The 117886-nt window shown below is 45.4% G+C and overlaps 5 protein-coding genes and 1 pseudogene across 11 annotated transcripts; 3 read left to right on the top strand and 3 right to left on the bottom strand.

Annotated features, from left to right (window-relative positions):
* The first annotated feature begins 14003 nt into the window (after positions 1-14003).
* Positions 14004-20570, top strand: MMP19 (matrix metallopeptidase 19). 2 transcript variants are annotated; one of them, XM_004053321.5, is made up of 9 exons: positions 14004-14270; positions 14576-14661; positions 15754-15884; positions 16108-16323; positions 17253-17498; positions 18263-18391; positions 18990-19154; positions 19315-19442; positions 19623-20570. In XM_004053321.5, exons 1-9 carry the CDS (start codon positions 14184-14186, stop codon positions 19959-19961), a joined length of 1527 nt encoding a protein of 508 aa, XP_004053369.4. In that variant the 5' UTR covers positions 14004-14183; the 3' UTR covers positions 19962-20570. The 2 variants fall into 2 exon arrangements, with proteins under 2 accessions (XP_004053369.4, XP_055215400.1); XM_055359425.2 differs by lacking the exon at positions 19623-20570 and having other exon boundaries at positions 14016-14270; positions 18263-18497; positions 19315-19443.
* Positions 20571-20749: 179 nt separating this feature from the next.
* LOC101131060 (uncharacterized) lies at positions 20750-26189 on the bottom strand (annotated as a pseudogene).
* Positions 26176-36026, top strand: DNAJC14 (DnaJ heat shock protein family (Hsp40) member C14). Of its 3 annotated transcripts, none has more exons than XM_055359422.2 (7): positions 26176-26287; positions 28275-29737; positions 33501-33607; positions 33820-33939; positions 34274-34434; positions 34531-34633; positions 34819-36026. In XM_055359422.2, the coding sequence occupies exons 2-7, from the start codon at positions 28331-28333 to the stop codon at positions 35027-35029; spliced, it is 2109 nt and encodes a 702-aa protein (XP_055215397.2). In that variant the 5' UTR covers positions 26176-26287; positions 28275-28330; the 3' UTR covers positions 35030-36026. The 3 variants fall into 3 exon arrangements, with proteins under 3 accessions (XP_055215397.2, XP_018894139.1, XP_063549974.1); XM_019038594.4 differs by lacking the exon at positions 26176-26287 and adding an exon at positions 27348-27497; XM_063693904.1 differs by lacking the exon at positions 26176-26287 and adding an exon at positions 27355-27844.
* A 282-nt stretch (positions 36027-36308) lies between these two features.
* Positions 36309-39044, bottom strand: ORMDL2 (ORMDL sphingolipid biosynthesis regulator 2). The gene is made up of 4 exons (XM_004053327.5): positions 38898-39044; positions 37836-38010; positions 37516-37667; positions 36309-36751 (listed from the first exon to the last, which is right to left on the bottom strand). The coding sequence occupies exons 2-4, from the start codon at positions 38007-38009 to the stop codon at positions 36616-36618; spliced, it is 462 nt and encodes a 153-aa protein (XP_004053375.1). The 5' UTR covers position 38010; positions 38898-39044; the 3' UTR covers positions 36309-36615.
* Positions 39045-39115: 71 nt separating this feature from the next.
* SARNP (SAP domain containing ribonucleoprotein) lies at positions 39116-104438 on the top strand. 3 transcript variants are annotated; one of them, XR_010129324.1, is made up of 12 exons: positions 39218-39344; positions 53258-53357; positions 56092-56138; positions 56363-56430; positions 60907-60958; positions 62097-62170; positions 62587-62615; positions 66391-66416; positions 67840-67908; positions 96427-96516; positions 99502-99672; positions 104178-104305. XR_010129324.1 is itself a non-coding variant. In XM_004053324.5 (11 exons), exons 1-11 carry the CDS (start codon positions 39309-39311, stop codon positions 99541-99543), a joined length of 633 nt encoding a protein of 210 aa, XP_004053372.1. In that variant the 5' UTR covers positions 39116-39308; the 3' UTR covers positions 99544-99787. The 3 variants fall into 3 exon arrangements, 2 of the variants coding, with proteins under 2 accessions (XP_004053372.1, XP_055215401.1); XM_004053324.5 differs by lacking the exon at positions 104178-104305 and having other exon boundaries at positions 39116-39344; positions 99502-99787; XM_055359426.2 differs by lacking the exon at positions 99502-99672 and having other exon boundaries at positions 104178-104438.
* GDF11 (growth differentiation factor 11) lies at positions 99783-113888 on the bottom strand. Of its 2 annotated transcripts, none has more exons than XM_031001099.3 (4): positions 113245-113888; positions 108030-108427; positions 107130-107511; positions 99783-100044 (listed from the first exon to the last, which is right to left on the bottom strand). In XM_031001099.3, exons 1-3 carry the CDS (start codon positions 113687-113689, stop codon positions 107131-107133), a joined length of 1224 nt encoding a protein of 407 aa, XP_030856959.1. In that variant the 5' UTR covers positions 113690-113888; the 3' UTR covers positions 99783-100044; position 107130. The 2 variants fall into 2 exon arrangements, with proteins under 2 accessions (XP_030856959.1, XP_063549976.1); XM_063693906.1 differs by lacking the exon at positions 99783-100044 and having other exon boundaries at positions 105165-107511; positions 108030-108164; positions 108351-108427.
* Between the last annotated feature and the right edge of the window lie 3998 nt (positions 113889-117886).

Here is a 117886-nt window from a genome sequence, read left to right on the forward strand (position 1 = left end):
AGAGAGCCAAGATTGTGCTACTGCATACTCCAGCCTGGGCAACAGAGCAAGACTCTGTCACAAAAAAAGAAAAAAAAAAAAAAAAGAAAGAAAAGAAAGTTTTTGGGATCCACTCTTTAACTTGGTGATGTGATTGGTATATTTCTATCTTTATTTTTATCTTTCTGAATGCTTAGAACACTTTTTAAAATTTTGAGACTAATCTTCAGGTTTGGAAAATTTTTTTGAGACAGGGTCTTGCTCTGTCACACAGACTGGAGTGCAGTAGCACAAACACGGCTCACTGTACCCTTGACCTCCCAGGCTCAAGAGATTTTCCCACCTCAGCCTCCGGAATAGCTGGGACTACAGGTGCTCGCCACCACGCCTGGCTAATTCATTTTTATTTTTTGTAGAGATGGGATCTTCCTGTGTTGCCCAGGCTGGTCTCAAACTCCTGGGTTCAAGTTCTTCCTGCCTTGGCCTCCCAAAGTGCTGGGACTACAGGCTTGAGCCTCTGTACCTGGCCTGGAAAGCATTTTCATATTATTTCCTTGGTAATTTCCTCCTTATTTCTCTCTCCGTTGTTCCTTTCTGATATTATATCTTCTCAACTGACATTTGAGTTTTCTATTCTTTTCACTCCTATTGTCACTCGTTTAGTCTTTTTGTTCTACTTACAGATTTCCTTGACTTTAGCTTCCAGCTTTTCCAATGGAATGTTTTTATGTTGGTTATCATACTTTAAATTTCCATGACTTTTTTCTTGTTCTTTGAATTATAAAAAATAGCACCTTTTCACTTTGATAAGCCAAGGCAAGGAGTTTGAGAGCAGCCTGGCCAACATGGCAAAACCCCGTCTCTACTAAAAATACAAAAATTAGCCGGGCGTGGTGGTGCTTGCCTGTAATCCCGGCTACTCAGGAGGCTGAGGCAGGAGAGTCACTTGAATCTGGGAGGCAGAGGTTGCAATGAGCCAAGATCGTGCCACTGCTCTCCAGCCTGGGCGACAGAGTGAGACTCTCAAAAAAAAAAAAGAAAGAAAAAAAATAGCACCTTTCATTTCATAGCACTGATGTTTTCTCCTATCCAAAAATATATATATTTAAAAAGCAATCTTTTTCTGTTGCTTATTCTCTTTGTTTCTCCAAGTCTTTTTTTTTTTTTTTCTTTTTTGTTCTGGTCTCAGTTTTCCATATTGGAAGTTTTCCTCAGATGTCTTGTGAACTGTGACTGTTCATTTATATGTAAGAGTGTGGAACTAAAAAACCTAGTTAGAAGCTCTGTGTGTTTCACAGTGACCTGATGATGAGTTTCACTGTGGGGAAGCAGGCAGTGTGACGGAATACATAGCTGTTGTTTGAAAGCCAGCCAATTTATGGTATTTTGTTTTAGTAGCCATAGGAAAGGAATACAGTGACTTTCACTTAAATCTCTGCTTTCAGTCTGGTTTCATGCCCTGCTCTGCCTCCCCAGGATCAATTTCTCTGGAGAACAAACCTCACATCTGCTGGGAATTTGCCTGGGCCTGGTGAGAGAAACACAAGTATAGGGGCCTCAGTAAATTTTATTTTTTCAGATTCTTGCTGTGTCACCCAGGCTGGAGTGCAGTGGCATGATCTTGACTCACTAAAACCTCCACCTCCCAGGTTCAAGCGATTCTTATGCCTCAGCCTCCCGAGTAGCTGGGATTACAGGCTTATCCCACCACACACACCTGTAATCTAATTTTTGTATTTTTAGTAGAGATGAGGTTTCACCGTGATGGCCAGGCTGGTCTTGAACTCCTGGCATCAAGTGATCTGCTCGTCTCGGCCTCCCAAAGTGCTGGGATGACAAGCGCGAGCCACTGTGCCTGGTCCACAAACTTTTTTACTGCGGATCTTATATAAACTATATGTCTTATTTAAATTATCCCTTCCCCTGCCATCTGAGAGATTGATGCCTTCAATTTCTGATACTTCTGGAATAAAAGAGACAGGATCGACCGGGCGCGGTGGTTCACGCCTGTAATCCCAGTACTTTGGGAGGTCAAGGCAGGTGGATTACTTGAGGTCAGGAGTTTGAGACCAGCCTGGCCAACATGGTGAAACCCCATCTCTACTAAAAATACAAAAAATTAGCTGGGTGTGGTGGCAGGTGCCTGTAATCCTAGCTGCTCAGGAGGCTGGGCAGGAGAATCACTTGAACCTGGAAGGCAGAGGTTGCAGTGAGCCGACATCATGTCATTGCACTCCAGCCTGGGTGACAACAGCGAAACTCCGTCTCAAAAAAAAGGAGACAGGGTCGGGGCATAAATTGGTTTGCTTCCTGTTTGTTTCACCTTCCATGGGCATTTAGGCTTCAACTCTCTCCAAACTATATGTTATCACTCCTCTATTTGATTTCCCTCTTCCAAAAATATGTTGTCATCTCCCATGCATTGACTCTTGTGCTGTTCTCCTTGTCCTTGTGGGTTTATTCCTTTATTAACATTTTAGAGGACAGAGTGAACGTAAATGCATGTAATTAATTAATTAATTTAAAAAATATATATATTTTTATTATACTTTAAGTTCTACGGTACATGTGCACAACATGCAGGTTTGTTACATATGTATACATGTGCCATGTTGGTGTGCTGCACCCATTAACTTGTCATTTACATTATGTATATCTTCTAACGGAGTCTCGCTCTGTCGCCCAGGCTGGAGTGCAGTGGCGCAATCTCCGCTCACTGCAAGCTCCTCCTCCCGGGTTCACGCCATTCTCCTGCCTCAGGCTCCCAAGTAGCTGGGACTACAGACGCCCGCCACCACGCCCGGCTAATTTTTTTGTATTTTTAGTAGAGACGGTGTTTCACCGTGTTAGCCAGGATGGTCTCGATCTCCTGACCTCGTGATCCGCCAGCCTCAGCCTCCCAAAGTGCCGGTATTACAGGCGTGAGCCACTGTGCCCGGCCTAATTAATTAATTTTTGAAACAGGATTTCACTCTGTCGCCCAGGCTGGAGTGCAGGGGTGTGACCACAGCTCACCATAGCCTTGATCTCCTGGGCTCAAGGAATCCACCTGACTCAGCCTCCCGAGTAGCTGGGACCACAGGTACACACCACCATACTCAGTTAATTTTTGTTTTTGTTTTTGTTTTGAGACGGAGTCTCACTCTGCTGCCCAGGCTAGAATGCAATGGCATGGTCTCGGCTCACTGCAACCTCCACTTCCCAGGTTCAAGCGATTCTCCTGCCTCAACCTCCCAAGTAGCTGGGATTACAGGAGCCTGCCACCACGCCCAGCTAATTTTTGTATTTTTTAGTAGAGACTGGGTTTCACCATGTTGGCCAGGCTGGTCTCGAACTCCTGACCTCATGATCCACCCACCTTGGCCTCCCAAAGTGCTGGGATTACAGGCGTGAGCCACTGCGCCTGGCCGTTTTTGGTTTTTTGTAGACATGGGGTTTTGCCATGTTGCCCAGGCTGGTCTTGAACTCCTGGGTTCAAGGGATCGTCCTGCCTCAGCCTCCTAAAGTGGTAGGATTACAGGTATGAGCCATCACATCCAGCCTGACACTGATCTTTTTACTGTTTCCATGATTTTGCCTTTCCCAGAATGTCATATAGTTAGAATCATACATACAAGCTACATCATAGCATGTAGCCTTTTCAGATTGGCTTGTTTATTTTATTTTGTTTATTTATTCATTTATTTTTGAGATGGGGTCTCACTCTGTCACTTAGGCTGGAGTGCAGTGGCATGATCTCAATTCACTGCAACCTCCTCCTCCTGGGGTGTAGCGATCCTCCCACCTCAGCCTCTGAGTATCTGGGACCACAAGTGTATGCCACCACATCAGGCTAATTTTTTTTTTTTTTTTTTTTTTGACACAGAGTCTCACTCTGTCGCCCAGGCTGGAGTACAGTGGCGCGATCTCGGCTCACTGCAACCTCCACCTCCCAGGTTCAAGCAACTCTCCTTTCTCAGCCTCCCAAGTAGCTGGGATTACAAGCACCCGCCACCATAGGTGGCTAATTTTTTTTTGTATTTTTAGTAGAGATGGGGTTTCGCCATGTTGGCCAGGCTGGTCTCAAACTCCTGACCCCAGGTTATCCATCTGCCTTGGCCTCCCAAAATGCTGGGATTACAGGCATGAGCCACTGCGCCAGGCCCAGATTGGCTTCTTTTACTTAGTAATATGCATTTAAGTTTCCTCCATGTCTTTTCACAGCTTGATAACTCATTTCTTTTTAGTAATAAATAATATTCTATTGTCTGGATGTACTACAGTTTATTAATACATTCACTTACTGAAGGACATCTTGGTTTCTTCCCTGTTTCAGCAATTATGGATAAAGCTGCTGTAAACATCCATGTGGAAATTTTGTATGGACATAACTTTTCAGTTCATTTGGGTAAATGCGAAGGAGCACAACTGCTGGATCGTATGATAAGAGTATGTTTAATTTTGTAGGCAACTGCCAAACTGTCTTTCAAAGTAACTGTACCATTTTGCACTTCCACCAGCAAGGAATGAGAGTTCCTGTTGGTCCACATCCTTGCCAGCATTTGGTATTGTCAGTGTTTTGGATTTTGGCTATTCCAATAGGTGTAAGTGATATCTCACTGTTGTTTTAATTTGCAGTTTTCTAATGACATATGATGTCAAACATCTTTTCATATGCTTACCTGCAATCTGTATATCTTATTTGATGAGGTGACTCTTCAGATCTTTTGCCCACGTTTTAATTGGGTTATATATTTATTGCATTTTAAATCATCTTTGCATATGTTAGTTAGCAATCCTTAATCAGATAAACACATCTGATAAACAAATCAGATAAGATATCTGATTAAGATATGCAAATATTTTCTTCCAGTCTGTGTCATGTCTTCTCATTCTCTTGACATTGTCTTTAGTAGAGCAGTTTTTAATTTTAATTAAGTCCAATTTATCACTTTTTTTATGAACCACGTCTTTGGTATTGTATCTAAAAAGTCATTTCCATACCCAAGGTCATCTAGGTTTCTCCTATGTTATATTCCAGGAGTTCTGTAATTTCGCATTTTACATTTAGGTCTATGATCCATTTTGAGCTAATTTTTGTGAAGGATATAAGGTCTGCGTCTAGATTCATTTTTTTCGCATGAGGATTTCCAGCTGTTCTAGCACAGTTATTGAAAAGACTATTTTGCTCTATTGTATTGCTTTTGCTCCTCCGTCGGAGCTCAGTTGACTATATTTATGCAGCTCTATTTCTGTTTCTGGGCTCTCTCTTCTGCTCCATTGATCTACTTATCTATCCTTTTTTTCTTGAGACAAGATCTGGCTCTGTCACCCAGGCTGGAGTGCAGTGGTGCAATCTTGTCTCACTGCAACCTCTGGGCTCAAGCCAACCTCCCACCTCAGCCTCCCAAGTAGCTGGGACTACAGGTGCACGCCACTATGTCCATCTCATTTTTGCATTTTTTTGTAGAGATGGGGTTTCAGTATGTTGCCCAGGCTGGTCTCAAACTCCTGAGCTCAAGTGACCCACACTCATCAGCCTCTCAAAGTGTTAGGATTACAGGTGTGAGCCACCTCACCCAGCCTATTTGTCTATTCTTTCACCAATACCACACTGTCTTGATTATTATTAGTCATGAAGTCTTGTAGTATTAGCCCGCTGACTTTGTTCTTGAATATTGAGTTGACTATTCTGTTTTGTTGGGTTTTATTTTTACCTTTCCATATAACCTTTAGAGACCCTGTCTCAAATTTTAAAAAAATTTTAAAAAAAGAACAAGCAGCAAGCAGAACAGGTGTTTGTAGATGTTTTTTTGAGACAGGGTCTTGCTGCATTGCCCAGGCTAGAGTGCAGTGGCAGGATCACAGCTCACTGCGGCTTCAACCTCCCAAGCTTAAGTGATCTTCCTGACTCGTCCTCCAGAGTACCTGGGACCACAGACATGCGCTACCACATTTGGATAATTTTTTTTTTTTTTTGAGACTGGGTCTCGCTCTGTTACCCAGGCTGGAGTGCAGTGGCATTATCTCAGCTCACCACAACTGCCACCTCCCAGGCTCAAGCAATTCTCCTGCCTCAGCCTCCCAAGTAGCTGGGATTACAGGCATGCACCACCGTGCCCAGCTAATTTTTGTATTTTTAGTAGAGATGGGGTTTCACCATGTTGGCCAGGATGGATTTTTTTTTTTTAAAGATGGGGGCTTCCCTATGTTGCCAGGCTGGTCTCAAACTCCTGGGCTTAAGCTATCCTCCCACCTCAGCCTCCCAAAGTGCTGGGATTATAGGTGTGAACCACCATACCTGGCCTAGAATACCTTTGATGGAATACAGACAAGGAAAGAACATGAGGGTCCCTTATGGGGTACCTGAAATATTTTCTATCTTGATCTGAGTGATGGCTTCATAGACCAATATACACATTTTTAAAAATCAAAATACACACTTAAAATTAGTGCACTTTATACATTTTATTGCATGTGTGCTATCTCTCAATTAAAAAAGTATATTAACCAAGTATTACATTAAGTAGAGAACATCCACAACCAAAAAAGAGAGCTGGTGCATCCACAGAGTTAGGTTCCCCTTGTGAAACTCCTCCCTATAACAAGGCTTTTGATCTCACTAAAGAGCAATTCCCTGCTATGCTAGCAGCAAAGCCTGGAATGTGGTCAGGAGTCAGCAAAGTGTTGGGCCAGGTTTCTCCAACTCATGACGAGGCACTTGAAAATGGAAGACTTGAGGATGTAATGTCCCCTTTGGACTGTTATGGCTTGAGACATATGTTCTCTAAACCGGGTGCTGAGAAGAGGCAACAACCCCAGGACAAATTATCTAAAATATCCAAGTAACCTATTAGGTCCTGTCTGGCTGGGTCCTCCCCATTTCAGTTAAAAGGTGCTGAAGAGCAGGGATCAATCCTTGGGTCCTGCAACCTCACTCTGTCTTCTGTCTTTCAGCCTTTTGCAAAAGATGTAGTCAACATTTCCTGAGTTTTCACTTAACAGGGTCTTAGGTCCCTCTGGAAGTTGAGAGCATAAAAAAGCAGTCTGGAATTTCTTTGTATTATGGCATTGTTTAGTTCAGACTTAATTTCCCCTTCTGCTTCCTCCTTTGTGCCCTCTTACCCCAGGTCAAACAGGGTGACAATCACACAGCCAGCTTGTGATCTGTAAGGGTGTATTATAGACAGCAGGGAGGTATTTGTTCCTCCCTGGTGGCTTGTTCAAGGAGCTATAAATGTTGCTTTTTAGTCTGGGATGCTGATTCCACTTAAAAACCACAAGACTAAGGATTAGGGAGGGAACTGAGACCCGAAGACCATGCTATGCACCAAGACTGTGTGGCTCCAAGAATTCACTGGGGAGGGTGACACTAGCCCTGTAAAATGTCCTCTAGTTTGTGGGGCTGTGTGAAGGCACCAACTCACATTCTGTTTGCCCAAGAGAGATTCACAGTGAAGGCGGTTCCAAACCAGTGAATGCAAAGAAAGATTAAAAATCTGAGAAAACAGTCTCCTTAGGATCAACAGTCTTTTTTCTCAGTTATCTTTTCATGTTTCACATTTCAAAAACTCCTTTCACAGCTGAGCAGCAGTGCTCATTGTGCCAAAGTTGCACACAGCTCAATTCCAGTTTGAGTTTGGAATTGTGCCCCTTTAAAACCACTTTAAAACCTTTTAGTTCTTTCTTCCTCTGTGCAAGATATACTTGTACACAGCATCAACCCTTCCCCTATGGTCAAATTAATGAATTCCATTTAAAAAAGAATAAAAACACACTGGTGAACACCCAGTATCCTTCTTAAAAAATTTAGAGGCAAAATAGGGGTTGTGGAGAACCCCCCACCCCATCAAAACAGGTGTCAAGGCATCCCTTCGTCATCAAGGACAGCCTTCTCACCCCAAAACCCCTCTCTGCAGTTGCTGGCCTGACATGAACAGAGCTAGGTCTTTCCCAACTTTCCCTCCCTCATCTAGTTACCACCCTCTTCAAAAGGAGAGGTCAGGATGGGCACAGTGGCTCACCAGGATGCATGAAGGGATAAATTCTAGCCCCTGGGACAAGAAGGAGACTAGAGAAATAAGAAGCGTCAGTGTTCTCTCAGCATCTGGGATGACAGGGAAATGAAGGTAGCACAGGGGGTTTTGCTTCTTCTAGGAATGGCAGCCTTTTCTTTCAAGAAAACCAAACTGCTTTTCCTAAGGGAGGTAGGTTGTGGGTAAGCACTTTGCCCTCTTGTCCTCACCCAAGGTGAGGACAGAGCAAGACCCTGTCTCACAAAAAAAAGAAACAGAAAAAAAAAAAAAGAAAAGAAAAGAAAAGAAAAGCCTCCAGCCATTTCTAGGGGACTCCTGTGGGACAGCACCTTTTTCTGAGAAATGGAGAAGGGGAGCAGATGTTGATTTCCCTCACACTTTGGCAGAAATTGAAGAACTTCTGGATTTGGGTCTGACGTCCTCTGGGTTTTAGTAGAAACTCCCTCTCTACTAAAAATACAAAATTAGCCGGGCGTGGTAGCACATGCCTGTAATCCCAGCTACTCAGGAGGCCAAGGCAGGAGAATCACTTCAACCCGGGAGGTGGAGGTTGCAGTGAGCTGAGATCATGCCATAGCACTCCAGCCTGGGTGACAGAGTGAGACTCTGTCTCACAAAAAAAAGAAAAAAAAAGAAAGAAAAGAAAAGAAAAGAAAAGCCTCCAGCCATTTCCAGGGGAGTCCTGTGGGACAGCACCTTTTTCTGAGAAATGGAGAAGGGGAGCAGATGTTGGTCTCCCTCACACTTTGGCAGAAACCGAAGAACTTCTGGATTTGGGTCTGACGTCCTCTCAACTGAGCTGATGCAGGCCAGTGCCCGATGCAGTGTGTGTGCAAGCTGCAGTGGTGGGTGGGTGGGAACGCCAGGAAGTGTTCATATGGGGGTTGAGGAAGTTTGGAGCATCATGGGAACAGAATGTGCTGGCCCTGTCCCTGAGCCATCCCCAAGCCCCTCCCACTTCCCTGGTCACTAACCAATTCCAGCTGTGCACAGTCCTGACCATCACTTCCCATACGGCTTCTAGGAACTTATGAGTAATTAAAGAAGTGTGTGTGTATGTCTGTGTTTGTGGGTATGTAGGGGAGTCCTCCTAAAAACAGAGGTTTCCAGGGTAACAGCTTAAAAATTCAACCCCACTCTGCCAAAGAAAGCTCCCTATCTCCTGACTCCCTGAGGGGGAAACAGGTCAGAGGCTAACACCACCAACTCCCACATTTATCCAGGTCAAGGGCAAAGTCGGGGCCAGCCCTAACTTGGTTACAGCTCATGTTTTTCTCACCTCCAGTTTCCAGTTTCAGGCTCTAGACTTGTCCTTCTACCTGCCCTCCAGGATTCCCTTTTCTTTTTTCCCTAGCTTCCCTGCCCACTGCCTCCACAGGGTAAGGGTGGCTGTCAGAGGGGGTGGGCGATAGCTTTGAGATTAGCTTCTCCTGGGCTTAGAAATCTCTACAAACTTTTGCCTTCCACCCATAGCCCCATGGCCCCTGATCATTAGAAAATACTCTCAGAGGTCTACTCTACTCCCACTTGCTATAGTTTAAAATATTGTCATTAAAAATATTTCTTAAAACTCTTTTGCCACAATTTGTGGACAGAGAGGGAAACCAATTTGCAGGAAGGGAGCAAGCAAGACAAAGAACCCATTTTTTTCTCTCAGATCAAGTTCTCTTTTTGGGGCAGGCCAGCCACATGTCCTAACCCTTCGCACACACGTCCACATCTCCCCCAGTGAGAGATGACAAATTTAGAGATGACAAAAAAGAGCTGGGTCAGCCCGGCTCAGGAGGTAGGGGCTGGTGGAGGGGGTGGTCATGATGCTGTGCTGGCAACAATTAGTCATCCAGTCCTTGCACATGTGCCCAGCCTGCAGCTCCTGACTCTAGGGGCTTTTGTTTGGGTGCCTGTGGGGACTCTGGGAGACTGAAGAGTGCTGAGCAAAGATGGCAGCTTTAGAGCCTGCCCTAGGCTCTGCTGCATCCTAGCTATGTGACCTGAAGCAACTTATTAGAGACTCAGTTTCTCTTTCTGTAAAAAGATGATAATACTGGCCAGGTGCGGTGGCTCACGCCTGTAATTCCAGCACTTTGGGAGGCCAAGGGAGGTGGATCACTTGAGCTCAGGAGTTTGAGACCAGCCTGGCCAACATAGCAAAATCCCATCTCTACTAAAAGTAGAAAAATTAGCTGGGTGTGGTGGCACGCGCCTGTAATCCCAGCTATTCGGGTGGCTGAGGCTGGTGAATTGCTTGAACCTGGGAGGCAGAGGTTGCAGTGAGCCGAGATTGCGCCACTGCACTCCAGCCTGGGCTACAGAGTGAGATTCAGTCTCAGAAAAGGAGTAAAAAAGATGATAATACTGGCTGAAGGGTTGTTGTTAAAATTTAAATGAAGTTATCTATTTGGCAGCTTTTACTTTTGATTTATTCTCTCTCTCCTGGCTCCTAAGTTGCTAGAATATAGTTCCACCCCCAGGCCTTCTGAGGCCGGAGTTAGTACCCACCCTCACCTTATGATAACTGCCATCTCTCTCCCTAACACACTAAATATATATATATATGCACTTTTTTTTCTGGTTAGGCACAGTGGCTCACACGTATAATCACAGCATTTTGGGAGGCCGAGGTGGGCCGATCACTTGAGCCCAAGACCAGCCTGAGCACCATAGGAAACCTGCCTCCCCCACCCCCCACACTCTCTACAAAAAATACAAAAATTAGCTGGGCTGGGTGGTGTGTGCCTGTAGCCCCAGTTATGCAGGAGGCTGAGGTGGGAGGATTGCTTGAGCCCAGAAAGCGAAGGTTGCAGCGAGCCAGGATTATTGTGCCACTGTTTTCCAGTCTGGGAGACCCAAAAAAAAAATTTTTTTTTCTTTTTTTCCTTATGTGAGGTTTCTAAGGGGAGGGAGTAATTTGCTATAACATTCATTTTACTTTACTCCTGTCCCTTGCATCCTCCTTGTCTGTCTCTTCCCCACCCCTCCCCTCACCTCTCCTCCATTATCCTCTCTGGCTCCTAAAGCTTTCTCCTCCCTCCCAGCCAGTCTCTAGGGGCTGAGGCCAGGCAGGCGGAGCTGGGTGAACTGTTCCATAGACAGTTTCAAAGAAATGCATCAAAATATTACTAGTGGTTCTCTTTTGGGTAGAATTTACTAGTGGTTTTCATTTTCTTCCTTGTTTGTTTTGGTATTTTCTAATACCAAATATTATAATGAGTGATGAATAACTTATTCAGGAAAAAAACACAAAACATTAATTTTAAAAATCGTAATTAATTTTCAATTGGCCCATGTTCTGTTCTCAAAAGGAGAAAGACTGGAAAGGGGGTAGAAAGAGAGGAGGAAGAGCCCTGCAGGGGACTAAGCAGGAACTTGTCCCCAAACTCCATCATTTCCTGGGTGCATCAGCCTTGGTGATGGGCCCTGTCACTCATCGCTCAGAGGCTTTCTGTCCTTCCTTGCCTGTCACTGGTCACTTGAGACTTAGTCACCCAATGGTTACCAGTTGGGTGGTGAATGGGCCAGACGGACCAGCATCATTGAGGGCAGCAATATGGATCAGGAGCATCCCCCACCTTGATCCTGGGCTGTGAGGTGTTCCCTTGTGGCCTCCCAGCCCTTCTGAGAACATAAAAGTTCAGTTACCTTTTCCCCCATTCCTATGTCTACTTCACTGTGCTTTTGAACAATATGCAAATATTGTATGATGTGTAACTGATGGTGGAGCCTTCAGGGGTCCTAGTTACTTAAAGAACAAAGCTCTAAGTGTCAGTGTGGTGTATGGAAAGAGCATGAGTTATAGAGTCAGCAGAGGGATTTAAATAAGGTCAGGCCAGTTGGGAGTTCCATGTTCTTGGTCAAATTTCCCTTTCTGAGTATCTATTTCCTCCTACAAAAAGTGGCCGGAATAATTTTCCCCTCACCAGATGGCTGTGAGAACTATAGGAGGTAATATATAAAGCATGTAATACATAGTAGCTTTTTATTTATTTATTTATTTATTTATTTATTTATTTATTTATTTATTTATTTTTGTGGGGGGGACAGAGTCTCGCTCTGTCGCCCAGGATGGAGTGCAGTGGTGCAATCTCAGCTCACTGCAACCTCTGTCTCCCGGATTCAAGCAATTCTCCTGCCTCAGCCTCCTGAGTAGCTGGGATTACAGGCGTGTGCCACCACGCCTGGCTAATTTTTGTATTTTTAGTAGAGACGGGGTTTCACCATGTTGGTCAGGCTGGTCTCAAACTCTTGACCTCAGGTGATCCACCCACCTCGGCCTCCGAAAGTGCTGGGATTACAAGTGTGAGTCACCATACCCGGACTTTAATTCCTTTAATTTTTTATTTCCATAGGTTTTTGGGGAACAGGTGGTATTTGGTTACATAAGTTCTTTAGTGTTTAGTGGTGATTTGTGAGATTTTGGTTCACCCATCACCCAATAATAGGTATTTTTATTTTAATTAATTAATTAATTAATTTTGAGACGGAGTCTCATTCTGTCACCAGGCTGGAGTACAGTGGCGCAATCTCAGCTCACTGCAATCTCCGCCTCTCCAGTTCAAGCAATTCTCCTGCCTCAGTCTCCCGAGTAGCTGGGATTACTGGCGCATGCCATCACACCCGGCTAATTTTTGTATTTTTAGTAGAGACAAGATTTCGCTATGTTGGCCAGGCTAGTCTCAAACTCCTGACCTCGTGGTCCGCCCACCTCAGCCTCCCAAAGTGCTGGGATTACAGACGTGAGCCACCGCTCCCGTCCGGTATTTTTAAATGTAAGTTTTTCTTCTTTTCCTTGCATAGCATTTAAGGCCCTCTCCAAATTCTGTCTCCCAACCATTTTCCCACCCCGGTCATTCTTTGACAGTGATTTATTAAGCACAGCTTCGAAAGCATGGAGGTGGCCTGGGGTAGGCACTCGGGCTTCAGTGGTGAATGAAGCAGTCCTGACCCTTCTGACTTACTGAGTACAGCAGTCTCTCAGCTCTGCACTTTTACTCAAGACCTGCACTGTCTGTCTCTCAGTATCCTTTTACCCTATCAATTCTTTTTTTTTTGAGATGGAGTTTTTGCTCTGTTGCCCAGGCTGGAGTGCAATGGTGTGATCTCAGCTCACTGCAACCTCTGCCTCCTGGGTTCACGTGATTCTCCTGCCTCAGCCTGCCGAGTAGCTGGGATTACAGGCGCCCGCCACCATACCTGGCTAATTTTTGTATTTTTAGTAGAAACAAGGTTTCACCATGTTGGTCAGGCTGGTTTCGAACTCTTGATCTCAAGTGATTCACCCACCTCAGCCTTTCAAAGTGCTAGGATTACAGGAGCGAGCCACCATGCCTGGCCTTACCCCATCAATTCTTAGCTGGCCTTCAAAGCCCATCTCAAAGCCTGACTTCTCAGCAAACCTCCCCCCAGCCCCAAGCCCCTTAGGGTGAATCACCTCTGGCCTGGCACGCTGGCTTCCCTCTTCCCAGGTGTCTAGATCTGCCTCACTGGATCCGTAAGCTCCCTGAGGGTAGGCTCTGGGCCCTTTACTTATTTGTGCCCTTGTTAAGTCCCACCTACACCCACATATTCCAGGCTCATTAGATTCTTGAAATAATGACTTTTTATTAAAGCAGACATAAGTAGGTTGCAGGAGCATTTATATTCCCAACTTGGTCTTGGGTACAAAGAAACTGAGACTTCACACTTGACTCCTTCACCTGAAACCCAAGCTACCTCAGCTGTTTCCTACCTCTCAGCTTATCCTAGGGAGACTCAAAGGTAGGGGCGGAGTGATTTGCTGGCCCAGGGTCCCTGAGGCACATTGATGTCTAATTCCAGGGGATGTCCATGATCCCTATCTCTAGTCTCTCCAGAGATTCTGGTTCTCGTCCTGCCTGGATGCTCACCCTAGGGCAGTATGAAGTTTTTCCATCTCCAGCAGAGGACTCTGAGGGAAGGGATTGGGAACTCTCTTTGGCTTCTGCTCTCTGGTAGGGCAACGGTTAATGGTGAATTGCAACATATCTCTTGGCTGAGTCACCTCCCTCTGCCTCTCCCCCAAATTCCCCTCAGCTGTTATAAAGAGGACTAGAGGCTGGAGAGTAAAAAGAACTGGGGGTAAGAGCCCCTCTGCCTAGCACTGCTCCCCCCAGGCTCCCAGAAATCTCAGGTCAGAGGCACGGACAGCCTCTGGAGCTCTCGTCTGGTGGGACCATGAACTGCCAGCAGCTGTGGCTGGGCTTCCTACTCCCCATGACAGTCTCAGGCCGGGTCCTGGGGCTTGCAGAGGTGGCGCCCGTGGTAAGTCCCCCAAGAAAGAGACCTGGGCCAGCGGAGGGACAGGGGTTACTGCTCCACAGCTCCATCGAAGCCTCCCTCCTGACCTTCAGCCTGCCTGCCTTTCCCTTGCTCTCTCTGCCCCATGGTCTACCCTGCCCATCTCCCGCTGCTTCCCCTTGTTCCACTTGAGCCCCTTCTCTAAGGTGCTTCTCCATTAGTGCTTCCATATCTGGTCCCTCCACTCCTGATGGATCTGTTAGGTCACTTAGAAGCTTTACTCTGAGACTAACCCCCTTTTAACCTGCTTACCTCCACTCCCATCATAGGACTACCTGTCACAATATGGGTACCTACAGAAGCCTCTAGAAGGATCTAATAACTTCAAGCCAGAAGATATCACCGAGGCTCTGAGGTGAGAAGCTATGAGGTGTAGGCCTTTAGGGCTAAGGTCTCAAGGTCTTCTTCCTTCTCATCCCTTCCTCTCCCCAGGCCCACCTCCTCCTGACCCTAAACCATGCCAGGGATTTAGAGATGGGTGGTGATCATTATTATGGTGGTGGGGCATGGGGTGAGATGGGGATTCACAGACGAGGAATACAGTCATTGGATCTTCCTAGGCCATAAGCATTCCTTTGGAGTCTCTACCCACATCATATCTCAAATACTAATATTTAGTTATAGTCCACATAAAGTACAATGATATGTAAAACTGAGTTGAGTTGTTGACATGCTGTTACCTTTTGTGGGCCTTCAATTTGGTACTTATTTATTTCTATTTTATAGTTTTATATGTTGATGTAATGGATTGTTTTTCTTTCTGCTCTCAGATATGTTCAGGTCCCTTGAAAAGCCCCTAGGCCCTATGACAGTCCATAGATGGATGAAATTGCTCCAGAGCAAGCTGGGCTGGGATGGGTATCCATTCAGGAAGGGAGAAGGCTGAAGGAGGACAGGCTGTCAGGTGGGAGCCCTAGTGGAAAGCTCTCCAGAGCAGGGGAGCCAGACACCTCCACAGAGTAGGAGAAGGTTAGAAATTGCAGTAGAGGGGCTGGGCATGGTGGCTCATGCCTGTAATCCCAGCACTTTGGGAGATCCAGGCAGGGGGATTGCTTGAGCCCAGAAGTTTGACAGCAACCTGGGCAACATAGTGAGACCCCATCTCTACCAAAAAAGAAAGAAAGGAAGAAAGAAAGAGAGAGAGAAGAAAAAGAAAGGAAGGAAGGAAGGAAGATTGCAGTAGAGGAGGAAGGATACACCTGAGGGCAAACTTACTCAAATAAAAGACACTGAAAATGGGGAGATGAAGCTGGAGTATCTCCATTTCTGCAGAACAGAAGAGAAAGTCCCAGTTATGAGGACTGGAGGCTGGAGTAACCCTGTCAGCTTCAGGGATTCTGTGCTATTCTTGGCCATGACCTTGGGCAGCAGGAAGTCAAAGAGCAATCATCTCCCAGTCATTTCAGATTTTCCTGTCCTGGTAGACCCATCCCTCTCCCTCCTTCAGAGCTTTTCAGGAAGCATCTGAACTTCCAGTCTCAGGTCAGCTGGATGATGCCACAAGGGCCCGCATGAGGCAGCCTCGTTGTGGCCTAGAGGATCCCTTCAACCAGAAGACCCTTAAATACCTGTTGCTGGGTGAGAACAGAGCCTGGAAAAGAGAGGGAGAGGAGGGGGTGATGTGGTTCTGGCGTGTGGGTGGCATTAGGACAGTCTGGACCAGCTCAGTGTTGAATAGATAATCACCTGGTGATTACCTGGTTGTCACCTGTCTTGGGGGTTGAGTGCCTAAACCCAGAGGAGCTCTCTGGGGTTGGCAGAAGGATCTGTATTTCTAATCTGTTTTCTGGTCATTAACTAGGCCGCTGGAGAAAGAAGCACCTGACTTTCCGCATCTTGAACCTGCCCTCCACCCTTCCACCCCACACAGCCCGGGCAGCCCTGCGTCAAGCCTTCCAGGACTGGAGCAATGTGGCTCCCTTGACCTTCCAAGAGGTGCAGGCTGGCGCGGCTGACATCCGCCTCTCCTTCCATGGCCGCCAAAGCTCGTACTGTTCCAATACTTTTGATGGACCTGGTAGGCAACAGTTCTCAGTTCCCACCTCATAGACCTCTGAGATTACCTCTGTCTCCTTGAACCAGTGACTCTAGAACCTTGATGTTTGGGCTGCTCTTTATCCCACCTGCACCATACGCTCTCTAATTACCTTCTAACGGGAGCACGGGCGCAGTTGGTCATCTACATGGAGCCTCCTGTTTGAAACTTCCTCCCTCCCTCCCTTCCTTCTCTCCTTCTCTCTCCCTCCTTCCCTCCCTTCCTTCCTTCTCTCCCTCCCTTCCTTCTCTCCTTCTCTCTCTCCCACCCTCCCTCCCTCCCTTTCTTCCTTCCTTCTCTCCCTCCCTCCCTCGCTTCTTTCCTTCCTCTCTCTTGCTTGCTTGACAGTCTCACTCTGTTGCCCAGTCTGGAGTACAGTGACACAATCATGGCTCACTGCAGCCTCAACCTCCCAGGCTCAAGTGATCCTCCCGCCTCAGCCTCCCAGGTAGAGACTACAGGCAAACACTACCATGCCTGGCTAATTTTTGTAGAGATGAGGTTTTGCTATGTTGCCCAGGCTGGTCTTAAACTCCTGTACTCAAGCAATCCTCCTGCCTTGGCCTCTGAAAATGTTGGGATTACAGGTGTGAGCCATCACCCCTGGCTGCCTATGCTTCTTTTTCTTCCTTAAGTTCCCCTGTTCAAGGCATACCTTAGAGGTATGGGCCAGAGAGGACTGGGTCAGAGAGCAGGGAGTGGCTGGGGAGGTAAGGGACAGTGATGGGCATTCGTGAGAGAACTGGGTGATGACAGGGGAATCTGAAAGGGGAGAAAGAAGCATCCAAGAGACAGTGAACATAGCTGGGGGAATTTTAAGGGTATGCATTAATTAGAGTTTATAATAGGCAGGGTGTGCTCTAGCCTAGCGGGCTCTGACCTCCTTCCTGTTCACCTTTGCCTTTGTCCAGGGAGAGTCCTGGCCCATGCCGACATCCCAGAGCTGGGCAGTGTGCACTTCGACGAAGACGAGTTCTGGACTGAGGGGACCTACCGTGGGGTGAACCTGCGCATCATTGCAGCCCATGAAGTGGGCCATGCTCTGGGGCTTGGGCACTCCCGATATTCTCAGGCCCTCATGGCCCCAGTCTACGAGGGCTACCGGCCCCACTTCAAGCTGCACCCAGATGATGTGGCAGGGATCCAGGCTCTCTATGGTCAGTCCCTCCCCCTAGTGAGGGGGAGGGTCAGTCTGACTCCCACGTCAAGGCTTGAAGAGACAGGTCTAGCCTCCATGTAGGGATATAGCTTAGTGTCTTTCTTCTCCTCCAGCCCAGTTACTCAGGCTTCTTCATTTTCAGGAGCAGTTTTTCTCGGACTCTTCTATGTCTAATCTTCCTTCCAGGCCTCTCTCCTTACACCCATGCTTGGGGATGGAGAATGCACCTTCTTTTTTTTTTTTTTTTTTTTTTTTTTGAGATAGAGCCTCACTGTCACCCAGGCTGGAGTGCAATGGCGTGATCTTGGCTCACTGCAACCTCCGCCTCCCGGGTTCAAGCGATTCTCCTGCCTCAGCCTCCCAAGTAGCTGGGATTACAGGCACACGCAACCACGCCCAGCTAATTGTTTTTGTATTTTAGTAGAGATGGGTTTTCACCATGTTGCCCAGGCTGGTCTTAAATTCCTGAGCTCAGGCAATCCACCCACCTCAGCCTCCCAAAGTCCTAGGATTATAGGCGTGAGCCACCACACCAGGCAAGAATGCACATTCTAACAATCCTCCTTCTCCCTTTCTGGTGCCTCTCAAACCTAGAACGTGTCTCCCGCTGATATCAACATAATATTGCCTACCACAAATGAAAACGCTCTAGGATTCCCTTTTCCCCTCTGTATGGGGCCTCTGAGCAAAACTTACAGGAGACTGGTGTGGAGGACAGGTGCTGTGAGTTCTCTCCCTAAGCAGCATTACTTTACCTTATAGGCAAGAAGAGTCCAGTGATAAGGGATGAGGAAGAAGAAGAGACAGAGCTGCCCACTGTGCCCCCAGTGCCCACAGAACCCAGTCCCATGCCAGACCCTTGCAGTAGTGAACTGGATGCCATGATGCTGGGTGAGGCCCCTCCCCTCCAGGCTGTTGGCAGGCGGTGGGGGCAGCCTGCTGATCCTGAGGCCTGGACAAATGGGAGTGACATGGGACTTCAGCATGAGCAATGGAGGTTAGACCCCAGGCATTAATGACCATGGAAGGAGACATGTGACATGGGGAGGGAGAGTTCGGAGCCAAATTAAAGGTGGCTTAGGCAGGCACTTACCAAGGCTGCCACGCTCTAAGGGCCACTAGAACACATCTGGAAATGCAGCAAGATGGAGAAAACTATATTACCCAGATTGCCTGTTAGAGAGGGTGCACCTGGTTGGAAGGACAACTAGGAAGCCACTTGGAGGGGAGGGTGAGGTTCCTAAGGAGGAATAGCTATCTGCAGGGCTTTTGTTTTGTTGAGTGGACCAAAGCTGAAACGCTCTGAGCAACAAAGCATTCTGAGTCCTCTTTGTCTGCCTTTAATTTTCTCTTTGAATTAAAGTTGAATGAATTTTTGAAGAATCAGCCTGCAGGGAGAGGGCAAATTGTTAGTCGGCCTGAGATACCCCCAAATTTCTGTCTACTTGACCTCTGTCTTTTTGACTTATTGACACACCATTACGCTCAGGGCCCCGTGGGAAGACCTATGCTTTCAAGGGGGACTATGTGTGGACTGTATCAGATTCAGGACCGGGCCCCTTGTTCCGAGTGTCTGCCCTTTGGGAGGGGCTCCCCGGAAACCTGGATGCTGCTGTCTACTCGCCTCGAACACAATGGATTCACTTCTTTAAGGGTAAGGGGGCTAGTTACAGTGTCTTACTTGAGGAGGGCCTAATCTTAAAGAAACTATAAAAGGGAGGGAGATGAGAAGTTTCTGAATGGGTGGACCGGAGGAGACCAAAAGCTATCACCTGAGGACAGAGGTGACTTGTTCTTTCCTCACATGCTCTCAGGAGACAAGGTGTGGCGCTACATTAATTTCAAGATGTCTCCTGGCTTCCCCAAGAAGCTGAATAGGGTAGAACCTAACCTGGATGCAGCTCTCTATTGGCCTCTCAACCAAAAGGTGTTCCTCTTTAAGGTATAAAGTTCAAAGCAAGGGCAAATCCCTTCTTAGGAGGAGTGGGCTACCTTATACTGAGAAGCAAAGCTTGCGCTTGAAGGGAGATGTTCTGCAGCTGCAGTGGGCTGGGGGTAGACCCCTGGGGGTCCTAAGCTCTCTCCTCTTCCTCTCCCCTCTCCCCACCCATCCCATACCCAGGGCTCCGGGTACTGGCAGTGGGACGAGCTAGCCCGAACTGACTTCAGCAGCTACCCCAAACCAATCAAGGGTTTGTTTACGGGAGTGCCAAACCAGCCCTCGGCTGCTATGAGTTGGCAAGATGGCCGAGTCTACTTCTTCAAGGGCAAAGTCTACTGGCGCCTCAACCAGCAGCTTCGAGTAGAGAAAGGCTATCCCAGAAATATTGCCCACAACTGGATGCACTGTCGTCCCCGGACTACAGACACTACCCCATCAGGTGGGAATACCACTCCCTCAGGTACGGGCATAACCTTGGATACCACTCTCTCAGCCACAGAAACCACGTTTGAATACTGACTGCTCACCCACAGACACAATCTTGGACATTAACCCCTGAGGCTCTACCACCCACCCTTTCATTCCCCCCCAGAAGCCTAAGGCCTAATAGCTGAATGAAATACCTGTCTGCTCAGTAGAACCTTGCAGGTGCTGTAGCAGGCACATGACCATAGACCTCAGGCCTCTAACACTTCCAACTCCAGCCACCACTCTCCTGTGCATTTTCACTCCTGAGAAGTGCTCCCCTAACTCAGATCCCCTAACTTAGATTTGGCCCCCAACTCCATTTCCTGTCTGTCTTAGACAGCCCTTCCAACTGTGTCATCTCTTCTCTGGAGGTCAATGGTGGAGGGAGATGCCTGGGTCCTGTTCTTCCTACATAAAATGCAAGAAAACAGCATGGCCAGTAAACTGAGCAAGGGCCTTGGAATCCTTGAGAATCACATTTATGTGCTTATGATTACGGGCAAGCTAATTAACCTTGTTGAATCTCAGATTCCCCATTTGCAACATTAGGTTAATACCAGTACTGCAGGATTGTTGCACTAAATGAAATACTGTATGTGAAGTGCCTGGCACAGTGTCTGGTACATTTGTGTTTAATAAAAGCTAACTCCACATTCATAAGAGAGGACTGAACAGCTCTTCCTCTAGCTGTCTGGCTGTATAACTCTTACAGTAGTCTGTATAATAAGGGCATCTCTATTAGATCTTTAGGGGAGAGAGGATTTGTTAAGATGGTTAGCTCTTTGTTTTGGGGTACAGAGAAAGAAAAGAGCAGCAACAGCAGAGGCTGGACTCCCTGGTTCAGTATTTAATGCCATTTTATTCACATGCTCCCATGTTCTCCCTCCCTCCCATTGTAGCCTTGCTGCCCAGGGGAGGGATATGTCTTCCTTTATGCATCTGGGAAACCAGGAACAGACCTTGCGCAGGACAGTCAGAGGGTGAAGAGTTAGAATGGGTGAGTGGCTGGAACAAAGTTCTGGTTAAGGAGGAAATTAGTGCCACCCACGGTGAGAAGCAGAGAAGGCACTTGCATCCTATGCAGCCCTGAAGACCAGGCTCCTTTGGGCAAAAGGCAAGACTCTGGCAGGTGGGCCAATGCTCTCTCCTTGGAGCAAGAAGCCAGCTTTTGGGGAAGGCAGGTCCTGAGGCAGGCGCTGCTCTGTGGTCTTCCCCAGGTTGAGGAGAGAAGTGGAAGCCCCATGGAAGATACTGCTCCCAGCTAGGGTAGGAGGCGGAGGTGGGGGTGGGGGTAGTTTAAGCCTATGGGGCCCAGGGGGAAAGGCCAAACAGAAACCCAACTACCCCCTAATGAAGGGCCTGGAGGTTGGGGTATCTTGGAGCTCCTCAGAGCCCTTCTTCCCATCAAAAAGGTATCAAATGCCTTGGAAGCTCCCTGATCCTACAAAACAAAAAAACGCTTATTTTTACCACTGTGAGGCAAGCTGAGGTGAATATTTAAAAGGCTATTTCAAGACGAGGTGCGGTGGCTATAATCCTAGCACTTTGGGAGGCTGAAGCAGGAGGATCACTTGAGCCCAGGAGTTCAAGACCAGCTTGGGCAACATAGGGAGACCCTGTCTCTGCAAAAAAATAAAAACGAATAAATAAAAATTAGCTGTGTGTGGCGTCTGTGGTCCCAGCCACTCGGGAGGCTGAATGAGAGGCTCGCTTGGGCCGGGGAAATCAAAGTTGTCATGAGCTGTGGTCATGCCACGGCACTGGACAGAACAAGACCTTGTCTCAAAACAAACAAATAAACAAACAAAAGCTATATGGGTAAGGCTTGGAGGGAATTCGTGAGTCAATTTCTTTGGGGACCAGGGCACCTCTATTATTGGTCAGAGGTAAACATTCATACTTCTCTTCCTCCCCCTTCCCCATAAGAGTCTTCTCTGTTCTTGGAACATATCCCTACAAAGCTGGTCTGGGTTGAGGCACAGATCCTGTCCCCAAGTCCAAGAGGTGGGGAAGTTTGTGTGCAGGTCCTGTGGGCTCAAACCCTGCCCACCTAGTGTTCCCAGGCCCTCACAGGGGTGAGGGAAAAAGTGGAAGTCTAGGCTCAGGTCTGGTTAGAACCAGAGATTAAGGTGAGGGGTACAGTGGAACCACAGTCAGAATCCAGGTCCAGGACGGTGTGGGGGGCTGTGGTCTGGGGTCCTGGTCCCAGTTGGCACTCTTGAAGACTCTGGAAGTAACTCTGGAGGGACACAGGGCAGAGAGGGAGTAAGGAGGGGCCTGGGTCAGAGCCCCCCTCCCACCCTGACCATCCCCATATGTCCTCTGCTCCAACTGCCCAGGGTGTCCCCAAGCCCCCCACTCACTGGAGCGAGACTGTCAGCAGGGCTGCAGGTATTGGCAGGGAGCTGGTGCCGACAGCTGCCCTCACAAAGCCCCACCCCAGAGGGGATCCAGTGCCATTTGGCCTTTTGCTGAAGGGTCTGAAGGAGTTGGAGATGGCTTTGCTGGTGGCTTAAGACCACTGCTGGCCGGGCGCGGTGGCTCACACTTGTAATCCCAGCACTTTGGGAGGCTGAGGTGGGTGGATCACTTGAGGTTGGGAGTTCAAGACCAGCCTGGCTAACATGGTGAAACCCCATCTCTACTAAAGATACAAAAACTAGCCAGCCATGGTGATGCATATCTGTAATCCCAGCTACTCGGGAAGCTGAGGCATGAGAATCACTTGAATCCAGGAGGCGGAGGTTACAGTGAGCCAAGATCATGCCACTGTACTCCAGCCTGGGTGACAGAGTGAGACTCCGTCTCAAAAAAAAAAAAAAAAAAAAAAAAAAAGACCACTGCTTCGGAAGGGGCAATACAGACTCAAGAAGGCCTCTTTAGGCCCTGAATCCTACCCTATACACACTCACATTCTAAAGAAACCCATTTGACCTTCCTGTTGTTTCCCTCAAGCCTCATCTTCCCCGCCATTTATTCCTCTTTTTTTTTTTTGAGATGGAGTCTCGCTCTGTTGCCCAGACTGGAGTGCAGTGGCGCGATCTTGGCTCACTGCAAGCTCCACCTCCCGGGTTCAAGCCATTCTCCTGCCTCAGCATCCCGAGTAGCTGGGACTACAGGCGCCTGCCAACAGGCCCAGCTAGTTTTTTTTTTTTTTGTATTTTTAGTAGAGATAGGGTTTCACCGTGTTAGTCAAAATGGTCTCGATCTCCTGATCTCGTGATCCGCCCGCCTTGGCCTCCCAAAGTGCTGGGATTATAGGCGTGAGCCACCGTGCCCAGCACCCCCCCGACAATTCATTCTAAGAGAAATTCTTCAAAATTCTATTCTTTCCTCCTAGACTTCCCTGAGATCCTCCTTTCCTTCTGTAACTCTTTCCTGCTTCCCCTGACTCCTTCAACTTTTTTTTTCAGTGCCCTGCCCCATTCACCTTGGACATCCTCCCCTACTCTCCTTCCTCAAGTGTATTTCTCCCTTTCCCTCCTTAAGTCTAGGAACTGGGGACATGAGTAGGCACAGGTTAGCTGCTTCTGTACCACAGCACTAACTCACCATTACCGTGGCCTCCATGTTCCTCAGGCACGAGCTTCCACTGGGCCAGGGCTCCAAGGGCCCCCAAGGCTGGCCAGATCCCCAGTAAGACCCAGCTATATCAGCAGAGAGAAGGCAAGGCTGGAAGTGTCGCAGGCGTTGGCCCAGCCAACTCCCCAGTGCCAGCCCCTCCAGGAAGTAGTCAACACAGGCCACAAGCACTGCAGAACCTAGCAGGGCTGTGCCCAGAACTGTGAATGGACATGGCCACCAAAGTGTGAGCAGGGCTCCCAGCAGCGCCAGCCCCACCAGCCCCCCAGCTGGCACCCAGGCTGAAGGTGGTTGGTAGACAGGCTCAGAAGCCAGCAGGGCTCCGGCACCCAAGGTCAGGCCTAGCAGGAGACCAGTCAATAAGAGCCCAACACAGTGAACCAACATGGTGACCACGCCGCAGAGAAGTCATGATGACCATGGCGATCCCCACTCTCATTTCCAGGGTCAGCTGTGTCTTCAGCACCCGCACCTTGTGGCACAGTAGGAAGCTCACCAGCGCTCCTGACAGCTGACCGGAGAGAAACGTCACTGTCTTGAAGCAGCAGTAGCCTGGGAAGTGAGGCAGGAGGAATTGAGAGGCAGGAAGGGGGCTCTACAGGGATGACTCTGATGAATTCCAAGGGAGAGGAATGGCTCACTAGAGGAGCAGAAGACAGGAGCAGCACGTCAAGGGACCTCAAGGCCAGGGGCAGAAAGGGGTCGCTTAGGGTCGGGGCGGGGGGCACTGTTTCAGGAACTGTGAGGGAATGGGAGGGAAAATCAAGAGGTAAGATGGATACATTGAGGGGAGTAAGGATAGAAAGAAGGTCTAGTCCTTTCAGGGATAGCAGATAGGAAAAAATCAGCACAAGCTGATTCAGGTTTTTGGAGAAGAGTGAAGAAGTCTGAAATATAGCGAATAATTTAGGAATGGGGTTTTCAGGTAGGAGTTAAGAGAAGAGCAAATGATAGATGCCAGAGGTGAAAGCTGGAAGGCATGGGCATGGAGGATGGACAAGAAGCTGGCAAGAGCAACATGGGCCTAGGAATACAGCCAGAGCAACATGGACCACACTGGAGGTAGGAACCCCTGGCAGAGGAGGTGAGATGGCCTAGGAGCAAGGAGGAAAGCTGGCATCATCCTTGAGGATGACAGTCTTGGGCAATGGCCCCCCAGGTCCTTGGCCCTGCCCTCACTGAAGCAGCAGTAGATGATTCCAAAGTAGCAGCAAAGGGCACACACCAGGGCAAGTGCCAGTTCAGGATTGTCCTGGGGTTCCAAAACACATCTTGGGTCTGGAGGCTCTGGGAATTGTTGATTAAAGGGCCTGGGGTCAGATGTCACAGCCAGGGGCAGCAAGACTTCCTCCATGGCCAAAGAGAAAGTGGTCACAGAGCGGAGGTGTCAGCTCCTCTCATCCATCCATGAATGTCTTTAGGGGATTGGGAAACCTGCAGCGGGGCACGGGGCAGAAACTCAGGTGCCCATAAATCTTGAGGACTCTGTACCTCTATTTCTTTTAAATAATGGTGCCCATTTCAGGAGCCAGTATGACCCTGTTGAGGTAACTGAAGAAATCTACAGGATTGGATTGAGAGGAGCAGGATCTGTCTTTACCACTCTCTGAAACAAGTACACTTAAGTAAAATGTAAAATGAAATCTTATAAAGTAATGAAAATCTTATAATGAGCCTTTGCCTCCCCCCACCACCCTGCAGCTCTTCAGGGTGAGGGTGGAAAGAACAGGAAGCCCCGGGTGTGTGGAGGGAGGGGTGCTGGGACATTATTGCCCCATCTGCGACTGGGACTTCATACTACCCCACTGGATTGGGAAGGGTGAGGTTAATAGAGAGGGGAGAGGGAGGGAGAACAGGAGAGTATGAGTCATGGTGGGGGTCTCTGGACAGCTGCTCCAGGCCCAGGGCAGAAAGAGGGAAAAAACCAGACACCAAGAGTTTGGGAGGAGGAATTAAGTAGAGACAGTCACCCACAGTTTGTCAGGGTTTTAAAGCCTCAGCTTCATGCTGAGATGGAGTTGTTGGAGGAAGAGGCATCCAGCCACAGTCCTAATCCCACAGCCCCTCATGGAATAAGCAGGGACTTTGCCCACAGACATCTCACATCCTGGTAGCCACTCGCACCTCCCTTTAGGATATTGGTGGGACTTTTCCTACCTCACCCTTCCCCCAGCGGTATCAGGGCTGCCAATGGGATTTGAATTCAAATCCTGAAAGGAGAACACCAAGGAGGAGCTGGCATTTCGGGCACTGTGGGAATGAAGTGGCAAAAATGCAGGCACATTACTTTCTTCAGCTGTCCTTTGGATATCAAGGTCCTTACAGGCTGGAGGGTTGGCTCTCGGAGCTCCTCTCCTCAATCTGCTTGGAAGTCTGGGGACCCTGAACAAAGGGGGGTTGGGGAAGGGATGTTAACTACTCACCATCCTGCCAGGGTTGAGGAGAGGAGGGGGTGGAAGTGCTTCCCTAGACCCCCAGATGCATCCCTGCTCGGAGGTCCTAGACGCCGGGGGTGCGGCTGTCGGTCAAGAGCACCCCCAGGGTCACTCTGTTTGTTGCTGCCTAAACTCTTTCAAGTCGCAGCCCAGGCTCTGTGAGCTAAATGCAACTAGCTTGCAGGGTGGAGAAAGGGGACAGGGCGTGTGTGTTGGGGGGTGTGTGTGCGCGCGCGCGCGGTGGGGGGAGGAGGGGTGACATCACAAGGCAGGCCCCTCCAATTCTTTCCCGTGTGTGTGGGGGGACCCAGGTTGCCTACTGTTCTAGTCCAGGACCAGAGACCCCCAACTATATAGCAGGTAAGAGTCTTGAGGGTCACCCCAAGAGTTTTGGGGAAGGGTCTCCGAATACTTAGGAGATGACAACCGGAAGCTCTCAAAGCCCCAGTAGGGGTCCCAGCGCCCCCCTAGCTCCAGCTTGGTTTCTTCCACTTTCCAGAGAATTGGAGTATTGTCTTCTGGAGAACCGGGTGGTCGGGATCGTGGACCCAGGGAAGGGGCTTTTGCTGGTCGGGGAGCGCCAACTGGGGGTTCATGGGTGGAAAAACTTTCGGATCAAGACGGGGTATAAGGCTAGAGGCGTGTGCAGAGGAGGGGACCGACGGAACGGGGACCCAACTGGGTCTACGTGGGGGCGGGGGCGCTTGTGGACGTCCACCAAATAGCTTGGTATGCAGATGAGATGTCAAGCAGCAGGTAGATGAGTTCAGTGTTCTTTGGCTCACGGGTAAAGTTCTGAGCCGAGCCAAGTTACGTTCCCAGTTCCTAGGCACCGCTCGGTGATCGGGCCTGGGGAGCTGCGTCCCGAGGGGCGGATCCAGGTATAAGGGGCAGCTCGCCAGCTGGGTCAAGCGCGGGGGAGGCCGTGGGTTGCTGTGAAAGGAGGGGCAGTGCTGCGGGGCGAGGGAGGGGGCCAGCCGGGGCACCCTCTCCTCTGCTCCACCTCCGCACCGCAGGATACAAAGGGGCCTGTGTCCTCGCAGCTGCCGGCACGGAAGGGATCAGGGCCGTGACTCTTCTGAGCTCCCTGGTTTTGTCTGCAAGGGAAACAGACTATATGTGGCTCGGTGGCTGCCCTCCATCTCCCAGGAATACAAAGCCTAGGAATACGCCCAGAGCAATCCTGAGAGTCTGCCCTTAGTCTGCAGGCGTTGGTGCAGAGTCCACTTGCCTTGCTTCCTGCGGTGCAACCTGCGGGAATCCCATTCCCACACGCGGAGGGAAGGGCCTTTAAATGGCGGGGCCAGTACTTCCTTAGGACCGCCTCCTTGGAGTCGACGCAGCGCTAGCTGGACTGACTTGCCTCTCAGCCAACCGCTATTTCTTTTCCTTCCCGTCTCTTCCCTGGTGACCCCGGAAGTGGAAGTAGGCCCAGGTCGGCGGCGGCCGCGGGGACGGAAGGCGGAAGCAGAGCGTGAGCGGGAGGCGGAGCCGGGAGAGCGGCTCTCGTAGCTCTCACCCTGGCCCCAGGCCGGGCGGCTCGAGGGGGAGGAGTTACCGCCGTTCTTCGGTACGTCCGTCTTTTTTTTTTTTTCGTTTTTTTTTGTTTTTTTGAGATGGAGTCTCGCTCTGTCACCCAGACTGGAGTACAGTGGCACGATCTCGGCTCACTGCAACCTCCACCTCCCGGGTTCAAGCGATTCTTCTGCCTCAGCCTCCCGAGTAGCTGGGACTACAGGTGCGCGCCACCACGCCTGGCGAATTTCTATATTTTTAGTAGAGACGGAGTTTCACCATATTGGCCAGGCTGGTCTCGAACTCCTGACCTCGTGATCCGCCCGCCTCGGCCTCCCAAAGTGCTGGGATTACAGGCGTGAGCCACGGTGCCCGGCCACCTTCGTCCCTTCTACACAGCCGGTGGGTTCCCTGGTAGTCTTTCTTAGGGGCAGCCCTAAGCTCCGCCCCCAGATTTTCCTCCAGGGCCGCATGGCCCCCACCCATTACTGGAAGTCTGTGGCCCCCTTTCCGGCGGTCTTTCCCATTTTCCTAAGAGTGACCCACCCTCCCCCGACCACACCCTTTACGGTACCTCCCTGTTTCCCTGATTGAAGGTTATAGTATAGTTTCTGGGGAAAGAAAAAAAACTTAAGTGATTTGGAGGAGAGGGGAGGGAGCAAGCAGGGTTGTGGTGAGTCTAGTTTTGGCTTATTGCTAGGAATAGCGAATGCCCCAAAAGAACTTGGGAAAACAAGGGAGGTGGATGCATTAAATGTGTCCACTATTTGAGATTGTTTAATTCCTCTCTTGGTCTCATCCTTGACTGTCTCCACCTTGATATCTGTTACAGGCATCAGAACACACCATGATGGCTGTGACCTAAGACCCTCAGGAAGCCCCGGGGTCATGGCCCAGAAGCACCCCGGAGAAAGAGGGTTGTATGGAGCCCACCACAGTGGTGGTGCCTCCCTCAGGACTTTAGGACCCTCCGTGGACCCTGAAATACCTTCATTCTCAGGACTCAGGGACTCAGCAGGGACTGCTCCTAATGGTACCCGCTGCCTCACAGAGCACTCTGGTCCTAAGCACACACAGCACCCAAACCCAGCCCATTGGTTGGACCCAAGCCATGGCCCCCCAGGGGGTCCAGGACCACCTAGAGATGCAGAGGACCCTGATCAGAGTGAGACGTCTTCAGAAGAAGAGTCAGGAGTGGACCAGGAACTCTCAAAAGAAAACGAGACTGGGAACCAGGAGGATGGGAACTCTTTTCTTTCCATTCCATCTGCTTGCAACTGCCAGGGAACACCTGGAATTCCAGAAGGGCCTTACTCTGAGGGAGGAAATGGTTCTTCTGGCAACTTTTGCCACCACTGTACCTCTCCAGCTTTGGGGGAAGATGAGTTGGAAGAGGAATATGATGATGATGAATCTCTCAAGTTCCCCAGTGATTTTTCACGTGTGTCCAGCGGAAAGAAACCCCCATCCCGGAGACAGCGGCACCGCTTTCCAACGAAGGAGGATACTCGGGAGGGTGGACGTAGGGATCCCAGGTCCCCTGGTCGACATCGGCTGGGTCGGAAACGAAGTCAGGCAGATAAGCGCAAAGGCCTGGGATTGTGGGGAGCCGAGGAACTATGTCAACTTGGACAGGCAGGCTTTTGGTGGCTGATTGAACTGCTGGTATTGGTGGGAGAGTACGTAGAAACTTGTGGCCATCTCATCTATGCATGCAGGCAACTGAAAAGCAGTGATTTGGACCTTTTTCGAGTTTGGATGGGAGTGTGGACAGGGCGGTTAGGGGGCTGGGCCCAGGTCATGTTTCAGTTTCTAAGCCAGGGGTTTTACTGTGGAGTAGGACTGTTTACTCGTTTTCTTAAGCTGCTGGGTGCTTTGCTGCTCCTGGCTCTGGCCCTCTTTTTGGGCTTTCTACAGCTGGGATGGCGGTTTCTGGTGGGACTAGGTGACCGGTTAGGCTGGAGGGATAAGGCTACCTGGCTCTTCTCTTGGCTGGATTCTCCAGCCTTGCAGCGTTGCTTGACTCTGCTGAGAGATAGCAGGCCATGGCAGCGGCTGGTAAGAATAGTTCAGTGGGGCTGGCTGGAGTTGCCTTGGGTCAAGCAGAATATTAATAGGCAGGGGAATGCACCTGTAGCTAGTGGGCGCTACTGCCAGCCTGAAGAGGAAGTGGCTCGACTCTTGACCATGGCTGGGGTTCCTGAGGATGAGCTAAACCCTTTCCATGTACTGGGGGTTGAGGCCACAGCATCAGATGTTGAACTGAAGAAGGCCTATAGACAGCTGGCAGTGATGGTGAGTACCCTTCTGTTTCCTGTTCCTCTCTTTTGTTCCCATATTTTTTTTTTTTTTTTTTTGAGATGTAGTCTCGCTCTGTTGCCCAGGCTGGAGTGCAGTTGCACAATCTCAGCTCACTACAACCTCCGCCTCCTGGGTTCAAGCGATTCTGCTGCCTCAGCCTCCTGAGTAGCTGGGATTACAGGTGCGCGCCACCATGCCCGGCTAATTTTTTTTGTATTTTTAGTAGAGATGGGGTTTCACCATGTTGGTCATGCTGGTCTCGAACTCCTGACTTCATGATCCACCCACCTCAGCCTCCCAAAGTGCTGTGATTACAGGTGTGAGCCACTGGTCCCAGCCTGTTCCTATATTTTCTATTCCAGTTTTAGGGAGAGTGGAATAAAGGGAAGGCAGAGTAGAAAGTTAATGGGTAGGTGAAGGTTAACGTTCTTTTTTTTGAGACGGAGTCACGCTCTATCGCCCAGGCTGGAGTGCAGTGGCGTGATCTTGGCTCACGCAAACTCCGCCTCCCGGGTTCACGCCATTCTCCTGCCTCAGCCTCCCGAGTAGCTGGGACTACAGGCGCCTGCCACTGCGCCTGGCTAATTTTTTGTATTTTTAGTAGAAACGGGGTTTCACCGTGTTAGCCAGGATGGTCTCGATCTCCTGACCTTGTGATCCGCTCGCCTCAGTCTCCCAAAGTGCTGGGATTACAGGCAGGAGCCACTGCGCCCAGCTGGTTAACATAGTCTTAGGAAAGAGTTATAAAGACTTTTTGGGCCAGGTGCAGTGGCTCACACCTGTGATCCCAGCACTTTGGGAGGCCAGGCTTGGTGGCACATGCCTGTAGTCCCAGCTACTCGGGAGGCTGAGGTGGGAGGATCAGTTGAGCCCAGGAGGTCGAGGCTGCAACAAGCTGGGATCATGAACCTACAGTTTGGGCAACCAAGCCAGACCATCTCAAAAAAAAAAAAAAAAAAAAGAGATATTTTCCCCTCTACTATGGGGTCTGATCTTCCCTCCATTTTGTTTGTCACGAGATATATTTTTTGAACCTGGTATATTAGGCAGTGTAGAACTCACTTACCTGGAAAATCTAGGTGAAGTCCCTCTAACTGGAGTGGGAAAAAGACCTATTCAGAGAGCACCTCAGTTGCTCTTACCTGAACAAATGAGGGTTTTCTTTTTTTTCTTAAACATGGGGTAACCCAACTATTTCTCCCAGAGAAGCAAATATGAACCTAGTATGGGAGGGTCAGGGAGTGCATGTAAGTATTTTAGCACCAGGTAGGAGAAAACAGGCTGTTTCAAGATCAGCAACTCAGAATAGGAGAGGGAAAGAAAATGGAGGTGTATGCATATGTATGTCATACATGAAAATATGGTTGCTTTTATTGATAAGAGGGTGTGCAGGGCCAGGCGCGGTGGCTTACGCCTGTAATCCCAGCACTTTGGGAGGGTGAGGTGGGCAGATCACAAGGTCAGGAGATCGAGACCATCCTGGCTAACACGGTGAAACCCCGTTTCACCATGTTAATGGTGAAACCCTGTCTCTACTAAAAATACAAAAAAATTAGCCGGGTGTGGTGGCGGGCGCCTGTAGTCCCAGCTACTCGGGAGGCTGAGGCAGGAGAATGGTGTAAACCTGGGAGGCAGAGCTTGCAGTGAGCCGAGATCGCGCCACTGTACTCCAGCCTGGGTGACAGAACAAGACACCATCTCAAAAAAAAAAAAAAAAAGAGGGTGTGCAGATGGGAGTTGTCATGCACCTTATGCTTGAGGGAAATGGTTTAATACAAGCATGCAATCAAATTGCATTAGAAGTAGATATTAGGTTGATATTAGAAACGGATTGTTACTGCTATTTCTGTACAAATAAAACTATTATGAATATAAGTAAGGTGTGTAAATTGGAGGCCTACTTACACTGGAGTGTATGGAGCTGGACTGGTAAAACATCACAGTGTGCAAATTACCTCAGTGGCTGCATGACACCAAAGAGGAATGGGCAACTAAAGTTTCCATTAATGATTAAAGGTACAGTAAACCACCACACCTGTAACTTACCAAAGGACCGAATTAATTTGGTGGGAAATGTATGCCCCTTAGTAGGTAGCTTGGTATATTCTTTTTTTTTTTTTTTTTTTTTTTTTTGAGACAGGGTCTCACTCCAGTTCCCCAGGCTGGAGTACAGTGGCAGGATCTCAGCTCACTGCAGCCTTGATCCCCCAGGCTTAGGTGGCTTCCACCTCAGCTTCCTGAGTAGCTGGAACTACAGGCGTGCATCACCACACCTGGCTAATTTTTTGTATTTTTGGTAGAAATGGGGTTTTGTTATGTTGGCTAGCCTGATCTCGAACTCCTGGACTCAAGCAATTTGCCTGCCTTGGCCTCCCAGAGTGCTGGGATTACAGGCGTGAGCCACTGCGCTTGGCCTCTGCTGTATTCTTAGAGTGGGTAACAATTGTTTACTCTCATTGTTACTAATTCTACTAGTAGTAGAGCTCTTTTCTCACCTTCTTTTAGTAGACATCCTGTTTTGGAGAATATTATTTCTTAACAAAAATTCTCATTTTTCAATTTCTCTTGAAGTAGAGATGTAGTTAAGTTCCCCTAACCTCAAAACATCTATCCCTATACCCCAAAGATCTCTCTCTGTCCTGGACCAGAGTGTCTCTGGGCTTTTATTGAACCTCTCACTGCCTTACTAAGCCCTAGTGTGAACATGACTAAAAGGCTGTTCAATTAGCTTGGGAATGTGGGAAATTTAACAGCATTTTAGTTATTTGGCATCAGTCAGGAGACTAGCTTTATCTCTGCATTTTTGGGGAATGGGGATGGGTACAATCAGGAAGCTGTAGGAAGAGAGGATATTACTTGTCTTGGAGAGAAGGCTGAAAAGTACATAAAGTCTCTGAGACCATGATATGCTATTTCATTTCTGGGACTGAAAGGCATATCACTGTAGGAAGTTTTGGATATGAGAATTTTCTAGTTAAAAAAGAGTTTCAAGATGTAACATCTTTGGAACTCTTATTTTATGCCTGATACATGTGTGTGCCAGAGACCAACTGTCCCTGTTCATCTGGGATCGAGGAGTTTCTAGAGGCATGGGACTTTTTAGTGCTAAAACTGGGACAGTCTCAGGCAAACTGGGATGATGAATCCACCATAGTACCTGATTCTTTGCTACATACTTCATATATATTCTTATTTAATCCTCCCAACAATCCATGATAGATATTCAGGCTGACATGATAGATAATCCCAACAATCCATGATAGATATTCATGGTGGCACACGCCTGTAATCCCAGCACTTTGGGAGGCTGAGGTAGGCAGATCACTTGAGGTCAGGAGTTTGAGACCAGACTGGCCAACTAGATGAAACCCCGTCTCCACTAAAAATACAAAAAAATTAGCTGAGTGTGGTGGTGCATGTCTGTAATCCCACCTACTAGAGAGGCTGAGGCAGGAGAATTGCTAGAACCTGGGAGGTGGAGGTTACAGTGAGCTGAGATCGTGCCACTGCACTCTAGCCTGGGTGACAGAGTGAGACTTCATCTCAAAAAAAAAAAAAAAAAAAGATATTCAAGGTAATGTAGCTAATTATAACAGAGCCATGAATTGAACCAGATCTGCAGAGTCAGAGCAATTAATCATTAAGCTACACTGACTCTTCAAAAGGGTGATGAAAGAGAACCCTTTGATATGAGAATAAATTCAAGGTGAGGAGAGGGTTGGAATGGATTTGTAATGAAACCTCTCTGTCTTGGTAGGTTCATCCTGACAAAAATCATCATCCCCGGGCTGAGGAGGCCTTCAAGGTTTTGCGAGCAGCTTGGGACATTGTCAGCAATGCTGAAAAGCGAAAGGAGTATGAGATGTAAGTTGGAGATGGGAAATCATCAGATAATGGTAAATGAAAAATCCTCAATAGCAGAGGCATCTGGACTTGGGGGTGGAGGCTCGTTGAGATGGAGAGAACTGAAGTCACTTGTCTTTCTCGCTAGACAGGGGCCTCAAGAGGCCAACTGATATGTCTTCCTTTGTCCCTCCCTCAATACCTTCTGACTTACAAAGCATTTCTTCTATTAGGAAACGAATGGCAGAGAATGAGCTGAGCCGGTCAGTAAATGAGTTTCTGTCCAAGCTGCAAGATGACCTCAAGGAGGCAATGAATACTATGATGTGTAGCCGATGCCAAGGAAAGCATAGGTATGAAATAGGAGAGGGATGGGACAATCACAGCTCAGGGATTATGTAACCAAGGATCTTTCTAGTGAGTACTGGTAATTCTGAGTTACATCTGTATCTCATAATTAGTAAAAAGACCCTTAAGTTTCTACCTTTGTCATATTGTCAATAGACTGACGATTTTAATTAGCACTAAGAAACATTAGCTTTAAGATAGAACGTTGAAGGGATATGAAATACTAAGTGGGGTAATTTTAGATGTTTCAGCCCTATTTGTGAATAATGGTAAGACTACTAGCAGTGCCCTAGGTAGGCTTGACAAATTATTAAGGAACTGTCCTTTTGTTGGTTGCAGGAGGTTTGAAATGGACCGGGAACCTAAGAGTGCCAGATACTGTGCTGAGTGTAATAGGCTGCATCCCGCTGAGGAAGGAGACTTTTGGGCAGAGTCAAGCATGTTGGGCCTCAAGATCACCTACTTTGCACTAATGGATGGAAAGGTGTATGACATCACAGGTACTCTCTGTCCTCTAGAAATACAGGCTCATACTTCCTGATCTTTTATGTGCTCTAAACTGCGATGTTTTGGCTAATTATTTCTCATGTTTATAGAGTGGGCTGGATGCCAGCGTGTAGGTATCTCCCCAGATACCCACAGAGTCCCCTATCACATCTCATTTGGTTCTCGGATTCCAGGCACCAGAGGGCGGCAGAGGTAGGTGGTATTTCTGTCAATAATCTATCCACTATTTCAGTTTTTAATACGGTTTCAGATGACCTGCTTTTTAGGACACCCAGGGGCCTTGTTTTCTAGGAAGTTTGGGAACTGATAAGTATATCTAACTTAGGTAACCATATGACTCTAACATCTCTTGCCTTATTTCTTCTGTTTTACCTCAGAGCCACCCCAGATGCCCCTCCTGCTGATCTTCAGGATTTTTTGAGTCGGATCTTTCAAGTACCCCCAGGGCAGATGCCCAATGGGAACTTCTTTGCAGCTCCTCAGCCTGCCCCTGGAGCTGCTGCAGCCTCTAAGCCCAACAGCACAGTACCCAAGGGAGAAGCCAAACCTAAGCGGCGGAAGAAAGTGAGGAGGCCCTTCCAACGTTGATGCCCCTTCTCTTTCCTCAAATCAATGTCAGGGAGTCAAAAGGGCTGTAGCACAGGATGGAGTTTGATTTATCCCTCCTCCCCCAACACCTAGGAACTGAATCTTTTTTTATTTTTATTTTTTGAGATGGAGTCTCGCTCTGTTGCCCAGCTGGAGTGCAGTGGTGTGATCTCGGCTTACTGCAACCTCTGTCTCCCGGGTTCAAGTAATTCTCCCATCTCAGCCTCCTGAGTAGCTGGGATTACAGGCACACACCACCACACCTGGCCCAGCTAATTCTTTTTTGTATTTTTAGTAGAGACGGGGTTTCACCATGTTGCCCAGGCTGGTCTCGAACTCCTGAGCTCAGGTGATCCACCCGTCTTGGCCTCCCAAAGTGCTGGATTACAGGCATAAGCCACTGTGCCCGGCCTGAATCTTGTCTTTTGACAATACCAAAGAAATAGGGGGTAGCTAGAGTAAAGAACCTAGGGCCTGGACCTGGGCTGGACAGTGTATCCCTTTAGGTGTGGGAACTGGGTATTTCCCTGGGGTCTGTATGCCTTTGTCTTGTCATTTGCTTTTAGGGCAGATGACACTTTTTCCCACCCTTTTAAAGCTACAAGTCTATCTTCTTTCTTGACCCATTTCAGGAGGGAGCCCTCTCCTTTATCCTGATACAATATTTAAAAGACAGAACAAGAAAGCATGTAGCCCTAATGATAGGAGATTACCGCATAGAGTTCAGAGACTGGAAACTGAATTTTCCCTCGACTTTCACTTTGTGGGTAAATCACCCAATTTTAGGCTCTTTTCTGCAAGGATGGCCAAAATTAATCATTTTTAAAAAGTAGATTCATGCCCACTGCCCTTGGGTGAGGGGGAAGAATACGGGAGTTCCCAGAAGCCCCCATGTGATCCAAGGGTTTGTATTTTTTTTTTTAAGTTTGTTCATATTTGTATGTACATAACTATTTAAAGCCAGGGGATTATCTTTCTATAAATGTATAACTGGCAACCTGTATCTTCCCTCTTTGTTGCCCATATAGCCGGAGCCCTTTTTCTCATTTGAGAATCTCTTCCCTACTAAGTGTTAAGCTTAGAGTGAAGGGCACCTCCTACTGGACCAAAGGAGAGGGGATTGGAGAATTGTTTAAGTTTTATACATTAGGTCAGTATTCCATCTTCCCACCCCCCAGCCTTATGAGGACAGCTCTCTACCCTTCCTGATTAAACTGCAGCTATAGCTGAAAAAAATTATTGTAAGAAAAATACACAGCAAAACAGAGCTGGAAGGTGGTAGGTGTAAAAGATATGGAAAGATGTAATCACCAAAGAAGCTGCCCAAATGGCTTCCTGCTACAGAGGAGAGTGATTTGGCCCTTACCTCACCTGCCTTCCTGATTCAAAGAAACTTGCCACTAGCAGGACTGGGCCCAGGAGCCCCATTTGCCAATCTCTTCTCTTCTTGGGAGTCTGGGAAAGGTTGTATAGTTCTCAGGCTTTAAAGGTGTAGAAGACAGTATGGAGAATAAGAGAAGGATGTTTTATAGTCCTCTGTTTCAGTGCCTTCCCCATGCCCATGGAGCTGTCCCAAAATCCATCCCTCAGTATTTGTTGATGCCAAAGACACGAACCCCATGTAACTGGGGCAACTTTGGCAGCAGTACACTTAGCAATGAGGCTGTGTTGATGAGGAAGTGCGCAGCATCATACTTGGTATAGAAGCTGGCCAGGAGATAGCTGGGGAGAGAAAAAAATACGGTGAGTGAGGTTGACCTTCTCTATCCATATTCTTTTTTTTTTAAGAGACAATTCTCACCATGTTTCCCAGGTTGGAGTGCAGTGGCTATTCATAAGTGTGATACGTGCAATACAACCTCAAACTCCTGGGCTCAAACAATCCTTCTGCCATAGCCTCCCAAGTAGCTGGGACTCCAGGCATGCACCACAGTACCCTGCTCTTTCTCTTCTATTTTAAATGACCAGTTTTACTGTATATAGTTCTAGATTATCTAAAACTATTCCAGCTATATCAATAGCATTTACTTTGGAGTTCAGGAGATAGCACCTTTAACTGGAGACTATAAGTCAGTATCTGTTAATTGTTAATGACATGGCAAATGACGGCTCAAGCTATTTCAGTCTGTATGACTGTTACAGTCCTCTTTGCTTCCACTCCCTACAGTGTTTTTGAAGATTAATATCAGTTCTGCCTTTATTTACTTCTTTTGGCAGTGTAAAATCATTTGGTTTTATTTGGCACTTATCTTTTCTCAGTCCCTTCATTTCCTTACTACCAAGGAGGCAGCAAGGAATGCCTGATTACAGTATTGACTGTAATCTACATTTTACTGCTCTCTGTAGGCTTAGAACTAGTATACCATAATATCTTCAAAGGGTTTTAGATGAGTAGTCTGCTTTTTAACAGCTTCCCTATGGGCCTTTCTACCTGGCTCTTGGAGCTCTTTCTAACCCAGCATATCTCATTTCCCCCATAGACTCACAGCACAATAGGAGAGATGCTGAGGAACTTGCGGGAAGAGGTAAACTGGAGCCCATAGTCCATTTGCTCCCAGTGTGTCAGTAGCCGAGCCTTTCCTTGGTCAGGAGTCTCAAAGGGTGTCCCTTTCACCGTATGAAGGAAGACATACATAGCCTGGGAACAGGGAAGGTGGCAGTGTGAGGTGCAGAAAGTAGTTTTTCAGTCAAAGGATTATGTTAAGATCCCAAAAGGAACACATAAATCCCCAAACAATTGGTGATTTTATTTTGCTTTTGGTTGGGAAACCCTGGGGTGGGTACAAGGGCTTGGTTTAGTGCTCACCAGGTTATGGATGACGTTGGTCAGGGTCCAGACAACAGGAATGCTGAAGAAGGGGATGCTGAGTAGAACCATATGCAGCAATCCTACCAAGATGATGTAGGCCAGCCAGATGCCTCGGCTATTCATCACTCGGGTGTTGGGGTTTACTTCGCTGTGTGCCACCCCCACATTCATCCTAGCCATAATGGGGGATCAGGCAGGAGTCCAGCTCAGTTTTTTCTCAACCCCTCTTTGAGCTATCTCCCAGTTGTCTCTCAGATAGCCCCAATCCCCTGAACTCTATTGGGAATGAAGAACTTACCCATCACGCAGAAAATAAAAACTGAAGACTTGGGGAAAACTTTAAAAGACAAGAAGAGTCCTCACTACATTTTAGAGACATAGTCATTTTTGCTCTGATCTTTACACGTCAACTGTAACATGAAGGTGTATGTGTAGGCTTGGGGCACTCACTTCAGGGAGCAAGGGAAATAGGAGTATCTGACTTTCCTGAAGAAGTTAATAACCATGAAGAGGTCACGTACACCCAGAATTCCAGGCGAAAGTCATGGAATCATCAAAGAACCACTAAGAAGGGATGACAGAGTAAAGCTCACTCTGGTCCCCACTTTGTTCTCTGGGGCTTGTCCACCCTCTCTCTCACCTCCGTGGCATGTAAACAGTCTGCATCCCCATTACTTCTCTCAAGCGTGGGGCACGACAACAACTTGCCCACGGCTTCTGGACTGGGTTAGGAAGGGACCTGAGCTCAACACCTCGAAAGCTGGAGCCTTGGCTCTGACTCCAGAGGCGGCAGTGATTATCTGAACTCGGATCTTTAAAATTGTGGTAGCTCTAAAGCTGATGATGTCTGGTTAGGAAGCGGCTCTTGCCCGCCCCAGCCCCACCGCCAGTTCCTTAAGTCCGCCCCATGCCCCTCCCAGCTTCCTCCTCATGTTCATCGGTTTTTTCAGGGCTCCCTTCAGCGCTCCCCTCTCAGTATTTAGGTCACCGCTCCCTCGGCGCCCCTTTCGCCTCCCACCATTTTTCCTCAGCAACCCTTACAGTCTTTGCAGCTCCTACCTGCCAGCTCAGATCCCCGTCCGGCTATGGGCGCGGCGCCGGCTACCACACCTGAAGTCTCCAGGAAGTAACGCCTCTCCCTCTGCCCCTTTCCTATTGGAGGAACAGAATCAGCGCTGCCACCACCCGTTGGTTGGTGGTCTGTAATGCAGAAGCACAGTTGGTTGCCATTTCTGTCGTTCGCAAGATACAGTGCCCGCCCCTCTCCCAGTTCCACCTTTTGAAAGAGGTGGGGAAAGTTGCCGAGAGAAGTGAGAGCGACGTCAGCGATTGACCAATGGGAAGAGCTGATGGTATGGCGTGGGAGCAAGAGTGACAACGATTGGTCAGCCTTGCATCTCTACGCCTAAGGCGGGAGCTCCTGGAGGCGGAGGCCGCGGGTGGGGGCCTAGTGGAGTGAGGGGTAAGAAGATGGCGACCGAGACGGTGGAGCTCCATAAGCTAAAGGTACTGTGAATCGGGGAAGGGCTGAGTTGGACTTTTCTAGGAACTGAATTCTACACGGTAGCTTGCGCCTTCTCCTACGTCTTCTCCGTGCAGCTTTTTCCACTTCGTTTCTCGGCTCCCGCCGTAGCTCTTTTGTGCCACCCTTCCACACTACGCCTTCCCTAATTTCCCATTTCTCCTCACGGCTTTACTGCTATATTTATTTGTTATTTCTGCTTCCTTCATCATTGTATCGTCCGTCACCCTTCCCCACTGGGTTGTGTAAGTGCCTTCTACCTGTTATACTCTTCGTTGCTTTTCAGGGCTGCATTACGTCAGTTGGTCCCTCCTTTTTGCCCCATGTCGGAGCCAGGATCCGTTTTTCTTCCCCGGGATGATGTTTCCAGTCTGTCGTCCGAAGCTGAGATTTCCCTGTTAGCAAATGGTGGCATTTTTGTGTATTTCTGTCTAAATAGGTACCAGACACTCAGAAAATACTTCCACTCCCCTTTTCTAGGTGGGATTACGCCCCAAGCCGAATTTTGAAACCAGGGAGAGGCCTCTCAGAAGATCGGTCTCGCCTTAGAAGCCTGGGGTTGAGGAGGTCTTGAGAATAGTAGAAGTACAGACACCTCAGATTTAAAAGTTTTCGAGTTCTCTCACGCGGCTCTCGGCCCGCCAGCCTTCCTCACACACCATCTCCAACCACCAGAGAGAACTCATACCTGCAATATTTGGGAAAAACAATTCCAAGGTTAAGATTATCTCTGTTCCATTTCATATCTCGGGTGGGCCCTGCATCTCCTGGTGTTACCATTGGCTGACACTGAATCACAGAAGCTATTTTAAATTGTCTTATGAGACTCTTGGTAGTTTTTTCACACTTAGATATATAAAAAAGTTAAAAAAATATATTAAAAAGAAGAAAATTTTAAAAAGTATTTTCTTTTAGGGTAAATTAAGATATCTTGAGTAATTGTTTGTGGTTTCACAAGTAGTTTTCCCATTAGATGTTTTGGACAAACCAGGCTGATATAGCTGAAACTGAAAAGTGATCCTTTAAAGCTCGAAGAGTTTTTTTTTGTTTTTGTTTTTGTTGCTGTTAAGAAAGCTTAAGGGTAGTAAGGGTAGGGAGAGGACCCTTCTTTAGTCGCTTATTAGTTGACCCCAATTAGTCTTTCTGTGAAACTGATGTTTTTCTTACTCTTGGATTCTAAACTCTGTTAGTGGGTTTTTGTGTTATTCTGGAGTTATTGTTAACTTGATGATACTGAAATGCATAGACTATATCAGCGGTCTCTTGATCTTTATTGTGATGAGTTAAAAAAAATTGAGCAATCATCTCCACTTTGTTTATATATACTGTACTTATAGAAATTGTATACTTCTGGACTGTTGTAAAACATAACACAGAAAAGGAATTTTTGAATGAGATAAAAAGGAACTATGTATAGAAGAGCTAATATTTTCTTCCTATTTGTCCTATTTTTGAAATCCCTGGACTAAGTCACCAGCTGCCCGATGACTTACTTGCGTTTATAGATTGTGTTGGTTTATGGAGTTCCTCCTTCCATCAAATCTGTATTTGTCAGGTCTATATAAAATTTGTATTTGATTGGATAAGTAACTTTTACGTAAAGTCCTCTGACCTGATTTCAGTGTTACAGTCTAAGAGAACATTAGGCACTCCTGACAGCCTAAAAAGGACTTGCTCTTTAATCACATTTGCTTGTCTTTGCTTTTTCTCTAGAGCACTTCTTAACCTTTTGGAGGTCACAGATATCTTTGAAACTCTGATGAAAGGTATGGACCCTCTCCCCAGAAAAAGGCATGTACACATATTTTGCATGCAGTTTGAGGGGCTTCATAAAACTACCTTGTAGCCCCGAGGAGTCCATGGACCTCTGGTTAAGAACTCATGCCTTTAGCTGGGCGTGGTGGCTCACGTCTGTAATCCTAGCACTTTGGGAGGCCTAGGCGGGCGGATTGCTTGAGGCCAGGAGTTCGAGACCAGCCTGGGCAACATGGCGAAACCCCGCCTCTACCAAAAATGCAAAAATTAGCCAGGTGTGGTGGCAAGTGCCTGTAGTCCCAGCTATTGAGGAGGCTGTGAGGAGGCTGAGGCACAAGAATCGCTTGAGCCCGGGTTGGAGGTTGCAGTGAGCCGAGATGGTGTACTGCACTCCAGCCTGGGGGACAGTGAGACTCCGTCTCAAAAAGAAAAAAAGAACTCATGCCTTTGATTCTGATTTTTAGGACAATTAATGTTTGGTTCCACTGGTGATCTTGATGCAATGATCCTGACTTCTGGGTTGACTTGGGGTTTTATTGCCTTAAAAAAAAATCTTGGCTGGGCGCAGTGACCCACACCTGTAATCCCAACTCTTTGGGAGGCGGAGGCCAGGAGTTTGAGACCAGCTTAGGTAACATAGTGAGACCCTGTCTCTACAAAAAAAAAATTAAAAAATTAGCTGGGCATGGTGGCACACACCTGTAGTCCCAGCTCCTCAGGAGGCTGAAGTGGGAGGATTGCTTGAGCCTGGGAGGCCGAGGCTGTGGTGAGCTGTGTGATAATTGCTCCACTGCACTTCAGCCTGGGTGACAAAGGGAGACCTTGTCTCAAAAAAACAGAAAATAAAAAAATCTCTCCATTGTCATAAAGAGAATTTTGGGCTTTGGTATGGAACCTCAGGGGAAGGGAATACCTTTTGAAGCAGGAAGGAAACATAGTATGTATCTGAGTTGATATGTAATGTCATATCAACAGCAAATTTCTGAGGATTTTGTAGAAATGCAGTCATTCTTTTTTTTTTTTTTAAATTGAGATGGAGTCTCGCTCTGTCGCCCAGGTTGGAGTGCAGTGGCAAGATCTCGGCTCGCTGCAACCTCCGCCTCCCAGGTTCAAGCGATTCCCGTGCCTCAGCTTCCCGAGTAGCTGGGATTACAGGCACATGCCACCATGCCTGGCTAATTTTTGTATTTTTAGTAGAGATGGGGTTTCACCATGTTATTGGTCCGGCTGGACTTGACTGACCTCAGGTGATCCTCTTGCCTTGGCCTCCCAAAGTGCTGGGATTATAGGCATGAGCCACCACGCCTGGCCCATTCTAACACATTTGGAAAGAGAGATTGAACTGTGGATGAAAATGGCTTGAACTGTAACAGTATCAGATATCCAGTCAAACATTAGAAAAGGAACTATTGCAGAGGAGAGGAGAAAGTGGTAGTAGTGTCAGAGTGTTGAGAATAGTGAGACATTTGTATTGAAAAGTGAAGTGAGGAAGTACATTGGTAGTTGAAGATAGTTTGGAAAGGAAAATAGGTAAACTATAAAGGTAAATCAGAGTGATATTGAAAAGGGCTTTCTAAGTTATGTAAGGACTTCTGGCCTTTGTCATGTAAGAAGTAGGGCTGGGAGCCTTTGGAAGTTTGAAAGGAGGAGCTTGATGTGATCAGCTTGTATTCTCTTGGCGGATGGGATTTGTAGGGGGAGCGATTTCACCACTTAGATATTTATTATAGGAGTCATTCCCCTGCTTAAAACCTTTAAATTATATCCCTGCCAGTCTCTCCAGCATAGTTACTAACACTTCAACTACTGTGGCCTTATTTTATTTAATTTCTTCAGAATGCTTCATCAATTGCCAACACTTAGCATTTGTTATGTGGCAAAGCACTGTTTGAAGCCATTTACATACACTAACTGATTTAATTCTCATAATAACCCTGTAAGGTAAATACCTGTATTATCCTCATTTGAAAATAAGAAAAACCATAGCTCAGAGAGAGTAATTGAGTAACTTGCCTTAGGTTGCACAGCTAAAATGTTGTATATTAAATCCAAGCAGGCTGGGTGCAGTGGCTCACGCTTGTAATCCGAGTACTTTGGGAGGCCGAGGCAGGCGGATCACCTGAGGTCGAGAGTTCGAGACCAGCCTGACCAACATGGAGAAACCCCGTCACTACTAAAAATACAAAATTAGCTGGGCGTGATGGCACATGCCTGTAATCCCAGCTACTCGGGAGGCTGAGGCAGGAGAATCACTTGAACCCCGTAGGTGGAGGTTGCGGTGAGCCGATATGGCACCATTGCACTCCAGCCTGGGCAACAAAAGTGAAACTCCATCTCAAAAAAAAAAAAAAAAAAAAGTCCAGGCAGCCTGTGTCCAAAATTCATGTTCTAATCATTGCACACTGCTTCTCCCTCTTACCTCAACCTAGAACCTTCACATATGCTGCAATTGGAGTTTTCTTTCGGCTGTAGTACTCCGGCTGCCCTTCCTCCCTAACATGTTTATCTAATTAATTACTATACCCCTTTCAGGTGTTTCACTCAAATATTATTTACCCAAGGAAGCTTTCTATGTTCTATCCACAAACATGATCAGGCCACTTTTTATATAATTTCATAAGACCCTGTGTGTTCTTAAAAAATCAGCTAAACATGCCGGGCACGGTGGCTCATGCCTGTAATCCCAGCACTTTGGGAGGCCAAGGTGGGCAGATCACGAGGTCAGGAGTTTGAGACCAGCCTGACCAATATGGTGAAACCCCATCTCTACTAAAAATACCAAAAGTAGCTGGGCCTGGTGGCGCACACTTGTAATCCTAGCTACTCGGGAGGCTGAGACAGGAGAATCATTTGAACCCAGGAGGCGGAGGTTGCAGGAGCCGAGATCGCGCCATTGCACTCCAGCCTGGGCAACAGAGTGAGACTCCGTCTCAAAAAAAAAAAATCAGCTAAACGCTATCTGATCATTGATTGGTTTGTTCCCTGCAAGATTGTAAGCTCGGAATGGGAAGGACTCTTATGTTTTGCTCATGATTATTTCCCTGTATCCAAGATAATACTTGATAATACAGTAGGTGCTCAATAACGATTTGTTGAGTGAATAAGCATGTCAGGACTTCAAAAGAATGGGAATGAATTTGAAAGACATTTAGGATGTAGTAGAATTTCAAGTATTTATAGATCAGTTAGATATGGGAAAAATGAAAGATGACTCCAGGGTTTGGGTAGTGATACCTTTAGTCTGGGTTGGGAGGAGGAGAAGCCAGTTTTGCACAGAAGAGGTAAGTTCATTTTGAGGCTTAGGTGTCTGTGGGACATCCACTTGGACATGTCAGGTAGTCAGTTGGAAATGTGGGTCTTTCACTCAAGAGCTGAAAGCTGATGATGAAGACTTGGGATTTATTCAGAAAATATGGAGCACCTGCCATGTCCCAGTTACTGTGGGTGCCAAAGATACAGCAGTGAACAAGAGAGACAAAATCCTTGCTCTCATAGAGCTTGTATTTTACTGAGGGAGGGCAAAATAAAAAGTAAAATTTATGGTATGTCAAATAGTGATTGATAAGGCACATAGAGAAAAATAGGAGAAAGGAATAGGGAGTACAATGGGAAGGGTATTGTAATTTTAAATAGGGTGACTGGGGAAGTCATTAACAAGGAGATGTTTACAAAAAGAGTTGAAGGACGTGAAGGAATGAGCTATGTGCAAAGTGTTAGAGGAATAGCACAAGACCAGTTTGGCTTATCAGAGTGAGCAATGGTAATAAGGTAATGGTAGGGGAGGGCAAAGCTGCAGGGCCTTTTAGGTGATAGGATTCAGCCTTTTACCCTTAGTGAGATAGGAAACCAATGGATGATGTTTGACTAGAGGAGTGACATGTTCTGACTTAAATTTTCAAAAGATCACTCTGTTACTTTGTTGAGAATAAACTATAGTGAGGCAAGGGCTGAAGAATTTTGACAATAATCTGTATGAAAGAAAGACTAGAGTAGTAGCATTTGCCGTGGTGAGAAGGGTTTGATTTTGGATATATTTTAAAGATAATGCTGATAGACTTTGCCGCTGATTGAAATCGGGAAGTGAATTAGCCTTTGATATAAGTGGAATGACAAGAGGCCCAAAGAAGGAATCTTAGTGAATATTTACAGGTTTGGGGGGAAGAAGAGCTAGCAAGGAGGCTGAGGAGGAGAGAGTGAAAGAAAGAAGTGCCAAGACTTTGACAGTTAATATTGAGCATAAATCAGAGACACTTGAGCTGGCATATTGGCCTACTATTTACAAGCTGTGGTTGGTTGGTTGGTTTGTTTGTTTTTTGAGACAGTGTCTCGCTTTTTCTCTCAGGCTGGAGTGTAGTGGCACAATCAGGGGTCACTGCAGCTTCAGTCTTCCTGGACTCAAGTGATCCACCTCAGCCCCTGCTCCCACCCAGTAGGTGGGACTACAGGGGCACACCACCACACCTGAACTGTGTATTAATTTTTTAATTTTCTGTAGAGACAGAGTCTCCCCGTGTTGCCCAGGGCTGGCCTCAAACTCCTGGCTTTGAGCAATCCTCCCACCTCAGCCTCCCAAAGTGCTGGGATTACAGGCATGAGCCACCACACCTGGCCAAGCTGTGTGATATTTAAGCAAGTTATTGAATTTCTTTAAGCCTAATTGTAATACCAACCACTTAGGTTCCTTGTAAGGATTTTGAATTCCCATCATATATGTTATAGGTGGTCTAAAACATCTCTGCCTTCAAAGAATTTACAAACTATACGTTGACATAACATGAAAAAGATGATTTCTTTTTTTTTTTGAGATGGAGTCTCGCTCTGTCACCCAGGCTGGAGTGCAATGGCGTGGTCTTGGCTTGGCTCACTGCAACCTCTGCCTCCCGGGCTCAAGCCCTTCTCCTGCCTCAGCCTCCCGCATAGCTGGGATTACAGGTGCCTGCCACCACGTCTGGCTAATTTTTGTATTTTTAGTAGAGACAGAGTTTCACCATGTTGGCCAGGCTGATCTTGAACTCCTGACCTCAGGTGATCCGCGCGCCTCAGACTCCCAAAGTGTTGGGATTACAGGCGTGAGCCACCGCGCCTGGCCAACGTGAAAAAGATTTCTGATAAGATATTTTAATCAAAATTTGGCCGGGTGTGGTAGCTCATGCCTGTAATCCCAGCCCTTTGAGAGGCCGAGGCAGGAAGATCACCTGAGGTCAGGAGTTCAAGACCAGCCTGACCAACATGGTGAAATCCCATCTCTTCTAAAAATACAAAATTAGCTGGGCATGGTGCTGCACACCTGTAATTCCAGCTACTGGAGAGGCTGAAGCAGGAGAATCGCTTGAACTGGAGAGACGGAGGTTGCAGTGAGCCGAGATTGTGCTACTGTACTCCAGCCTGAGTGACAAGAGTGAAACTGAGTCTCAAAAAAAAAAAAAAAAATTCAACGTCAGTTAACTAGAAGAAATCACAGGGCAAGCTGGGCACAGTGGCTCACGCCTATAATCCTAACCAACACTTTGGGAGGCTGAGGCAGGAGGATCACTTGAGCCCAGGAGTTTAAGAACAGCCTGGGCAACATAGTGAGACCTCATCTCTACTGGAAATAAAAAAATTAGCTGGCTGTGGTGGCATGCACCTGTGGTCCCAGCTATACAGGAGGCTGAGGCAGGAGGATCGTTTGAGCCCAGGAGGTCAAGGCTGCAGTGAGCCACGATCGCACTGCTGCATTCCAGTCTGGGCAACAGAGCAAAACCCTGAGTCAAAATAAAAATAAATAGAAATCACAGGGCAATGCATGATTAATGTCAAATGTATGATGAGGGTAAGTTGATATGTCCTTTCTCTGTGGGTTGGATAGGTAGAATGGAGAATGCTTTATTGATACTGAAAAATAAGATTTAAAAAATTTTTTGAATAGGTAATCATGCACAAGTTCACAAAAGAGTATATGGTAAAAAGTTTCTTTCCTACACTTTTCCCAAACTAGCTTCCTCTTTTCAGATTCAACCAGTGTTAACTTACCTGTTTCTTCTCCAGGCATCTTGTTTATACACATTATACAGAGATGTGTGTGTATTATTTTTTACATTAATGTTAGTATCCTTATAGAATGTTCTATAACTCATTTTTTTTTTTTTTTTTTTTTTTTTGAGACAGGGTCTCCCTTCTGTCGCCCAGGCTGGAGTGCAGTGGTGTGATCATGGCTTACTGCACCCTCAACCTCCTGGACTCAAGTGATGCCCCTGCCTTAGCCTCCTGAGTAGCTAGGACTACAAGTATGCACTACCATGCCTGGCTAGTTTTTTGTTTTTTGAGAGACAGGGTCTCACTGTGTTGCCCAGGCTGGTCTTGAACTCCTAGGCTCAAGTGATCCTCCTGCGTCGACCTCCCGAAGTACTAGGATAACAGATGTGAATCACTATGCCTACCTAGCTGGTTTTTTTTGTTTGTTTATTTTCTTCTTGGGACAGGGTCTTACTGTGTTGCCCAGGCTGGAGTGCAGTGGCATGATCATGGCTCATTGCAGCCTCAGCCTCCCAGACCCAAGTGATCTTTCCATCTCAGCCACCTGAGTAGCTGGGACTGTAGGCACATGCGACTATGCTTGGCTAATTTTTTTTTTTTCAATAGCCTTACTGAGATACAATTCACGTACCATACAATTCATTCAGTATACCTGTTAAAATATTTTTTGTTTGTTTTGAGATAGGGTCTCCCTTTGTCACCCAGGCTGGAGTGCAGTGGCATGATCTCGGCTCACTGCAGCCTTGACTTCCTGGACTCAGGCCATCCTCCAGCCTTAGCCCCTCAAGTAGCTGGGACTAGAGGCACATGCCACCATGCCTGGCTGTTTTTGTATTTTTAGTAGAGATGGGGTTTCAACATATTGCCCAGGCTGGTCTCGAACTCCTGGACTCAAGTGATCCGCCTACCTCTAGCCTCCCAAAGTGTTGGAGCCAAAACATTTCAAATCAAATCAAATCAATTTAGAAAAATGGGATAAGATTTTATGTTAGTTCCTATTTTAAGTTTTAAAAGGTTTTAGTTCTGCTAATGTAATTGTGCTGAAATATGTGCAAAAAGAAATTACATCATTTTCAGCTATTTTATGTTTTTATTCATCTGTTTCTCATTTATTCATTCATTCTTTTGAGGCCAGGTATTGCTGTGTTGCCCAGGCTGGAGTACAGTGGTGTGATCACAGTTCATAGCAGCCTTGACCTCCCAGGTTCAAGCGTTCCTCCCACCTCAGCTTCCCTAGTAGCTGGGACCACAGGCGTGTGCTACCTTGTGTGACTAATTAAAAAAAAAATTTGGCTGGGCGTGGTGGCTCACGTCTGTAATCCCAGCACTTTGGGAGGCCGAGGCGGGTGGATCATCTGAGGTCGAGAGTTCGAGACTAGCCTGACCAACATGGGAAAACACTAAATTAGCCAGGCATGGTGGCACATGTGTGTAATCCCAGCTACTCGGGAGGCTGAGGCAGAATTGCTTGAACTCGGGAGGTGGAGGTTGCAGTGAGCCAAGATCGTGCCATTGCACTCCAGCCTGGGCAACAAGAGTGGAAACTCCATCTCAAAAAAAAAAAAATTGTAGGAACAGGGTCTCACTCTGTTGCCCAGGCTGTTCCTGAACTCCGGGGCTCAAAGCTGTCCTCCTGCCTCAGCCTTCCAACTTGCAGGGACTACAGGCATGAGCCACCATGCCCAGCCTCTATTTTCCTTTTAAAATAACGTCCTAGTATATGAGAAGAACTCACTATATAACAAAAGAAGTAATACAACATTATGTAAAAGCTGTGTGTAGGCTGGGCACAGTGGCTCACGCCTCACTACAAATGATATATGTAAATGTTAAGTGATCTGTAAGTGCTGGGATTACATACGACTTTTATTTTCCTCTAAACTTTTCAGAATTTTCTAACTATTCTACAGTGAACATAATACTTTTATAACAAACAAAAAATTTAAAGTGTAATTAAAATCAAAAGACTTGTTCTCCAGGAAGTGGGAAGAAAATAATGTATCAGTGTGAGAAAGATCAAGATTCTTAAAAAAAAATTTTTTTTTTTTTTTGAGACAGAGTCTTGCTCTGTCACCCCGGCGGAAGTACAGTGGCACGATCTCGGCTCACTGCAAGCTCCGCCTCCCGGGTTCACGCCATTCTCCTGCCTCAGCCTCCTTAGTAGCTGGGACTACAGGCGCCCGCCACCGTGCCCGGCTAATTTTTTTTTTTTTGTGTGTGTTTTTAGTAGAGACGGGGTTTCACCGTGCTAGCCAGGATGGTCTCTATCTCCTGACCTCATGATCTGCCTGCCTCGGCCTCCCAAAGTGCTGGGATTACAGGAGTGAGCCACCACACCCGACCAAAATTTTTTTTAATAGAGATGGCATCTCATGGTGTTTCCCAGGCTGGTCTCAAACTTCTGGATTCAGGCAATCCTCCCGCCTTGGCCTCACAAGGGGCTGGAATTGTAAGCATAAGCCACCAAGATCAAGATTGTTACTTAATAAATGGACATTAAAGATCACTTATAATGTTACTTAAGGTGTGGTTCACAGTCCTCGGGGTGCTGGTCCATGAACTAGCTGTTCCTGGTTAGTAGTGAGATAAATACAAAAACCGAGTGTAAGCTTTTAGAAAGTTTTATAGCAGTTTGATGTCACTGCTATATCCAAGTGTACGCTCATTTTTGTAGTAATTGATTTTTATTGTTATTGCGAAAGTATTGCTCTGTGACCTGATTGGAATATCGTAAAAAGCAACCTTATCAGCCTACCTATTTAAAAGTACATTGAGCTGGGCACAGTGGTGTGTACCTGTAGTCCCAGCTGGAGGTTGGGGTGGGAGGATTTCTTGAGTTCAAGAGTTTAAGTTCAGCCTGGGCAACATGGCGAGACCACTGTCTCTAAAAATAAATAAAATAAAAAATGCATTGATTTGTGAAACTCTGAAATCTGAGACCAGTGATTTAGTACTTAATAAATATAAAGCATTTTTTGGCTGTCAAGCACTGTTCTAAATGCTTTATAAAATTTTTGATTTGAGGCCGGGTGCGGTGCCTCATGCCTGTAATCCCAACACTTTGGGAGGCGGAGGCAGGTGGATTACAAGGTCAGGAGTTCGAGACCAGCCTGGCCAATATGGTGAAACCCCGTCTCTACTAAAAATACAAAAATTAGCTGGGCATGGTGGCATGCGCCTGTAGTCCCAGCTAATCGGGAGGCAGAGGTTGCAGTGAGCTGAGGTCGTGCCACTGCACTCCAGCGTGGGTGATACAGCGAGACTCCGTCTCAAGAAAATTTTTTTTTTCCTTTAATTTATGGTTCACACCTGTAATCCCAGAACTTTGGGAGGCCAAGGCAGGTGGATCACTTGAGGTCAGGAGTTTGAGACCAGCCTAGTCAACATGGTGAAACCCTGCTTCTAGTAAAAATACAAAAATTATCCAGGCATGGTGGCACATGCCTAAAATCCCAGCTACTCGGGAGACTGAGGCAGGACAGTTGCTTGAACCCGGAACGCAGAGGTTGCAGTGAGCCGAGATCATGCCACTGTACTCCAGCCAGGGCACCAGAGCAAGACTCCGTCTCAAAAAAAAAAAAATTTTTTAAATTTAATCTTCATAACAACCCTATGAAATAGGTACTGTTATCATTCCCATTTCACAAGTAAGGAAACTGAGGCACAGAGAGGTGAAGTTATTCACATAAGGTTACAAGTAGTAAAACTGGAATTCAAACCTAAGTAGTCTGGCTTCAGAGGCTATGCTCTCCAGTCACTCTGCAGTCATTTTTTTTTTTAAACTGGCAAAAGCCTTAAAAATATATATATATTTTTTTTGAGACAGAATTTTGTTCTTGGCATCCAGGCTGGAGCGCAATGGCGTGATCTCGGCTCACTGCAACCTCTGCGTCCCAGGTTCAAGCTGTTCTCCTGCCTCAGCCTCCTGAATAGCTGGGATTACAGGCATGTGCCACCACGCCTGGCTAGTTTTGTATTTTATATTTTTGTTTTTATTTTTATTTATTTTTTTTGAGACAGTCTCACTCTTTCACCTGCTGGAGTGCAATGGCACGATTTTCGCTCACTGCAACCTCCGCCTCCCAGGTTTAAGCAATTCTTTTGTCTCAGCCTCCTGAATAGCTGGGTGAATATAAGCGCCTGCCACCATGCCCAGCTAATATTTGTATTTTTAGTAGAGACAGGGTTTCACCGTGTTGGCCAGGCTAGTCTTGAACTCCTGACTTCAGTTGATCTGCCCGCCTAGGCCCCCCAAAGTGCTGGGATTACAGGCGTGAGCCACCGCACCTGGTCTAGTTTTGTAGTTTTAGTAGAGACAGGGTTTCACCATGTTAGCTAGGCTGCTGTTGAACTCCTGACCTCAGATGATCTGCCCGCCTTGGCCTCCCAAAGTGCTGGGATAACAGGCGTGAGCCACTGTCCCTGGCCTAAAAATAATTTTTAATGGGTGATTACCTACCATGTTCCTCAGTAGAGGTTGCTTTCAGCTTGTTGGGTTGGGCAGTTCTGTTCATAGCATCCCCGCCTGCCCGCCCCACTCACTAAATGCTTTGCTAGTCATTGTAATATGTTTTATTTATTTTATTTATTTATTTTTGAGACGGAGTCTCGCACTTTCACCCAGGCTGGAGTGTAGTGGCCGATCTCAGCTCACTGCAAGTTCCGCCTCCAGGGTTCACGCCATTCTTCTGCCTCAGCCTCCCGAGTAGCTGGGACTACAGGCGCCTGCCACCACGCCTGGCTAATTTTTGTATTTTTAGTAGAGACGGGGTTTCACTGTGTTAGCCAGGATGGTCTCGATCTTCTGACCTTGTGATCCACTCGCCTCGGCCTCCCAAAGTGCTGGGATTACAGGCGTGAGCCACCGCACCCGGCCATTGTGATATGTTTTAAAAAACTCTCCACTTTTCATTATGAAATGTTCTCCTAGCTGAAAAACGTAGAGATGCAGAGCATACTCCATAGTTGTAAAATTTTTTGTCTATAGGAGTCTGCCTTCTAGCTTGTACTGATTGGTCATAGATCTGTACTCCAAAACAAAAAAGGTCATCTTTCAGACCAAAGATCTATCTGTGTGTTGATCTGCATATAGAATTTCTGGAGCCTTTCTTCCTGCTTGTTCTCCTGGGTCAGCATGTCGTTGTGCTTCGTAAAATAAGAGTATAGAGCCCAGTAAGACCATTACATCGTTTATTATGGAGTCTATATTTCAGTTACCTATGACTTATAGGTAGCAAATCATACTGTTAACCTTCTTTGCCTAAAATTCTGATGTCTTTATCCTTTGAGTTACTATTGAGCCAATCCTCCCTTACCCAGTTTTTATATAACTGAAGTTTTGAATCTAAGTGTGGGAATTTATATGTATACCTTATTCCTTCTAAATTGAGTCTTTGTTTTGGCTTATTATTAGTCCTGAAGAAGTGTTTTTTTTTTTTTCTGTTTCCGTGTTGCATTTTTTAAGCTTAGTTATGTCAATAATCCATCAATTCTCCTTCCTCCTATTGTCTGTAAAATTGATGAACATAGCTTTTATATCTTTAGATAAGTTAAATCTTCAGCAGAACTCTATGGTATGCCATTAGATATTTCTTCACATTTTGACACAGATCCTTTAATCAATTCATTGTTCACATTAGCTAATGCATCTACCTAATTCTATGGTGGTTAGACCTGTATGCATGTATATGGTAGATTGTAATAACGGATCTGGGATAATAAGTGGTAAGGAGAATCTGCTTTTAGATCATTGGATTTTCTACTTGAAGGTTCATTCTTCCAATATGCTGGCTGCCACAGTAATCTTAAGAAAAAAACCTTTTTCCCCCTCAGAATATTTAGAAATAAGTAGAGATTTGTGACAGTTAGTAGGTATACAAATAGATGAGGTTTTTTATTAAGGTGTGATGTTTATTCTTCAGCATCTGTTAGGCAGTTCCTCTTGTATATTGAATATCGTTAGAGGAAAATGGATCATCTTTGTGGACCTAGAGCCTTGGTAGAATTAAGAGCAGTAATTTGGGATGGAACTTCATTTTCTTTTTTTCTTTTCCTTGTGGGAACTACCATTTTATTCACTGGTGTTCATCCTGTTAACTAAGGAAAAGTTTTATTTTTTTCCCCTCAGCTTGCCGAACTAAAGCAAGAATGTCTTGCTCGTGGTTTGGAGACCAAGGGAATAAAGCAAGATCTTATCCACAGACTCCAGGCATATCTTGAAGAACATGGTGAGTACTTTGTGGAGGCGGAGTGATGTGAGTGAGGGGATTTTCAGGCTTTGACACTGAAAAGATTTCTTTTTTTTTTTTAGGTCATTAGCGATGTAAGCTCTTAATTAACGGCATCAAGAAAACTCTCTGTCTCTTTTTTTTTTGAGATGGAGTCTTGCTCTGTTGCCCAGGCTGGAGTGCAGTGACGCAGTTTCAGCTCATTGCAACCTCCGTCTCCCAGGTTCAACCAATTCTCCTATCTCAGCCTCCCAAGCAGCTGGGACTACAGGCAAGCACCACCACGCCTGGCTGATTTTTGTATTTTTAGTAGAGACGGGGTTTCACCATATTGGTTGGGCTGGTCTAGAATTCCTGACCTCAGGTGAGCCACCCGCCTCAGCCTCCCAAAGTGCTGGGATTACAGTTGTGAGCCACCGCCCCCAGCCGTCTTGTACAACCTACATCTTAGGTTGTAAAGTCCTCTATCTAATTTTTATTTATGTATTCCCTTTTATTTCTATTCCTTATTTCACTTTCTCCCCAACCCATTTAGGCACCCGTTCTAATGTGTTTGAATGTATTTTTTTGGTCTTTTTCCTGGTAAACTATGTAGTGTTGTTTTGTAGAATGTTTTCATTTATATAATTGGTAATTACATAACTGGCCATAGCCTTGCTTTATTTCTCATTTTTTTCACTAAGTATTGTGTGTGTTTTTTTTTTAAAGATGCGTCCATGTGGAATGTGGCTGTGTAGTTATCTAGTCTGTTGATTCTAATTCCTGCATAGCATTCAATGATGGATAACCACACATTTTACTTAATTCACTCGGTGACAGAAAATTTTATTGCCACCAAGCCTCTGCTACTATAAGTGGTACTACTTATAGTATACTATATGTATATAATAGTATATAGTATATATTATACTGTGGGTTGAGTGTTATATATTTGAAATGCTTGGGACTAGAAGTGTTTCAGATTTTAGTTTTTTCGGATTTTGGAATATTTGTGTATATATATAATGAGATATCTTGGGGGTGAGATCCAAGCCTAAACGCAAAATTTATTTGTTTCTTATCCACATATCTGAAAGTAGTTTTATACAGTATTTAAAATAATTTTGCACATGAAGCAAAGTTTTGACTGTGACCCATTGCATGAGGTTAGGTGTGGGGTTTTCCACTTGTGGTATCATATCAGCCTTCAGAAAGTTTTAGATTTAGGAGCATTTTAGGTTTTGAATTTTCAGATTGGTGATGCTTAACCTGTAGGATATAGTATACTATATCCTATATACTAATAGTATATAGTATATTATTAGGAACTACTTATTTTATGCTCTTATGTTCCTGTGAAAGTCTTTTTGGGGTATATGCCCAAGAATGGTATTGCTAATTAATATTCATAAATATATACTTAATGTGACTAAGGACTCCCAAATTATTTTCCAGAATTGCTCTGTAGATCTACAGTCTCATTACTAGTGCATAAGGGTTCTTGTATCTTCACAAACCTAAACTTGGCACTGTCCTATCAAGTGGCCTAAGTTTTGCTAATTTGTTGGCTGTTTTATGTTCTCCATGAAAAAAGTTTAAACATTTCACAATTCTTTGGGTTTCTTCTTTGCCCATTTTTCTGTTGAGTTTCCCATAATTTGCCTGTTGGCTTGCAGGCATTTCTTTTATATTCTAATAACTATTCTTTTGTTGGTTTTAGGCACAAATATCTTCTTTGGCTGTGCGGGGTGGTTCATGCCTGTAACTCAGCACTTTGGGAGGCTAAGGTGGTGTGATCTCTTGAGGCCCGGAGTTTGAGACCAGTCTGGGCAGCATAGTGAGATCCCATCTCTAAGAAAAATAATAAAATTAGCTGGGTGTGGTGATGTGCACCTGTAGTCCTACCTACTTGGGAGGCTAAGGCAGGAGGATCCCTTGAGCCCAGGAGAGGGAGGCTGCAGGGAGCTGTGATTGTGCCATTGCACTTCAGTCTGGGCGACAGAGTAAGACTCTGTCTCAACAAAAACAAATGTCTTGTCATTTGTCTTTTAACTTTCTTTGTGCTATCCTTAAGTAGAAGTACTTAGTTTTGAAAAATCTTCAATTTTTCACCTCTTACTTTTGGTTCTGGGTTGTTTTTCTTTTAAACAAATCTTTCCCCGCCACTAAATCTCAAAGATACTTTTCCACATACTTTTTTTGTTTGTTATTCAAGACTGGGTCTTGCTCTGTCATCTAGGCTGGAGTGCAGTGACATGATCTCAGCTCACTGCAACCTCTGCCTTCTGGGTTCAAGTAATGTTCCCACTTCAGCCTCCCCAGTAGCTAAGACTATAGGCGCACACCCCCACACCCAGCTAATTTTTTTATGTTTTTTGTAAAGACGGGGTTTCGCTGTGTTCCCCAAGCTGGTCGCTTGAACTCCTAGGTTCAAACGATCCACCCGCCTTTGCCTCCCAGATTGCTGGGATTACAGAGAGCCACGGTGCCTGGCCCAACATTACTTTTAAAATTAATTCTCTAGGTTGACTTCACATTTAGTTCTTCAGTCCAACTGGAGTTCACATTTGTAATTAATGTTAGGTAGAAATCTGGTTTTATCTTCTCCAGATGTAGCAGATTTTATGTGCATCAGTTTCTGCCTTCACTGTTGGATTTTTTTGGGGGAAAGCAAAGTGATTATAATTTTAACCTTGGTAAGTGATCAAGATGGTTTTGTAGCAGGGCTTGACCTGAATATTTTAATATTCTTTAGCTGAAGAGGAGGCAAATGAAGAAGATGTACTGGGAGATGAAACAGAGGTGAGTTGGATAGAGTAAGGTTAGTCTCTGGTAATGTGCCACTGCTTTGGCCACATTGCTTTAACATCAGTCATTGGAGGACTTAGATGTAAATTTATTACGGGAGCATAAGATGGGTATGAAGGTTCTGAGAGACTGGTTTATTTTGGAGTTCTGATGTTCTTCTTTTGATAGATATTTATTCTTTAGATTTATGTTAACTACCTTGTTTCATTTGGTTTTAGGAAGAAGAAACAAAGCCCATTGAGCTCCCTGTCAAAGAGGAAGAACCCCCTGAAAAAACTGTTGATGTGTAATTATCCCTTTTTTATAATCTGAGTACAGAGCAGGCAGCTCTTTTCTTAATGTATTTAATGTTTAACTTTGTTTACCTCTTACATGTTCCCATTGGCCTTTTCCTTTCTGATTAGGTCATTTTTTTGTTTTTTAGAAGGGACTACTTCAAAGTACTTGGTCCCAGTGAAGTAAAGCAAATTGTCTCTGAGTTATGTAATAGGTAATTAGGACCAGGTGACTTCAAGACCAGACATAGTTTAATTCTCCTAGCCTTTGTTGTTCTTTTATAGGGTCACCATAATAGATTATTCTGTTACTCTATAGAGAATCTGTACAATTCTGTATACAGTGTAAAACTGTGTAAACTCTGTTAACTTTTTTTTTTTTTTTGAGACAGGATCTCACTCTGTTGCCCAGACTGGAGTGCAGTGGCGTGATCTTGGCTCACCGTAACTTCTGCTTCCCATGCTCAAGCAATTCTCCTGCCTCAGCCTCCCGAGTAGCTGGGATTATAGGTGTGTGCCACTACTGCCCGACTGATTTTTGTATTTTTAGTAGAGACAGGGTTTTACCATGTTGGCCAGGCTGGTTTTGAACTCCTGACCTCAAATAATCCGTCTGCCTTGGCCTCCCAAAGTGCTGGGATTACAGGTGTGAGCCACCGTGCCTGGCCCATTCTGTTAACTGTTCATAAGAGTTTTGCACTTTTCTGCAAAAGTGTAAAACTGAGGCCAGGCACGGTGGCACACACTTGTAATCCCAGCACTTTGGGAGGCCGAGGTGGGTGGATTATGAGGTCAGAAGTTCAAGACCAGCCTGGCCAAGATGGTGAAACCCTGTCTCTTCTAAAAATACAAAAATTAGTTGGGCTTGGTGGAGGGCACCTGTAATCCCAGCTACTTGGGAGGCTGAGGCAGGAGAATTGCTTGAACCTGGGAGGTGGAGGTTGCAGTGAGCCGAGACTGTGGCACTGCACTCCAGCCTGGGAGCCAGAGCTGTCTCGGGGAAAAAAAAAAAAAAAAAAAAAAGTGTGACACTCTGTATAAAGGAGTTTTGTAAGGGAGGAGGGTGTTGGGTAGAGGTTATGTTTCTGAAGTAGCACTCTGTTCTCTCTTGCTTTCTGATTTACAGTGGAGGAGGGGAGGACAAAGTGCTAGAATGGAAAGTAGATCTTGATTTGTTTAAACTGTTCCACAAGGGTGATCCTAAACATCTTTAATTTGGGGCTTTTTCCACAAATGTCTGGCCATTTTGTACTATAGTACATTAAGAGCCGTTGAGTCCTAAACTTTGAAGATTTTTGTTCCTCATAGCTGTGTTAGTGCATTTAATTATAAAAGGCAGTGTATTTACAAGTAAAAAGTCAGTACATAGTGGAGTATATCAAGTAAGAATTAAGTACTCTTTGTATCCATTCTCAGATCTGACTTTACTGAGGTTTTTAGAACAGTACATACTTTTGGAAGATTTTATATATGGGGGCTGTACGTGTGTATATGTATGTATGTGTATATATAGATACACGTATACACACGCTGTGCACACTCTTGATTTTTTTTCACATCTGGAAATTTTTTATATCATCATTTTCTTATGTAAGTGTTAGTTATATGCTAGGCATTGTTCTTAAGAGTTATATGCTAGGCGTTGTTCTGAATGTTTTACATGTACTTTCATTTTATCCTCAGTAGACCCTGTAAAGTCAGGATAATTATCCTAGGAAGTGGTCTGTTTTTGTTTAGCTTATTATGGGAAATTACAAGTATATACAAAAGTTCGACTAGTGTAATAGACTCTCATCTACCTATCACCCAGATTTACTAGTTATCAACTTAGAACCTTGTTCTTTCTAGCATTTAATAGTATTGCATTCTATGGATAAACAGTAATTTATTTCACCAGTCTTCTGTTGATGGACATTTAGATTATTCATTAAAAAAAATGTAGTTCTGCATGTCCTTTTCTAATTATTTATACTCACAAGTATACCCATAGGGTAAATTCCTAGCAGTGGATTTGCTGCATCACAGAGGATGTACATTTAACATCTTGATAGATTTTTGTCAAATATCCCTTTATTTATTTATTTTTGAGACAGGGACTCACTCCGTTGTCCAGGCTGGAGTGCAGTGGCACAATCTTGGCTCACTGCAACCTCCGTTTCCCGGCTCAAGCAGTCCTCCAGCTTCAGCCTCCTGAGTAGCTGGGACTACAGGCACGAGCCACTACACCCAGCTCTTTTTTTGTATTTTTTTGTAGAGATGGGGTTTCACCGTGTTTGCCAGGCTGGTCTCAAACTCTTGAGCTCAAAGCGATCCACCTGCCTTGGCCTCCCAAAGTGCTGGGATTCCAGGTGTGAGCCAGTAATCACCTGCCTATCAAATACTACTTTCTAAAGCCATTTAGTTATCTTTCCATCATAAGATGTTTATAATTAGATATAGTGCCTTGAAAAAATGACTTTGTGAGATAGCTTTAAAATAGAAATGTTATGGGGATTTCTGGAACAAGAAAGAAGATCAAGTGAATACCATGATAATTGGCTTGTGTGGGTTAAAAAATAGAGGTTCGAAAGTTTGAAGTTCATTATTCATAGAATATTTAAAATGTGCGTTCTGTTCAGGGGGCTTTAATTCTATTAATGAATTTTGAAACAAGGAAATTGAAGTGGATGGGGTGATCGTTTTTGATTTTTAGAGGATAGTTGTGGTTAGACTGAAGTATGTACAAAAAGATTCTTGGTCTCTGTATTTCAGAGAATGTTGTTTATGTGATTGGGTAGGAGAGAAATTTCTCAGTGAAGAGTGGAAATTTCCCATGCATCCCAGAATTTGATGTTTATTTATTGCGCTTGAGTTTAGTTGCCTAAGGGAATTGTAATAGAATGGAAGGAAACTTCCCGTCTGGGGTTCCCTTTCTGCCGTGATGTGCACTGCATTGACTGTGCTTCAGAATGGTAATGGGGAGGAAGTCATTACACTGGGGTTGATGGAGAGTACTGCTTTCTTGATGGCATTGGATTTCAAGTAAAACATTAAACTTTGGCCTTTTGTGCCTAAATTATAAGACAAGGTTAGGGAAGGATGGCAAGGAAATGGGAAGCGTTTAGAAATTTCTTTAAACGTCAGAATAGCCAGGGCTAGTTTAGATTCCTTGACTATTTAAAAGGAGATCCCCTTCTTCATCTTTGGCCTGAAGTTCTCCAAAAATATACCTGTTTCTAGTTTGATTCCCCACCCCCAACCAGCTAAAGCGGTTACATATTGTAGGACTTCGTTATAGTCAGCAGGGGGCACCCATTGCTTGTCTTCAGTCCAGGGATTTCCAATAAAAGGGTGGAAGAGAGTAAGTTCTTATTCCAGAATTGCTTCCTCTGAAAATGTCATTAAACCATTACTACCTTTCAGGGCATCAAATGGGAAAAGTGTCCAGGATATTGGAACAAAAGCTGCCCATGTCTCTAAATGAGGGACCTTAATGAGACTGGTTATGACCCACAGTTTTATGGGAGTTGTTTGGTGGAGGGTTAATGCCCTTCCATTTATCGTGGGTACTTCCGAACTTTGTCTCCCGCCCCTGTGGTCCCCCCTCTTTTGTTTTCTCTTAAACCTTTGACCACTAACTTACCATGTTTTCCTAATTCAAACTCCCCTTAGACTTCTTTCTTCCTACCTTCTTTAGCATTTTTATTTGTTTCACTTTGACTGTTCCAGCTAGAGCTACATTCCCCATGGGAGAAATAAGGGATTTTTAAAAGAAGGAAACCAGACCTTGTAGAGTACTTATTAATTGTTGTGATGAACATTGGGAGGTGGTACTTAAAGGAGGATTGGAGGGTTACTCATTAGTTCAAAAGTAAATTAAAGGCTGGGCTCGGTGGCTGACACCTGTAATCCCAGCACTTTGGGAGGCCGAGGCGGGTGGATCACTTGAGGCCAGGAGTTCGTGACTAGCCTGGCCGACATGGTGATACCCTATCTCTACTAAAAATACAAAAATTAGCTGGGCGTGGTGGCAGGTGCCTGTAATTCCAGCTACTCAGGAGGTTGAGGCAGGAGAATCTCTTGAACCCAGGAGGTGGAGGTTGCAGTGAGCCGAGATCACGCCATTGCACTCCAGCCTGGGCGACAAGAGCAAAACTCTGTCTCAGAAAAAAAAAAAGTAAATTAAAAAGTTCCTAAAAGCAAATGAGATGGTTTCTGGTGTCCTTTGAGTGTTTCCCTTCAGCCCAGTATATTTAACCAGACTTCTTTCCTTATTTCTTTATTATACTTTAGCTAAAGAAGCTTAATTTGTTATTTGAACTCTTTCCTCTCAATAGATGACAGTTAAAGGAACCAAAGCTCTAGTGGACTTCATGTTTCTTTGGCTTAGGGGGTGACAGAGAGATAATAGGGCAGAGAATGGTGACTCAGGTGAATTCTTACACATTTCTGAGGTTGTGGTTTAGAATATCAGTTTTCTCATTTTAAAAAATCTCTTTCTTTTCTAGGGCAGCAGAGAAGAAAGTGGTGAAAATTACATCTGAAATACCACAGACTGAGGTAGGTATTCTGCTCCCTAGTAGAACAGTTTCTACATTTCTCTCTCCCTCTTACCCTTTATTATATCTGCATCATCCTCTAAAATTTATTCACAGGCAGAAAATCAGTATTGGCAGATTTTGGTGTTGATACGTTTCACTGCCAGCTACTCTGGAAAATATTTGGCTGGCGTAGGGGTAGTCATTCTTGAAGTTGTAGTCTTTTTATATGTAATATTATGGTCTTAACAGTGACTCTCTTTGAGATGTTTTCAAACCTAGGATTAGATTTAGGAGGATTGTACCTTGAAATTGTATTGGTAGATGTGACTCTTATGTTGCTACTGGCCAGTAGCTGAGATTGAAATTTCTCTGGTTTCTGTGGTGCAGGACTGTGAAACCAGGTTCCATTTGAGATCTTGTGTTCAGTATCATACTTGCAAAGTAGAGAATTATTAAACTCTTTTAGAATGGCATAAAACAATGCTGCCTCATTTCTAACGGAAAGAATACCATTGGTGTTGGAACCAAGCTATTCCTTTGATCACTTTTCAAAGGTCAGCCAAACATAGCTTTTGACTTCTTAGCTTCATGCATAATGTAGGTTTTACTTTATTTCTCACTTTTGTTTTTGAGGGCATCTAATAATAGTCTTTTTTTGTTTGCTTTCTGGGAAGGGCCGTTAAGTCCTAGCGTGGACACAACCTGATATCTTCTAGGATTGTCAGTATTTTCAGTTTAGACCCTAAGAAATTACTTCTGATGTTGTTAAGATACCTACCTTTGGCTGGGCCGGGTGGCTCATGCTTGTAATCCCAGCAGTTTAGGAGGCTGATGTGGGCAGTTCACTTGAGGCCAGGAGTTCGATATCAGCCTGGCCATCATGGTGAAATCTCATTTCTACTAAAAGCACAAAAATTAGCTGGACACAGTGGCACAGTCCTGTAATCCCAGCTACTCAGGAGGCTGAGCCACGAGAATCGCTTGAACCCAGGAGGCTGAGGTTGCAGTGAGCCGAGATCATGCCACTGCACTCCAGGCTGGGGGACAGAGTGAGACTCTTTTTTTTTTTTTTTTTTTTTAAAAGATACCTACCTCTGACTAACTTTCTTAAACCATAAATTGACTTTTTTTTCTCCCTTTTGTCTATTTTTACTTAGAGAATGCAGAAGAGGGCTGAACGATTCAATGTACCTGTGAGCTTGGAGAGTAAGAAAGCTGCTCGGGCAGCTAGGTGAGTGTCCCCAGCCTTTTGGGCCTCTGATAGGGGTGTTGTAAAGATGAAGATGTGTGATCCTAGCTTTTAGGTATAATTGTTGATTTTAAGTAGAATAGAGGCTTGCTGAAGGATGTGAACACTTTTGACCCTATTCAGAACATGTCTACTGATTTGGTTATAGTAGCTATAAATTGAGCTTTATTGAAAAGGGTTTTTGTAACAGTTAAAGCCAGGAACTGACTACTACTAATTCTGATAAGGCTTCCTTTTAGCTTAATTTCTGAACCTCTTTCATGGGGTTGTTAGAATTAGCTAATGATTGCAAGGCTTGAGATCACAAGCAAGAAGTGTCATATGTATACTTGACACGGAGACAGACAACCAGGAGTGTGAACAGCTTCCTAAAATTTAGTTTGTTTTTTCTTCTTCAGGTTTGGGATTTCTTCAGTTCCAACAAAAGGTAAGAGTACAGAGATACTTCTGAGAAAGTTACCTTTTTATTCTTTCTTTTCTGGTATAACAGGTTTCATTTCTCCAAAATAAGGTAAATTTGCTAGCTGTAGAAACTCTTAAGAGATTGTAACTTTCATCTCCTGCTTTAGGTAAAATTATACTTAGGCCTTCCTGGGCAATTAAGAGAGATACTGAATGTTATGAGAGGATAGGAAGTGCCAACATTTGTCTGTCTTTTCTTGAACATCTTCAAAGAAGTTTCTCTAGTACTTTGCTTACTTATTCTGGGGTCTCAACTGCATAAAATTATTGCATACTATCCAGTGTTATACTGGCTATTATAAGTGATAAAAGGGAAAAGAATATCTTCTACCTTAACAATTTTACTTCTAGGAACTTATAAGGAAATAGTCTTGAATGTGCATAAAGACTTAGTCTCAGGGATTATCACAGCATTATTTATAGTGATCAATAACTGGAAACAACCAACTGTACAACAGAGAATTAGTTATTAAATGTGTGCCATGGTATAGCAGACTACTGTGCTGAAATAATATTGAAAGATATTTATCAGAGATATTAATGAAAAAAGTTACAAAATTATATTAACAGTACGTTCCCATTTTAGTCATGTAAGAGTGCATGTATAGATAGGAAAAAAGCTTGGAAGGATACATAGTAGACACTTCAACAGCAAGGTTTGAACTGCACAGGTCCACTTATACTTGGATTTTTTTTTTTTTTTCAATAAATACAGTTTGCTGTCTGTATCTGAGGGTTCACCATAACCAAATGCGGTTCAGAAATACAGTATTCTTGGGATGTGAAACCTGCAGATATGGAGGAGCAGCTTATATCTGCTGCAGGACTTGAGTGTGGTGGATTTTGGTATCAGCTGGAGGGGTGGGTTTGGATCCAATCCCCTGAGGAAATGGAGGGACGACTGTATTCTAAATTGTTAATACTCGTATCTCTGGTTGGTGGAATTTTGAATGATTTATTTCTTTTTGCTTGTCTGTGTTATTAAAATCCATACAATGAATATGTATCACTTTTGTAATGAATTAGAGGAAATTATTACTATTTTTTGAGACACAGTCTCGCTCTGTCACCCATGCTGGAGTGCAGGGACGTGATCTGGTTCACTGCAACCTCTGCCTCCCAGGTTCAAGCTATTTTCCTGCCTCAGCCTCCTGAGTAGCTGGGACCACAGGTGCGTGACACCATACCCAGCTAATTTTTGTATTTTTAGTAGAGACAGGTTTCACTGTGTTGGCCAGGCTGGTCTTGAACTCCTAACCTCAAGTGATCCACTCACCTCTGCCTCCCAAAATGGTGGGATTACAGGTGTGCCGAGCCTGAAATAGTTATTATTTTTAAGAAACGGCTGGGTGTGGTGGCTCACGCCTGTAGTCCCAGCACTTTGGGATGCCAAGCCGGGAGGATCAGTTGAACCCAGGAGTTGGAAACTAGCTTGGGAAACAAAGTGACACCTTGTTTCTACAAAAAATTAAAAAATTAACTAGACATGGTGGCAGGCGTTTGTAGTCCCAGCTACTTGGGGCGCTGGGGTGGGAGTATCTCTTAAGCCTGGGAGGTCAAGGCTGGCAGTGAGTGTGATGTTGCCATGACACTCTAGCCTGGGTGACAGAGCAAGATCTTGTCTCAGAATTTAAAAAAAGGACAGGCTGGGCACGGTGGTTCACACCTGTAGTCCCAGCACTTTGGGAGGCCAAGGCAGGTGGATTGCTTAAGGTCAGGAGTTTGAGACCAGCCTGGCCAACATGGCGAAACCCTTCTCTACTAAAAATACAAAAAAAAAAAAAAAAAAAGCTGGGTGTGGTGTTGCGCACCTGTAATTCCAGCTATTTGGGAGGCTGAGGCAGGAGAAGTGCTTGAACGTGGGAAGCAGAGCTTGCAGTGAGCAGGATCGCTCCACTGTACTCCAGCCTGGGGGACAGAATGAGACTCTTTTCTCAAAAAAACAAAAAGAACATAGCCCCTTTTCTCAGGAACTTAAAATTTAAATGTAGTCTTCCAATTCAATCCAGTTTTCCCTGTGACTCGTCGGTAGTTTTAAGTAAGAAAATGTCCCCCAGAGATCTTCTTGTAGTGTTTTGCTGTGCTTTTAAAAAGACAGAAAAATTCTGGCCGCTATCACTAAGTGTTTTAGAAAAAAAAAATTTTTTTTCTGGTTCTTATTTACATCAAGAGAGATATAATTGGTGAAGATACAACAGAAATTATAGAACGTGGTGCTTTTTTATTTTTTTTAAGAGACAGGGTTTCACTATATTGCCCAGGCTGGACTTGAGCTCCTGGGCTCAAGCAGTCCTCCCTCAGCCTCCTGAGTAACTGGGACTACAGGTGCAAGGCTAAAATGCTATTTGAAGAAAGATAATAGTTAAAATTAATAGTCTGAAAAGGGAACCCGATAAAAAATACAGTTTCAGTGTTACTCATAATTCTGACATCTTAGAACTATAGAGTAACTCTAAAAAATAACGGAATTTGGGAACATTTAAAAGCAAGCACTGTTTTTTTGAATGAAATCCTGAAAAGTTTGAAGTAAATAATTATTGGCTAGTTTCTTGGTGATAATTTCAGGACAGAAAATTGGCCTTAAGGAGCCATAATTTCTTTTTTTTTCTTTTTTTCTTTTTTGAGATGGAGTCTTGTTCTGTCGCCCAGGCTGGAGCACAGCGGCGCCATCTCAGCTCACTGCAGCCTCTGCCTTCTGGGTTCAAGCAATTCTCCTGTCTCAGCCTCCCGAGTAGCTGGGACTACAGGTGCATGCCACCACGCCTGGCTAATTTTTGTATTTGTAGTAGAGATGGGATTTCACCATATTGGTCAGGCTGGTCTACAAGTCCTGACCTCAGGTGATCCACCCGCCTTGGCCTCCAAAAGTGCTGGGATTACAGGCGTAAGCCACCGCACCCGGCCAGGAGCCATAATTTCAACTCATGATAGTAGTTCTTGTTTATCCAGATGTGATCTCTTTTTTAACAGCTTTACTGAGATGCAATTTATATAACATACAGTTCATCCATTTAAAGGTATATAATTCATTATTTCATAGTATATTCACAGAGTTGTGCAGCCATCATCACCGTGCTTATCACCCCAAAAAGAAAGTCTGTGCCCATTAGTAGATATCCTCCATTACCTCTCCCTGCCCGGCCCTAAGCAGCCACTGAGGTTTTTTTCTCCGTGGAAATTTGCCTTCATATAAATGAATTCGTATAGTACGTATAGTGTATTGTCTTTTGTGACTGGATTCTTTCACTTAGCATAGTTTTCAAGGTTCATTAATGTTGTAGCATGTATCTCTATTCATTTTTATTGTTTAATAATATTCCATTGTATGGATATACCATACTTAATTTAGCCAGTCATCAGTTGATGGGTGTTTTTCTTTAACTTTTTGTCTAATATGAATAATGCTGCTGTGAACATTTATGTACAAATTTTTGTGTAATTATATGTTTTCATTTTCTCTTAGCTGTATAGCTAGCAGTGGAATTGTGGGATCATACGTAACTGTATTTATCTTTTGAGGAACTGCCAAATTGTTTTCCAAAGCAGCTATACCATTTTATGTTCCTGCTAGCAATGAATGCAGACATGATCGCTACATGCAATTTCTGCCTTTTCTTTGTCATCATAGGATAAAGGATGTGTGTCTCGTATACTGTTTTTATGTTGCCTAATTTGACTTGAAGACTGTTGGCTTTTATGACTTTTAAAAATATTAAATAAAACTTTATTTACTTCCTTAGGTCTGTCGTCTGATAACAAACCTATGGTAAGAAATCTTTTTTTATTTCTTACACACCCAGACCTTAATTCTATATGGCTAACTTTAGAGACTCCTCCTCCCCAGATTAGAGGAAACTCTGAGAACATTAATTTGTTGACTGTTTTCAGTACAATGTTGTATGTCTTGAATTTAAAAAATTGTTGGAGATACGGAGAGGTCAGGAAAATTGTCACATGTTCAATTACTGCAGACGTCTTCCTTCCTACCACTCTTTTTGAAAGTAAGAATGGATTTTGTTAGCCGTGTATGTAACTGTTTTATGGTACTGGAGGCCTTGTCCAATGGCCTTAGATAATGTCTAATTCATTATTACCACAAGAGAATCTATGGAAGCAATTTAGGAGTTCTGTTTGTAGATAGTGCTTTTTTTTTTTTTTTTTTTTTTTAAATACTATCCGTGAAATGTGAAATCAGAGTAAAGAATGGTAGAATAAAATGGCTTTCTGGACCATTGTGACTAGTTAGCATATTTAAAAAATGGTAACGAATGCTGTGGTGAAATAGAATCAGCTTTATGAAATCCTGCTTTAGGGGTTGCTGTTTAATATTGTAAGTGAAGGTTTAATATTATTAATGAAAATTTCCTAAATATTCTTTTTTTTTTTTTTTGAGACGGAGTTTCATTCTTTTGCCCAGGCTGGAGTGCAGTGGTGCGATCTCAGCTTACTGCAACCTCCACCTCCCGGGTTCAAGGAATTCTCCTGCCTCAGCCTCCCAAGTAGCTGGGATTACAGGTGCCCGCCACCATGCCCGGATAATTTTTGTATTTTTAGTAGAGACGGGATTTCACCATGTTGGCCAGGCTGGTCTTGAACTCCTGACCTCAGGTGATCCACCTGCCTCGGCCTCCCAAACTTCTAGGATTACAGGCGTGAGCCACTGCGCCTGGCCCTAAATAATTCTTACAATAGTAACAAGTCCATGTACCAAGGTTTCCAAGAAAGAGGAGGGAAGAGAATCGAGTTGGGTAGTAGTTATAGATTGTCTTCTGAAAAAGGTGCTTCCGTGATAGTTTCTCTTTGTTTGGAGATAGAGTTAAGAAATACTTGCAGAGACCACATGAGAATTAATGATTTTGGATTGTGAATGGTAGACTTGTTTGGAGGTGATGATTTAGACATGTGTTTGCTTTCCCTGGCAGTGTTTGGCTTCCCTTGATCTTAAGCCCTCCTTAGGCTCTTGACACCTGTGATAAATGCAGGAGGCAGGGCTGAATCTTTCACTGCATTCCAGAGGAGGCCATAATCAGTGGACTGGATGGTTGCTGCTTAGTTTTCTTATTTTGCTCATAGGGTGTCTTTGATGTTATAGGCTTATTTGAACTCTTAGCTTCATACTATAGTTTCTGCATTTTTTGTTTTCCGTTTTGATTTTTTAAAACTATGTTCTTTCCCCTATGTTTTTATAGGTTAACTTGGATAAGCTGAAGGAAAGAGCTCAAAGATTTGGTTTGAATGTCTCTTCAATCTCCAGAAAGGTAATGTAGGCTCGATGGAAGTAATGTTTTTGTGACATTAGAGCAGCTTATGGGAACTACATAGGCTGGAAATGACCCTCCTGAGAATGTAGCTGACTACAAAGCATTTCATTTCACATACTTGATTGACTGTCACCTCCTCTCACTGACTCTTGATTATGTTACAGTAATTATTTCACAACCTGATTGTTTTTTCCCGTGGATTGTTTTCATAGCTTTCACCCAGGCTGCTAGAGCATGGTCTACGTTTCTTTTCTTTCTTTCTTTTTTTTCCTTTGAGACAAGGTCATTCTGTTGCCCAGGCCGGAGTGCAGTGGTGCGATCACGGCTCACTGCAGGCTTGACCTCCCTGGGCTCAGGTGATCCTCCCACCTCAGCCTTTCTCGTAGCTAAAACTACAGGCACGTGCCACCATGCCCAGCTAATTTTTTTCAATTTTTGGTAGAGATGGGATTTTGCTATGTTACCCAAGCTGGTCTCAAACTCCTGGGCCTAAGGGATCCACCCACTTCTGCCTCCCAGAGTGCTGGGATTACAGGCGTGAGCCACTGCACCCAGCCTGAGTATGGTCTGTATTTCTGTTGGTTAAGATGTTAAATTCAGTGATGTTAAAACTTATTACATCTACTTTAACTTTGATAATAGGCATAATGGGAATTAAATAATCAGGAGAAGACAGTCTTGTCTTTAGGTCAGAAGTACTTAGAAATAAAACTTGGAGGATTGGTGGAACAAAAAAAAAAGTTAATTCATTCTTTATGCCCCTCAGCTAACTGATATTATTTAGTTTATTAAGCAAGATGACTTTGTTTACTTCATGCTATGTGGGGTGATTGGTTCCCCAGGCCATTGTTGCCTTTGTAGTTTTGCTAGGCACATTGGAGAAAATGATAAGGATTTTTCTATTTGCCTAGAGCAGGTGGTCTCTTAATCTTTGTTGTTTAGAACAGGAACATGTTTCTTGGTTGTCAAAGTGGTGGCAGGGTATTTGAAACCAGAAAAACCGGCATTTAAGAAAAAAATCGGGCCAGGCGTGGTGGCTCACGCCTGTAATCGCAGCACTTTGGGAGGCAGAGACGTGCGGATCACGAGGTCAGGAGATTGAGACCATCCTGGCTAACACGGTGAAACCCCGTCTCTACTAAAAATACAAAAAAGTTAGCTGGGCGTGGTGGCGGGCGCCTGTAGTCCCAGCTACTCAGGAGGCTGAGGCAGGAGAATGGCATGAACCCGGGAGGGGGAGCTTGCAGTGAGCTGAGATTGCACCACTGCACTCCAGCCTGGGCGACAGAGCGAGACTCCCTCTCAAGAAAAAAAAAAAAAAAAAAGAAAGAAAGAAAAATATCAGTCGGGCACGGTGGCTCATGCCTGTAATCCCAGCACTTTGGGAGGCTGAGGTGGGCAGATCACCTGAGGTCAGGAGTTCGAGACCAGCCCGGCCAACATGGTGAAACCCTGTCTCTACTAAAACTACAAAAATTAGCTGGGCATGGTGGTACATGCCTGTAATCCCAGCTACTTGGGGGGCTGAGGTGGGAGAATCACTTGAACCCGGAAGGCAGAGGTTGTAGTGAGCCGAGATCGTGCTACTATACTCCAGCCTGGGCAACAGAGTGAGACTCTGTCTCAAAAAAAGAAAAACATCAGTATTTCCAACTCAGCATAAAAGCGTTTAGCTCTCTAGAAAGCCATTGGAAGAAACTTACCTGACATTGGTTATATATTTTGCTTGGGAAAAAACTAAACACTAAAAGTAATCATTATTGTGCCACTACGGAACACTTGTGCACAACTTTGTTCCATCTTTCTTCCATTTAGGTTAACTTTTTTTTTTTTTTTTTTTTTTAATCTTTTTTGAGACAAGTTCTCACTCTGACACCCAGGCTGCAGTGCAGTAGCATGATCACAGCTCATTGCAGCCTCCATTTCCCAGGCTCAAGCAAGCCTCCCACCTCAGCCTCTTGAGTAGGTGGGACCACAGATGTGTGCCACCATGCCTGGCCAGTTTTTTGAATTTTTTTTTTTAGAGATGAGGTCTCTCTGTGTTGCCCAGCTGGTCTCAAACTCCTGGCCTCAAGCCATCCTCCTGCCTCGGCCTCCCAAAGTGCTGGACTATAGGTGTGAGCCACTGCGCCTGGCCTGGGTTATCATTTTTTATATTAACCAGAAATACAGCATCAGGTCCGTGTGCCTAGCATGATGCTGAGACCATTGGTGCTCAGTGGGAATACTTGCTCATTTTTGTGAAGTAAGAAAAGATTTGAAGTTGAGAGGCAGAGTATGTGATTCTTAAGCCACATGCACTTTAATTGGGAAGGGCTATTACAAACCAAAGGTCACGACTGGGCACGGTGGCTCACACCTGTAATCCCAGCACTTTGGGAGGCTGAGGCGGGTGGATCATGAGGTCAGGAGTTCAAGACCAGCCTGGCCAAGATGGTGAAACCCCATCTCTTCTAAAAATACAAAAAATTAGCCAGGCGAGGTGGCAAGTGCCTGTAATCCCAGCTACTTGGGAGGCTGAGGCAGGAGAATCGCTTGAACTCGGAGGGCGGAGGCTGCGGTGAGCCGAGATTGCGCCACCGTACTCCAGCCTGGGTGACAGAGTGAGACTCCATCTCAAACAAACAAACAAACAAACAAACAAACAAACAAACCAAAGCTCACTTGTGTTGTGCCATATGGCCAAGGGGAAGGGTGCCTTGGTTCTGTGGCCCTAGTTCTCATCTGTCGTCTCTTTTATGTGAGGGCTAGATGTGTGAGAACCCCAGCAGTAAAAATTCACTCTATCTTCTAAGGAATTGTCTGTGTTCCTTCTGAATTTACAAAATTGAACACCATATCTCTTACTACATAGCTTATAGCTCCTACTACACATTGCTGAAAAGAATTTGTCCATCAATGCTATACTGTATACCTGTGTTATTTTTATAGTATTTCATTACAGGAATATCAGGTCTTTCTCTTCCCTTCCCTAGACTTTTTCTCTTTTTTCATTTTTAGTCCACAGAAGGCTGAGTAAAACAGATACATATGTTAACTTTGTGACTTTGAGCAAATTACTGAACTTCTTTGATCCTCATCTGTAAGACTTAGCAATAACTAGCAACCTGGTTGGGAAGAGTAAATAATTGGATACAGGGCCAGGTGCAGTGGCTCATGCCTGAAATCCCATTATTTTGGGAGGCTGAGGTGGGAGGATTAATTGAGCCCAGGAGTTTGAGGCTGCAGTGAGCCATGATAGTGACACTGCACTCCAGCCTGGGTGACAGAGTGAGACCCTGTCTTTCTTTTTTTTTTTTTTTTTTCTGAGACAGGGTTTTGTTCTGTCACCCAGGCTGGAGTGCAATGGTGCGATCTCAGCTCACTGCAACCTCTGCCTCCTGGGTTCAAGTGATTTTTCCCACCTCACCCTCCTGAGTAGCTAAGAATATGGGAGTGCGCCACCATGCCCAGCTAATTTTGCATTTTTAGTAGAGATGGATTTTCTTCATGTTGTCCAAGCTGGTCTTGAACTTTGGCCTCAAGTGATCCACTCACTTTGGCCTCCCAGAGTGCTGGGATTACAGGCATGAGCCACTGCACATGGCCTAGACTCTGTCTTAAAAAAAAAAAAAATTGTATACAGTATTCAAAATTACCTAACAGTGATACTTTGACCCTCAATAAATGTTAGTTTTCTTCCTTTTTTCTTAGTTCAGTTCTGTTCGTAAATTGGCTTTATGGCATTAAAACTGAGTCAATTAACTTGACTCAATTTTAGTTTTAGTTGATCATTGATAAGATTTCAGCGCCCATTTTAAGTCTCTGGAGGGTTGTAATACAATAATGGTAATTGGCAGAACTCTGGCTGTGAGCTTCCTTCTCTAATAACATTGATTGTCAATACGTATAGCATATTTTTTTATTTGCATATGTGCTAGAGTAGTGCATCTGAAATTATCTGTGGCAAAAAACTAGTTTAGAAATGTTTTTGATTATTGCAGGGATACTTTTATAAAATACAATTAAAATGTTAGAACAGCATTAAATTATTCTGAAAGTTTCTTAACATTTTCAATTTCTGGACGTTTACACACTGGTAAGAAACAGTTTGGAGACTAGCACCAGGAGGAAGACTATATTTTAAGTAACACTTTACTAGAATATGTATGGTTTCCAGGGACTACTTCACTTGAAGATTCGTGACCTTTTGAGATGTGTTCTGTGAGTATAGATCCCATTTACATTGGTTATAAGTCTTGATTTTCAGAACCATCCTAATTTAAACATTTTGGTCTGTTTTGTCCCATAAACCGTCACAGTGTTCCAGAAATGCTGATGTTTTGCTGTCTACACAAGCACTGTCCAGTAAAACTTATTTTACAAAGCCATTTGTGGCTAGTGGCTACCATATTGGACAACTCATATCTAGCTTATATCTCCCACACAGCTTTCATACTTGTGAGTGGCATAGAAATTATTTATCAGACCACATACTTGGACCATTGTTAATCTGTAGCTGAGAATTTTTTTAAATAATTGTAGAAAATATAAGCAGTTTCAGAATAAATCTATGAAAGGAGAGAAGTTGGAGGAAAAGGAATAAGACATAAGAAAAGTAAGGATTCTTTTTTTCTAGAACTTATTGTTCTAGTTCCACATCCTGGAATTGCAGCTGGGTACATTGTCTGATGAGAATTGCCTAGTTCTTGTGCTTAACTATTTATCACTAGAATGAGTTGCTACGTAGTGTTTGGTTGGTTGGCAGAGGTTAGTGACTTGGTTAAGTTTGTGTTTACGGAACTGCCAGATGAGCATACTTTTGTCTACTTCATCCTGGGATTCTGGGTTCCAGTGTAGCCGTCTATATAATTTGGTCACTTGTCTTTAGGTTGTTTAATTCTCTAGGCACAGATTTTATTCAGTTAGATGTGGTGCAAATAGTGGAGGTTAGCAGGTAATGTAGCCTCTTCTCTATCCTAGTATTCTAAACAAGACAATGAAAAACCCACTTTTTGTCATCTCTGTTGTCTGCTTGATCCAACTTACGACCCTGCGTGCTTGCTGATTTCTCTTTAGTGGACTTGGCTGCTGATCAGTGTAGTATATGAATAAAGGGAGGAAGTATATGAGAGCAAATGAGCCATGGATTGAATAATGTTTATGATTGATTTCTTTCTTTCTTTTTTTTAGAGATATGATCTCATGTGTGGCCCAGGCTGGTCTCCAATTCTTGGGCTCAAGTGATCCTCTTGCCTCAGCCTCCCAAAGTGCTGGGATTACAGGTGTTAGCCACGTGCCCAGCCTAATTTTTTTTTAATTGTCACAATCTGCTCATCTCCTCTTCATATTTTAGATTTATGGCTTCAGCATATTACAGATTTAAGAACCTGAGTGTGCTGTTTTTCCTAGGCTGACTTTTGCATGACTATTTATATATTTCAGTTTTTAGCTCCACTAGTATGCTATACACATATCAGGCACTACACAGAAATGTGAAGAAATCTCTCTCCCACCTCCTCCCACCTCCCCCCAGCCTCCCCTAAATCATCATGTCCTTTTCCCTCTGTCCAAGAAAAGTCTGTTTGTTCATGTTTCCAGCTTAAGTCTCAGTGAACAGAGTCTTATTGGTTTAGGCTAATGGAAGGTGACAAGGCAAAGAATGGCACGGGCATTTACAGAAATTTTTTACGCAAGAGGCTGTAAATTGTCCCCTTCAATTCTTTGGACTGTTTGAGGATAGAGTGGCATGACTTTTCTCATAAGTCGCATGGTGACTATGGACTAATAAACCTCCCACCCACCCCCCTCAAACAACAAAACTCAGATAAATAACATCTACCTGGTTTGCTCTGATTGATCGCCAGCTAGGTTTTCTGTCTTGTGCTTGACTGGTTGTTTTTTCTCTATCTGTTTCCCATGCTTCCCAAGAGGAGTAGTGTTTGGGTCAGTGCCATTGGTGAAGGACAGAACTTAGCACATAGGAAACCATTTTTATTATTTTTTTAAGACAGGGTCTAACTCTCACCCAGGCTGGAGTGCAGTGGCGCAATGATAGCTCACTGCAGCCTCAGCCTCCTAGGGTCAAGTGATCCTCCCACCTCAGCCTCCTGAGTAGCTAGGACTACAGGTGTGCGCCACCACACCCAGCTAATTTTAGTATTTTTTGTAGAGATGGGGTTTCACCATGTTGCCCAGGCTGGTCTTGAACTCCTGGACTCAAGCAGTCTGCCAGCCTCAGCCTCCCAAAGTGCTGAGATTACGGCCATGAGCCATTGCGGCTGGAAACTCATCTTGGAAAGGAATTTGAAGCCTGGGCAACATAGTGAGACCCTGTCTTCTATAAAAAGTAAAAACAAATTAGCCAGGTGCAGTGTGGCACATGCCTGTGGTCCCAGCTACTTAGGAGACTGAGGTGGGAGGATTGCTTGAGCCTAGGAACTCGAGACTGCAGTGAGCCATGTTCATACCACTGCACACCAGCCTGAGTGATGGAGTGAGACCCCATCTCCATAAAAAATTTTAAAAAAGAAAGAAAAGAGTGGGAGATGGATAGAGGGAATAAAGCCAGCTCAGTTAATATATTTGTAGTCAAAGGATATTAGTTTTGGTAAAAAGTAAGTCTGGGCTTAGTGCTGTAGTATTAACTGCTGTGCTAATTTGAGTGGATTGTTTGGTATTTTTCAAACATTGGCACCCTCGGGAAGGAGAAACTTCATACTTTAGGACATTATAGGAAATCCATCTACATGGGTATTTAAAAAACAAAGCAAGTCTAATCCCAGGCACTAAGCAGAAAACTGGAATGTGGTTGATACTCTTCTCCTTCCCCAGGAATGTGAGGGCAGTATATGTTACTGATTCTTGATTACTAGTAGAAGGTACAAGCATTTTATATCCTTATTGACCTTAGTACATCTTCCTTTTTTATCTATTAAAATAGTACCAGAGTTTTTCTACTTCCAGCCCTTCATGTAGGTAACTGTCCTAAAGAGTTATCTTAAGTCCAGTAAACCTTGAAGGATACTTTTCCCAGGTTTATGATTTTTGCCACTCTTCTTTCCTGATGGTTATGATCTGTGTTAACACAGTGTCACAATATAAAAAGTTTAGACTGGGCACAGAGGTTCACACCTGTAATCCTAGCTCCAGTACTTTAGGAGCTTGATCCCAGGAGTTCGAGACCATCCTGGGCAACATAATAAGACCCTATCTCTACAAAAAATAAGAATAGCCAGGCATGGTAGTGAGTGCCGGTAGTCCCAGCTCCTTGAAAGGCCGAGGGGAAGGCATTGCTTGAGTCCAGGAGGTCAAGGCTGCAGTAAGCCATGATGGCACCACTGCATTTCAGCCTGGGAAACAGAGCAAGACCCTATCTGAACAACAACAAAAAAGAATATAAAAAGGTTGAAAATAAACTATGCCTCTACTGACAGTCTTCTTCATGAGGCTGGTGACTAGAATATTCTTGGATAGCTGCAGTGATCATTTTCATGAGACTTTTGTATTACATTTTTTATCACCGTTGGTAGGAGATGAACCACTTCACAGTGAGTGAGATATTGGACCTGCCTTGTTATTTTTTGTCTGTTTTTGTTTTTTTTTTTTTTTTGAGACAGAGTTTCGCTCTTTTGCCCAGGCTGTAGTGCAGCAGCGCAATCTCAGCTCACTGCAACCTCTGCCTTCCGGTTTTAAGCAATTCTCCTGCCTTGACCTCCCAAGTAGCTGGGATTGCAGTCACCTGCCACCACGCCTGGCTAATTTTTGTATTTTTAGTAGAGATGGGGTTTCGCCATGTTGACCAGGCTGGTCTCGAACTCCTGACTTTGTGATCTGCCCGCCTTGGCCTCCCAAAGGGACCTGCCTTGTTTTTGAGGAGCTTGTCACTTAACTATGTTGAGGTACCAAAGAGGAAGCTGAGACAAAGTCAATTCAAAGTACAGATAGCCACCAGTCTTCCAGCATACAGATTTCATTGTAGCTAACTGATGGCATGCTGTTTTCTCAATTCACTCTCTTCTGGAGGGCCTATTGTATTCTATCTTCTATTCTCCCACCATCTGAAATAAGTGAAGAAATATTTGTTTGTTCCTTCACTTCAGTGATAGGTTTTGGTGTAGAGGTTAGCCATTGGGACGTGGAAAGATGAAAGAAGTTCATACAGCAGTCCTCCCTTATCTGTGGTTGTGCTTTCTGTTGTTTCAGTTACCCTCAGTCAACCACAGTCCTAAAATATTAAATGGAAAATTCCAGAAACAAACAGTTTATAAGTTTTAAATTGCACACTGTTCTGAGTAGCATGATAAAATCTTGCCCTGTCCTGCTCGGGTATGTGAATCATCCCCTTGTCCAGCATATCCCTACTACTTCCCCATTAGAGCAATGCTTGTGTTGAAGTAACTGTTATTTTACTTAATACTGGCCCTAATGCACAAGAGTAGTGCTGCTGGCATATTGTTATAATTTTTTTTTTTTTTTTTGAGACAGAGTTTTGCACTTGTTGCCCAGGGTGGAGTGCAATGGCGTGATCTCGGATCACTGCAACCTCTGCTTCCCAGGTTCAAGTGATTCTCCTGCTTCAGCCTCCCAAGTAGCTGGGATTACAGGCATGTGCCACTATGCCCAGCTAATCTTTCTTTCTTTTCTTTTCTTTTTTTCTTTTCTCTTCTCTTCTCTTTTCTTTCTTTTTCATTTTTTGAGACAGAGTTGCTCTGTTGTCTAGGCTGGAATGCACTGGCGCAATCTGAGCTCACTGCAACCTCCGCCTCCCGGGTTCAAGCAATTCTCCTGCCTCAGCCTCCCGAATAGCCGGGATTACGGGCATGTGCCACTACGCCCGGCTAATTTTTTGTGTGTTTTTAGTAGAGATGGGGTTCCACCATATTGGCCAGGCTGGTCTTGAACTCCTGACCTTGTGATCTATCCACCTTGGCCTCCCAAAGTGCTGGGATTACAGGCATGAGCCACTGTGCCCGGCCTTATTTATTTATTTATTTATTTGGAGACAAGGTCTTGCTTTGTCGCCCAGGCTGAAGTGCAGTGGCATGATCACAGCTAACTGCAGCCTCCACCTCCCGGGTTTAAGTGACCCTCCCACCTCAGCCTCCTGAGTAGCTGGGACTACAGGCACAAACCAACACGCCCAGTCAATTTTTCAATTTTTTTGTGGAGACAGGGTCTCACTGTGTTACCCAAGCTGGTCTCAAACTCTTGGGCTCAAGTGATCCTCCCACCTTGGTCTCGCAAACTGCTGGGATTGCAGGGTTGGGCCACCATGCCTGGCCTGTTCTATTTCATTATTGCTATTAATCTCTTATTGTGTCTAATTTATAAATTAAAATTACAGGTAAAATCATAGTATATATAGGGTTTGGTACTATTTGTGGCTTCAGGGGGTTTTGGAATGTATCCCCCTTGTATAAGAGGGACTACTGTACTATGGATTTAGAAGTTGGTCATCAGTCTTCTCAGAGGGTCTGTAATTAGGATTTCTTAGTTTAAGTATGGCTGCATAAACCTTTTCCAAAGGAAGAATGATGGGGCCATGCACAGGATATTACCAACATGGAACTTTATAAACCTAAGGAACCATAAGCTATGGTGAAGAGTTTGGTAGAATATCTTTAAAGGAAGTAGTGGTAGAAGAATTAGTTTCCAGAATAAGTTGGAAAAGTAGCCTGCTTAGTAAGTTTGGGTTCCATTCAAATATACTCAAGCAGCAGTGCCTAGGCTTAGTGTAAAATTTAATTCTCCATTTCTCTTTCTCATACAGCCATGGGACCAAGAAAAATGCGATAGTAGACTTCTAAGTGGAAAAAACAAAACTCAATGTAGGCTCCCTCAGCCATTGATACCTTACTGATCAAGAGCTTTCGGGGGAATTTCCCCCCTCCTTCATCGTAGGTTATCAGTTTTCCCCAAAATCCTTCTTCCATTTGAATAACTATGTTCTTTTCAACTTAGATTAACCAACAAGGAAAGAAGATAACTCTGTGGTAGATAGAGATAGCAGTTGAGAGAGTGGTTATCTTAGAAGATAAATTTCAGGAAAAGCTAAAACTCAACCTCACGTAGTCTTCAGGATTTCTTAGATAACATTCTTGGAGTTTTTTGTTTGTTTAGTTTTTTGTGTTTTGTGTTTTGTTTTGTTTTGTTTTGCTTTGCTTTTTGAGACAGAGTCTCGCCCTGTCACCCAGGCTGGAGTGCAATGGCACGATCTTGGCTCACTGCAACCTCTGCCTCTCAGGTTCAAGTGATTCTCCTGCCTCAGCCTCCTGAATAGCTTGGATTACAGGTGTGCGCCACCATGCCCGGCTAATTTTTTGTATCTTTAGTAGAGACAGAGTTTCACCATGTTGGCCAGGCTGGTCTTGAACTCCTGATCTTGTGATCCGCCAGCCTCGGCCTCCCAAAGTGCTGGGATTACAGGCGTGAGCTACCACACCTGGCCTCTTGGAGCATTTTTAAGACTAAACAAATACTCAACCACTCCTTTACATTCCCTTTTCATTCATAATACTTTGAAAATAAATATTGGGCCTTTTCAAGGAGAGATACAATGTGTAATCCTATATCTGTTTTCTTCTTCTCTGTCTCCTCCCCTTTAAGATAAAAAAAAGACACTACTTTTCTCCAGCCTCCCAATGGAACAAACTTTGAGGGAGTGGTAAAAGGAGCTGTTTAAAGGGGAAACAGGTCAGCACAGTGGCTCACACTTGTAATCTCAGCACTTTGAGAGGCCGAGGCAGGCAGATCACCTCAGGTCAGGAGTTTGAGACCAGCTTGGCCAACATGGTGAAACCCTATCTTTACTAAAAATACAAAAATTAGCTGAGTGTGTTGGCTCACACCTGTAGTCCCAACTACTCGGGAGGCTGAATCACAAGAATTGCTTGAACCGTGGAGGTGGAGGTCTCAGTGAGCTGAGATCATGCCGCTGCACTCCAGCCTGGGCAACAGAGAGAGACTTGCTCTCAAAAATAATAATAATAAAAAAAAAGAGGAAACAATGGGGGAAACTCTCTGACCTCAGTTTATTCCATCATCTGGTTCTTCATTTGTCCCTGTGGAGGAACAGAACTTGTCTTTTGTCTGTAACACAAATACATCATCTCCCTCCCTTCCCAGTTTCCCCCACACCCACACTTCTTACTTTTATTATGGTTGCAATCAGTGATGTCAATTATGTGTGCCATTCAACTGCTGTTGAACAACTTGGCTATAGGAATTTGGAAGAGCAAAGAGGCAGAATGGAATTTTTCTCTCTCCTAACTAGGGTGCTAGACAGTGTATTCTAAACTCAACCAGAGAAGTAGGAGACAGGTGTTTCTTTGCTCAACTTCTCTTTCTACTGTCCCACTATTCCCTAATCCTCCAACACATACTTTTTACCTAGCCAATGTATGAGGAAAAAATTGGACAAGAGATGTTAGACATATAAATTGAACATTTTAAGAGGAAAGGTTTGGCCGGGTGTGGTGGCTCACACCTGTAATACCAGCACTTAGGGAGGCCGAGGCAGGTGGATCACGAGGTCAGGAGATCGAGAACATCCTGGCTAACATGATGAAACCCTGTCTCTACTAAAAATACAAAAAATTAGCAGTGCGTGGTGGCATGTGCCTGTAGTCCCAGCTACTCGGGAGGCTGAGGCAGGAGAATTGCTTGAACCTGGGAGGCAGAGGTTGCAGTGAGCCTAGATGGTGCCACTGCACTCCAGCCTGGGCGACAGAGCGAGACTCCATCTCAAAAAAAAAAAAAAAAAAAAGGAAAAGTTTTTAAAATTTAGAGAAACAAGGTGAAATTTTTGATGCTATGTCAACATTCGTGGCTGGTGCCTTGCCCTATATTTACTGTAAACTAGGTATTTGGGAAAGTTATGTTAGATGTTTAGACTTCCCTGAAGGTGCATGGCTGAGATCATTAAGCTCTTGTACCTTTTAATTTTATGTATTTCTCTCTGATTTCATTCATTGAATTTGCACCTGAAGAACTTCAGGTAAAGAAATTTGTAGTAAGAAAAAACTCTTTTCTATTTCCCCTGGTCAATACCCCCTCCATAATGTCTTTGCATTCCTTCGTCTAACATGTCAGAACTGATGACTTTGATAAAAAACAAGTTTTATGCCTCTCTTTGGCCCCCTGCTTGCCTTTGCCACAAGAGTAAACACAGCCTGAAAGGGAGAAGAGTGCTGGATTCTGTTAAGTCTGTTTTACTTTTCAATATTCAGTTTGTTTTTGCCAGACAAACTGGTTCAGTTGTTTTTGCCAGCCTGGTTCTTGAGATGGGCTTATTCTCTGGGTAAGAGTTTTTTCTTTTTTCTTTTGAAAGTACCACTCTTAGTACATAAGGTAAATAATTTTAAAAATTACATTATATCCAGTTGTATATCTAATTTTAGGGTGATAGATAGTTGGCCTGGCCTTTCTAAGTGAAGCAGTATCTATCCACACTCCCAGATACTCTCCCCAGCTGTGGTGAAATGTGAGCTCTCTGAATCCAAGTATACTCAGCCCTCTGTATCCATGGGTTCCACATCTGTGGATCAAAAGCATTTGGGGGGAAAAATACAACAATAAAAAATAATACAAATGAAGCAGTATTGTATAACAGCTATTTATATATAAGTACTCTAGAGATGATTTAAAGTATGTAGGCAGATGAGCATAGTTTATATGCAAATACTATGCTATTTTTTTGTTTTGTTTTGTTTTTAAAGATGTGGTCTCACTTATAGAGTGCCGTGTCCCAGATCATGGCTCACTGCAGCCTCCACCTCCTAGGCTCAAGTAATCCCACCTCATCCCCCACAAGTAGCTGGGACCACAGGCATGCACCACCACACCCGGCTAATTTTATTTTGCAGAGACAGGATCTCCCTATTTTGCCCAGGCTGGTCTCAAACTCCTGGGCTCAAGGAGTCCTCTTGCCTCTCAAAGTGCTTGGATTGCAGACAGAAGCCACTGCACCTAGCCTTATGTCATTTTATATAAGGGACTTGAGCACCCACAGATTTTGGTATCTGCGGGTGGAGGCAGGGGTGGTCCTTGAACCATTACTTCTTGGATACTGAGGGACAACTGTATATCCTTCAAAGTCTGTATGGGAGGAAATAAAGTGGTGTTGGGGAAGGAATTTTTTGGTATATGTGTATGTGATTAATTTTTTTGATAGGAAATTTTGGTTAAAGGCTCCTCATGTGAGAGCAATGGCAGAATGGGAATGTTTAGAATGTATGTTAATACTTGAGAGGCTTATATATGTGTGTTCAGTTAAAATAAGATTGAACAATTATGGGATAGTTCATTTTCTTATATACTCACCAAAATAGCAGAGTTGCTCTTCATGACTGATAGCTGAAGAAGGTCAGATCCCATAGTATTTTGGAGATGGAGGTGGGGACAAGGCAGGACATCAAATTGGAGATATTTTAAGGGGAATACTTGTTGGCGATGTTTGTAAATTAGCAAAGACTCCATTTTTAATATAATATGAAGTCCCTTGTTAAGATCTAGAAAATTTTAACTCCTTTCTTCCTCTCCCCTTCCTTTGCTACTCTTTTTTTCATAGTTTTTTTTTTTTTTTTTTTTTTTGAGACAGAGTCTCGTTCTGTTTCCCAGGCTGGAGTGCAGTAGCGCGATCTCAGCTCACTGTAGTCTCTGCCTCCTGGGTTCAAACAATTCTCCTGCCTCAGCCTCCTGAGTAGCTGGGACTACAAGTATGCACCACCACACCCGGCTAATTTTTGTATCTTCGGTAGGGGCCGGGTTTCACCATGTTGGCCAGGCTGGTCTCGAACTCCTGACCTTGGGTGATCCACCCACCTTGGCCTCCTAAAGTGCTGGGATTACAGGCGTGAGCCACCATGCTTGTCCATCTTTTTTTCATGTTTTTTTTTTTTTTAAATTTTAACCTTTTAACTCCCAGAGCAGATTCTTAGGAAAGAAATAGAAATGTGTGGCTGGGTGTGGTGGCTCGCACCTGTAATCCCAGTGCTTTGGGAGGCTGAGGCAGGCGGATCACGAGGTCAGGAGATGGAGACCATCCTGGCTAACACGGTGAAACCCCATCTCTACTAAAAATACAAAAAAATTAGCCGGGTGTGGTGGCACACACCTGTAATCCCAGCTATTTGGGAGGCTGAGGCAGAAGAATGGCTTAAACCTGGGAGGTGGAGGTTGCAGTGAGCCAAGATTGCGCCACTGCGCTCCAGCCTGGGTGACAGAGCGAGACTCCATCTGCCAAAAAAAAAAAAAAACAAATAGAAATGTGTTTTCAGGGTGTTGTATATTTGGAGTTTGTAACAAATATTAAATCTGGAAATCCCTGGCAGGGGAGATGCGTAACTGAGAAGGAGATTATATTTGAAATACTTGAGCTGGACTTCATTTTATTTTATTTATTTATTTTGAGGGTGCTTTTGCTCTTGTCACCCAAGCTGGAACCTCCCATTGCAACCTCCACTTCCTGGGTTTAATCAATTTTCCTGCCTCAGCCTCCCGAGTAGCTGGGATTACAGGTGCATGCTGCCACGCCTGGCTAATTTTTGTATTTTTTTTTTTTTTTTTTTTTTAGTAGAGACGGGGTTTCACCGTGTCGGCTAGGCTGGTCTTGAACTCTTGACCTCAAAGTGATTCACCCACGTAGGCCTCCCAAAGTCCTGGGATTACAGGCATGAGCCACTGTGCCTAGCCCCTTGATCTTGACATTAGAAAGTAATTATTGGTAGGGAGTTTATTGGGGTATAGAGGAGTCAGTTACAGAATTTGCATATCGTACCCATGCTTAGGTATGAGGTGGTTGAAAAGAAGGAGCAGTTAGAAATGAACAAATGTGGTACAGTGGCTCATGCCTATAATCCCAACACTTTGGGAGGCCAGAGTGGGAGGATCACTTGAGCCCAGGAATTGAGACCAGCCTGTGCAGCATAGTGAGACCTTGTCTCTACAAGAAAATAAACAATTAGCTGGGTGGGGTGGCATGCCTGAAGTCCCAGCTACTTAGGAGGCTGAGGTGGGAGGATTGCTTGAGCCAAGGAGGTCCAGGCTGCAGCGAGCTATGGTTGTGCCACTGCACTCCAGCCTGGGTGACAGAGCGAGAGACTCTGTCTCAAAAAGAAAAAAGGGCCAGGTGCATTGGCTCATGCCTGTAATCCTAGCATTTTGGGAGGCCAAGGCGGGTGGATCACTTGAGGTCAGGAGTTTGGGACCAGCCTGGCCAACATGGTGAAACCCCGTCTCTACTAAAAATACAAAAATTAGCTGGTGTGGTGGTGGGCACCTGTAATCCCAGCTACTCAGGAGGCTGAGGCAGGAGAATCACTTGAACCTGGGAGGTGGAGGGTTGCAGTGAGCAGAGATCGCACCATTGCACTCCAGCATGGGCGACAAGAGCAAAACTCTGTCTCAAAAAAGAAGAAGAAGAAATCCCATTTTCCTTTTCCCCCACTTTATTGATATTCCTCCTTTTCCTTTGTATCAGTTCTGTAGGAAAAAATGCCTTTGTGTGCTGCAACCTAGTTGCCTCCCTCTTTTCCCCACATAACTGCAGTGTGCCCTGATCTTGTTTTGGCACGTTCTTTCTGTATTGAACTATGATGAAAGATTCTCTCTGCTTTTCTATTTGAATTGTAGGAGAGCAATAAGACAGTTGTGCTACCTAGAGTCCTCTGTGATTTCTTCACATCTCTCTTTTTACCCCTCACATCTCTGCAGCTGAAATAGTTTTTGTAGGAAGCATAAACTTTGGAATACCCTTAGCATTTATAGGAGATAATTGGAGCAGGATGGGAGTCTTGGACTTGATGAGAAATTTTAAAAAGTTGTTTGGTCTATATTTTTTCAAAGCTACTTGAAATTGGCCCCAAATAATGGTTGCACGTAAGGGTTACAGGCGACCCTTTAAGAAATACAGCTCTGTAGGCCTTCCCTTTTGAGATATAGATTAATTAGGTTGGGTTGTGGCCTGAAATCTGCATTTTTAAATACTTTAGATGAAAATAATCTGTTTTCCTAGTGCTCACTCTAAATTTCTGAATGGTCAGGTAACTGTCCTCCCTTCTCTGTATGTTTTGGCTAAGACAGCATTCACCTCTCCTGAAAAGTTTCAGCTTCCCCGGCTGGGCGTGGTGGCTCACGCCTGTAATCCCAGCACTTTGGGAGGCCGAGGCGGGCGGATCACCTGAGATTGGAAGTTAAGAGAGCAACCTGGCCAACATGGAGAAACCCTGTCTGTACTGAAAAATACAAAATTAGCCGGGCGTGGTGCTGCGTGCCTGTAATCCCAGCTACTCGGGAGGCTGAGGCGGGAGAATCACTTGAACCTGGGAGGTGAAGGTTGTGGTGAGCTGAGATCATGCCGTTGCACTCCAGCCTGGGCAGAAAGAGCAAAACTCTGTCTCAAAAAAAAAAAAAAAAGTGTCAGCTTCCCTCTGCTGACTTCTTGACATTTCTGCCAGGCTCTGCATCGCTTATCCTTAAAAGCAGCAGCTCCTTGGCTTTTAAAGGAGGGAGATGGGGACTTTTAATAGAAACTTGATTTCTGGGGGTCTCAAGTGTGAAAACTTCATTTCCTCTGCCTGCCTTGCTTTGTCCTACAATCAGCTAGAGCAAGACCGAAACAACCTCCTCTGGGGTTGAAGAGGAGGGGGCATTGGGGAAAGAGCTTGATTTGGACAAGAGAAAGAAAAAGTGGTAAAACCTAGTGAGTGAGTGGTTCTGAGCTGACTGTGTTCTTGGGCTTCAAATCCTGTGAAGATAAGAGGAGATGCAATTCCTGGTGTTCTCTAATTGTCGTGTAACTTTAAAGTTCCTAGCACCCTACCAGCCCTAGAAAGTTGATACTGATCTCACACTTGAAAGAGATTATTGAGAGTAGGTTAAGATGGTTATATTGGGGAGGTGTGTTATGTGTATGTGTGTGGATAGTGTTGGAGTGTCTCTACCATATTATTTGCTAAGGCGGTGTACTTGCTGCTAGTCTGGTCTCTCACCTTCATCTAATTAAGCTCTGTGCATTGATTTTTGGGACCACCCTATGTTCTGTCGTCTGGTTGGCATAAAGGCTTGGGAATAAACAGTTTCAGAAACTGGGGCAGGGGAGGTGACAGCTGTGTTTTTAAGCATCCAAGTGTTTCTGAGAGAATAACCATCAGTTGCTGTCATTCATCCTGAGAGTATGAAATTGGAAGCTCGCTTACCCTGGAGTGTTTCATAACCTTTACCTCTGGGAAGTCAAGGCCGTGTCATCATTAATCTACCATCGCCTGAAAGCCCCCAGGCTCTGCTTTTCATCCTGCCATCAGTCACGTGGCACTGAGATTCAGGAAAAGTGGCCAAAAGGCTCCCTCTTTTCCTTTTTGCCATGCTACCTTACATTCCTTTGGAAATCAGACTGGCCTGAGAACTATTAACATCTTAGTGTGGTAACTCATTTACAAAGGGGGGCAGTTATTTGTTATTTTTGTGAAATATGACATCTTAGCTCTCTGTCAGCCTCTCTTCCATCACTCTAGGGAAAAGACTTGAGGGGGAAAATAATAGCAGTACCTGAGCTCCCCTGAAATGCTTCTTTCTGCTTCTAAGGATTTTTCTGACTGGACTCTTTAGATTGGAATTTCTGCTTCTCACACATGGTATAAGGAGGGATGATAAGTGAGTGAGCTTGTTACACTTGACCGGGAACAGTGCCTGGCTTGGTCAATTCTTTTGGTCGCAGAGAATAACGATGTTTCTTATTTGAATCCAGTGAAAGTACTCATGCTTTGTGTTCTTGGGAATTACTGAGTTCAAATTCCTAATGATGCTTGGGTTACACTTTGCTTTGTTTCTCCTAGTTTCTTTTTATATGATCCGGAGTGGCACTGGTAATAAGATTGAAGAAGGTGGGCCGGGCGCAGTGGCTCACACCTGCAATCCCAGCACTTTGGGAGGCCGGGGCAGGTGGATCACCTGAGGTCAGGAATTCGAGACCAGCCTGGCTAACATGGTGAAACCCTGTTTCTACTAAAAATACAAAAAAAAAAACAAAAAACAAAAAACAAAAAACCAAACAAACAAAAAACAGCCAGGTGTGGTGGCATGCGCCTGTAATCCCAGCTACTTGGGAGGCTGAGGCAGGAGAATCACTTGAACCCGGGAAGCAGAGGTTGCAGTGAGCCGAGATCACATCATTGCACACTCCAGCTTGGGCAACAAGAGCGAAACTCTGTAAAAAAAAAAAAAAAAAAAAAAAAAGATTGAAGAAGGTGAATGCTTTCAACACACAACCCATGGGATGCTAATTACATCAAATTGGACCCCTTTTGGCAGAGTAAACAGCCATGGCACACAAGCAAGGAGCAGTATTCTTTATTGTATTTAGGATAAAATTAGTAAGTTTCGAAAAATGTTCTCATAAATTTATATCTTGAAGACACAGGTTGGGTTTAGAAAATAAAGTTAGAACTCCATTTTGGGTAGACATAGTAATGGTACTCTGCTGTAAAAAGGGAACAGACACTTTAGAAAATATCTGTGGTATTCAGCTGCCAATTGTTGCATCTGATCTTCCTTTTGCAACTTACTTCCTGGCTACAGTATATATGCCATGGAAATCATTGCTAAGAACCCTTAATTTAAAATTTCTAGTTATAGGCTGGGCATGGTGGCTCGTGCCTGTAATGGCAGCACTTTGGGAGACTGAGGCGGGCGGATCATGAGGTCAGGAGATCGAGACCATCCTGGCTAACATGGTGTAAACCTGTCTCTACTAAAAATACGGAAAAAAAAAAAAAACACAAAAAACTAGCTGGGCATGGTGGTGGGCACCTGTAAGTCCCAGCTACTCGGGAGACTGAGGCAGGAGAATGGCCTGAACCCAGGAGGCGGAGCTTGCAGTGAGCTGAGATCGTGCCACTGCACTCCAGCCTGGGCGACAGAGCGAGACTCCATCTCAAAAAAAAAAAAAAAAAATTCTAGTTATAACCTGATAACTCTTTCCTCTCTTTTTTTTCTTCTCAGGACATTGAGTATTTTAAAATAAATTCCATTATGTTTATAGAGGAGTACGTTCTTAAGGGACCAGCAGCAACCCTGTAACTAACTACACTTCATCTTGCTTTCTAAATTCCTATCTCTGTTTCTGTGTGTTTGCTTTTCATCTCTGGATTTCATGTTTCTCTCTCACTTCAATACCTCTGGCCTCTCTCTTCTAATAGAAACACAGATACTCCTTACCTTACAATGGGGGTTATGTCCTGATAAAAACCCGTCTTAAGTCAAAAGTGCATTTAATACACCTAACCTTCTGAACATCATAGCTTAGCTAGTTGACCTTAAAAATCCCAGAACACTTATATTAGTCTGCAGTTGGGCAAAATCATCTAACACAAAGCCTATTTTGTAATAAAGTGTTGAATATCTCATGTAACTTATTGAATACCGAAAGTGAACAGAGTGGTTGTATGGATACGTCAAGTATAGTTTCTACTGAGCATGCATCGTTCACCGTTGTAAAGTTGAAAAATCTTAAGGCAAAGCATCATAAGTTGGAGACCATTTGTATGTTCAAAATCACTTGCTAAAGGTAGGCCACACATTTGGCTCCAAACTCTATGGCAGCCAGTAGAAAGGGAAAGCACAGTTGCACTGTTGATGGTGATTCACAAGATTCAGAAGGTAAAAAGCTAGCAAGTTGCCCAAGAAAAGCATAACTCTTTTTGATCTGGGGGCTAGAAAGCAAATTTCCCTTATGAGTCCTCATAATGCAGTTATGTAAAGAACAGTAGTATACACCTTTATAGTAACTTGGTGAATTCATAAGCCTCGTGAAGTTAAGGTTCTTATTCCTTAACTTTATCTTATTGGTCTCTGTATTCCCAGTACCTGACCCAAAGTAGATACTCATTTGACTAGTGAATGAATTAATTAATTTTATGGCTACAATGCTATTGAAAATGTTGATTGAACCTGATGTCACATAATTCAGTGAAAGAGATTCCTCAGGGGCCTTTAGAGAACCTGGGATTGGATCTACATAGATAGAGGTTAGATCCTTGCCCAGTCCCCTCATATATTACCTTAAATAGATATCTTTTATTGTTAGTCGTTAATTATTAGGGTTTATGAAATCAGCAAAGCCTAGCAGCCCAGATTTTCAAGGTCTGAGAAAGAGAAGATAGTTTGGCCTGGCATGGTGGCTCACACCTGTAATCCCAGCACTTTGAGAGGCTGAGGCGGGTGGATCACTTGAGGTTCAAGACCAGCCTGGCCAACATGGTGAAACCCCATCTCTACTAAAAATACAAAAAATTAGCTGGGCATAGGGCTTACACCTGTAATCCCAGCTACTTGAGAGGCTGAGACAGGAGAATCGCTTAAACCCAGGAGACGGAGATTGCAGTGAGCCGAGATCATGCAATTGCACTGCAGCCTGGGCAACAGAATGAGACTTTGTCTCAAAAAAAAGAAAGAGGCTGGACATGGTAGCTCACGCCTGTAATCCTAGCACTTTGGGAGGCTGCGGCGGGTGGATCACCTGAGGTCAGGAGTTCGAGACCAGCCTGGCTGACTTGGTGAAACCCTGTTTCTACTAAAAATACAAAAATTAGCCTGGTGTGGTGGTGGCGGGCACCTGTAATCCCAGCTACTCCAGAGACTGAGGCAGGAGAATCTCATGAACCTGGGAGGTGGGGGTTGCAGTGAGCCGAGATTGCGCCACTACACTCTAGCCTGGGCGATGGAGTGGGACTCAGTCTCAAAAAAATAAGAGGGCTGGGCACGGTGGCTCATGCCTGTAATCTCAGCACTGTGGGAGGCTGAGGTAGGTGGATCACCTGAGGTCAGGAGTTCGAGACCAGCCAAGCCAACATGGAGAAACCCTGTCTCTACTAAAAATAAAAAAAAAAATTAGCTGGGCGTGGTGGCAGGCACCTGTAATCCCAGCTACTTGGGAGGCTGGGGCAGGAGAATCGCCTGAACCCGGGAGGCGGAGGTTGCAGTGAGCCGATGTCACGCCTTTGCGCTCCAGCCTGGTGACAGAGTAAGACTCTATCTCTAAATAAATAAATAAATAAGAGAGAGAGGGAGGGAGGGAAGGAGGGAGATGGTTAATAGGACTTTGTGGAGAAGACTGATTTTGTCCAGTAACTGTTCTTCCACAACCCAAATTTTAACCCTTAGTCATCTGTCCAAATATATACTCATTTTTCTTGAAGCTAAAGGGAGTTTTCTTGTTGCCTTGGTAATGGATCTAATTCTTACCAGCCTTTGGTGATTTTGCTCATTTATTTATTTGTTTATTTGTATTTGTGTGTGTGTGTGTGTATATCCTTTTTTTTTTTTTTTTTTTTTTTTCTTAGAGGGAGTCTCACTCTGTTGCCTAGGCTGGAGTGCAGTGGCGCGATCTCGGCTCACTGCTAGCTCCGCCTCCCGGGTTCACACCATTCTCCTGCCTCAGCCTCCCGAGTAGCTGGGACTACAGGCGCCTGCCACCATGCCTGGCTAATTTTTTGTATTTTTAGTAGAGACGGGGTTTCACCGTGTTAGCCAGGATGGTCTCGATCTCCTGACCTCGTGATCCACCTGTCTCGGCCTCCCAAAGTGCTGGGATTACAGGCGTGAGCCACCGTGCCCGGCTTGTATTTGTATATTTTTGAGACAAGATCTCACTCTGTTGCCCAGACTGAAGTGCAGTGGCGTGACAATGGCCCACTGCAGCCTCAACCTCCTTGGCTCAAGCAATCCTCCCCCATCAGCCTCTCGAGTAGCTGGAACCACAGGCGTGTACCACCATGCCCAGCTAAATTTTTTTTTTTTTTTTTTGGTAGAGATGGGGTCTCACTATGTTGCCCAGGTTGGTCTTGAACTCCTGGGCTCAAGTGATCCTCCCACCTCGGCCTCCCAAAGTGCTTGGGATGGCATGTGTGAACCACCACACTAGGCCACCATGATTTCACTTCTTATCTAGAAGAATGAATGGCATTGTTAGCTTAAATTTTGATTGTGATCTCAAACTTTGTTTCAAGGACCAGGAGAAATATGGCAATAAAAGTAATAGCTAACATTTATTGAATACCTTTTATAGTTCCTGTGTGCAAAGCACTCTTTACACATGTAATTTGTATCTTGGAGCAGGCTTGAATGTCTGTCTTTTCTCTTCCAGGTATTGTTTTCAAGGGCTCAGTTTGGAACTGTATTCTACAATGGAAAATACAATGATACTAAGGGTATTTGGTTTTATTAAATATAGACCCTGGGGCTGGGCATGGTAACTCATTCCTGTAATCCCAGCACTTTGGGAGGCAGAGACTAGGCGGCAGAGGCGGGTAGATTGCTTGAGCTTAGGAGTTCAAGACCAGCCTGGGCAACATGGTGAAACCCTCTCTCTACAAAAAACAAAAATTAGTTGGGCATGTTGGCTTGCGCCTGTGGTCCCAGCTGCTTGGAAGGCTGAGGTAAGAAGCTCCCTTGAGCCTGGGAGGTGGAGGTTGCAGTGAGCTGACATTCAGTGACTACACTCCAGCCTGGGTGACAGAGTGAGACTGTCTCAAAAAAACAACCCCCCCCCCCCCCCAAAAAAAAACACAAAATATATAGACTATGCTTTCTGTTCTTATGTAGGTACTCTCTCCTCTTTTGCACAATTATTTCTCATTTTTATAAATGAGATCTTAAGGAAAGCAAACAAGACAGGTATTAGGTACCATGAGGTTTGCATATACTGAAATTACTGGCATCTGTCAGTTGGTTGGCTTGGTGTTTTAAATCTTGAGAAGGAAGAGGAGGGAGGAATTGAAATGTATGGATTAATCTGAACATCCAATGCCTGTATTTGGCCAGTAAGGACAGTTTTCTCTTGATTTTGGGTGCAAATTGTTTGTTTTTAGGAGTATAGATTTGATAGGAAATAAGGGCACTTCAGATTCAAGCACTTCTCTTCTCACACAGGAGTAGGCATGGGAAGAAAAAAGAGATTTGTTAGTAGTTGAGGGTTTGAGGGAGGGTAGTGGGGGAGGGATGAAGAAGGGAAAGGTTTTCAAATGCATGTGACACTGAGCTAGAGGGGTCACTGCTGCCTGCAGATGCCACAACCCCATTTGTGCACTTGAGCATGGCCTGAGGGAGCATTGGCCTGATGAATGCAGAGAGACACGAGTTTTGATCGAGGTAATTTCCCTCAGATGGGTTTCACCATCCCATGAATCAAAACCTGTCAGCAAGAAACTAAAGATGGAGTGAAGTTTATTGTACGTTTGTTTCCATGCGACACCGTCACGCTAGAAGGGTCAAGTGAGAGAGATCATTAGAACTGTGTTGATTTACTGGGCCCAGTTGTGCACTTTCCCTGCAGGGAAAGGAGGAAAGAGGCTTTGAGAGAGGAGCTGAGGGGTGCTGGGTGGGGAGGGAAGAGCAGGCTATTCGTGGGGGGGTTGGGGGAAAGATGTATTGTTGTTGTTGTTGTTTTCCCCTGGAACCCCTAATGGGTTTAGAACAGATGCTCTGCCTCTATCTCCTGAAGAGGCACCAAAGATCTTGTTTAAAAGAGAAGCTAGGCTGGGTGTGGTGGCTCATGCCTGTAATCCCAGCACTTTGGGAGGCGAGGTGAAAGGATTGCTTGAGTCCGGGAGTTTGAAACCAGCCTAGGCAACATAGCAAGACCCTGTCTCTATTAAAAAAAAAAAAAAAAAAATTAGCCAGGCATGGCACATACCTTTAGTTCTTAGCTACTGAGGAGGCTAAGGTTGGAGGATTACTTGAGCCCAGGGATTCAACATTACAGTGAGCCATGATCATGCTACTGCACGACAGCATGGCAACAGAGTGAGGCCCTGTCTCTAAAAAAGGTGGGGAGCGAGGCAGGTGGCTAATGGGGAAATCAGACTCCCCATTTGAGGATATAGCCAAATAAAGAACCAGGAGAAGCAAAACTGGCCCGCACATTCCAAGTGGACATACGTTGGGGGAGGGCTTGGCCTCAGGGTTTGTGCTTATATAATGTCTGGGTTTCAAAAGTGTTATCTCCTCTGTGATTTGAACTTGCTGAAGTACTGCTAGTGCTAAATTGAATGGAAAAAAGTTTATAATGGTAGTTTAACAAGATAGTGGTCTAGTCTTGCCTCTCCGCAAGAAGAGAGGCTCCATTTATTTTCCTGAAAACTGTTTCCTACTTGGCCAGGAGACTTAGTGAAGATATATCAACTAGAACATTCTAGAGGTTCTCAACTTGAAATCCCCATTTATATTCCATATTCACTTTATCTTAGTGGTAGTAGATCAAGGAAACTTTCCCCCTTGACTTTGTTAGTAAAAAATGTGGTGGGACTTAATGTTTGTTGGAAACCTTCCTTCCTTATTTATTTTTTTTGTGAGACAGAGTCTGGCTCTGTTGCCAGGCTGGAGTGCAGTGGCGTGATCTTGGCTCCCTGCAACCTCTGCCTCCCGGGTTCAAGTGATTCTCCTGCCTCAGCTTCCCGAGTAGGGACTACTACTCGCCACCACACCCAGCTAATTTTTGTATTTTTTTTTAATAGAGACGGGGTTTCACCATGTTGGCCAGGATAGTCTCTATATCTTGACCTTGTGATCTGCCCGCCTCGGCCTCCCAAAGTGCTGGGATTACGGGTGTGAGCCACTGTGCCCAGCCTTATTCTTTTTTTTTTTTTTTTGAGATGGAGTTTCGCTCTTGTTGCCCAGGCTGGAGTGCAATGGCGAGATCTCGGCTCACCGCAACCTCCACCTCCCGGGTTCAAGCGCTTCTCCTGCCTCAGCCTCCCAAGTAGCTGGGATTACAGGCATGTGCCACCACGCCCAGCTAATTTTGTATTTTTAGTAGAGATGGGGTTTCTCCATGTTGGTCAGGCTGGTCTCGAACTCCCGACCTCAGGATTTTAGAAAATCCTTCCTGGGATTTTCTCAAAGTGGTGGGATTACAGATGTGAGCCACCGCTCCCAGCCCCTTATTCTTTTATTACATCTCAACAAATGGAATAGCCAATTAAGCAAAATTAGAACCAGATTTAGCTGAGAAAAACATTAGTACAAGATTACTAACTGGAGCCCTTTTCCTAGATACTGTTACTTATAAATTGTAGGTATATGGTACGATAGAAGAAGGGGTCCTAGTATTCTTGACCTGATTATTTGAGTGATGTGATTAAAATTTACAAGTTTTTTTAGCTAAGGGTTCTAGTGATCCTTCCTCCTTGGGAATTAAGCACTTAATTGTCCTACTGTTATTCCAAAGAAATACTTGTGAGATACCTTGAGGAGGTGGTAAAGCTAAGAAAGTGGATTCCTGAGTAAAATGTCCTGGATTCCAATTCTCGTATTATTTGTGAAATTTTGGGTGAGTCACTTAATCTCTCCAAGACTAAATTTTCCTATCTATGAAATGAATTTAATTGCTGTGCCTACTCCATAGGATTATTATAAGAAGTAAATGATGCCAGGTACAGTGGCTCACACCTGTAATCCCAGCACTTTGGGAGGCTGAGGCAAGAGGATTGATTGAGCCCAGGAGTTCAAGACTAGCCTGGGAAACATAGCGAGATCCCCCTCTCTGCAAAAATTAAAATAAAGTAGTAAATGAGCCTGGATGCAGTGGCTCACACCTGTAATCCCAACACTTTGGGAGGCCGAAGTGGGCGGATCACCTGAGGTCAGGAGTTCGAGACCAGTTTGGCTAACGTGGCAAAACCCCATCTCTACTAAAAATACAAAAATTAGGTGTGGTGGCGTGCGCATGTAGTCCCAGCTACTCAGGAGGCTGAGGCGGGAGAATCCCTTGAACCTGGAAGGTGGAGATTGCATTGAGCCAAGATGGCACCACTGCACTCCAGCCTGGGCGACAGAGCGAGACTCTGTCTCTGAGAAAAAAAAAGTAGTAAATGAGATATTGCATGTGTAAAGAACTGCACGCAGTACCTGGCACATACTAAGCACTCAGATGTTCATGGCTATAATGTTATTATTTTAATTTATTATTATTAAGGACAAGAATACTTATTTTTTTCTTTGAACCTGGCTTAATGTTTTTACAATAGTTCAGAGTACATTAATGAGGTACCCGCTATGGATTTGCTGGTGGTCATAATGAGAAAGGCAGAAAAACTGTGTAGGCAGTAGTTTATTCTAGTAATAAACTGTGATTAAATGATAACTTGTATAGGATTCTTAATTGCTTCGTAACCATCATTCTTTCTTAGGTCCCTTCCTACTCACTAGAAAGCAGGTGCAGCAAAAGGGAGAAAATGAACATCTTTCTCAAGCTGAAAGAGTTAAAGACCAAGACAGTACTCCTGCCTGCTGTGTTCAGACAGGTGGACTAGTTAAATTGAGCACAGAAAGCTGGATAGCTGCCCTGCTTTTGATTTGTACAGGTGGCTGCTGTGGCCACAGGGACAAAGACAACTCCTTGGTTGGGGTTGAGAGTAGAGGCATTGAAAAATTCCTCTATATTTCGGTAGGTCTTTTTATTACCTTTGCTTTTGACCTTGTAGTTTTGGGACACCCAGAGACACAGCCTGCCTGTAGACTGTAGGACTATAATTTCCTTGGGATTTAAAAACAAATCCAGCTCAGAAGCACCACACAGACATTCTTTAAAAGTTTGTTTGAGGCCAGGCGCAGTGGCTCACACCTGTAATCCCAGCACTTTGGAGGGCCAAGGTGGGCGGATCACCTGAGGTTGGGAGTTCGAGACCAGCCTGACAAACATGGAGAAACCCCGTCTCTACTAAAAATACAAAATTGGCCGGACATGGTGGCACATGCCTGTAGTCCAGCTACTTGGGAGGCACAGGTTGCAGTGAGCTGAGATTGTGCCACTGCACTCCAGCCTGGGTAACGAAGTAAGACTCTGTCTCAAAAAAAAAAAAAAAAAAAAAAAAAGTAGTTTGTTTGAACTCTTTTGAGACGGAGTCCCACTCTGTCACCCAGGCTGGACTGCAATGGCATGATCTCAGCTCACTGTAACCTCCGCCTCCTGGGTTCAAGCTATTTTCCTGCCTCAGCCTCCCAAGTAGCTGGGATTACAGGCACCTGCGGCCATGCTTGGCCAATTTTTGTATGTTTAGTAAAGATGGGTTTCACCATGTTGGCCAGGCTGGTCTCCAACTCCTGACCTCAAGTGATCTGCTTGCCTTGGCCTCCCCAAGTGCTGGAATTACAGGTGTGAGCCACTGTGCCCTTGTTTGAACTCTTGCTTATCTGTCTTTCTGTTGGGTTAACTTACGTAAATAAAGTCAAAGAAACTGTCCTGCTCTTTAGTGAGGATGGGTACATCTCTAGGGAGTAGAGGGTCTCTTGAGATTATGAGAGAATGAGATCTTTTTATATATGTGCCAAATTTTAGAAAGTCCTTCCTGGGGGAAAGACACCCGAGGAGCCTACCTGATTTCAGATGTTTTCTAATCCTGAGGCTGAGCTTCTGATGACTGGTGATAAGATGTGAGGGGGAGGTGGAGAAAGAGAAAATAACTGTTAAAGTGGGCTAAATAAAATGGTAGGGTTTAGGTTCTGATAGGAAAATATATAGCCTCTTATACTGAGCAGTGTTGGACATGAATGATACAAAACACCTAGAATAATGGCGAGCTCCAACTCATGGTAAACTGAAATATTCTCTCATTCCCAGGCAGACATCATGAGTTTCACAGATGCTTCGAAAATGTCCACAGCATCTCTCTTAGAGAGTTGACCATGGCTGTCACCTTGATTCACCTGTTTTAAGAATCATTTCAAACTATTCAGAGCCTTCTATGGCTTTGCTGGGTGTTTCAAGCAAATAAGTTTTTCAGAAATACCACTCTGGCCCTCTTCCCCTTTCTTTCCTTGGTAACGTGTAAGCATTGTTCAACAAGTAGTTTGGGTACCTTCTAACTAGGTGTTACTAGGTGTAACTTTGGGTGTTATTCAGTGAAACCTCAGTTTTCCATATCCCTCAACTGCCAGGATTGCTTGAGCATAGAAATTTGTTTTATGGGTGTTTCTTACTGTTTATTTTATTTATTTATTTATTTTTTGAGACAGAGTCTCACTCTGTCACCCAGGCTGGAGTGCAGTGGTGTAATCTCAGCTCAGTGCAACTTCTGCCTCCCAGGTTCAAGCAGTTCTCTGCCTCAGCCTCCCTAGTAGCTGGGATTACAGGCGCCTGCCATCACACCCAGCTAATTTTTTTGTATTTTTAGTAGAAATGGGGTTTCATCATCTTGGCCAGGCTGGTGTTGAACTCCTGACTGCGTGATCCACCCGCCTCAGCCTCCCAAAGTGCTAGGATTATAGGTGTGAGTCACCGTGCCCAGCCTCTTACTGTTTCTTTACCCTACTTGTCTTATGAGTATTGAGGCCCTGCCTAAAATTAAGTTTTTAGTCATTCTAGGTACAACATAGTATATGCTAGCTTATTCAGTTTCTTATGTATCTTATCTCTTTATGTGATCCTTAGTTCTTGGCACAAGGTTGGTTAGCACCTTGTGACCAATAAGTTATCATTTCATTCCCATTTACTTGGTGAATGGAGGCTAGTTTGTTTCAACTCTTTCCTTTGTCCTTGAACAGTCTGAAGATGATGAGAAACTGAAAAAGAGGAAGGAGCGATTTGGGATTGTCACAAGTTCAGCTGGAACTGGAACCACAGAGGATACAGAGGTAAAAATATACCTGGAACGCTTCATAGACCTTGAAGGGAAATTAGAGTGAATAAACTGAATGGAGGAATATTGTTTCCCCACCTATTTATTTACTTATTTAATTCGAGTTGGGGTCTCTGTTGCCCAGGAAGTGAGAGTGAATAAACTGAGTAGAGAAACACTGTTTTCCCACCTACTTCTTAATTATTTATTTATTTAAGTAGAGATGGGGTCTCATTCTGTTGCTCAGGCTGGTCTCAAACTCCTGGGCTCAAGCGATCCTCTGCACTCAGCTCCCAAATTGCTGGGATTATTATAGGCATGAGCCACTATGTCTGGCCACCCACCTACTTCTTAAGTGTCCAAATATTTTGCTTTTTTCTTGATAACTTTTTTTCTGGGTGAAGTGGCAACACTGAATTCCATCAGTATACTTAATTCAGTGTTAGAGTCTGTTAGACTAGTGGCAAAGAGTATAACGTTTGGAATCAGGTAGGCTTGGATTCTAAAATTGGCTCTGGGCTGGGTGTGGTGGCTCATGCCTGTAATCTTAGCACTTTGGGAGGCTGAGGCAGGCAGATCTCTTGAGCCCAGGAGTTTGAGACCAGCCTGGGCAACATGGAGAAACCCTGTCTCTACTAAAAATACAAAAATTAGGTAGGCGTGGTGGCACACACCTATAGTCCCAGCTACTCAGGAGGCTGAGATGGGAGGATCACTTAAGCCCAGGAGGTCAAGGCTGCAGTGAACCTGGATGGCGCCACTGTACTCCAGCCTGGGCAATAGAGTGAGACCCTGTCTCAAAAAGCAAAAAGGCGGCCGGGCACGGTGGCTTACGCCTATAATCCTAGCACTTTGGGTGGCTGAGGCAGGCAGATTACCTGAGGTCGAGAGTTCAAGATCAGCCTGGCCAACATGGTGAAACCCTGTCTCTACTAAAAATACAATTATTTATTTATTTATTTACTTATTTAAAAAAATTAGCCGGGTGCAGTGGCATGTGCCTGTAATCCCAGCTACTCTGGAGACCGAGGCATGATAATCTCTTGAAACCGGGAGGCAGAGGTTGCGGTGAGCCAAGATCACGCCACTCCAACATGGGCTACAGAGTGAGACTTGCTCTCAAAAAAAAAAAAAAAAAGAAAAAGGCTTTGCCACTTAGTATTAATAAGTTACAGTACTTCTGAGCCTCAGGTTTCATCATCTAGGAAGTGGAGATAATAAAACCTACCTCAAAGTTTTATTTAAAGAGTGAAACGATTCTGTATAAAAAGGGATAGTTTTTAAATACTTAATAAGAACTGGTTGTGCCTAACTCATTTCTGGAAAAGGACAGTGGACTCAAATGAGACTTCCTCTTCTTGTCACTTTGTTTACAGATAGTTTCTCAAAATGAAAGAATCCCAGCACTTTAGGAGAGCAATGTGGGAGGATCACTTGAGGTCAGGAGTTGGAGACTAGCCTGGGCAACATAGTGAGACCTCATCTCTACTAAAAGTTTAAAATAAATTGGCTGAGTGTGGTGGCATGTGCCTGTAGTCCCAGCTACTCCAGAGGCTGAGGTGGAGGTTGTAGTGAGCCCAGATGGCACCACTGTACTCCAGCCTGGGCAACAGAGCAAGACCGTCTCAAAAAAAAAAAAAAAAAAAAAAAAGTATATTAGGCTGTTCTTGCATTGCTGTAAAGGAGAAATACATGAGACTAGGTAACTTATGAAGAAAAGAGGCTTAATTGGCTTACAATTCTGCAGGCTTTATGGGAAGCATGGTGCTGGCATCTGCTTGGCTTCTGGGGAGGCCTCAGGAAGCTTACGATCATGGTGGAAGGCCTTAAACAGCCATATCTGGCAAGAACTTACTATCTTGAGGACAGTACCAACAGGATGATGCTTTATGAAAAGCTTCTTTTTTTTTTTTGAGATGGAGTCTCGCTCTGTCGTCCAGGCTGGAGTGCAGTGGTGCGATCTCAGCTCACTGCAACCTCCGCCTCCTGGGTTCAGGTGATTCTTCTGCCTCAGCCTCCTGAGTACCTGGGATTACAGGCGTGTGCCACCACACCCGGCTAATTTTTGTGTTTTTAGTAGAGACGGGGTTTTACCGTGTTGGTCAAGCTGGTCTTGAACTCCTGACCTCGTGATCTGCCTGCCTCGGTCTCTCAAAGTCCTGAGATTACAGGCGTGAGCCACCGTGCCTGGCCTATGAAAAGCTTCTTCACGAATAAGTATCAGAGTCAGTCTTGTAAATTAAACCCTGAAAATTTTAGAGTCAGATCAGCTAACACTCTTCACTAGAAAAAAGCCAGAGGAGTTTGTATTCTGCTAGGGGCAGTGGTTGGGAGTGCCCATGAAGGACTTGGTGCTGTTCTGTGAGTCACTTCCAGAACCAGAAGTCTTCCCTCACCATTTTGGGTCCTCTCCAGTGTTGCTGTCTCCTTTAAGAGATCTATGATAGGGACTCACCCACATACCACTCACTCCCTATTCGTTCTGTTGGCATCAAATATTTATATGCCTTTTTTGTGAGTTGGAGTCCTAAGGAATAGCTACTGTCTGGGCCTGACTGCTCAGAAGGGCATCTCCTTCACCTCTATGAATAGCATTGGTTAATCCTTTATCCTCTGAAATCTTCTGTCTCCCCATTGACTGGAAGACTTTCCCCAGCCTGTTAAGAGCCCATTGTTTCCAGGCTAGCTTGATCTCAGGCTGAGTGGCCCTCTTCACTTCAGGAATCTTCCCATTTTCTACCACTGTTCTTCTCTCTGTCCCTCGCCCCCAATAATCTTTACTCCTCACCCTCCTTACCCATTAAACTTTCCAGCTCCTACTGGATAACTGGAAGGATTGGAGAGATTCAGGAATGAAATCTCTAGCTACCAAGCTCAAGTCTGGGCCATCCTTCCTTCTCGGGCCTTGTGACAGTTCATGTGAGTTTGGATTAAAGCAGCCAGGAACCCAGGCAACTATTGTCTTCAGTCTAATTTTTTTCTTCTTGCTGCTTCTTTACAGGCAAAGAAGAGGAAAAGAGCAGAGCGCTTTGGGATTGCCTGATGAAAAGTTCCTGATACTTTCTGTTCTCCAGTGTTTTCCATTTCTCTCCTTCTTCTTGGTCACATATATGCCTAAATGCACAGTCATGTGCCTACGTCCTGCCTCGCAATGAGGGAGCATGTACCCCAGGTACATCCGTGAACTGTGGCAGCAGTTTGACTTATTGCTGTTTCAGCTTTAAGGTTGTTGTGTTTTTGTTTTTGATTATGTTGCTTGTTAATAAAAAAAAAAATAGAAAAGAGAACAATGTGTTTTATTAGGTGCTCCTTTGATTTATTGGAGCTATATTAGACCAGATAAGGGGAGCTTCAGGGGCAAATATTATAGAGAATTGGCCATAATACCTTTATCCCTTAGAAGAGAAGACAAGGAAAAGGATTGAGTTTACCCTTTAAGCCTATTTATTCCCTTCTGTCATACTCACAAGCATTTTTTATCCTCTGTGAAGAGGTTAAGTTACCCACCCACCAAGTCTTTGCTCCAGCAGCTTGTAGTGACCCGCTGAAATAAAACAGAACATGGGAGGTTTTAGGTGTTGCAAAGGACATAAATACAAGGGCAGTGATTAGTAGCCTTCTGTTATTAGCTAATAATGCAGACTTTTTCTTGGATAAAATGGAGTCCAGGGTCCCACATTAAAGGAAAAGGGCCCTGATTTCAAGGGTGACGTGATACGATACTATGTTGGTCAGTCAGTTCAGGAAGGGAGATGGGCTGGATATCCCTCAGAGACAGAAGAAATTTTATATGTAGAATCAAAGCATGACAGAGGATGTCAGAGCTATTACGCATTGTTAGCTAAATCATTGGGAACATAAGCAGTGGAACTGGAGGCTTCAAGTTCATGTAGATCTGAAACCTGCTTAATCTTTTTGGATATGTTATTGCAGAATTTCTCCTCTTAATCTTTATATAAGCTCGGTTTTTGTTTGAGTTATTTTTGGTAATAAGACTTAGGAGCCTGACACCTTACCTGAAAACTTTGGTACTATGATCAGGTCCCATGTTGCTGTGGTGTAATCCTTTATCCTTATTTCTACTAAAACCTGCCTGGTTTTGTGCTTAATGAAATGGTAATAGTTTGATCACCTTTCTGATGTCAAGATATCTCTTTATTTCTCCAAAGTCTCTGGTTGGTGAGGAAAGCAGGGACCTAAAGTTTAGATAATTTAGAAAAATCGTGCCTTGGAGAGCAGATCCAAAAACTGCTGCCCATTTGTTGTGAAGTTTGCCCCATTCTGAGACTTTGGAGAAGTGAACAAAAGGGAATGCTGGTTAAATTTTTGACACCTCTTCAACCAAATAAACCTTAAAATTGGAATGACCTTCCCTTTTCCCTCTTTTCCGTCTGCCTCCCTTTTCTTTACCTCACGCTCTGATCTTGGGGCTAGCTTTTCCTCTCTCTACTCTGCCTTCATCTGAAAACAGAATAGATCTGATTTGTAACTTGAGAGATTATAGATTCACTAATGGTTTCTTCCTGAATATGGTTTTAAAAAGAGAAAAATACATGAGGGAATAGAGCAGATGCTGATTATGAAGTGGAACAGTGGATCTTTTGGAAGTTTTCTTCACTTTGTCTCTTTATCCTCTATAACCTTCCAGAAAGATATTCAGCCTTACTTGCCAGGATTTTCTTCTTGAAGCCTAATTATTCTCCTCACTCATCTTACTTCCCCTAGATCTTTGAACAGTGTTTTCCAATTTGTGAGGATTTTTTTTTTCCTTATTAACCTCTTTTATCCCATTTCAGCAGCTGTTCCTATGTTGGTCAGAAGTCTCTAACCTCCAAGCCAGATGAAGTCCTCCCCTTCCTATCTCATTATAGTCATTCTCCACATACTCTTTGAGCATGAATAGTTCAGGATGCCTTTTTCCCAATTCAGTTTTAAAATAGTAATTCCATTTGGAGATGGAACAGACATTGAGGCTTGTAATTGTTTACCTGAGATCTTAGTACCCTTCCTTCCTCTCCCCCAGTTTCCCTACTATAGCTGATCCAGCATCCAGATGTGGTTAACTGATTCCAATTCCTGAAGCTGTGACATTCTCTGCATACCTGGAAGCTCTTAATGAGGGAGTCTATAAAAGCTGTGGGGAGAACTAGCTTCCTCAGCTGTAAATCTGTACTTTTTTATGGTTCTCTAGGATTATTCTTTTTTTCCACTCTCACTCTAAACTGCCCAGCCCCCCACCCCACCTCTTAAGAACTGCTGAAGATAGAGGCTAGAAGCTTCTGTGAGGATGAGGGCTATAGGAAGGAAGGTGTGAATAAGGGCAGGACTTCTTGGTGTTGAGCTGAGTTCTCTTGCTGTGTCTGATATGAGGAGTGAGGGAGGAACTTAAGGGAGGATAACTTTTTTGCTGTTCTCTTATATGAGGGCCTCTGGCAATGCCACTTATTTCTGATTATTGGAATCCCCCCAAAATTTAACCTCCCCTTCTCTTGCCATATCTAGACGTTTCTTGTTTTTCCCTTCCAAAGGGATTTAAAATTACAGGTTTCACATCTTTCCAGATTCTTTGAGTCCAAGGTGTCCCTAACTTTCTTGTTGTCTCTTTCCCTTATGTTGTTCCTGTATTGAGGTTTCTACCTCCCGGATCACTTTCAATAGGATAGATTAGAATGTAATATTGTTTAGCAACTACTTCGGTTTAATTTCTTATTCTACCACACTAGCTCTTAGACCCTGGGCAGATAATCATTCTCTTTTCAGACTGTACCAAAAGGAACCCCATTGTGAAGGTTGCTGTGTGAATTAAGTGATATTCTCATATCATGTATTCACACTACAATTTGCTTACCATAATTTGCATAGTAATTATTCAATAAATATTAGCTTTTACTGGGTGATCAGGGTACTGTGGAAATACATATTTCTTTCCCTGAGTAGGTTCTAGCTAGGTGTGAGTGCCCTAGTTTGAACATGTTTGTGTGTGCATACACCCAGTTAATGCAGTCGTATTTTGAGAAAAAGAAAAGGCAGAAAGAGTCCCATTCACTCCCTCAACCCCAGCTCACTGGCAGGAAAGCTGGACATTGTTGCTTTGGAGCACTGACTTTCCTGCTTCTACGCCACTACAGACCAGAAGCTGTAAATGCCACTGCCTGCTGATTCTTAGCTTGGGGCCCCTGCCATTTAAAATATGGGCAAGGTCAGAGTATAGGATAGCTTCCCATGCCTTCGGTTGGAGGATGTTTTAGGATAAAGAAGAAAAGACTTGTAAAAAGTCATCTTGAGTAGTCTTTTTTTGGGTGTTCTCTCAGTATAGGAAACAAATGAGCCACAGGGAGAGAAAACCCATTTTCAGCTCAGGCCAAAGTTAGGGGTAGATGTGGATATGGTTCCCTTGGGAAGATAGAATACATAACACTTCTGCTACTCAACCACTTCCAGCCTCAGTCTTGTAGTTGGTCTCGAGTGGGGTCAGTGTGCTGATAGAACTGATAAGACAGGGAAAACATGGCAGTACATTGAACCCGCTGTAGCGCTGTCCCCAATTCTGGATCAGGTTGATGTCACAGGAGCTTTCCTTATTTTTATTTTACTTTAATTTTTTTTAGAGACAGTGTCTTACTATGTTGCTCAGCTTGGAGTACAGTGGCTATTTACAGGCCCAATCATAGCACACTGCAGCCTTGACCCTCTGGCCTCAAGTGGTCCTCCTGCCGCAGCCTCCTGAATAGCTGGAACTACAGGAGCACACCACTGGGTCTTCCTTTTTTTTTTTTTTTTTTTTTTGGAGATGGGAGTCTCATTCTGTCACCATGCTAGAGTGCAGTGGCGCGATCTCAGCTCACTGCAACCTCCGCCACCCGGGTTCAAGCGATTCTTCTGCCTCAGCCTTCCATGTAGCTGGGATTACAGGCGCACGCCACCACGCCTGGCTAATTTTGGGTATTTTAGTAGAGATGAGGTTTCACAATGTTGGCCAGCATGGTCTCGAACTCCGGACCTCGCATGATCCGCCCGCCTCGGCCTCCCAAAGTGCTGGGATTACAGATGTAAGCTACCGCGCCCAGCCAGCTTTCCTTATTTTTGAAAAATGTGAGTCAGGCAATATTCTTTTGCCATTCCCAACTCATATTCCCAGGGAATTGTGCTCTAGGTACATGGGAAAAATTTTTACAGTGAACTGAAAGAATATTTGAGATGCTATTTTAGCCACTCTTGTGTAACAAGGCAAGTTGGTTGGCTATGTTGGTTTAGATTTTTGTCAAACTTCGTTGAGGAAACCTAGGAACAGGGACTGTAGGAGAATAGGACACTAGCTGGATCATCTCAAGAGAACCTTTAGATCTTCCATTCTGTGGAGGCTGGGAGAGGGGTTTTGTTGTCTTTGGGACTGTTTTGGCTCAAGCTTTTCAGAGAGGGGTTGTTCTAGGTACCCCCAGTTTCCTGTCCTCTTTCCATCCTTCCTTGGCCTGCATGTCCCAAACCTCATACCACCATGCCCTTAGTGTTTTCTGTCTTGCTCCAGGACCCCATCTTCTTAGTCATTGAACACGAGGTTTCCTGTCTCAGATCCTCTTCACCTCCGGTTCTCCAAGGTGTAAATGTGGCACTTGATTAGGGAGAAGAGCTCAGCACTGAATTCTAAACTCTTTGACTGCTTTTATTTTTTTTTTTCAGGTTCAAGTGCTGGATTGTGTCATGTGACCATCCCAAAACTCAGAGCACCCTATGGCCATCTTTGCCCTCTGTCACATAACTTGAAAACTGCCTGATGGCCTTTTTGCAGTGGTTCCCTCCAGGAAGCCTTGATCTCAGTTGAAGAAGTTCTTTCCCGGCATTCCAATGCCCCTGTCAGCTCCATACTCCTCAGACACCCTTAACAAAGGCTGTCATGCACACAATGTGACAAATACACAAAATAAATGATAATTACACTAATAATGATACGTTCAGAGGGGCACTGGCCAGGTCCACACACATCATAAGGTGGGAGGGGGTGCTAACTCCCACTGGGTTGCTGAGCTGTGCCCCCCAAGTCCCTTTACTCTGTGCCTCTTTGGGGGTAGGGAGGAACAGGGGAATGAGACTTCAGCTCACAGATTTATGTTCATAAGAGAAAGACCCCTGCCCCCCCCCACCCACCACACACACACAAAGGTCTTTATTTGGTGGTATTTAAGGGGCTGTATTCTAAGTGTCCCCCATATTTAATGCCTCAGCTCTCTAGAATCTGTAGAGGGAAGATACCTGATGCTTATTGCCCAATCCCTACTCTGCCAAGATCACGAGGCATTTGACCTTGGAGGGAGATATCATCTGTTCTTCACTTCTCTGTTCCTTTCCTTCCACCAAGGAAATGTGAGTGGTGTTGATGGCCGGGTGTGTCTTGTCCTCCAGGATTGGGGCAGAAGGAAGGATGAAGAACAGGGCCAGAGATGCTTGGGGTTAGCATAGCTGCTATATGGGTGAAGGCAAGCTGAAGAGCCTAACAGCCCTGCCCATTCCTCTACTGAAAGATCTTGTTTCACTTTCTCACTATAAGAATAGGAATAAGATGTTAAAGCTCACCAACATCACCTTCTCAAGGGTGGTCACATACCTTTGCCCCTTCCACCAACTGGCCAAGGGGGAGAGTCATGCTCTTGGGAAGAATGAGCCATCCAGTTTTGCTCACCAGCTTGGGCTTTACTTTAGTTCAGTACTGTTTTTATCAGACCCGTAACTGCTGGCTCTACTTAGAGTGACAGTTTTGCTGAAGGTTCTTACCCCCACCTCTCCTGACATCCTCTAAGCTCTTGCCTGGAGCCAAGAGGCCTGGTGGTGAAGTACGAATAGGGTGTGGATCAGGAGATTCTCAACTCCTTGGCTTCTAGGCACTGTCCAGCTGGGAGGCAGAGGGGAACTTGTACTCTGAAGCCTGTGACTCCTCTTAAGCCTCACATCTCTTCACCACTACTCTGGTGCCCTGGTTATCTGTCCCACAGCGAGAGGTATTTTATGTCCATAAAGTGCCCGTGGTAAGTGCTCAGAATTCATCTCTTGGCTGTGGCGGGTGCTGTCATTTCTCATTCCATTGAGGGGAAGAAACTGAGGCACAGTGAGTCCAGAGGAGAATGGGTCAGGGTTGTGGGAGGAATGAATGGGCCTAGCTAGTGACTTGAAATGGCAACCAGTCTCTGCCTGCTTCCTAGCCTTCCAAACCCGGGAGTCTCCATCCTTCCCATCCTCTGTTCTAACTGGCCTTGTCAGATGCTTTTTCCCACTGTACTTTCCCCTCCCTGCTGCCAGGTACTGTTAGATTCCAAAAATAAAAGGAAAAAATAATTATACACTCTGCTTCCTTGTTCTCCCCTCTTCCACCCTGAGCTTTGGGGTTAGGAGACTAAAATGTCCCCCTTCCAGAATCCCTCCCACCTTGGTCTGCTGGCTCTATTCCCTAGCCCAGAGCAGTGATTTGGATTCAAATGCCCTGTAACCTTCAGCCTCCTTACTGCTCCTTTCTTGACCTCTCCTAACGCTTTCCAGACCCAGGGGACTCTGGGGTCTCTATACTCTCTCTAATTGACCTGAAGATAGAGGCTGGGAGCAGGGCCATTCCAGAGGCTCTTTGGTCTCTCTCTTGGCTGAGGGAATTTGGGCATAAGCAGGCTGCACCCTCTGGCTAAATAACTCAGTATCATGAGGGTGGACCTTAAAGTAGCTCTCATTATATAGATCCTGGATGTTGAGGGTTCTCTCTCCCACCCCCGCATCCCCAGCTCTTAAACCCTAACCTCTTACTATTTCCATGACAACTGGCTTCAATTCAAGCCATTTGGCTCAGAAAAGGTTGAGTTAGGGTGATGATGGGTTAGAAACTAAACATGTGTCCGCCCTCTTGCCCTTTACTCCCATTCCCAACCCTGGAGGCTTTATACAAGTGCTTAAGTGAGTAGGTGTTGGGAAGAGCAGGGTTTGGGGAATAAGGGATAAACGGGGCACAGTGGGCAGGGGCCCTCCTATTCCAGTAAAGCCAAATACCAAAAAAATGAAAAGTCACAATAAATAAATAAATAAAAATTCCCAAATCTTTTTGCCCCTGCCCTCACTTCCCCTTCCCCTGGCCACTGTTGGAGGGAGAGAAGGAGAAAAGAATGGATTTTTGATTTCTTCTCCTACTGAATAGTCAGGGGATCTCCCCAAACTATACCAAGCGCCTCACCTTGCCAGTGGAAGAAAGGAGGCTTGGTGTGGGGCTTTCATTTATTACTCCATTTCAGTCTCTTTCTCAGTGTTTTGTCTCTGCCTCGTCTGTCTCTTCTGCCTCTCTCTTTGCCTTCTCACTGCTGCTCTTTTTGTTCCTCTGTCTCTATCACTGTCTCTACATCTCTCTGTCTTTTTGTCAAACCTTCTCATCTGCAAACTTCAAACACTCCCCACCCTGACTATGCCCCTCCTTCCCCTTTCCCCCAAACCCCTCACCCCTCAATTCCCACCTGCCTCCCTCTGTTGTATTGCACACTGCTTGGTCGGGGAACAGGGTGTGATGTTCACGGGAAGAGTGGAGGGAGCTCTAGGGCTTGGGGGGATGGGGGCAGGGCTAGGGGTCTTGGGGTAGGGTCTGTGGGGGAGGCATCCTCTATCCCCCACCTTAAGAGCAGCCACAGCGATCCACCACCATGCCAGGGATCTTGCCGTAGATAATCTGCTGCTTGTCATTGAAGTAGAGCATGTTGATTGGGGACATCTTGGTGGGGGTACAACAGGGCCCAGCAGAGCCTCTTGGATTGGCCTGCTGCACCAAATGGGTATGCGGATATTTTTGCATGAACATGTACTCGCACTGGCCGGAGCAGTAGTTGGCCTTGTAGCGCTTAGGTGCGATGATCCAGTCCCAGCCGAAAGCCTCAAAGTCCACTGTGAGGGGATATCGGCAGCAGCGGGACTCGCTTGAGTGCTCGTCGCAGTCCAGACCCAGGTTCCGCCGGGAACGTTTTGTGTTCTCTAGGACTCGAAGCTCCATGAATGGATGCTGAGGGTCAGGGAGAGGGGAAAGAAATGTGATATGGCCCTGAACAGTTCCTCTTCCCTGTTCCTTTCCCACCTGCCAGGGGCATCAGAATAGAGACTGCTGACTTCTCAGCTTTTCCATTGCTCCCACCCCCAGAATTTATCTTTTGCCCACTTTTCTTGCCAGCTAGCTAGCTCTCCTTCAACTCACCATCTCTAATTCTTACTCTTCTGGCAACCTGATCCCTGTCAGCCCCTTGGCCCAACGCCTCAACAGCCAGTTTTTTTGTTCTCACAGCTCTTCCATTAACTGACACCTTTACCTTCAAATCCAGTTTTCAGCTGTTGTCTGATTTGGATCCTTGAGAAGTAATGGTTGCCACCCCACTCCTCAACTCCTCCTCTAGAATCAGCTGCTGACCCCAGAGACGTAATGCTGGTCCCCAACCTCCTTCACATTCTTTGTCTACCTTTTCCAATGTAACCCTATCTCCTCAGGGCCAGGTTACACATATCCACCACCTCAGGCCCCCTGCTCACCAGCCCCTCGGCTCCCGGCCCCAGGGAGGTGACAGCCAGGTCTGTGCCACTGGGATCAAAGGCGTTGATCTCGATGCCCCAGTTGCTCTGTGGCTGGCGGAACCAGCTGTGTAGCACTTGCTTGAAGTCGATGCTCTGCCAATGGCCTGAGCGTGAGTGCAGCTCAATCTTCAGTGAGCGGATACGGATGTGACGCCGGCCTCCGCCCCCTCCCCCTGCGGTCCCTTCCCCAGTTAGGGGTTTTAGTCGCAAGATCTGCAGGTAGACTGTGGCTGGGCGGGGTACAGGCCGTAGGTACACCCACAGCTGGGCCTTCAGTACCTTTGTGAACATCACCTTGGGGCTGAAGTGAAAATGGCAGCAGAGAGGGCTGCCATCTGTCTGTACTGCTGGGTCCGCTGATAAGAGAGAAGGGCACAGCATCAGCAAAGGGTGTTTGTGTAGGGGATCAGTAGTCCTGGGTGGCACTGGCAATTTTGGACTTCTCAGCCTGATTTTCCAGTTCTTCTTTACCCTTCTCCCATGCCTATCTTATACCATGTCTCTGGTACCTAAAACAGCACTTCGTCTTTAGGATGATGGCCCTATAAGGCCTTACTGATCTGTGTCCATTTCCTAATCCATTTGCCCTAATATATAGGTTCCTGTCTACCAGATAACCTGCAAAATTATTCCTCCACCACCATCCTTACTGTCCAACTTTTCCCAGCAGGTAAGGCTCCAACATTTTCTGAATCTTTGAAGCTCTTTATAGAAGCCATACCTCTTATCACACCTGCTGTCCTTCCATCACCTTGCCCCTATCTGCTCTGATTTATCTGCTGGACAGGTAGAGCCTGGCACATCCCTCCCCCACAAAATAACACAGATGGCCTCAGAGAGGGGATAACCCAGGGTCCAGATAGGGAGCATGAGCTAAATTTATCCCATTATGTAAACCAGAATTCAGATCTAGGCTTCTTGCCTCACTCCCATTAGGAATAACACCCAGCAAAATGGAACTATCCAAGCACTTCCTATACATCTGTCTCCCCATTCTCTCCTAAGAAGTTTCTTCAGCTGCTGCTTCATCATCATCACCATGACTGCCCCCAGCTCTTGAGGAAAGGAATAATTACCTCCATGGTGTTGCCTCCTATTTGCCTAAAGCACCAGAAATAATATTAAATACACCAGATGAACTACAATGCCTTTTTTCTCCCCTGAGTTTCCTTTGACTTCTCAGTCTAGTGCCAGTAGGTCTTTACAAAGTTTTAACATCCCAACTTTACATTTTGACCCATTTCCCCTTGCTCTGGACCTTAAATTGATCCTTCTTGGGTCTAATAGATGATTCTCAATATTCTGCCTCTGCCTCCATTCCAGCTCCTCTTCACTGCCTTTCCTAAGTCAGTTGGGAGTGTCCTACAACATGTCTCCATTGGACAGAATATGTCTATCCTGACTCTAGATAGGAGGAATCAGGAGTGAGCTTCCAGAGCCATATAAGCAGGGTTAGGAAGTCTAGGCCTTTAAGTATCCTCCCCATGTCTTGAGTTCTGCAAAATCAGGATGGACTTAGGGTGTCCTATCAGCTCTTCCCCACCCCCACCCTGGGAGAAAGAGGACCTTCTAAGTGAGATGAGGAGAAAGTGCTTAATGAACTTCATATATTCAGGATATGATACCCAAAGTCTCTATAGCTTTTTTTTTTCTTGATTATTCTCTGAGGTCCCAGGGCCCTGGTAGTCCAGTTATTTTACTGGCTGAAGCTTCAGTGATGGTGCAATGGAGTAGGGTTTGGGGGGTGAGAATTCAGAGATCAGAAGTAGCTGGGATAGGGAAGCTACTAGTGAGATGGGGAGTGACAAGCAACATCCCAAATAGCATACTTTACAAATTTCAGCATAAGAATTGTCTATTTTGCCATTAGGTACTAATCTCCATGAGAGTGGACACTGTTGTTATTCATACTGTGTCTGTTTTGCTCACCATTGTAGCTTTAGTGCCTCCCATAGTGCTAGACAGCACTCAATAAATACATAGTGAATGAACTCCCTAAACTCCCAATCTTAAATTATACAGGCAAGTGCCTGAAAGTTCTTCCTGGCATCTAAATTCTGTTCTTTGGCTATAATTGAAGTGGGTTTAATCACTGCCTGATTCCTTACTAACCACTATCTAACCTTACTCACCAAACTTCTCAGTGTGATACAGATAATAATTCTTGCTTCACATGAGCGCTGAGCATTAACTAGAGAATGTGAAAATAGGAAACAAACAAACCAATATTTATTGAGAAGCTACTACTATTTTCGCATTCTCTACTAAGCTCTAAACATAACCCTCCCTCTACCTAAGCTGATCCAGGGTTTGAACATGAGGGCTACATCTAAGTCTTTGGTTCCACATACTTGTCCCAGTGGACAGGGGACAGTCAGTGCTACAAGGAGGTAGAACATAGGGAGAAAGAAAAGAGCAGGGAGAAGAGCCAGGGGAGAGACTGGAGATGGTGAGGGAGATAATAGAGAAGAGACTGTTAAGAGTTGAAGGCATATTAGTAGATATAGGGAGAGAAATAGAAGTTAGAGTGGAAAGATGCAGGGGATAATCATGGCAAAGGGAGAATAAGTTTGAGAGTTTGAGAATCCTGATGCAGAGGCAGTGATAGAAAGGAGTGGGTGATGGTTAGAAAGCTAAAGGTGGGAGGAAGCTAAACCTAGTGGGGTAAAGGAGAGAAAGGATAGAAAGGGTACAGACGGAGGAACAAAGGAGAAGCAGGTAGAGCCACAGAGGGAAACGGGGCTCGAGAGAGTCCCCAGCACACATATGCCGAGCTCTGATGGGGAGGAAAAGGGGCCACATCTGTGTTGAATTGATCGGGCTGGTGGCAGGCAGCAGGTCAGGTTTAGTAGGCGGCGCTGGTGGGAGAGAGAGGTCACTGCACTATTTTCAGCAAATGCCCAACCCCCTCCCTGCACACCACCTCCCCTTCCCCCCACCCTAACCCCCCCAACACACACACTCCCAACCACGGCTGGAAGGCCTAAGGGCAGGAGGTTGGGCTGAGAGGGCAGGGGCCTCTTGGTGTGGGGAGGAGAGAGAAACTCAGGGGCTGGGCTTGGCTCCCAGAAGGGCAGGGGGCTGGGTTCCCAGGATGAAGGCTTGGTGGGAGAGCCTGAGAGGGTAGAGGGAACTAGGGCAGGCAGAGCAGCCTAGGAGAGGTGGGGGCTGGGGTCCAGGGTTGAGGGCTGGGGGAGGGGAGGGAGGGGGAGGGGAACGGAGGCCATCTCTGCTGACAAACACCTCCCCCGATTAGCAGAGCACAAGTCTCTTATTAAAGCGGGTCCCTGGGGATTAGACTATAAAAGTCTCTTTTTCCTTTTCCCCTCTCTCCCTCCCCTCCCCTCCACTCCCCCTCCCTCTCTTAAGAGCTCAGCTAGGCTCTTAAAGGGGACGTACAATACCTGGCCGGAGACCCAGTTCCCTACTTGTACAAGTCCTGGGGTGGCACCGGACTGGAAGTTTTGATGGGATCCTACCAGCTGGTGTCCCCTTCCCACCGACCCAGGCCTCACCTGCACAGCCCAACTCATGTAGGCAGCGTCCCTTCACTTCGTGTATCCCCATTACCAGAGCTAACTCTGGTGGGCTCAGGCCTGTTGGTTAAGGGATGCTAAGGATATTTAGGGGCAAGGAGAAGTCCACAGCCCCATCACCCGTCCTGGAAATCTTCACACACACTACACCACAGAGACTAGAGTATCTTTTCCCTCTGTAACCTTCATCTTCCAGCAAACTCTTGATCTGAATTCCTCTATAACTCTGTTTCCTAGAAACCCCACCCCCTACCCCTGCCCTCAGTCGATCTGAGACTGACCCTAGCTTCCATAAGCAGAAGGCTTAAGAATAGAAGGGAAACTGAGGAACCCCAGACCAGATCCCCATACCTCCCACCCCCACAGCCAGTTTCCTGGTTCTTTGAGTTTAACAGCCCTGACCAAGTCTTGTGGAATTGAGGTCTGCAGAAATACCAGGGGCAGTGTGAGGCACTCAGCCTCCCAGATGCACACCTGGGTTCCTGTGCCTCTCCCATGGGGGTGGGCCACTGGGACTCCCCTCAGCCCCCAGCTTTTTATGACCCATCTGCCAATAAACCAGTCTCCCCCGTCTTCTGTTCACAGCCATAAAACCAAACTCTGTGTGTGTTGCAGGGGGCTGTGGGAAGGGGGGAACCTTGCCAAACCACTAGGGAATAAGAGAGGCCTGGTTCCCTGTAGTTGGGGGGGGGGGGGAGACCTCAGTGGGGGAGGAGAAGGAGTCACCTGACCCTAAGGAGAGCTGGAAAAGGGGTGGTGTAGTGTTCGCCTGGATTTTCCAGGCCATAAAATTTCAAAGCAGCTCATGTCTATTATATGTTCATCTTCCGTTTGGTCAGGGGCTCGGATGCCTGGGTTCCTGCTCCCCCATCTACTACTTTCTCTTTTTTCCTAGGTCTTCGTCTCTCTCAAGTCCACCTGCGGTAGGGGTGGGCGAATAAGGGATGGAACACTAAGGTTTGAGTAGCCAATGAGTGTCCTTAGCCCCCAGCGCAATGGAGTTGAGCTCTCTGAGCTCGGTCAGTATCAAGAAGGCACAGTTTTTCCGACCCCTTGGGATACCCGGTCTGAGACAGGGGTCAGGATGGAAAGGGTGCCAGCTGGGCTGCCAGGAGGTGTACAGGGCTCTGGGACCCTGTTCTTGGGAGAAAGCACACAGTTCTCTGCAGCCGGTTGGGCACGTTGCGAACGGAGCACGGAGTGGGGAGTTACCGCCAGGGCCACTGGGAAGCAGAGAGCACTGCAGTCCAGCTGGGGCTGCGGGGGTCCTGCAGCCTCCCGATTCTGTTCTCCAGCCTCCCCACCACGGCTTTTCAGGACAGAGTCACTGCCCAGCCCCAGCTTCCCCGGACTCCAACAAGGATCTTTTTAGCATACTGGGGGTGGAAGGCACTATCTCGAAACCCGCCCCATTTCCCCCGCCCCAACCTCCGGGAACTAGGCGTGCATACAACTTTGCAGCCCATCTCCACCGCTCGGAAAACTTCTATGAAGTAGCCCCCGCTCCCTAATTCGTCAAGTTTTCGCAGAAAAAGCTTCCGGGCCGGGGCAGCAGGGAGCGCCCGGCTTGGAGCACAAGGCGCCCTTCGCGGGGCCAGAGCCAGCACCCCACTGCTCGCGCCCCGCAGCCCACTTACTCTCCTGGGCCATGCTAATGACGGTCTCGGTGGTGGCGTGGTACTCGTCCTCCTCCAGGAAGTCCTCGGGCTGCAGCGCGTCGCCCTGGAAGTCGTGTAGGTCCAGGATCTGCTGCAGCGGCGGCGCCTTGGGCAGCAGCTGCTTCACCACCTCGCGGCTGATGTTGGGCGCCTCCTTGAGCCGCAGTTTGCTCAAGATCTGCGACTTGATGCTCTCTAGGCGCAGCTCGCGGCTGTGCTGCCGCCAAACGCACACGGGGCAGCCGTCCGGCTCGGGCGCCACGGACGGGGCTGGCCGGCTGGAGCGCTCCCCCCCGACCCCCGCCGCTGCCGCCGCCGCCGCCGCCGCCGCCGCCGCCGCGGGGCCCTCGGCCGCCTCCCCCCGGGGCCGCAGCTCCAGGGCGAGGAGCAGGAAGCCCAGCAGCAGCGGGGCCGCGAGCACCATGCTGGAGGGGAGGGGAGGGAGGACTGGGGGGCGGGGACGCCGGAGTCCCGCGGGGAGGGGGCGGAGGGAGGAGGGAGGGAGGAGGAGGGGGTCCGGGCGGCGCGGGATTGGGGGCTGCCCGGCCGAGGGGGGACCCGGGGGGCCGGGGGCGGCGGGCGCGCGGGCGGGGCGGGCGGGCGGCCGGGGCGGGCGGCTGGGGGGGCCCGAGCCCGGGCCAGGCCCTTTATAGCCCCGGCCCCCGTGTCGTCAGCGGCCGCGATTGGCTGCGGAGCCAACAAAAGAGGCAGCGCTGTCATCCGAGGCGAGAGAGGGAGCCGGAGAGAGCCGAGGAATAGAGAGAGGGAGGGAGTGAGGGAGCAAGGGCCAGAGAGAGATGAAGAGACAGAGATATGAGGGGGCGGGGGGGCGGATATAGAGGGAAAGTCAGAGCCAGAGAGACTCAGGAGAATCAGAGAGATAAAGGGGGAAGAGACAGAGATAGGAAAAGGAGGAGGAGAGAGGGAGAGACAAAGGAGGAAAAGAAGAGTCAGGGGGAAGACGCAGAGGTGAGAGACTTAGCTAGAGAGGGAAATTGTGTGTCTGTGGGAGACACAGAACCAAGAAGGAGGAAGACTGGGACAACTAGTGGGAGAGTTAGAGTGGAGACAAAAATGGGGAGAAGAGGGTTACCACTAGATAGGGGGAGACAGAGGTCTACAGAGCCAGACCAGAAGAGATCGGGGGTCATGGAGATGGGAACAGGGGCAGAGGAACAGAGGACAGACGAGTGCCCTGGGAAAGGGGTGGGGGGGGGGGGAGAGAAATCAGGATGGGGGAGGAGAGAGAGGGGCACAGACAGGGAGACATCAAGGGAGCCCCTGAGGAGGCAGGTGCAGGGGATTGGGGGTGGGGGAGAGGAAAGGCAGAAACTCCTGAGAGAAGGAGCCACAAGAGTCAGCCTTGGTGGGAGCACAGAGAGCCCAGGGGACAGAGGTGGAGAACTTGAGACCAGAGGAGCTCTAGCCACCAGAGGTAGCCCAAAGAAGATGCTCAAGGAAGCCATGGAAGGAAGCACCAGGCTAGGCTCATCAGAGGGATTAAGGGGACTAGGAGAGGAAGAGGTCAGGGACAACCTAAGAAGGTGGAGAGGTGATGGGAAGAACTGAAACAGAGGGAAGACATACAGCTGGGAAGACTGTGAGCTTGATACGGGCTTAACAGGGCTAAGGTAGTCAGGCGGCTGGAAAAAGCAGGAGCTAGAGGCCACTGGGGGAAGGGTGAGAGGAGATGGCTGGAGGCTGTTAAACTTGGGGCGAAATCTAGATCTCTGGATTTCTAGCTATATCTTTGGATCTGCAGGGTCTTAGAAGTCTGAGAAGGGGCTGGAGGTTGCAAGGGTGAGCATGGGAAAGAAATCTGTGCTCAGATGCACGAGATGAAATACAGATGTGGGACCAGCCATAGTCTTCAGGTGTGATCCTGGGCAGTCAGAGAGCAGAGTAAAACAGTACTAAGGTGAAAAAATGTTTTGAATGTGCTTAACTTCTGACTTCAGGTTTTCCAGGCTTATTTCTGGATCTGAAAGCCCTGGAGCAATAGTCAAATGGAAAATGTTTGTGCCAGGCCAGGCGCGGTGGCTCATGCCTGTAATCCCAGCACTTTGGGAGGCCGAGGCGGGCGGACCACAAGGTCAGGAGATCGAGACCATCCTGGCTAACACGGTGAAACCCTGTGTCTCTACTAAAAATACAAAAAATTAGCCGGGCGTGGTGGCGGGCGCCTGTAGTCCTAGCTGCTGGGGAGGCTGAGGCAGGAGAATGGCGTGAACCTGGGAGGCGGGGCTTGCAGTGAGCCGAGATCGCACCATTGCACTCCAGCCTGGGCGACAGTGAGACTCCATCTCAAAAAAAAAAAAAAAAAGAAAAGAAAATGTTTGAAGGAATCAGGTCTTGCTAATTTCCTGGCATCCACAATGTTTATTTAATAAATGGATGAACTTTATTATTGGGCTTCTCAGAATAGAGGGGCATTGGTTTCCTCTCTGGAATTAAAGCCCAATAAAATATCTTAAAGTTGGCTTGGCATAGGCATCAGGAGCACCAGACATAAGGATAGAGTTGGGTTGAGGAACTGGAGTAGAATAAGGGAAGAAACTGGGGATCCAGGTATGAGGGGAGGAGGTTGGGTAGGGGTTAGGAGGACCAAGCTGGGGAGCTTTGAAGAGACAATCCATTTCCATGGGTAACAGAAACTGAAAACAAAACAGACTGGAACAAAAACTTAGACAGCTTGTTCCCTCCCTTGCTTTCAACCAAGACATGGGCATTTCAGCATTTCATCAAGTTTCTTCATCTATAATATGGGGCCACAATTCCTACCCTTAACTGGTTGTGGGGATTACATATAAGCAATCAATAGTGGCCTTCATGGGCTTCTTCTCCTTCATGATTCTTCCTTTCCTTTCTGATTTTCCAGAGCAGTGATTGCCTTTAGCACATATTCTGGTATATCCTATTTTCTAAAATGTTTCTCTGTCATTTCTTCAGCAAAATTGGAAAGGCTGTGAGAGCAAAGTTGGTGTCACCTCCTTCTTCTCCCTTAGAGAAGGTAGTACAGACTTCACTTCCTCACCAAACATGTATCTAGTGGCAGGTACAAAGATAAATGAGATGCAAAAGTAAGTAAGACTCAGCTCCTTTCCTCAGAGAACATATAAACTAGAAAAGACACTAGGTAGGCCAGGCGCGGTGGCTCACGCCTGTAATCCCAATACTTCGGGAGGCCAAGGTGGGTGGATCACCTGAGGTCAGGAGTTCGAGACCAGCCTGGCCAACATGGTGAAACCCTGTCTCTACTGAAAATACAAAAATTAGCCGGGCATGGTGATGTGCGCCTGTAGTCCCATCTACTCAGGAGGTTGAGGTGGGAGAATCACTTGAACCTGGAAGGCGGAGGTTGCAGTGAGCCAAGATCATGCCACTGCACTCCAGCCTGGGTGACAGAGCAAGACTCTGTCAAAAAAAAAAAAAAAAAAAAAAAAGAAAGAAGGAAGGAAGAAAGAAAGAAAAGAAAAGAAAAGAAGACATTAAGTAAACAGGACCAGCCAGAACTCTAGGCCAGATGCCTCCTGCATATCTCAATCTGGATGTTTCATGGCACTTCAAATATCACAGGTTAGAGAACCCCTTCTTTCTCCCTAAAATGTGTCCCATCCTTCAGCTTTTCATTTTAGTGAATGACAATCATCCAGGCTAGAAATCTGAATGTCTTGTTTCACCCTTGTCCTCTTGACCATTTCTGAGTCTTTGCACAGGTTGTTTCTTCTTCCTAGAACAATTCCCCCTACTACTTCCACTCTCTTCCACCCACCAGTCTCTTGGCCAAGTTTACTCTTTCTTCAGGTCTCAGCATAGATCCCATCCAAGAATCCTTTCCTGACTTCAGGTCTAGAGTAGTTGCTTCTCCCAGATGTATCTGCACCATTCTGTGAGGTATGGAGATAATCGCCTAGCTTCTAGACTAGAAGTGGGCTGGCTGGGTTCAAGTCCCAGCTCTCTCCCTTTTCTGGTTGTGTGAACTTGGACAAGTTATTAAACATCTTTATACCTCAGATTCCTCACCTGTAAGATGGGGATAATTATATATATATATATATATATATATATATATATATATATATATATATATATATAGAGAGAGAGAGAGAGAGAGAGAGAGAGAGAGAGAGAGACGGAGTCTTGCTTTGTCGCCCAGGTTGAAGTACAGTGGCGAGATCTCGGCTCACTGCAACCTCCACCTCCCAGGTTCAAGCGATTCTCCTATCCTCAGCCGCCCGAATAGCTGGGATTACAGGCACGCGCCACCAAGCCTGGCTAATTTTTGTATTTTTAGTAGAGACAGGGTTTCACCATGTTGGCCAGGCTGGTCTTGAACTCCTGACCTCAAGTGATCCACCCGCCTCGCCTCCCGAATTGCTGGGATTACAGGCGTGAGCCACTGTACCTGGCCAAGGATAACAATATTGTACCTATTTCATAAGGTTATGAAGATTAAATGTCTGAAAAACTGTTCTAAATGCATTAGTTATTACTGTTACCCCAACTTACAACGCTCACCTTGGGAGACCAGAGAGAGCAGGAACTTTTTCACCAAAGTATTCCTTAACAGCTTTGAATAAAGAATGAATGAGCCCTGCTAAGTGAACTTGATAAGAGTTGG

This window comes from Gorilla gorilla, chromosome 10 (genome assembly GCF_029281585.2).
Source record: "Gorilla gorilla gorilla isolate KB3781 chromosome 10, NHGRI_mGorGor1-v2.1_pri, whole genome shotgun sequence".
NCBI lineage: Eukaryota > Metazoa > Chordata > Mammalia > Primates > Hominidae > Gorilla > Gorilla gorilla.

Excerpts from the sequence above, each read along its gene's own strand:
- DNAJC14 (XM_055359422.2), top strand. The coding sequence starts at position 28,331 with ATGGCCCAGAAGCACCCCGGAGAAAGAGGGTTGTATGGAGCCCACCAC. Across the intron at positions 33,940-34,273 it reads CGATGCCAAGGAAAGCATAG|GAGGTTTGAAATGGACCGGG; the intron begins GTATGAAATAGG and ends TGTTGGTTGCAG. Across the intron at positions 34,634-34,818 it reads GGCACCAGAGGGCGGCAGAG|AGCCACCCCAGATGCCCCTC; the intron begins GTAGGTGGTATT and ends GTTTTACCTCAG.
- ORMDL2 (XM_004053327.5), bottom strand. The coding sequence starts at position 38,009 with ATGAATGTGGGGGTGGCACACAGCGAAGTAAACCCCAACACCCGAGTG. Across the intron at positions 37,668-37,835 it reads CCAACGTCATCCATAACCTG|GCTATGTATGTCTTCCTTCA; the intron begins GTGAGCACTAAA and ends CCCTGTTCCCAG. Across the intron at positions 36,752-37,515 it reads AGCATCTCTCCTATTGTGCT|CTATCTCCTGGCCAGCTTCT; the intron begins GTGAGTCTATGG and ends TTCTCTCCCCAG.
- GDF11 (XM_031001099.3), bottom strand. The coding sequence starts at position 113,689 with ATGGTGCTCGCGGCCCCGCTGCTGCTGGGCTTCCTGCTCCTCGCCCTG. Across the intron at positions 108,428-113,244 it reads CATTAGCATGGCCCAGGAGA|CGGACCCAGCAGTACAGACA; the intron begins GTAAGTGGGCTG and ends CTCTCTTATCAG. Across the intron at positions 107,512-108,029 it reads GGCCGGGAGCCGAGGGGCTG|CATCCATTCATGGAGCTTCG; the intron begins GTGAGCAGGGGG and ends CCTGACCCTCAG.
- MMP19 (XM_004053321.5), top strand. The coding sequence starts at position 14,184 with ATGAACTGCCAGCAGCTGTGGCTGGGCTTCCTACTCCCCATGACAGTC. Across the intron at positions 14,662-15,753 it reads GATATCACCGAGGCTCTGAG|AGCTTTTCAGGAAGCATCTG; the intron begins GTGAGAAGCTAT and ends TCCCTCCTTCAG. Across the intron at positions 19,443-19,622 it reads AAAAGGTGTTCCTCTTTAAG|GGCTCCGGGTACTGGCAGTG; the intron begins GTATAAAGTTCA and ends TCCCATACCCAG.
- SARNP (XM_004053324.5), top strand. The coding sequence starts at position 39,309 with ATGGCGACCGAGACGGTGGAGCTCCATAAGCTAAAG. Across the intron at positions 56,139-56,362 it reads TACTGGGAGATGAAACAGAG|GAAGAAGAAACAAAGCCCAT; the intron begins GTGAGTTGGATA and ends ATTTGGTTTTAG. Across the intron at positions 96,517-99,501 it reads GAACCACAGAGGATACAGAG|GCAAAGAAGAGGAAAAGAGC; the intron begins GTAAAAATATAC and ends GCTTCTTTACAG.